The sequence below is a fragment of the Pyrus communis genome, chromosome 9 (assembly GCF_041283825.1).
Source record: "Pyrus communis isolate YQ-2024b chromosome 9, ASM4128382v1, whole genome shotgun sequence".
Classification (NCBI taxonomy): Eukaryota; Viridiplantae; Streptophyta; class Magnoliopsida; order Rosales; family Rosaceae; genus Pyrus; species Pyrus communis.
Window position 1 is genome coordinate 12,522,032 of NC_142573.1, and position 133,723 is coordinate 12,655,754.

A 133,723-nucleotide genomic window follows, 5' to 3' on the forward strand; every position below is an offset into this window, starting at 1 on the left:
AATAATACCAAGTTTGACTTTTAAGTGTAAAAATGTGGTTTTTTCATTAAAGTGAATAATATCGTAGGATTTTCGTTAAAACTCTCTTTATTAAATGTTATAATCACTACTATGTGTACGTGTGTTTTATCTATAATAATCCTACGTCATAACACAAACATTAAAACAACATCTTAGCCAGCTAGCCATGCTCTCAAAATTATTATCACTACAATGGATACATGTACAACATAACACAAACATTAATCAACAAACACAAAATATTGTAAAAATATAGGGTAAAGTACAAAAAACTACCTCAACTATTGGGGTCACGACAGTTTCATACCTCATCTTTTAAAATTGACAATATCATACCGTATCTTACAAATTTGTGACAATGTCATACCTATGTCAATTTTTCTGTTAGTTTTTCTGTTAAGTGTTGACGTGGCTTGATTCGGGACATATTTTCTATTAAAAAATCATTAAAAACTAAAAAAAAAATATTTAATATTTTTTAAATATTAAAATAATAATAAAAAGTAGAGAAAAAAAAAACCATCAGTTTGTCCCTCCTCTCTCTTCTCCCCATCTTCATTTTCTTCCCTCCACCTGCAAACCCAAAAAAATAAAAAAAATTTGAAAACCCAACAACCCCCTGCAGAAGTACAAGAAGGAGAAGGAAGAGGAGGAGGAGGAAGAAGAAGAAGAGGAAAAAAAAAAAAAATTCCCCCCTGTCGGGGCGGAAGAAGAAGAAGGGAGAAGGAGAAGGAGGAAGAAGAGGAAGAGGAAGAAAAGGAGGAGGAAGAAGAAGAGGAAGAAAAAATAAAAAAAAATTGAAAACCCATCAACACCCCCTGCAGAAGAAGAAGAATGAGAAGGAGAAGGAGAAGGAGGAAGAAGAAGAAGAAGAGGAAAAAAAGGAGGAAGGAAATTTTTTTTTTTTTTAAACCATCAACTCCCCTGCGGAAGAAGGAGGAAGAAGAAGAGGAAAAAAAGAAGGTAAAAAAAAAAAAAATTTTGAAAACCCATCAAACCCCAAATCCACTACTTTCATCCATTCTCCGCATCCTCTTCCGCACCCATCCTACACCTTCTCTGCGCACCCGTCTTCCCGCCGACGGGATCTAGGTTTTTTTTTTTTTTTTTTTTTTTTTTTTTTTCTGGGTTGCAGGAGGGAGAAGAGTGTGGGGAAATTGAGTGTGGGTGTGGGGGGAAGACAAATTGGAATATTTTTTTTTTTTTTTTTGTTGGGATTTGCAGGTGGGGGAAGAAGATGAAGATGGGGAGATGAGAGGAGGGACGAGGGGGAGGGGAGGGACGAAATGAGGGTTTTTTTTTTCTTTCTTTTTTTCTGCTTTTTATTATTATTATTTTAATATTTAAAAAATATTAAATAATTGTTTTTTAGTTTTTAATAATTTTTTAATAGAAAGTAGGTCACGAATCAAGCCACGTCAGCACTTAACAGGAAAATTGATGGAGGTATGACATTGTCATAAATTCGTAAGATGCGGTATGACATTATCAATTTTAAAAGATGAGATATGAAATTGTCGTGACCCCAATAATTGAGCTAGTTTTTTGTACTTTACCCTTTTTTTTTTAAATTTTACTTTTATTTATTATTTTAATATTTAAAAAATATTAAATATTGTTTTTAGTTTTTAATAATATTTTATTAATTTTTTAATAACAAGTGGTCCCCGTCTTTTGCCACGTCAACATTTAACAGAAAAACTAACAGAAAAATTGATGGAGGTATGACATTGTCACAAATTCGTAAGATGCGGTATGACATTGTCAATTTAAAAAAATGAGGTATGAAACTGTCGTGACCCCAATAGTTGAGATAGTTTTTTGTACTTTACCCAAAAATATACTCCTATTGAGAAATTTTTTATTGTGACCGAAACACTAATGGTCACCACATGTTTTTAATTAACTCGTGACAAATATTTTTGCATACGAGAAGGAGCAATGGCACGAAATCTACTTCTTTTAATAACACACTTAGCAGACAGTTTGTCTTTTTGTTGAGACACTGTGCGGGTTTGTGAATTCTACTTCTTTTTCTTAACACACTTTGCATCTTCAGGAGCGACTTTGAGGTACGTTTCTAATTCTTCTTTTTCTTAACACTTGTCATCCGACAAGGAGCGACCGTTTGAGTTTTGAGGTACATTTCTACTTCTTTTTTCTCAACACTTTGCATCTGACAAGGAGCGATTGTTTGAGGTACGTACTCTTTAGATCGCCGCCATGGGATCTGCTAGTATTCCGCCGGAAAGTGAGAAGTTTCATAAAGATGCTGATGAAAACATTGGAGATGGTAAGTCTTAACTTGATTAGTAGAAGCTATGTATTACCATCATACATCATGCATTGGGCGTTCACTTATTTCTTTGTAAGAAATTAGTTTTCTCTCATATATCATGTGCATGGGCATTCCGTTACTGGGCGAGTTGGGTGGCGAGTTCGGCGACCCGTCGAACTTGGCAATGGACGTCCGCGACGGGGAGAACACGGCGATGGGGAGTTCGACTACGAAACTTGGCGACGGAGTCTCTCCCGAAACGGGCCGGTGGTACGTATTTCCCACGACAAAATTTGGCTGGAAGCTCGCTGGAAACGATGGTATCCGCCACGACGAAATTTGGTGGTGGAAGCTCGCTGGAAACGGGCCGGTGGTATTTGCCCCAACAAAATTTGGCGATGGAAGCTGGCTGGAAACGGGCCGATGGTATTTTCCCCGACAAAATTTGGCGATGGAAGCTCGCTGGAAACGGGCCGGTAGTATTTGCCACGACAAAATTTGGCGATGGAAGCTCTCGCTGGAAACGGGCCGGTGGTATTTGCCCCCGACAAAATTTGGCAATGGAAGCTTGCTGGAAACGGGGCTGTGGTATTTGCCCCGACAAAATTTGGCGATGGAAGCTCTCGCTGGAAACGGGCCGGTGGTATTTGCCCCCAACAAAATTTGGCAATGGAAGCTCGCTGGAAACGGGGCGGTGGTATTTGCCCCGACAAAATTTGGCAATGGAAGCTCTCGCTGGACACAACCACAATACACCACCCGAGCAACTATCCAACACCCGAAAAGGCGGAATAATGCCAGGAAGTTACCAAGCAACTCCAAGTGAATAACCCAACCACGACTATCTAACCAACTACCTATGAACTAATCAACAACCGAACGAGACTGAATCCAAGCGAGTGAATGAGGTATTTGCCCCCGACAAAATTTGGCGATGGAAGCTCTCGCTCTAAACGGGCCGGTGGTATCCGTCACGACAAAATTTGGCGATGGAAGCTCGCTGGAAACGGGGCGGTGGTATTTGCCCCGACAAAATTTGGCGATGGAAGCTCTCGCTGGACACAGGCCAGTGGTATTTGCCCCGACAAAATTTGGCGACGGAAGCTCGCTGGAAACGGGCCGGTGGTATCCGCCACGACAAAGTTTGGCGATGGAAGCTCGCTGGAAACGGGCCGGTCGTATCTGCCACGAAGAACTTGGCGATGGAAGCTCGCCGGAAACGGGCCGATGATATCTGGAACGCCGAGTTTGACAAGGTAAGAACTTGGCGTTCGAAATCCCGAAACAGGCCGGTGAACTCCGCTACAGACTACAGAGAGTTTGACAACGAAATTGCAGATGGGAAGATGGAAATCAGCCAGTGATATCCACAATGGGTCTGTGTAGCTTACCCGCCCACGGTGCGGTGACGGTGACGGAGTTTGAGAAATTCTTGGGTACGGATCACGTAGCTTACCCGCCCAAGACAGCCCTGTATTCGGGTTTACCAAAATGGGTCTGTGAAGGATCCGAATGCAGAAGAGTCCACCGTGTCTGTTGTGGGTCATATTTGGACGAATAAATTAAGACAAAAAAAGAAAAAAAAAAAAAGGGACTAATAGTCCTTTAAAACTAGTTTTTTTGTTTGAAAAAAAAAAAAGGGTTTTGGTTTGATATCTGCGACGACGAAACTTGGCGATGGAAGCTCGCCGGAACCGGGCAAGTGATAAACTTGGCGATGGAAGCTCGCCGGAACCGGGCAAGTGATAAACTTGGCGATGGAAGCTCGCCGGAAACGGGCAAGTGATATCTGCGACGACGAAACTTGGCGATGGAAGCTCGCCGGAAACGGGCCGATGATATCTGGGACACCGAGTTTGACAGGGTAAGAACTTGGCGATCGAAATCCCGAAACAGGCCGGTGAACTCCGCTACAGAGAGATTGACAACGAAATTGGGGATGGGAAGATGGAAATCAGCCAGTGATATCCACAATGGGTCTGTGTAGCTTACCCGCCCACGGTGACGGTGACGGAGTTTGAGAAATTCTTGGGCACGGATCACGTAGCTTACCCGCCCAAGACAGCCCTGTATTCGGGTTTACCAAAATGGGTCTGTGAAGGATCCGAATGCAGAAGAGTCTTCCGTGTCTGTTGTGGGTCATATTTGCACGAATAAATTAAGACAAAAAAAAGAAAAAAAAAGGGGGTTTTGGTTTGGTGTCTGATCAGACGATGACTATTTGTGTGGCTTATGTTGTTTCTTTCTCCTAATAATCCTCATATGTTTTGGCTAAATCATTTCAGTAGTATCTTATGATGCGCCGAGGCCGACCGCGAGCGGTGGTAGCTGCTGCTACTCTACACAGATTGTTGATGGTGACGGAAGTTTCAATGAAGCTGGAGTTGCAAGTTTTGTGAGGTCAAGTAATTTTGCCCAGCATGGAACTTCTTATACTACTGTCGCCATTATCGGCCCTCAAAGTAGTGGTATGGATTCTCTATTTCTATTATTAGATTATCAAATTTGTAGTTACACTCAAAACGTGCCATTATAGACAGGTGAATGTTTTTGAATTATCTGCTGTCGCCATTATTAGCCTGTCTATAGAATTCTATTGGAATGGAATGAATGACTTTTTATTTTGAAGGAATTGGATATATATCAAGGAAACTATCCCTTCTATCCTCCCACTTTGAGGTTTGTAATGGATAAATTTTTTTAGGGGGGGCGTTTGATAACTATTTTGTTGTTTAGTTTATTATTTTTGTTTTAATTTCCAGTTTTCTAGAAGACAAAGACCGAAAACTGAAAGCTACTCTGTTGAAATAATATCGTTGGTTTAAAAAAAAATAAAAAAATGTGAGACACCTATGTCAAAACGCCTTGAAAATTGAAATGGTTAGCAAACACGTCCTTAATTAGGAGTGCATTTTTGCTTACCACCCTTAAATTTTGAAATTTATGTGTATCCACAACATAGATCTTGAAATTAAGCTCATCCAACGATGATAAATAGGGTGGTGAGTATCACCATCATTTGAGGATGGTGAGAAAAAAATGTTCCTGTTAATTAGTAATCCATCTTCTACCTGAATTGGCCACAATATTTTCATTCTTTTCTTTGAGTTCTCCCTTAGTTCATAAGAGGTCATAAGTATAGAAAGGCATGGATATGAATATCAGATAAATTCCAATGGAATACTTTTTCTTTTGTCATCCGCTGTTGATATATATTCAGCTCTCTACTTTACCATTGTAAGGATTTCTTGTTGAATTTTCCTCGTCCTGCAGAGTTTGATTTAATTTTTTTCCACAGAGAGATTTTGCATATATAAATTTTTCCCTTGTTAAAATAGTGAGATGGCATATGATAACTGAATGTTTTACATCTCTGATTATGTTTGTTTGTTTTCTTTTAATATTATGATCTGGCCAGGAAAGAGCACACTGCTAAACCATGTATTCGACACCAATTTCAAAGAGATGGACCATCGTATTGGAAGGCAAGTTTCAGCACGAGAAAACTTTGACAATGATCACTAACATTAATTAGTTGTACATATCGTGAGGTGGTAAAGTTTTTTTTTTTTTTTTTTCTAGGTTTCAAACAACAAAGGGTATTTGGATTGCAAAAGGTCTCAGCACTGGGCGTTTCACTCTTGTAATCGACATAGAGGGTACAGATGGGAGAGAACGGGGAGAGGTAACTTCGAGACCCTATTTAAGGGTGTTTGGGTGAGGGATTTTATTTCCAAGGCATTTAGGCAAAGATCACAAAAGGTTGAATAAGAGGAATAACAAAATGCACAAAATGAGCATTGCAAATGTATGTAGAAATTTGTAAATGACTCATTCTAAGTAGTCATTCGCAAATCCCTCTCACATAACTTTTGTAAATGCTTATATGGTGCATATTCTTATGACTTTTTGTGATCTATTTCTTCATCACTAATCACTAGTGTACCTAAATCCTAAATCCCTTGGAGTTTGCATACTCTTGGTTTTCATCCAACTTCAATTTTATGATCATGCTTGAATTTATTGTCATGAGTTCATTGCTGTAATTTTCTAAGTATATATTGAGAGATCTGTTGGATAATCATTTCAGTTTATAGTTTGCCAAATATTGAAAATGTTAAATAAGTAGCTTTTAGTGTTTGGTTTTCAGTTTTCAAAAAGTGAAAACGAAATGGTGATCACATGATGCCAAAAATAATGAAATCCTAGGTGTTTTTTATATCCCCTTTGCTGTTATTATCCACCTATTTGTGAAATTTTATGATGCTATACTGTAATTTTATACCTTATCATGCAAATTTTCCCGTTCCCAAGTTTTTTTTTTTTTTTTTTTTTTTTTTGTTTAAAGCGCTTAATTGAACTATATATGCGCTTGGCATTTAGTTATTTAGTTTAGGACTACTTTACATGACTGCCATTTGCTCAATTGGCATTTAGTATTTAGCATTGGATACAGAATTGTGAAACCTGTTCTCAGTGTTAAGCAGGCGTGGAGAATGCAGTAGGATATAATCGCTTGCCGTTTATTATTTGGTCTTTTATTTTCAGGATGATACAGCATTCGAGAGGCAGAGTGCCCTTTTCGCTCTTGTTGTTTCAGATGTAGTGCTCATAAACATGTGAGATTCGCCCCTCCTCCTCTTTACCGACTTTTTGGAATTTATATTTCTTCAGTCCCTGTGATCAATCTTCTCAAGCAATTTTTGTATAGGTGGTGCCATGATATTGGTCGTGAGCAAGCTGCAAATAAGCCTCTCATAAGAACCGTGTTCGAGGTATTTTCTACCTAGTAATTACCTACTGCAATTGATCATCACTATGAGTTTCAGCACCTAACTTTGTGCTTCAATTTGCTAATATATAGGTGATGATGCGATTGTTTAGTCCACGCAAGACAACTCTGATGTTTGTCATTCGTGACAAGACAAAGGTAATTGGTTCTACTCTTTTGGTATTTGTTATTCATTTTTTGAGAGTCTGTTGCATTGTTCCCTTTCTTGGTATAAGGCCATTCCACTCTAGGTTGAGTTTTTGATAGTATAGTTACCCTTCTTTGTTTGTAGACACCAGTGGATTATTTAGAACGTGTTCTGAAAGACGACATTCAGAAGGTAAGTGATTAATTTGTGTGTGCTTTATTTGACATTGCCTTAGTTTAATTATTGGTATTTTCAGCCCCTCTCTCCTTTAATGCAGATGTGGGACTCTCTTCCTGAGCCTAAAGCCCACAAGAAGACTCCACTAAGTGAATGTTTTAATGTAAGATCTCATGCTTATATATTTACAGATAAGAGTTTAATGGTGCTTTTGTTGTCAAAACTATCAATCAATTGCAATGAAAATGTGTCATGTGTGATTGAATAGGTTGAGGTTGTTGCGCTTCCAAGTTATGAAGAAAAAGAAGTCGAATTTAAAAAGGAGGTACGCGCATGTGGTTTTTGTGCATTTATGAACACCATGTAAAAGAACATGCATATAGGGTTAGCACAATCTCTGGGAAGGACTATAAGAGGATCTTCCGTAGAAGGAAAAGAGAAAGTAACTATGCAAGAGTGTCAGGGTTTCTCTCAATTGTTTGCATATGTATTTTCAAACACAGTTTGGCGAGTACCTTACAAATTATTTTCTCATATTGTTCATGCCCATCTCCTCTTTGTTCTTCCTTTCCATTCCAGTTTTTTTTCCTGCCTAAAGAAATCGATTGTCCCATTTCGGTTTTTATTTCTAAATTTCCAGTATATGTTTGTCAATTAAGGTTGCTTGCTTGAGGCAGAGATTCTCTCCTATTGAACTTGGGGGACTAGTTGGAGATCGACTGGCAGTTGTTCCTGCTTCTGGATTTTCTCTCAGTTCACAGAAGATATGGGAAAAGATCAAACAAAACAAAGATCTTGATCTTCCTGCCCACAAGGTAGAACTGTGAATATGATGCATGAATGTAAATTAAAAATAAGCCAGCTAGCAACATCCATAACTCTTCCTTTGCAGGTCATGGTGGGAGCTGTACGTTGTGAAGCGATTGCCGATGAGAATTATGATGCTTTTGCACAAAATAAGGTACCCGCTTTTCATATATTTTCCACATCCTCCATGTTTTTCAAATGCAGTGGGATGGCCTTGAATTGCTTTAGCATTATCACAGGAGTGGAGTAAGTTGAAAGAGGCTGTTCAATCTGCTCCTTATCCTGGCTTTGGGGATGTGCTCAGTTCACTCCTTGATACCTACATCTCAAAGTATGCACCTTTCATTTAGGTTATCCGGTTTTAGGCTGCAGGATATAATTTTGACTTCTTACCTTTCATAATATTTCCACCATATTCAGTACCGCCAAAACTAATGATTATCAAACGGCCTCTAAGATATTTGCTGTCTCTCCAAGTTTTATTTTGTTTTGCTGGATGCTTGTCTATATTTATTTTTATTTTTATTTTATAATTCTAGGTATGATGGAGAGACTACATATTATGATGAAGGTGTCAGATCTGGGAAGCGCAAGCTGCTTGAAGAAAAATTGCTGCATGTAATTAATCTCGATACCATTCTTGTGCGAACTGTGTGTTCCCCCTTCCCCTCTTTCCTTGTGATATACATGGCTATTATATAACAATGCAGCCAAAATGTGTTTGTTACTCCTCTGATTGTGGTTGATAAAATTTCTGTTATTACTCATCCCTGAATCTTCCATGCATGTCAGTTGATCAGGCATTCCCAGTGCATCAAAGTAGCTGAACTGTTTTTACTTAAAATTATCGATCTTTTTTTCTCTGGAAAGAAAGAGTTTTCGGTTTTAATCATCCATTCAATCAGACATTTTTCTTCTCATGTTGATTGTTTTCACTGTTCTGTTAGCTTGTTCAACCTGCATTCCATAATTTGGTGGAGAATATAAGCTCTTCTACACTGGATAAATTCAAGGAAGCATTTAATACGGCCTTGGACAGGCAGGAGGGATTTTCTGTTGCTGTTTGTAGGTGTACCGAGTCTTTTATGGCTCAATTTCAAGAAGACTGCGCAGGTATGTTTTGAGAGTACCATTCCTTCTGCACTCGGACACATCTTAAGCACAGCAGCTGATCAGTCAATTATAGGCAAAGACATAATTACTAGACATTTTCAACTGGTTTGATTTGTGTTTAACTTGTTTTGTAAAGGACTCTGAGATTTGACACATTATTTGTGCAGATGCTGCTATCAAACAAGCAAATTGGGACACCTCTACAGTTACGGATGAACTTGAACGTGGCATGAAAGCCCATGTTGCTTCAGTTTATGCTCTCAAGATATCCGAACTTGCTGCACATTGTAAGGTATAATAGTATTTTTTTTTTTTTTTTTTTCTTTCTTTTGACTCTTCTGAAATAGTTGGAGTGACTGGTATTCGTAAACCTCCAAGCCAGAAGTCAGCTTCAAGAAGAAAGTAAAAGGGGTAGGATGAAGAAAAAAATCGAGCCACTGTCACAAGTTAATTTCTTTAAGCAGTCTGATTGATTATATTGTGACACATTCCAAGTAGTTTGTGGATTTTTCTAAAATGGTAGTCAATCTCTACATGTTTATCCATGGTGACTAAATTGTCCCGGGAACCTGGTTGATGATGTAACAAAAATGCAGGGGAAGTTGGAGCAGTCGTTGTCAGGACCGGTGAAAGCCCTTCTAGAAAGACCTAACAATGAGACATGGCCCACGTTAAGAAAAATTCTCTCACAAGAAATTGAATCAGTTCTTACTGGGAGCTGTACTGCATTTCCTGGTTTTGATATGGATGATCAAACCAAAGGCGAAATACATGCAAGTCTAGAGGAACATGCAAGCCGTGTGGTTGAAGCTAAAGCAAGAGAAGAGGCTGGAAGGGTTCTGATCCATATGAGGGACAGGTAAGAAATTCTTACACTTGTTTGATCATGCTATAACATTGCTTCAGATTTTACCGTATGCGATTGAGATTTAAATTGCCTGAAGATTTGCAGCTTATTTAACCATGACTCTGAATCTCTGATGATTTAAATTGCCTCCAGTTTTTTCAAGACATTTTAGCCACGATTCTGATTCCATTCTACGTGTTTGGAACGGTGGGGAAGATGTCAGAGCAATCACCAAAACTTCTCGTTCTGCAGTACGGCACGATTTATATTATAACATCTATTGAAACTTGAGTTTGAATTTGACTTGAAGCTTTGTTAATATACTGCTAATTTTTTCAGGCCTTAGAAGTGCTTTCTGTTTTGGCTGTGAGCCGTTTGGATGGTGACGATGATGGTAAAAATGTTCTGAATACTTTATCCAGTGCCTTGCTTGGTTCCACAAATGTTCCTGCCAGAGATGGGAATGTCAGAACATTCGACCCACTGGCCTCAAATACTTGGGAAGAGGTGAACTTTCTTTTGTGCCCGTTGTTGCTCATGAATTTTTAAAACTCGTCACTTTCTGGTTCTCTAGTCAGAAATTAGGCTATGCATTTTAGTTTCTTCCGGACATGGACATGCAAGCGTCCTTGTGGAACATCACAAATACAAGAGTCCCTCCTCTCCCCATACCAATCAGAATCTGATTTTTCACCTGCAAACAAACTCTCCCCCTCCCCATAATTTCCACCCGCTTTCCATTACTGAATAAAAAATACCGAAACTTGGATGATATTCGGATGTTTTCATTCTTGTGGGAGATGTGGGCTGCAAAGTGCCTCCCTCTCTCCCTCCACCCATCGCCTCCCCTAATTTTCTCTGCCTCTCTTTCTGATCAGGTGCTCATGTTGTGGTAGTCTCTTATTTTCATGTAAGCACCATGTACCTTTTTTGTGACTTTTCACCCTCTCTATGCAGGTTGAATCATCAAAAACATTGCTCATGCCTTTCGAATGTAAAAATTTGTGGGGGCAATTCTTGGCAGATGCCGAGATCATTGTTTCTAAGGCAGTTGCTGAACAGGTATGATATTTCACCTGTTAATGGTCACAGATTTTGATTTTCTCTTCTTCTCTGTATACCATGATTTCAAAAAGAAGAAAAAAACAAAAAGTATATTTAAACTGACATGAAATAGTTTTGTGTAGGTTTGGGTGGTACTAATATGCATAATATGCTGATCTAATGCATTGCCAGTCCTGTACATGTTTTGTTTAATTTGAATTACACGGGTCAATTTTTCCATTAATCAAACATGTTTTACGTTTCGGCAGGCCAACAAGCGTTTAAGATTATATCCTTGGTTGATTGCTGGTGTAATTTTCCTGGGATTCAGTGCCATTAAGAAATTTTTAAGGTACATAATATACTTCCCTTATACAGTAAAGGATAAATGATAGGTTGTTAGTGTTCTACCATGTTAAACTCACTCCGTCATGGATGCAGCAATCCCTTGTGTCTTGGTGTCATCTTGTTCCTATATTCCTCCTTATTAGATGATATGTTGTTAGTGTTCCATATTACTGTCACCGAGGTGACAAGACGAAAATGTTTTTCGCTTCGAATCAAAATGTTAAAAGTTTCCATTCCTGCTACCAAGGTGACTAGATGAATGGCGGATTGATATTAGGCACAAAAGTTCGTTCTCAGATTCCGCAAGGCGCAATAGACCTATTTTGTTCTCCTTTTAAAACACAAGTATTTTGTTGCAATTCTAAAGCAGGTCTAGTTACATGCTGAGTTCATACTCATTTTGTAGTAGTTTTGCTATGATTCCAGGTGAGGGTAGAGTGCGCCAACATAGACCAGCGCTGTCGGAGAAATAGTGTGGAGCCACCAACTTTCAGTAAATTTTGGCCTCAATGGAAGAGCAGCTTGTATGAATCTGGTTTACTTACACGGCATTTACTTACACGGCACAGTTCAATTGACAATTTCAACCACAGCGATAATAATGGGGGTTTAGTCAATTTGAGTTTCAGAAGATTTTAATAATTTTTCTTTTAAGTGACAGATTTTAATAAACTTACAATTTTATATGGATTTTAAAATATTTATATGGATTTTTATTATAAATTTCTATGGATTTGGTACATTTGTATGGATTTTATTTGTAGATTTTGATGGATTTGCATAGGCTTTTATTTTCATTTATCTAGATAGTTTTTACTAGCAAAAACGCCCGCACTGTGCTGCGAGAAATGCCGCAAGTATAATCTTATACGATCTAATCGTTTTTGTCATATACGAGCCAAATTGCAGAGAGCCATGTCATAGTTGAATAAGTTTCCCTTTAGAAGAGTTGACAATGGGAAGTCTAAGCCTAAATCTAAGTATCAAGGATGGATTCTGGTACATGGATGTCGGGGATCAGAAGGTTTAGGCAAAGCTGCCTGGGTGTTGTGACTAGCTTCCCACAGAACCCTACATTCGTTCAAATGATTTCGGTGACGTTGTGTGTGAAAGAATGCTTGAAGAAGCAGACATAATTTCTAAATATTGAATAATTGAAGAAAGAAAGGATTGAAAGGATAAGGAATTTCAGACGAGAAATGGAAGAGAAGTTTTGAACAATTTCTTAAGCAAAAGACTTGGAAATTTTTGAAGAAGTAAAGAAGACGAAGAAGAAGATCTGAAGAAATTCTGGAATCATCCGATATTGAATCAAGATTGTCTCAACACGAGATCAACAAATCTGACGACTGGAATTAATTGGGAAAAAACGAACAGTTCCTCGTTCTCCGTGAATACGTAAGACATCATCATCATTGCGATATTGATGACACATTTATTGAGGTTGCACGCCTGAATCCCGAATGTCTCGATTGCTTTGTAGAATTCTCAGGGCTGAATAGCCAAGCCACAAAAGATTTGAAATAGTACGTATTTTGATTTACTCTGAAAGACATGATCTTTAGATAACTATCCATCCTCAAGGGGGCACAAGTCATTTTAGATATATAATTAGGAGCAATTGTGGGACCATAATTTTTTAGGGTTAGAATAAGGCTAATCGGAATACAAATACTTCAGAAGCATGATCATGGACTCAATAGCTTCCACAACAGAGTTGCACAAATGGAGTAGCAATGCCACCATCATACTATTTCGGAGCAGTAGGCAAAGTCTAACGACTTAACTAAGATTGATCATGCTTATTCCGCAAAACACGAGAACCTAATCCAATAAGAAATCAAGAAATTTCCTATGTTCTGAAAATTAAAATTCATTAAATTTGGTATTTAATTGGAAAAATTGTGAAACATTGATCCTTCAAAATAAACTCCACGAGCTATGTTGTGCATGTGGACTCCACAAATTGGTTGATTAGGGCGCCACATGGCTTAGAAAATGAAAAAAAAATTCCAATTACAAAAAAAAAAATTGACAAACAAACTTCTTTCCAACCTCTCTAATTTCCTCTGATCTGTGGGAACAAAATGTTAATTCGTTATTTATTGAAGAAAAGTAAATCTTCTTTATAAACTTCTGTAACTGGAGGTCATTTTCTCTGAACTCTTCTATTCCTCCGAATAATCCGACACGTGTAGTAATGGAGGAATGTGTTTGATGCAGACTTGGGGTGTATCTAAGTTAATTAAACAATCATCTCTTTCGAGGAGGGCTGGTGTATAAACTATGACTTTCTAGATTAATGTTATTCATACCATGTTTTTGTAACATATTTTCATACCATCTTACGTAGCATTTGATGTGGACAACCACATCATTTGAATTAATCAGATTTTTAAATTTAGTTCATTATTTAATAAAATAATAATTAAAAAAAGCTAGTTAATTAAATGATGATTATAGTGTACAAGAAGTCTTTTTCCTTCGTTTCCTTAGATTTTGCACATTTTTCAAATGATGTGGTTGTCCACATCAGATGTCACCTAAGGTGATATGAAAATGTGGTATAAAAACATGGTACGAATAGTATTACTTGACTTTCTAATCTTTTCACGGTTGCATGATAAAAGGAAACAATAGTGTTGGAATATTGTTGAAGAAAGTTGATGTTCCACCATAAAATTGTATTGTTTAGTCCCCAACCGATGTAAGATCTTGTTCTCACATTCTCACACGCCACACGTGTAGCAAATTTTCAAATCCAACACGTGAACATTACAAACAAGATGAAGTGAAGCACGTGTCGCCATTGAGCTTGCACAAGTGGGCAAAGTTCACATTTTCAGCCAGGTTAAGACATCCAAAATTTGACTTTAAGGTAAGTCGTCCATTTGGATAGCAGGATTGAGAACAGAACACCAGGGAATGATGATTCTTTTGCAAATCATAACATAGAACTTCGAAAATAGAGTTGATGAGGATGATAGCAAAATACAAGTTCATGCAAGACCAAAACCAGGAAGCTTTGAAAGGCGATACCATACAGAGAATCAACAACTGAAAGAAGCAACAAACATAAATAACAGGTACTCGGTAAGAGTTTTGTCATTATTCTAAGTAGTTCTTCTGATCCTCTTAGTCATCAAATTGAGAAAAAAATTAACAAGCTTCATCTTAAAATTTGTTCACCACACTACACTGCCTTCCTCAAACCCAAAAACCAGTTGCACTCGGAATTCTGGCAACGTCTACACGACGACGCCAGTTCTTCATACATCCATAGAAAATACAAAACCCAATTCCACCAGAAAATAAAATTTTAGCTGATCATGGCAGGAACAAAAATGAAAAATGTGTCTACAATGCATAAACTAATTAGCGTTAGAGTGGAGACAGACCCAGCGATTCTAAAACAAAACTAGCACAAAGGAGTGCCAATTTTGCCTAATATGCCACCCGAAAAGTACATTTTTCTTTACCAGATAGAAAGAAGTAACTGAAATGCCTATTGTAATGTTCAAAGTAGGGCAAGATTTGACAATTTGTGGCAGCAGGACTTACACTCTTACAATCATGAAATGAAGTGGGTCTCCCTACAACTGTTTCACCCCGACCTCTTTTTGCTCAAATCCTAAACCCAGTTCCGAAAGTCCCATTTGCACTTTAAAGATGCTAGGCAATTCAGGTACTTGCTCTTGATATTTGACTACAAACCGGTCCAAGAAGTAGTCCTTTCCGGTACCCAGCAAGGTAGCCATAGAAAATTCCCCCTTCACCATCAAACCTTTCGACATGAGAATTCTGATAACTGAACACCTAGGTATAATCCAGTTCCTCAAACTAAAAACTAGAACAATTGGACTTCCAGCCACATCTGCAGGCTGCCACCTCACTTTGTTCACAAGGAAATCCATTTTACTTGAAAAATTCTTCTCTGCTAATTCCATAATCTGAGGATTCTTTCTAAATACCAACAAGAAATCATCTTCAGTCCAGCCCCACTTCCTATAAAGTTCCATCTTTTGTACCCTTTCTGATTCATTCACCCGAGCAAACATATACAACGCTCTCATAAATGTGGCAGAGGAAGGGGGGACACCCATACTTGTGACCTTCTTGATATTTTCCTTAAACTTGTCAGATTCAAGGGATACTAGAAAAGGACGATGTGACACACAATACGAGATTGAGGTCTCTGGCACTTCTAGTGTCTTAGGTGAAGAGCGTCAGCCAAAGCCTTCAAAACCAAGTTGAGTATGTCAATATGAGAAAGATAAAGGCTTAGAAAGATAGAGGTGGTCAAAAGTGTTTCCAACAAAGAAATTTGGGAAATACATTCAGTTATCCTTTGAATAGTTTTCTTACCTTCGTTTACTAAATAATGTCTGGCTGCAACCCCAATAGCTCCAGCACTCCGTCAACATATACAACTCACAATCTGATACATATACACACCAGAAGACAAAAACATGGAGAAGACCATACGTTTCAAAACAACAAAAGGAAAAAGAAAATTTTTTAGGGCAAATCTCTAATTCAACCTTACCAAGGCAACAGCTACATCTTCAACTGTATTTTTAACTGCCCTCAGACCATCACAAACAGCATTGCCACTTGTATTGAATGAATCAGAAAACTTTCTCTGTAAGTTTTCCAATTGTATTGAATGAATTAATCAGTTACACGGATGTGAATATATATAGCCTTAGCTGCTTTAGGCTAGTTACAAGAATACCCTCAACTACCTTAACTAATTACAGTAACTAACAGAACTAATTACATTTAGCTTTATCAGACTATTTAACAGTAACTGCATTGGATGACTTGTCATTCTCCCTATTAGTATTCAAGTGTAGCAGAATGTATCTTAACACCGGGTAGCGCGGTTCTTTCTGATGTGTCTATGGCAACATTATCTCATGAGCGACTCATGCATATACTTCTATGCATATGGAATTAACACAATCAAATCTGTGTGTGTAGCCATTTAAAATCACATTTTACAGTAGAGCTTTCAATGGATAAGTAGTTCTTACGATCCTTTTAGTCATCAAATTAAGAAAAAGACTAACAGAGTTTCGTCTTCCAATTTGTTCACTACAATACACCTCATTCCTCGAATGCAAAGACCAGTTGCACTAGGAAGTCTGGCCACGTCTACATGACACCCATACTTGTGACCTTCTTGACATTTTCCTTGTCAGGTTCAAGGGATACTAGAAAAGGACGAAGTGACACCCAATACAAGATTGAGGTCTCTGGCACTTCAAGCGCTCTCAGAACTGAAATGTTGGGAGCAAAGTTGCTTCTCACTTTGGACAGCACTACCCACTGAAGCGTCCTGAAGAAGCGGACAAGGTTGTTGTCATTGAGGAGATGTAAACCTTTTATGATATCATAAAAGGGTATGGTACTTTTCTCTAAGCTTAATCTCAGCAATTCTGGGTTGCAACAGAGGACCGGACCAAGGCCCTTTCCAGAAAGGCAAACACAGGCTAAAAACTCAAGTTTGGGCAAAAGGTTCTTCTCAGCATCGTATAATAGCAGTCTTGGGCGTTTTTTAACTAGTCTGGAAATGTCGGTTTCGTTTAATCCATGGGCTTTGAGAAGGTTCAGAACTGAGTCGGGTCCTTCCGGGGAATCAAAATGTACCTTCTTAGACGCAAAGAGGGCAGTTTCTGGAGATAACCCACATAAATTTATGAGGTATGATACTGTAAAGGAGCGACCTTTTTCTTGGAGTTTAACTTTTTCAGCAACTAATGGTGATTTGGATGAATATGATCTGAGAAAAATAGCTTCGTTTTGGAAAAATTGCAAAAGGGTCACCGAATCACCGAAAATTCTACAGCTTGGAAGCGCTAATTGAAATCTCTTACAGCAAGAACTAAGCATAATTAACTATTGGTTAAGAAGGAACTCACCAAATGCACCCCGACAGAAATGCAGTTCTTGTTCTTGTAGTTAAAGAGAAGAAGGGACTCGCCAAATACCAGCGATGTTTTTAATGTAAAAATTTGATTTTTCGTTAAAGTGAATAGTACCGCGAGCTTTTCGTTACAACACCCTTAATTTTAAGTCGCCTTTATATAAGTTGAATTTTATAACATAATATATAAGAATTCAATATTGTTTCTTCTGCTTGCGATCCGTATCTCAATTTTTTCTACCTCTATTATAGGTTAATTGTGCGAACTAATCTATGTTGTATACTATATATAATATAATATATAGTAGTATGTAACCATTCGAACTCAAAATAATGTTGTTTATCGAAACTGAAGATACTTCTTGTCTGACTGGTTCAATGGTTCCAAGCTGTTGTTAATCGAAACTAAAGATGTGTTGATAGAGGGGATAGATAATTAGTATTTTCTCACAGTGAGAAGGATGTGTGTAGACCTAATCCATGGAATAATTCAAATCTTATCAAAACCTAAGTCGATCTTTGGCAATTTCAATTCAATCAAGACTCAACCGAGCCACGCCTAGACCTAATCCTTTAAGAGCCCAACTTTAGCTAGGACTCGATTGAATTCCATCCTCCTGGGCTAGGCTATCTGCCCTAAGAAATCGTCATTGGGTCGAGAATCAGAGTCTTTCAACCTAAGTTCTCTCTCTGGCACAAACCTAGTATTTTAGGCCCAAACAATTCTGTCTATACAGAGAAAGAGTGCCGCTCTAGTTTGGTTTACAACCGAGGTGGCACGGTGATATGCAAGGTTTGCATTTTCTAATTAACAACTTTGTACTACGGTCTAGTGGTATTCCTTTTCACTTGTAAATAAGATGTCTTAGGTTTGATTCTCGCCAAAAACAAATTTGAATCACATTATTGCTAGCTCATTGTGAAGCTTAGCCTACGTTCTCACCCCTTTAACGTAAGTAATACCGTTTCTTCTTCTTCTTCTTCTTCTTCCAAAAGAAAAAAAAAAAAAAAACTAAGTAGAGGTTTATTTAAGCCAATTATGTCTGCCCGAGTAAATGTGGGACCAGTTGAAAGCACAAGAGTTTAATCAGCGTTTCGGACCTACCGCAAGGTTGTGCATTGTTTATGAGCGAATGTGGTGCAGCCACTTTGGTCTGCAGCCGACAGGGGACAAGTGAAATACAAGGCCTTGCGACTTGCGAAGTAGCTACTGGCGTTTTCATTTCCTTGTAAATGGGGCCTGGTATTTACCCTTGATTTTTCAGTTAATTCATAAATAAAGCTCCCCTCGTACTGTCGAGGTTCACTAAAAAAAACTATTCCAAGCCTCAAGGATCGAGTAATTTGCAAGTTTGGTATCAAATTCGAAACATGAGATAGCTAGCAATTCCAGTTCCATAGCAAAAATTGTAAGGAGAAACAAACACAAAGGAGTGAATGACTCATGGGTGAAAAATGAGAATCTCGAAACGTTTTGGCCAAAGTAGATGTATCTATTACACAAATTCCTCTTTCATAAGAAAAACATCCGGAGCGGATGAAAATTATGATTCCCTCTAACAATCCTCAACAACACAACTCACCTCGGTCAGTTACATTAAGGTAGTTTCACCCAATTCGCACTCAAGACACCAAAAGCAGCACTTCAGACGGCCAAAAACATCTGCTGACACTAAGTTGGCTTCTGCGTGTTATGCCCAGCACGGATTACTTCATCAACCAACAACAACTGAGATGAAATTACCGGCCTGCATAAAATAACGAACATCAATGAGTTATATAAACTGAAACATTCAGGAACTTTCAAACAAGTATACTGAAAGAGCAATTATCAATTTCACATCTTGCTCGTATCAAGGCCAGAATTCTCGGCAAGTGTCTTAGGAGAAGAGCGTCAGCAAAAGCTTTCAAAACCAAGTTGAGTATGTCAATATGAGAAAGATAAGGCTTAGAAAGATAGAGGTGGTCAAAAGTGTTTCCAACAAAGAAATTGGGGAAATACATTCAGTTACCCCTTGAATAGTTTTCTTAACTTCGTTTACTAAATAATGTCTGGCTGCAATCCCAATAGCTCCAGCACTCCGTCAACATATACAACTAACAATCTGATATATACACACACCCCAGAAGCCAAAAACTTATGTCATATACAACATGGAGAAGACCGCACGTTTCAAAACAACAAAAGGAAAAAGAAATTTTTTTAAGGGTAAATCTCTAATTCAAACTTACTAAGGCAACATCTACATCTTCAACTGTATTTTTAACTGCCCTCAGACCATCACAAACAGCATTGCCACTTGACTGAGGCTGTATTCAAGTGTAGCAGAATGTATCTTAACACCAGGTAGGATGGTTTTTTCTGATGTGTCTATAATAGCATATTTCTATCTCATGAGGGACTCATGCATATACTTTTGTGCATATGGAATTAACACAATCAAATCTGTCTATAGCCATTTAAAATCACATTTTACAGTAGAGCTTTCAATGGATAAGTAGTTCTAATGATCCTTTTAGTCATCAAATTAAGAAAAAGACTAACAGAGTTTCGTCTTCCAATTTGTTCACTACAATACACCTCATTCCTCAAATGCAAAGACCAGTTGCACTAGGAAGTCTGGCCACGTCTACATGACGCCAGCCCACTGGCTTCCGGAAACTAAATTTTAAGTTGATAATAGCAGAAACAAAATTAAAAAATGTGTTATTATACATAAATTAATAATAGTGTCAGAATGGATACAGACCCATCAATTGTAAGAAGCATGTCTCTCAGAGAACAAGAACACTTCAATACATGATATTTGGTGAAGTCATCCATATGGATATGAAAGATATTTCTTCATATAGCCATTGATATAAAGAAATGCCTATTGTAATGTCAAAGTAGAGAATGATTTCACATTTTGTGGCAGCAGGACTTACAGTTAGTCTTCAATCATCAAAGAAGAAACAACATCGCAGCTTCTTCCTACAATTGTTTCACACCGTCCCCTTTTTGCTCAAATCCTAAGCCCAGTTCCGCAAGTCTCAATTTCCCTTCAACAATGCTACGTAATTCAGGTACTTGCTCTTGATATTTGATTACAAGCCTATCCAAGAAGTAGTGCTTTGGTTTCCTGACAAGGGTGCCTAAAGAAAATTCTCCCTTTGATATCAAGCCTTTCGACAGGAGAACTCTAATAACTAAGCACCTTGGTATGATATACTTTTCCAAACTATAATTTAGAGCAACTGAACTTCCAGCCACATCTGCAGGATGCCAACCCATTTTGTTCACAAGAAAATCCATTTTACTCGAAAAATTCTTCACTGTTAATTCCATAAACTGAGGATTCTTTCTAAATGCCAACAAGAAATCATCTTCAGTCCAACCCCAATTCTTATAAAGCTCCATCTTTTGAGCCCATTCTGGTTCATTCACTCGAATAATCACATACAGCACTTTCATAAATGAGGCATACGAAGGGGGGACACCCATACTCGTGACCTTCTTGACATTTTCCTTAAACTTGCCAGATTCAAGGGATACTAGAAAAGGACGATGCGACACCCAATAAGAGATTGAGGTTTCTGGCACTCCAAGTGCTCTCAGAACTGAAACGTTGGGAGCAATGTTTCTCATTTTGGCCAGCCCTACCCACTGCATGTTTGCAAACAAATGAGAAAGCTTGTTGTCATCGAGAACAATTAAATTTTTTATGATATGATAACAAGGCATGAGACTTCCCTCTATGCTTCGTTCTAAAACAACCGGGCTCATACAAACCATGTGAGCAAGGCCGGTACCTGAAATGCCAATAGAAGCGAAAAACTCAAGCTTTGGGACAAGGTTCTTCTCAGCATTGGCTAAGAGCAACTTTGGACGTTTCTTAACAAGTTCTGAGATGTGGGTTTTACTGAATCCATGGCGTTTGAGAAGATTAAGAACCGAATCCGGTCTTTCTCGGGTATCAAATTGTACCTTCTTGGACACAGAAACAGCGAGTTTTTGGGACAACCCACATGAGTTCATAAGGTAAGACACTGTAAAAGAGCCACATTTTTCTCCTAGTATATCTTTTTCAGAAACTAATGATGATTTCGATGAATATGACCTGAGAAAAATAGCTTCTTTTTGGAAAACTTTCAAATGGGTCGCTGAATCACCAACAATTCCGAGCATTAATTGCAATCTTTTACAACAAGAATTGAGCATAATTGGATGGATGCAATACAATCAGGCACAAATGCACTACTTGTAGTGAACGAGCAGGAACTCACCAAATAGACAATGGTTTCTCTTCTTGGTTTCGAGCCGCCAGCAATTTCATTAACTGCTTTACTTCCTACGCCAATTCCGGATTTAGGTTTTTGCTCCGCCGCTCCTCAAAGCCAGAACTGGCTGAAGGAAACAAGTGCTCTCATTTTCAATTTTACTTTGTTTTGGACGCTATTATGAAACCGACAACTATTTATAGGGTAATGCTTTTTTTTAATGAAGGGAAACAAAAGTTGAATTTATTTGGCGAAAGTCGATCTTAAAACTCTCACATATAAATGAAAGACAAATATAACTAGACCGTAATATTAAATGATTAATATCCATACATTAAAATTTAAAGATTTACGTGTAAATTAAGTGTAACTTTCTATTTTTAATTTGTTATTATTAACGGAGGGGGATGATTCAAAATTATTCAACTAAGTTAGGAAATGAAAGAGTTTCGAATCTGAGATGTATGAGTAGAAACTCAGCATCCTATTATTAAGGTTCAAACACATGCATAAAGTTGATATTTGAGTATACAACAAGTAATGATATGTTTGAGTTTTCTTATGACCTAAAAAGCGTTTGAGGTTTTTTTTTTTTTTTTCACTCCTATGACCTACTCGATTTAGTTTTTAGTACAAACCTTACATTAGAGAAATGAAACAAATTTATTGATTTGAGAGGCTATTCCAAATTTGGATTAGTATACTTAGTTTGAATATCTAAAAATTATTAATTTGAGAGGCTATTCCAAAATGCCCTAATGAATTTGTAATTGGATCTCTTTTAATTGATTCTTTTATCCCATTGTAATATTTTAGATCGTTGAATGGACTCATTTGAAAACATTTGTCTGATGACAAAATTATCAAAGATTGGGATTCTTTACTTCTATTCAACAACTTACGAAAAGTTCCTTGATTTTGTTATGGCTAAATGGTTGTTGAAACCTTGCCAGCCAATTGGAGAAGGAAATACATGATATCTCATATATTTTTGTGAGAGATGCCCTAGGAATGACACGATCATTGCGTCTCTATCCAAGTTTTTCTGCAACCTTCACTTCACTGGGGAATGAAGAGGGAAACCATAGTATGTTACATTGTTGAATCAAGGTATGGAACCATACCGCGTGAGGGACGCCTCACAAACTGAGACTTGAGGGATGAAGTAAAAGAAATTCTGGAACCATTGCATTCAGACTTCAATTAAAAGAAATGTGATAAAAACCCAAGTTGCTCTTGGAATTCCAGCCACGTCTACCGGACGCCAGCCCATCGTCATTCGCCGGAAAACACAATTCAAGTTCGGTAGAAACAAACTAATCAGTGTCAGTTAGGATATAGACCCAGCAATTATAACTTATAAGAAGAAACTAGCATAAGGAGTGCCAATTGTGCAGTGCGGATATAGAACCAACGTCGGAACAAGTAAAATAAATGCCTATTGCCTATTGGAAGAAACTAGCATAAGGATTTCCAGCCACATCCGCGCGCTGCCAACCCATTCTATTCATCACTGTTTGTTTTGTTATTGTGTTATTGGGTTACTCTTAATCTTGACGACAAATTTGGTTTTGCAATGATCTGTGGATTCTTGGTATTTTTTATAGTGATTCAATCATGCTTGTTCGTACACATACAAAATTTCGATTTGGTTTCTTTGGTTTTTGGTACGCAATCCCGAACTGAACCAGCCCAGTCAAAACTATTTCATAAAAATTTACCAAACACCATTTTTTTTTTTTTTTACTTTAAAGCATTTTTCCAACTATAGTTTACCAAGCACTTCTTTATTTTCACAACACAACATAAGCAGTTTCTTTTCAAAGCACGTCAATACCAAACTAAACCCTAAATATTGACCCACATAGCTCCGAAAAAAGTATGCAACAAGAACGAATCAACCTCAACTCGTAGGTCTTAACACTCGGTTCTTTTAAATATTTATAACCCGAACAAGGAGGATTACAATATCATAATATGCATCAACAAATCAAAACATTGGTGTACTTACAGTTTTAAAGTGTCTATCTGCATTGAGTCGCATTGTAATGTTCGATGAAAAGCACAAACATGCATGATAACATCAAATTAACAAAGGTATCTAGAAGGTGAAACCAGGGCGACCCAACTCGAACTGTATTGACAAAAGGGCTTTTTACCTGGGTAGGGTTTCCGGGGCATCCAACTTCCACTTCTGTATCGCGTCTTTATTGCAAACTGCTTTAGAGAGACAGCCCCCAAACTGTTGCAGCTTTCCTCAAACATAATACACTTTTAAAACAAATTCCACCCCAAGCGCATGACAAATGTATACGGTTTTTCAAATTTACAGTGGACCAGAAATTGAGAGAGGCTGCTGCTAATACTGTACTCTCTCATCATTATTAAAATGCAGGCTCTCAATACCCTTGAGAGTGGATTCTAAGTTCTTTGCGTTTGAAATGTTTCTTCCTGATGATGCACGGTTGTTCTCTGAAGGCACAACCGGTGAACTTCTTTGGCCACCAGAAATTTTACCTAGTGTTCCGGGGCTTAATTCTGTGGTTTGAGGGCGAGAGGGATCAGCTTCACTGCCAACAAGCACAGCATCCCGACTGCTAGACACTGCAGCCCTCCTCGACGATCCACTTGACCGCATGAAATTAGAACTTGATAACTGCATGACCCAAGTAAAATGAATGGAATAAATTAATCCAAAAATGTACAAACCCAAATAACAATGAATAAAACGATATCTGTAGAACTGAGAGAATCTTGTCAAACTAGATAATCGAAATTAACCAAACGGGATGAAAGTTTAATGAATCAAGATTTAAACAGAAACGCATTACCATTGCATCTTTAGAAAGAGATCGATCATTTGCAGCAGGACTTTTTTGTCTGGAGATGTTTCCAGAATTTAGAATCGGTCCAGAGTTTCTCCTACGAGAAGGATCTAACAATGACCAACCGGTTGGTCTACCTTCCTCACCACCTGCAAAAAGTTAAGAACAAAAGGTGAACAAACAAATACTAGAATAAAATATAACAAGAAACACTTCAAGGAGATCGGGAGAACACTTATAACAGCCATATAACATAACCCAAAAGATGCAGCAAAACAAGTATGTCACTGCACTTTCAAGGTACTAAACTAGGTAAACAGGGAGACATGAAACAGAGTTTTGGCATCCAGATGAATTGCTGCTATGCAGAAAATGAAACGAATGGCATAATTACCAGATTGTCTTTCGGCATTTGCCACAGTCGGAGGCAAGCCAGAGCTCGGACCAGCATTAGGACCCTATTCAATATAAAGTAATGTCAGATAAACGCATGCACTAAAATGCACTGAAAATGTACTGTTACAGCACTTACAAGAGGCCGAGTAGGAGGTGTGGCAATCTGTGACTGCTGATATTTCAAGATAGTCCAATCAAAGACGTAATCAAACTGAAAACCTGAAGAAAGAAGACAACCATGTCAGTAGGCATGGTTAACGACCTAACATCAATAGAGTTGCTGCAACCTATCAAAGAACAATTTCAAACCTTCTCGAATAAAAAGATCACGAAAGAGTCTCTTCAGATAAGCATAATCTGGCTTATCATCAAACCTCAGAGACCTACAGTAATGGAAGTATGACGCAAACTCTGTTGGATACCCACGGCATAATGCCTACGAAAGAATTAAGAGAAAAACCAGTGAATATTCCCTAATGAATAAAATTCTATACCATCTTATGTCTTTATAAAAAAAAATATACTAACAAAGAATTGTAATCATTATATTTCAGCTTACCTCGATAGAAGTTGACACTTTTTTTTCACTGATCTTCTCATACTTTTGCTTTTTCGTTCCTGCTTTCAGTCCCTGCCAAGGAAGACTTAAGAAGGAGAACAAATGGTCATAAAACAATAGAACATGCAAATACACACACACACACACACATATGACAATGGCAGGCACAATAATTACCTTCCTCGTAGAAAGTACATGAGCACATATCCAAGTGATTCTAAATCATCCCTGCGGCTTTGTTCTATGCAGCATAAAATTAACATGATCAGACTAACATAGCGGAAGAAGGGAAAAAGTTACGGGAGAGGGAGGGAGAGAGAGAGAGAGAGAGGGAGAGAGGCAGAGAGAGCTTACCAATGCCAAGGTGGGTATTCATGCTTGCATATCTTGCAGTACCAGTCAAATTCTTATTTTCTCTGTAGTTAAACAATTACCAAATCAATTTTAATTTACCACTTCATATATGTTATCTATTACAAGCATACTTTATTTTTCACAGAAACACCTAACATAAAAAGGCTAAGAAAGATATGAATTGTAATAACAGTATTGAACTGGGGCAGTTCCCAAAATGAAAAGACGAATTGATCACAATATACAGAATAAATTGCATGCAAGCAATATCCTGTGGTTTTCTTCCCAAATCATTTATATGTGGTCTAGATACTGACCAACTCCATCCCTCCTTCCCTTTGGATTGTTAAAACAGACACCAGAAACCAAAAGAAAGTAATATTATAAGTCCCCTAAAATATAATTAGTCAAAGACTCTATTATTTAAAATGCTTAACTAAACTTCTAGACCAGAGTCACTAGACGAAATTAAATGACATTAGAACACAGTCCCTACACCTAGTTTATTCTATCTAATGGTGCTATCCATACATCCCTTATCAGTATATGGACAGCTATCTCTCGAGCACAAGTTTAGGTTCGGCCTCAATGGGAAAATAAAACGGAGCACCTAACAACGTATCTTCAGACCAAGAACTCTTCAAAATGATAATCCACTGATGTTACAGTGAACATCTATTGCAACAAGAGTTAAAAACAGACACAACAAAGAGCAACCACTTAGAGAATAGGGTAGAAATCTTGATACACATTTTACTTTTAAAAATAGGAACAAGAAGAACAGAACTAACAGCATTTCATATTTGAGGTCAGCTATGTAACTAAGATAAACAAAGAATCAATTATTAAATAATCCAAACAAACCAACCTGTAAGGAATATGCTGATGAGTCGAAGTGTCTCTATACTTCTTAGCGAGACCAAAGTCAATGACGTAAATCTACATGAAAGAAGAGATTTTTAATGCATTTATATATAAAAAAAAACACACATAATCAAAACCAAAGTTTCAGAGTGAGTCACAGAATAAGGAAAAAAACAAATTTAAACAGAAAGTTCCAAAAACCTGATTTGCTCGTCGACCCAAGCCCATTAGGAAATTGTCTGGTTTGATATCACGATGTAGAAATGACTTGGAATGAACAAACTCCACTCGATTGATCTGACACAGGTTCCAAGACTCAGATGAACAAACTGCAAGGAAGATTAGATTCTAGAAGAAAATGAATCTGTGAAAAGAATCCTACCATTTGATCTGCAAGCATGAGAACAGTCTTAAGAGACAATTTCCTACTGCAAAAGTTGAACAAATCTTCAAGACTAGGTCCCAGTAAATCCATCACAAGAACATTGTAGTCTCCTTCAGTGCCAAACCATCTCACATTTGGAACTCCAGCTGTGAAAATTGTATATAGTAGCCAGTTCAGAAAGATACATGCCAGACCTTGCAAAATATTGAAAAGCAACACTAATAGTGGTAAAGGCCATTACTTCCTCCCTGTAGTATTTTATACAGCTTTGATTCATACAACAATTGCGGATGCTTTGTTTTGACATTTTCCTGAGAAAAAGAAGTACAATGAAATTTAAGCAAATTAAATGTATAAATTGGCAAATTCATCCAAATATGCACACACACACAAAACGATGATCATAACCAGATTTCTAACATTTATCCTCACAACACAGTTCAAGGAATCAAACGGCAGCAGTCTAAGCATCAATGAGAAACACTACATTCACAAAGACTTGCTAAAGAAAAGAAATAAATTCAAACATAACTATTGTCATGCATAGAAGACACTGAAAGCATTCGAAAGTCAGGTTCACTAGGGCCACATCACTGTACACTAGCAACGACCCAGAATTGTCAATAGTTACAGTGTAGACACTCCAAGATCTACCAAGCGAACAGGAATTGACGCCAAAGTATCAAACAAACTACTCCACTTGCGTCACCCAACACAGTGAACCAACATGCCCAAACAACACTCAACCATATAAATCACATTCTGCTTTTTCAAATTTTCATTTTCCAGTATCACCCAATTTCAACCACCCACAACATGGGAGATGGATTACTTCAAATGCAAAGAACATAAAGGATACTAGGTTCAGTTTCAACCTCGAACGTCATGACTCATGCCTCAATTGAAATCCCCTCCTCACATTTACTAAAGCGATACACAGTTGAAGAGCCCCCAAAGTCTCAATTACGCATTACAAGCGACCCAAATTTCCATTTCTACAGCACTCATCCTAACATAGCCTATTTCTACACGGCATGATCATCAGCTAGCAATAATATAAATGCATAATTGATCATAGTTTGGAGGTCAATTCGGCAAAAAGATTATTAATACAGCATACATATCCAAGAAAAACTAATAATTTCTTAATGCTGCATAAATACATTTAATTCCAAGAAAATGTGTGAATTAAAACCGAACTTACGAGCTTAATCGCAACCTCCTCATTTGTCTGAATATTAGTACCTGAAAATAAAAACCCAAACAAAAAATATTAATAAATAAATAAAATTGAAAGAATAAAAAATCAGAAAACACCAAGAAGGTGAAGAAAATAACCTAGGTAGATCTCTCCGAACGATCCGCTACCGATCTTCCGGCCAAGTCGAAACCTTCCGCCGACCCGCGGCTCCATTGCCATCCCCAAAACGCAAAACGATCACAGAGAAACCCTAGCCCTAAATCAAAACCCTAAAAAATCCCTAAAAAGAAAGGAGGATTTGGGGGTCGGACGAGGGCTTGACCAAGCCTTAGTCCTTGGAGAGGAGTTAGATAGATAAAAACAGCTGCTTGAAGGAAAGTTGAGAAGTGGGTGGGGGCAGGGATGCGTAGGGGTACAAGTGGAAAATCGGATGACTTTATCTCTCTACAAAGTCTAGGGTTAGAGTGAGAGAGAGAAAAGAAGACGACCATGAGAGAATACGTTATAACATTTTAAACTCTTCCATCCAACCGAAAAATATTTGGCTGTTCAAAAAATGAATCGAACTTTCTACACAGAATTGTTTGTTGCTAATTTATAAGATTTTATAGTTATTTTTAAAACCGTTTATATTATAAATTACTCTACAAAGATCTAATCCGTAGAAAATCAATTAAAACCAAGGTCGTTCAACCATCAAATTGTATAAAAACAAACTAATAGAATTGGTAAAAGTATTACGAACCGTCTATGTAGTTGCTATAACAGATTAACTAATGGCCTTAGTTTTAATTCACTTTTTGCACAGATGATATTTACATAGTGGTTCATAATATGAACTGTTATGATCATAAACGCAAAACTCTATGATCCGAACATGAAGAGTTTTGAGTAGGAATTCATACTCATCATTGAGTAACCAAGCATTGTTTCATCCAATCAAAGCGGTATTTTTTTTCCTACAGCCTTGATATGACGTGCTTCCCTTCTTTTCGTTTTCGGGCAATTAACTGCCAGACGACGTCGTCTCTGTTGCTTTGAGAAACTAATAGCCACTTTGCGTGAAGGAATATACACTTAGAATAGGCATAGGTTTGACAATTTCTTAAACGAGATGTTAATTCGACACGAAACGACACAAAATATAACAGATTTTTCGTCAACATGTTAACAAGTTGAGTCATTATTAGGTCACCCATTAAAAACCAACTAACGGATTGGGTCACTTCCGTAAAGATAACACCCAGAGGATTATAGTGAAGGAAGAAGCCAGTCATCGAATGTCCGCACTGATGGGTCTAAGTCTCCAAATAACACCACAATGTCCCTGAATCTCATTGATAACAAGTTTGAATCACCCTCTATATAAATCTGAAGGAGGCCCTTTTGTTTTGCACAATTGAAGAGTTTCTCTCAAAGCCATAACTTCCGTCACATGGATAGTAACTTCACCAAGGTTCAAAGCATCAACAATGATAGGCTAGCCCTTATAGTCTCTTATCACAAAACATGATGCCACATTATTCCGAACCACGGATTCATCAAAGTAATCTTCACAAAAGGGGCTCGAGTGGTACCATTATATCACCTCATTAGGCTTGATTGTCTTCTTTCTTGACATCCTTAGCATTAATGATACGCAGAAGAAACCCACACCTACAATAGTAGAGAGCAAAAAAAGGAGCAAGGCTAGGCTTCACAATTCAGAGAATTAACCAGTTTCGGTTATTCCAAATTTACCAACAGATTAAAAAAGCTTTGATAAGAGGAGAGAGTTCAGTAGCTTTAGAGTTTGGCAGTGATTCTCAGTGGCGGAGCCAAGACTTTTCAGTGAAGAGGATGCAACCTAAAATAATCCCAAAAATTTTAGAGGCGACACGTGGACATTTGCCCAAGAAAGATAAGATTGCCCTCAATAAATGGGCAGGTTCCTCAGATACTTCCACGCTCAACTCACACCCCTAAAGGTCCCAGGAGTTGAATAACATCTTAGAAGATTTCACAAAGCCCTTATCGCTCAATCCCATACAGGCCCAAACCAAGGAGCCAACGCCTACCTAGCGCGCAACGCAGACCCAAGGCCAACTGCCACATGCGTGAGCCCAATGTGTCCACACGCACAACCCATCCATCCAGCCGAGTTTGCCCATCTCGTGACCCGCTGATGAGGCGATATTATACCATATATTTTACCCTATTCTTAGTTATAATTTATTGGTTATTTTGGTAGAATTTTGATACTTTGTTTTATATTTTCAATATGGGACATTCGACTTCCTCTAGAGCAAAAAGTAGCCAAATGGATGAATTTTGGAGTGATTCTAATTGGAGGATGTTCGTGAGTCTTTCAAAATGATTGTATCAAAGTGTCAGATTTTTTTAACAAGCCGTTTGACCGTGGCGATGAAATTAAGGCCCAACATGCAGCTTTCCCAAATTGAAGTTTTTAGATGTTTTCGGTATTTTGGAGGTCAAGATGACATATTTTGAGGAAGATTCCTTCTAAAGAATTGTAGGGGACGTCTCAAGTTTTAAAAAGAGACCTTTTGGAATCAAATCAGAGTTGATTTGGTTAGTCAAAAGTCTAATGTTCTAAGAACTCCAAATTTTAGTTCAAATAAGAAACCTTTTATTTTCTATTTTATTATTTTATTATGTTTCCTAGTCTTATTCTAAGACCTTTTACAGTTTTATTTTGTAGTAGTATAAATAAGGCTTTTTAGCCATTAGGTAGAAGGAGGGGGGAGAGAACGCACGCACCACTTGGAGAGCTTTTGGAAGATTCAAGTTTTTTTTCAAGGCGTTTTCTATCCATGTTTTTAATAAAACTTTGTTTTATGATTCTTTGCACCTAGTTTCGTTTGCTCATCTTAAGGGGTATATGGTTTTTCAAAAGGATTTCACAAAACTTAATGAGTCTTGCATGTTCACAGTCGATCTGAACGCCACGGACGGGTTGCATGTTAGATATACGTTATATATTGGAGGTTCCAAGTAGGGCATACATTAGGAAAACCTAACCTTCAAAATATGCATGTGTAATTCATAAGTAATTGGAAAAACTACGCATGATTGTTAAGGTGACGGTGGAACCCTAGTGCTTAAATAGATTTTCAAAACTATTTTCTTTTATTTTCTTTACTTTCCCAATTTATTTAATTGTTTTTAATTAAATTCGTTTTTAATATTTTAGGTTATAAAATCACCTTTTTTCTAAACTTTGTTTTCAAATAATTAATTAAAATTTGGTATTTACATAAATCATTCATTCAATCCCTATGGAGAACGACCTTGCTTGAGCTGCTTTACTACGACAAACCTATACTTTTGCAAGTATTTTGTGTGATTTTAACCTCTTTGTTTAGGTACCTAAAAATCTTATCACCCTCTCCAACAATCCGACCCAAGGCCACCTCCGGCGATCCAGATTCTGACCATCGGTCCCGCGATTGATCCAAGTTATTTTCACTCCACTTTTCTGCTAGGATGCTTGCTCCGAGCTTAAGCTTTGTACTTGTAGTCCACTACACTTCCCCCACACATGAAGATGCCTATTATCCAGACTCTTCCAATCCAAATGGCGAGCACCACATGCCCCAGCAAGTCACCAATTTGACGAGCACCCTCGTGCAACAAACCACCTTGGTGAACCAGTTCTTTGAGCGTATCGAGACACAATACGCCCCGACGAAGTATCCCGAAGCAAGACGAGGGCAGAAGAACGTGATTCATTCCAATGACGTCCCGGCAGAGAGCCGTTTAGCCCACCATAAACCGTGCGTTCGGGTAGTGTGCACTCTTATTTGGGCCCTCAGAAAAACGTCTTTTCCCCCTAGATGTGTAGAGAAACGTTCATTCCCGACTTAGCTCGTGAGTCAATCTGCATTCGAGGTTAGGTCCACACTCTAATGAGCATTCAGGACATTCCAAGCGAAGCGTCCACACGAGGCTAGGCCTACAAGGAGATCCTCTTACGAGGCATCGGAGTAGTCAGCCACATTGCGGACCGAGGACAGCACGAGAGCAGTCCAGCTCAAGTTCCACTGGCAGCCTCCACCAAATGCAATGGCGAGCAGCACAAAATAAACCACGTGCATCGCGACCACAACACAAACGAGCAGGACATGCCGAATAGCAACATGGATCAACAGGTTAACACTGGAGGCTTCGCTACCCCCACCAAGTGCAAATCCAAGAGGAAGTACAAAGGCTCGTAGCAAAACAGCTACGCGGATTCCAATGCATTAATACTACCAACGTTGCCCTTCGTAGAGACGTGGCCAACATGAGCAAGTCACCATTTACAAACGAGATTAAGCATATGGAGCCACCGTGGAAGTTCAACCCGTCGCATTTCACCTTATTCAAAAAAGATGAAGATCCGGACAGGCATTTGCTGCACTACCAAAACGCCATGACCCTCTACTACATCAATGACGCTCTCATATGCAAAATCTTTACCACGGCGTTCCAAGGCGAGGCACAAGATTGGTTCTACAACCTGCCGCCACATTTAATCTGGAACTTCAGCGAACTTTCCTTGGTTTTTACTAAGGAATATTTGTCCTATTGCTTGATCAAGAAGAAGTCTGACCACCTCTTCAACATGAAGAATGACCCAAATGAGTCACTTCGCACATACATCAAGAGGTTCAAGGCGGAGAAGAGAAAGATCATCGGATGTAATGACAACATTTCATGCTTAGCTTTCCGAAAATGGCTCATAATAGATCACCCACTTTTTGGTGAACTGATTATGGGACAGAACTTAACCCTGGTAGATTCTTATGTTTTGGCAGAAAAGCACTCCCTCTGCCTATGGATAAGGCCAAGCGCTCCCAGAAACCGCTTGAGCAGCCACAACCCAAGACATACACCAAGTTCTTAGTACCAATCAACCAGATCCTTCGCAACCTTAGGGACAAGCCATGGTTCAAGATGCCACAACCCATGAAGGGAAACACCTTTAAGATGGACCAAACAAAGTATTACACATTCCACAAAGGTCTAGGGCACGCAACAAACGACTACACCACATGGATAAAGTACCTTGAAAAGCTCGTGAAGAAAGGCAAGTGCGACCAGTATGTTGACAGGCCAACCCAAGGCAAGAAGTAGACGTCGAAGCCGAACCCCCAACCAAGACTATCAAAATCAACAGAATCTTTGCCGAATCTGAGCATTTAGGAGCCACCAACAATTCCAAGAGGAGGAAGATCTAGTAGGCGAGATCAGTCTTTCAGGTTCAAGTTGTAGATGATATACCTGGACCAATCATCAGCTTTATCGAGCAGGACGCTGAGGGAGTAGACTTTCCCCACGACGACACTTTGGTGATTTCTACTTAACTGGCCTACGCCATCGTTGACAGAATTATGGTGAACAACGACAGCTCAGTCAATATCCTACAACTATCAAACATCCAGAAGATGAGTCTAGAAAGCATGATCAAACCCAAGGCAGAGATCTTGACCGAATTCAACGGACTTACCTCAAATGTCATTGGAACAATCACTCTCGACATAACTAGCCCTCCAATTGTCTCATCGTAGACCTTCATGATCGTCAGCGCCCCATCTTCCCATAATGAGATATTGGGTCAACCTTGGCTAGTGAAAATTGGAGTTATAACATCGATCGAGTATTAGAAAATTCGATTTCGCATCCCAGGAGGAGTAGTCGGAGAGATCAAAGGTGACCAGGCCATGTCTTAGCGATACACTATATAAGTTTTCAAGGAGTCGAAGAAGAAGTTTTTCACCCTAGCAGTAGCAGTTGAAGTGTAAAAAGACGATTCTACCTTCACCAAATAACAATTACAGCAGGCAAGTCAAGAAGATGGCATCAAGGTCAACAATGCCCTGGCAGATGAATCAGGATGGAAACCTGAAAAGAACCTCAAGCATATCATTCTTGACCCCCACCAGCCGGAGAAGATGGCTAGGATTGGCTCAGGTCTGAACCCGAAGAAGAAGGGGGAACTCATGGTTTTCCTTAGGGAAAACCATGACGTTTTCGCATGGTCACCTTCTGACATGCCCGATATTGATCCAACGATAACCTGTTGAAAGCTGCACGTCAACCCCGCTGCCAAACCTATGATCCAGAAAATGCGACATTTCGCACTCGAGCGAGTAGCGATTATTAAGGTGAAGATCGACAAGCTACAAGAGGTTGAATTCATTGAGGAAATGGTGCACTCAACATAGCTGGCCAACATCGTGCTAGTGATGAAAAAAGAAAAGGGCAAATGGAGAGTATGTATGGATTACGCTGACCTCAACAAGGCGTGCCCTAAAGACAACTACTCGGTTTCCCGAATCGACCTGTTCGTTGACTCAACATCTGGGAACCAGCTACTCAACTTCTTGGACACATACTTAGGCTACAATCAGATTACCATGTACGAGCCTGACAATGAGAAAACTACATTCCTGATCAAGCGAGGTCTATACTGCTACAAGGTCATGCCTTTTGGCCTCAAGAACGCAAGAGCAACCTACCAACGACTCATAAACACGATGTTCAAAAAGCAAATCGGAGTAACCATGGAAGTTTACGTTGACGACATCATGGTGAAAGGCAAGCAATAGTTAGACCACATCAACAACTTAGCAAAGACTTTTGACATCATTTGAGAGTACAAAATAAAGCTCAACCCAGCTAAGTGCACTTTTGGCGTCTCCTCAGGCTGATTCTTAGGGTACCTTGTAACCCAGCAAGGAATCGAGCCTCATCCAAGGTAAATCAGACCGATCCTAGACATGAAATCTCCCATAACTCTGAATGAGATCCAAAGTATGACTGGACGAGCAACTGTACTTAATCGTTTCCTCTCACGATCCACTGACCGATGCAAGCCCTTCTTCAAGGCAATCAAGAGGACGCAGAATGACAAATAGGACGACAAGTGTGAGAAAGCATTTCAAGACCTTAAGCAATACCTAACGTCACCTCTACTACTATCTAAGCTAGAAGTACCGGAAAACTTGTACATCTATCTAGCGGTATCAGAAGTAACAGTGAGCTCTGCCCTCATACAAGAAGAGCTGAATGCTCAATTGCCTGTATTCTATACATCCAAAGTTCTCATCAATACAAAAACCAGATACTCGAAGATTGAAAAACTAATTTTGGCACTAGTTATTGCAGCTGGGAAGGTTATACCTTACTTTCAAGGGCATCCGGTCATCGTCATGACCCAGTACCCCTTGCGATCAGTTTTGCATAGTCTAGACGCTTCTCAACAAGTAATGAAGTAGGTGTTAGAACATGGCCAATACAGCTTAGCATACCAACCCTGCACGATAGTAAAGGCTCAGGCATTGGTAGACTTCGTAGCAAAATTCACCCCCGAGCCTGAAGATGCAGCAACTCAGCCCAAAAGCACCCTAGAAGCAGTCGAGCACTCTGTAGCCGCACCAGCCTCACCTGCAGGAGATTTCTGGTGTTTGCATGTCGATGGATCATTCAACTACTAGGGATCAGAAGCAGGCCTAGTTCTCACTACCCTAGATGGCTTGATGCTCGAGTAGGCTGATCACTCTAAGCTTCAAGACGTTAAACAACGAAGCAGAGTATAAAGCCCTACTAGCAAGTCTCTGATTAGCAAAAAATTTAGCGGTGAAGAAGCTCGTGATCTATTCCAATTCCCAGTTGATCATCAACCAGACCTTAGGGGAGTACATAGAAAAGCATCCAAGGATGGCCAAATACCTCGAGAAGGTACGAGAACAACTAACGACGTTTCAGGCGTACACTCACGCAGGTTCCACGAGTAGAAAATGCCCATGTAGACGTACTAGCACACCTAAGCTCTGCCTTAGACCATCAGTTCAAGCGCTTCATCCTAGTCGAGTACTTGGAGAAATCGAGCACAAACGAGGAACCAACAGTCGAGGTGGTGCAAATCAACATAACTCCGAGTTGGCAAGATCCCATCACCAACTACATAATTAACGGAATGCTCCCCGTAAACAGATTGGAATCCATGAAGCTCCAAATGAAGGCAGCACGCTACTACTTGTGGAACGGCACGTTTGTTTATAGATTTTTCTCACGACCACACCACCATTGACTATCGTCTCCCGACGACCTGAAGATTCTTAGCTCAATCCACGAAGGCTTCTGTGGAAACCACTCTGGAAGCCGTTCCCTGGCACAAAAAGCTCTTAACGCTGGCTACTACTGGTCAACCATGCATCAAGACGCTAAGGAGTACGTACAAAGGTACGACAGCTACCAGCGCTTCAAGCTTTTACCCGCACTACCTGCCAGCGAACTCCACCTACAAACGAGCTCTTGGCTATTCATGCAATGGGCGATTGACCTGGTAGGACCAATGTCGCTTGCCATTAGGGGCAAAGGCATGATGATCATAGCAACCGACTACTTCACAAAATAGGTCGAAGAACATCATCTACCACTTCGGCATTGTTCACTCCATTATCACAAATAATGGTCCGCAGTTCGTAGGCAAAAACTTGGCGAAGTTCTTCGAAAAATATGGCATCAAGTTGCACATCTTTATGCCCCCGGTATCTGCAGGGCAATGGGCAAGCCAAGGCGTCCAACAAACTTAGACTAGGCAGAGGAAGAGCGAAAAAAGGTTATCACCTATATTGCGACCTATTAGCAGCAGATATTTTCCAATTACAACAAAAACGTGAAGATCTGGCAGTTCCAGCCAGAAGACTTAGTCCTCAGAAAAGCCTTTATAATTGCCTGCCATGAAGGCTCCAAAAATATGGCTCTCATCTGGGAATGTCTGTACAAAATCAGCAAAGTAGGCGGAAATGGCAGCTACAGCCTCACCACTATGAGCGACAAAGAGATCGAAAAGCAGTGGAATACCTACAATCTGAGAAAGTACTACGTGTGACCTCCCACCATTCCTTAGACCCTATTCAAGACAAATAAAGTTTAAAGACTCAAGCAGCTCGACGAACAAGACCTCGCATGTTGAGAACTATCAGTTGTTATGCTATTACTGCCTACAAGCAAAGTTAATACATTTCTCTATTTTCAATAAAGATTGAAGGAATTATTCACAAGCCTCAGTCGAATGCATAACAAACTGGCCATTCATGTGACAGCAGAAGACGACCCCTACCCTTGCAAACATGGTGTGTGATCTCCTATCATGAGAGGGTAAACTGATCCGGGATATCCATACATGGATGGGTTTTATAATTATTTAGTTTCCCCTGAATTCATCGACTACCTATGCCGAACGACTCCCACATTTGGCCACAATAGATTTTTTCCTAAAATGACTTAGCCAACTGAATGATTCAATTTCGTGGGAACCCGGGTCTTTAAACGAAAAAGACGCTAAATGCAGGATCCCTACCCATGAAAGAATTCATGTGACTAAATGGTCCGTCCTCGATGTGTAAGTCTTCATGAACGTAACTCGGCTCTAAAATGTTGCAATACTGGTTAAACGACATGCGGAATCAAGTTATAATTGTTGCCCAAGAGATATGTATTGAGCTGGTTGCAGCTTAGAAGATCAAGATACTAACAGCTCGGAATAATATAGCCTTTAAGGCGTAATTTTGCCTACACATTAAACCTAAAATGCTTCCCGAGAGCCAGGGACGACGTCTGAAGTGATCACGTGGGTCGTTTGTTTCTATAAGTAAGACACCCGGCTGATGCGAGAATTATACGCACACAAATTAAACCCTCTTTTTATCAATTGTAGTAAGTATGTAAGTAGGGATCGTTCTGGACCGGGGATTAGGAGGGATTGCAAATCACTTGGAAACTGACTCAAGACTCTTAAAAACACAAACTAAATTGATTTCTAACTAATTTGACATGAAAGTAAAGGGGGGTTTAGATTTGACGAAAATTGAAATAACGAAACAAATTAATAAACTAGACAGAATGTAAATATGAATTTGTGATAGAATAGAATGGATGGATGCTAGCCAAGGGGTTCATCTCCACACATGTTATACTTGCATAATAAAATGATTTCCAATTGCATTTCAATAAACCATGAATTCTCAATGCTCCAAGTTAATTAGATCCGCTTAAATTAACTTTCAGATTTCCCTAGATTCATTGGATTGAATGGAATACACATTACAACCAAATTATTCCTAATCAAAGTCCCTAACTATGGAATACGCATGATAGAGACATTCAACAAAGATCATTAAGTTCAACGGAAATCATAAGTGTTGACGAGACATTCGTTACTATGGAATACGCATGAAACTTATGCCAAGAATTCGTTTAACGCGATTGTTTATAAGCAACCTCCACTACTTGTGAAAATAAGTTCGTAACTATTAGGTGAAACTCACTTATATTCTAGCGTCATATTTATGCATGAAAATTAAGCGTGCACTCTCAATAAACATACATAAATAAGTTATCAATCAAACAGTTAAACAAATTGAATCCACAACTTATGAAACGCAATTAGAAGTAATCAAATCAAAATGCAAGCATAAACATATATTTCGAATCCCCCCCTAGCCAAGGGGGGTTTAGTTCCTCATGATTACAAAACAAAGAGAATTGGATTTAAACATTGAATTCAAAGGAAAAGAAACACCTAAACATTCCAACAACTCAAACTTGAATTGTATGAACGTTTAGGCCCGCTTCTCTTCCTCTTTGTTGTAGCACAAGGTCTAAGGTGAGTTTTGGGGATTATGGATGATGTAGAATGATAGGTTTTGTGGAATGGTGAAGGAAGTGATGGTGTTTGGATTAGTAGGGAAACTCACGGCCAAGGATTGGTGTGATGGTTGAATTTCTGCAATGGATGAGTGAATGCCAATTGTGTGAAGTGTGTATGGTTTTTATAGGGAGATGAATGGATGGGAGAGGGAACATGACAGCTAGGTTAAGTGAATGCATGTGCAAAACAGCTAGGTTAAGTGAATGCATGTGCAAAGCTGGAAATGCAAGCAGAAAATGGAAGGGGATGCACGGCAAGGATGGGCTGTTTTATGTTGGTGGATGATTAAAAGTGCATGTGGGTGGAAATGCATGTGTTTGCATGTGAATTAAAGCTATATGTGGCTGCAATGATGAAATGGATGGGAGTGCATGTGGCTTGGGTGGAATGAAGGGGGAAGTACACGGCTTTGGGAGAGATTGAATGTGTGAATGATGGCAGATTGTGTATGTGAATGATTAGGGTGAATGTGCATGTGCTTTGACAGCTAGGTTGAATTAATTAAAGGGAGTGCATGTGGATGCAATGGATTAAAGAGTGGATATGTGTGGAATGGCTGGAATGTTTGGTGATTTGCACGGCAAAGGGGGGAAGAAATGAGCTGGAATATGTGGTGGATTGATGAAAGAATAATGTCAAGGTGTGTGATTGTTAAAGGGGGAAGTGCATGTGCAAGGTTGTTGTTGTGATAAGTGATGGCAGGTTGTGTATGTGATTGCACGGCACAAAGGTGTGGATGGTTTAAATGTCCTAAAACTAAAGGGAACAAGGTTCCAACACTTTGGTCTTCAATTGGGTCTTCAATTTCGTCCAACACTTTGGCTCCAAGCATAAGCTATCCATCCTTAGCCCAAAAGTGCTCCAAAAGTCTCCAAAATGCATCTTTTTGCTCCTTTAGCCCTTTGGACCTACAAACACACGAAAATAGCTTAAAGTACTAAAATTACTAAGTACTAGCAACATAAATGCAAGAAAACAAGCAAACTAAGGTGCATAAATATGCTCCTATCACCGGCTGATGACCCAACAGTTGATAGCCCAAGGCAATCTATAAGCCGAAACTTACACTTACTATGACTATGCGGACCTGTCTGCTTATTTAAAAGCAAAGCTTCCGGCCGATGGTCTACGGTTAAGTTTTGTAAGAGCTAAAGTTGAAATGTACAACTATAACAGCTACGCAGATTTCCTTTACTCTTTATAAGAAGCAAGTGTCCGGCCACTGGCTCTAGAAGTTAAAATTTTCACAACACGCCTCGAGAGAGCCAAGGCTCGTACAACCGCTAAAGTCGAAAGATACAATTATAGTAGCTACGCGGATTTCTTTGTTTTCTACGAGAAGTAAGTGTCCGGCCGCCAGCTCTATAAGTTAAAAATTCCGCAACATGCCCCGGGGACAGCCAAGGCTTGTGCAGCCGCTAAAGCCAAAATGTACAACTATAGCAGCTACGCGGATCCCTTTGCTTTCTACGAGAAACACATGTCCGGCTGCCGGCTCTATAAGTTAAAAGTTTTGCAATACACCTTGGGAGGGCTAAGGCTTGTGAAGCCGTTAAAGCTGAGATTCGTAACTATAGCAGCTAAGCAATCTTGCTTGCTTCCTAAGGAGGCAACGAGTTCGGCCGCCGGCTCTTTAAGTTAGAAATCTTGCATTTTTTCCTCTTGCAAGTAAAGCTCCTTAAGCCCCAAAGACGAAACTAAAACCTAAGTGACGACATGGGATCGATTGCTTCATTAAAGCAGCTTACCTAGCCACCCGTCCTACTATAAAGTTTTCCAAAAAGACATAGTGAAATAGAAGGATAAAGCAAAGCAAGGAAAGCTATTTATTAAATTTCTAGCAAATTGATAAACCGACTCGAAGGCCAACAAAGTTCAAATAAAGCAGAACGAAAAGGAAAATAAGAAAATTCCTAAGTCAAAGCAAAAAGACTATTCATCGGAAGCCTACGTAACCACTGGTCCTTCGACTGCCACGCCTTTAGGAGCCACACCGCTCTCAACAACCAAAGCTTCCATCAGCTCATCCTCAGCCGCCCTTGCCTGGACTACCTGACCTTCAGCTGCTCCACCAAAGGCAGCATCAAACGAGAAATCAAGCAGATCAACTAGAGAAATTGAGAAAGTCTCAAAATCCTTCTCAGAAAACTCATAATCCAACATTCTACCCTGAAAATGGTCTACATAGCCAAGCTTGTAGAAATTGGTCTGACAAGAAACAATCGCCACTTCATGACCGACCTTCTCATTCTTCAACTGCACATTCTCTTCACCAAGCCCAGTGTGAGCATCTTGCAACTTACCTAGTTCCTTTTTCAGGTTCTCGCTAACAAACAGCCCACTTTACAAATCCACTTCCTTGGACTCAAGCTTATTGGCTACCTTCTTAAGACGAGACACTTCAGCACACATGGAGACAAGCTCATCGTCTTTGGCAAAACAAGTAGATCGCAGCTCCGCATTAATACGTTCAAGGTCCTTAACCACCGGTTCAACGTGACTGACTTCCTCCTTTGCAGCTTCCAACATCGTCTGAGTTGCACTAAGCTTAGCCTTTAAATCGATGACCTTCTAATGAACAGTCCTTAGCTACACAAAAATGGGGTCAGATACATCAGACCCCTTCAAAACGGCAAGCTCAGATTCGAGCTTCTCGATCTTTTCAGCAATTGAGTGAAGTTGAGCCGTCAACGCCATTTCGACCTCCCCAGCACACTTGACAGCATCCTGATCGACGCGCATAGACTTAGCTGCCAGGATCTAGTCTTATGCATTGTAGCAGGATGACCTCCTCAAGAAGGCAGGATGTTTCGCAAAAGAGTCTGAGCGGATGACAACTTTCCTAATCTATCAACGAACTTGGCGCATACATCGACGTCCTTAAGCAAGTCAACTTTCAACTGCGCACAAACCTCGAGAAACTCCTCATACTCAAACTCAGTGGATCTCTCATAACTGCCCTTGCAAGCAGACTTCCTTTTTTCAGCAAACGAATCAATCGTAACCGAAGGAGGAGCAGGCCCATGTGCCACCTTAGTAGCAGAATCAACCTTCCCACTATTCATCCCAGCAAACCTCTTAAAAGCAGAACCGGACTTAGCTCCCAACACACGCCTCAACACAAATCCAGACACTGAGGGCACCATCGAACTTTTCCGCTGGGCAATTCTCTCAGCAATAGTTATGGCTACTTTCGGAGCAGCAAGTTTGATAGGCTCAGACTTAACGGTCTTCTTCGTCCCGCTGGGAAAAGTTAAATCGATGACAAGCTTCTCAGTAACAGACGAGCCCTTACGAGCAACTGAAGAAGTCATTGGCTTTTTCTTGGCTGAAAGCTCACAAACAAGTGAAGAAGATCTTTTCTTTCCACCCTCATTGGCAGCATGTTCTACAGCAGTGATCGGGCGACCAAACGTCTCGTCTTTTATCCGTTTTATCTTTTCATTCGAAGACAACCCACATTTCTCCCAACGAAGAAGACTGAGCAACCAGCGCCAATCATGGTACTCAGCAGGAATACCCAAGGCGATGTGCACTTTCTTCATATCCACCGAAGTTCTTGCAGTTGAGCCGAATTCTGAATCTACACAAAGTAAGAATGACCATCAGTAAACTGAAGTCATAAAGCAACTCAACAAAAATTCAAGCAAGCTAGGAATGAAGCAATTCACTTATCATTAATAAAGACAGTCAGAACACGCAGCTAAGAAGATGAGTCAAACTCTCACACTCCACTTACCTCCAAGGTATCTCTCACCCACTCATGATCACATTTGCAGAAAGCATCAAGCAACCTATGGTGAGACCTCAGCTGCCCTATGTTTTCCTTGTGGCCGATTTTAAAGAACTACCATAACTCATTTATGGTCAAGCCAAGATCAAAGAACCTGCTCAAGTTTGAGAACTCCACCATCGCATGAACTACATTCGAGGAGCACTGAGTAGACGAGCATTTCATGGAGCAGAACACCTCCCTAGAAAAAAACGCAGCATGGGAAAAGTATATACCAAGATGGAATCACATGTCTATACGTCTCAAGAAAATCCTGAAACAGCTCATCGGAATTGATCTTGAAGGATGCAGAGAAAAGAAACAAAAATAAATATAAAGAAGGGGACCACAGAGGCCAGCGCCAAGCCCTATGGCCCAGCTCACCCATATAGCCAAACCACAAAAAAGCATAACCTTCTTTCTTTACTACACGCGGCCCAAGCCACTCTCACCCAATGCTGAAGGAGGCCTGGGCCTCCCTCCTTATTTTCTCTCTCACGCGCAAACCTAGCAAGGCCTAAGCCTCTTAGCCCAGACCGCAAGGACTATAAAGCTGGCCCACGCCAATCTCTCCCACTCTCTCTCCTTTCGCCTGCACGAGCCCGTGCACAGCAGCCATGGAGGCTCAACCCGAGTTGGCCTCCCTGCACCCTAGCGTGCATGTTGCCTCGGCTCAAGTCAAGCCGAGAACCTAGCACACGTTAGTCGACCCCCGTTCCACGCCATCAGCAGCCCCGTGGCACCCTTGCCACTTGTTTCACCAGTCATCGACCCCTGCTAAGCCAATTCTCAGGTCCCAAAACTTCCAAAAAATCAAGAAGAAGAAAATTCAAATTTTTCTTACCATGGTGCAACACGAAGAAGAACAACAACGAGATATAACTATTTACAAAGGCAAGAGAAGAAGAAAGCTAGGGGAGGGGGAACAAATTTCCTCTGGCTTCTCTCTTCCTTGTTAGAATGATGATTGTCCTCCAAATTTATTTAATCTCATGCCTAAGGCAGAATTAAATAGGTATTGGGGCCAATTGGTTTCCTTTTCCTAGAAGAAGTCTATCTCCAAATCAAGGAAGGAGATTAAGTTTAAATTGGGAAACAACTCTACAAGTCCATACAGCTTGGGATTTCTACGCCTATTGCCATTTTCCTATGTGCAATCCAGCAGGTGTGGGGCCATTTGTGGTGCCTAAAATAATCCCAAAAATTCTAGAGATGACATGTGTACTTTTGCTCGCGAAATTCAAGATTTCTCTCAATAAATGGGCAAGTTCCTCAGATACTCACACGCACAACTCACACCCCTAAATGTCCCATCAGCTGAATACAACTGTCCACAACTCACATGCCCTTGGCAAGGAAAAGTCAAAGCATTAAAGATAAGGATTAATTACCCAAATCCTATCTTTAATACATTCCCAATTGAAAATTGACTTCATTCAAGTAAGTAATCCCTATTTAATTCAATTAGGGATAATTACTCCATTATCTCAAGATATTATTTCCTATTTAATATCTTGAGAATATTTCTCCATAAACCTTGGCCAATAGGATGCCGCCATGTGTAGGTAAAACCATAACAATATGGCCGGCCCTCCCCTTCTATATATACCCCTTATTCTACCAAATTTTGGTAAGCTTTTGCTACCCCTAAAAGCCCTAAACAATTTACTCTTCTCAGAGAAACTAACTTAGGCATCAGAGATCCATTGTGTGACAACCCGTCCTGAAATATAATATCTTTTATTCTCGATGGCGTGAAATGACTAATTTGCCCTTGAGTGTTTGGTAGTGGTGTGTGTATGGGCTAAGGATTTGGACCAATTCATTTTCTTCCTAAGTAATTGGACCTAATTAGAATTTAGGCTTTATTTGTTTTTGGTTGGTTGCCCAAATTCGGACCACACACACACACTTATCCGTTGACCCTTCTTTCTCTCTCTCCATCTCGATAATTTTCATTCATCCGTACAACCTGTACGGACAACTCCTAATCTAGCTCTCCATTCATGAATCAAGTTTGTGAACACCATCATCACCTTCCTTGTAACCTTATGAACTCAATTATACCTTTGGTTGGACGTGAGAACTTCGGAAACTCTAGAACCAGGGAGCTTCGACGAGGTGCACTATTCATCCATCGTGTTCGCAGAGGTTTCGTCGAGTTTTTGGGTCCTAGGAAGTCTTGAAACTTCTTCATGAAGCTTAGAGAGGAGTTTGGAAGGTTTTGGACGTCGAGACACTCGAGTTCATCCAATTGCAGAGGTGGCCGAATTATCGGGATTTTTTCGGCGAGATTCCGTTGGTGTTAGGACTCCAAAGTGGTAAGAATTTATTCTCCTAGTTGAGAACTTCATTTTGGTGAAAATTTCATGGAATTTGGTGTTGAAATGAGCGAGATATTGAGGTTCGAAGTTTTTCCAGAAACCGACGATAATAGCGGTGGCCGGTGCCGGACTCCAGTGAACCAAGGAAGAAAGAGAGGAATATTCCGTCAACTTTGACGGAATATGCTAACGGCGTTAGGTAAGTTAAATGAAATATGTTGTTATTTAATGAAATATTCCCTAATGTCGTTAGGGTTTCCGTCCAGCGTGCCAGGCACGTGCCTGAGCGTGGCCGCGCGTGTGGTCATGCCTTGGCCGTCGCGTGAGGGTGCGTGGGAACTTAGAAAATTTTGCTAAAAATATAGGGATGTTCATGGGGTTGATTAGATCATGTTAGTATATTCGAATACCCCAATTGAGCAACGCATGAGAAGTTATTACCTAGTTTTGTTTATGTGCTTAAAAATAACGTTAAAATAGTTGTTTCGCATATAGGTGAGACTTTTCCAGAGGAAGAGCACAATTAAGCGAGACTCAGGGGCTACGACCCTTCCACATATCAGTGAATGGGCTATTGGTTTTCAGTATATATATATATATATATATATATATATATATATATATATATATATATATGCTTGGTATTTTTCCCAGAAAATTTATTAAAATGATCCCGATGTTTTGAAATGCCATGCCAAATGTCTTATACTTAGAATATGTATTTAGTAGTTGCATATGTTGTTGTTGACGCTGCAGGCGCTCAAGTAAGTATCAGGTGAGTTTATAGATTGTGGATGCGAGTTGTATGATTATGTTGAGATGTATTTTGAGCTCATAAACCTGCACCCCAGTGTTAGTGTTCCCCCCCCCCTCGGTGGTTAGGGCATAGTCCTTCACGTGATGTTCACCTCCCACACCATACGCTCATCTTGGATCCAAGTTAGGTGCACAATCCTGTCGTACAAACCACTATAGGTGGTTTCGACTCGTAGGTGACCCACGATCATTCGCACAATCTTCATGTGATCGTAGCACTTGAGCATATTTATTTACACCCAGTCCTGTCGTATAGACCACTTTAGGTGGTTCCTACTCGTGTGTAGGCATATTTATTGAGATATAGATTTAGCCATATAGGTCTCGTTAGGTGACTCCGGTTGTATTGATAAGCTCTAAATTCAGCCATACAGGTCACGTTAGGTAACTCCGGCTGACATATCATTTGCATTGAATTATATCCCCTGACTTACATATTTTATGCTAAGATAGTTGACATGACATATATGTGGATTTTGCTATTCCGAGCATGGTTTTGATATACGTATGTATTCTATTTTCTGAGAAATTATACAGGTTTTACAGCGAGGGGTTATTACCTTTAATAAGTGAAATGGTTTTGAAAAGCTTTGTTTTTGCCCACTCACAGTTTCTGTTTTGCACCCCTCCAGGTTTTAGGAATGAGTGCTTGTTGGTGGCTTACGAGGAATTGACGGTAGTTCTGACAAATTATCACTAACGTATGACTACCTTTGGTATTGTATAATTAGTATTTGTCCTGCTGGACTGTACTTAGGTTACCTATGCTTTGACTATAGTGTTTTCACACTTAATTATCGCTGCTTGCGCTTATACTTGTTTGGTGTAAATTAGTTAGCTTGGTTTTTATTTATTCGTATTCTTATATGCTTATTGTTTTCGCACTGTGCACATGGCTACGTCACCCTCACGTGACGGCCAGCACGCCTCGATCTAGGTTGGGGTGTGTCACATTGGCCTAACCCCCCTAGCCCCCACCTCGTTGGTGTGTGAGGCTTAAGTCTTTGATCAAAAGTGTTGATTGTTTTGCAAGTGCATTTTTTTCAAAGTTAGAGACAGCGGAAATTTACATCAACAAAGGGACCTGTCACAAAGTTTTTTGTTTTTTTGTTTTTTAAGTATAGTATTTACAAATCAAGTAAACATCATGTTAATTATATATATATATATATATATATATATATATATATATATATTAAAAGTAATCAAATGTCCAACATAACATGCATAGATAATATTACATATTCACAAAAAATTATAATTGCCCGCAAAGAGTTTTTATGTTTTAAAATCATTGTATTATAACTTTGTCGCCTATACTATTAAATTCAATGAGGTCAATAAAAATTTTACAAACTGTAACCCTCATGTATTATGTAGAATAAAGAAGTAACAATAGAGATCTAAGGAAATTTAAAACTTATTTGTTGAATAGATTTCGAATTTGGGATGATAAATTAAATGTATAAGATTTCAACAAGAAAAAAAAAAGGAATAGCTCTGGAACCTGACAACACTGTTAAAGAGTTTATAATGAAAACTGAACGATTTCTCTTCAAAGAAAGGCGAAATATTACTTTGATTTAAATGCTATTAATTTGTATTGGGGAAATAAATAAAATACTAAAATTAATTGTGAGATGTGCCGCTATAGTTATGTTTGAAAGTTTTGAAAAGCAAGACTTCAACTCTTCAAGCAAAAGAAAAATGCATAATTCCCTCATATATATAAGTCAGGATGGGCCCAGGCACTCCCTGGTCCTTTCCTCCCTCCGCCAGTGGTGATTCTAGCCAGTCCAAGAAATCAACATTGACATCTAAGATTGCATTTTGGGGATGGTTTGGAGCTAAAGCCCCAAAAATCCTTAGCATAATGGTTTCTTTGTAAATTGTGACAACTCGTCCCTAAATTTAGGTTTTTATTTATTTTAATCGAGGGAATTGACGAAAATATCCCTAGAGGCAAGGACTTTGACTTTCGTTGAGCATCGTCTAGAGAAATGTATGACGTATTCCTTTAGCGCATTTGTGTAGTATTCGTTGGTACGAACACATAGGCGAAAGCCGGTTGCGAGTCCGGATTATAATGGTGTAATTACGGACGTTTGAAATTTGTTTACTCAAATTCTAGTTTAGGAAATAATTAAACTCCCACTTTGTGGGAAAGAGGCCCAATCGGGTTGTATTACTATGGCCAATCAGAAATAAAGGTTGGAGTGAAAGGACCAATTAGGAGAGGAGAGAGAAACAGATTTCCCTTCTCCCCTTCCCGTCGATCATCCATACACACACACAACCCAGTTTCGACCCGGGGTGTTTTCCGGCGGTTCTCAATCGTTTTTCAAGTGATTTTCACCTATCCATCACCTCTAACCTCATCCACAACCTCCTCTCTACCATTTCCATCCACAATCAGAAGAAAAACGGTTGTAGTTTGGTGAAAAACCCACCATGGGTGTGGCGGTAAACCGTGTCGAAATCCACCAATTGTGAAATGTTTTCCTCCAATTACCACCACCATTAGACTCCCATTGAGGCCTAGAGCAAAGCCCAAACAACTATAGGGCGGCGGAGTACCGGAGGTGACGGATCAAAGCCACCCATTTTTAAGGTTTCTGGCGAGTTCGAGGGGAATTGGAGTTTTTCCCGGCCAAATTGGACTTGGCCACAAGTATAAAACTTGCTCTACTCATTGAGATCTTCATTCTTGTAATATTTGGTAATTTTTAGAAATAGTTGAATTTTTTGGCGAATCGGGGCGGTCGGCCGCCGTGTGCGGCGGCGCGTGAGCTGATTCACCCCTGACCTTCCTAAGCCCCAGTTTGGGGTTGAGGTGATTTTTTAAAAAGCTGCCATGAAAAAAAGCTGATAAGGATTTTGGTGTTTGGTAAACATCCCAAAACAGCTTTATTTCAAAGTTTCACATAAAAAAAGCCAAAAAGTGGAAGCTGCATTTTGCAGCTTCCAGAAGCCGCTTATTTTTCCAAAACGCGGAGCTACAGTACCCAATTAATGAATTTTTTCAATTTACCAAAACTGCCCCCTCCTTTCTCCTTTCTCCTTATCCCGATCCTACACTCTGCACTTTCTCCTTCTCTGTTGCAAAAAACTCCCGCCGCTGCACTCTACGCCCCTCTTCCCTCCCGCCGCTGCACCTTTTCCTCCTCCTCCTTTTCGTTTCTCTCCGTCACTCTCAACGCCACACCGCCGTCGCCTTCCAGGTACCAACTACTCGACTTGCTTTCAATTTTTGCTATAATTAATTAATTAAATTTTTAGGTTAGGGTTTGGCTGCTCTTTTCTTTTGCTGCGTTGCAATTCTTCTTATCCCAGATTTTGTTTCTCGTAAAATTTCATACCCTTATTTTGGTTTTTCCATTTTTTCGATTTTGCCCTTTTCTCGCTTGTGTTCTCCTCTTCGTTTCCCTGTTCTCCTCTTCCTTCTTCTTCTCCTCCCATTCGTCGATTCGACTAGTTATCGTTGTTCACCGTCTATGGATAAATCTGTAATATTGTTGTATATCGCTGCCTTGGCAGCTTCGTTTCGATTAGTTTCTTCTTCTGCTCTCTGCCCTCACGAGTCCGATTTCTTCCGTTACAGCCTTCAATCTCAATGCCCCATCTCGATCTCCCCCCACCCACCCCTCAAGGTGTGTTTTACACTTCCGATTTCTTACATAACTGATTAATTATTCATTTATTTGTTAATTTAATGTTTCTTTTGTTGTTGACTCTGTTGATTATTGAAAATCTCTTACTTTTATGGGTTGGTGATGTCTGGATTCAATTTCTTTTAGGATATTGTTTCAATTTTTAGTCAAATTTGGTGATTTAGAATGCTGGGTATTTCGGTTTTCAAGGTTTTAAATGCAAAAGGATAGTTGCTGTGATGTGCATTAGAGTGATGAAAGAAAAGATGAAATTTTGAAAGAATTTGGATTTGTTAAGTCGCTGTATTTGTGATCAATGAGCTAACAAAGGAAATTAGTTGATGGTCTTAAGCAGCTTGGTGTGGATGCTGATTGTTTTCTTGGAACAAACTGCCCTCCTGTCCGTGTGATTGGAAAGGAAGGTCTTCCAGGGGGGAAGGTGTGGTTTGCATTGTCTTGTATATTTATGGTTGTTCTGTAATGCCTACAGTTTTGATGCACTTAATCAATTCAATCCACACTTTATCTGTTGTTTTCAGGTGAAGCTCTCTGGATCAATTAGTAGTCAGTACTTGACTGCTTTGCTTATGGCAGCTCCTTTGGCCCTTCAAGATGTTGAAATAGAGATTATTGATAAACTAATTTCCATTCCGTATGTGGAAATGACTTTGAAGTTGATGGAACGCTTTGGGATCTCAGTGGAACACAGTGATAGTTGGGATCGGTTTTTGATCCGAGGAGGTCAAAAGTACAAGTATGTTTTATTCAATGTATTGCTGAACCACTATGTGATATATGATTGCATTGTGTAACAAAATGAAAAATATATCTATCAGTTAGAAGTGAGGATGAATATATCTATCCTGTGAATGGCTTGTGCTCACTATTTTCGTTGTTAGTAGACAATAAAGGAATAGGGTGGGTGGAGTCCGCATAGGTGTTTAGAACTGGTAAATAGACAAGTAACAAATCAATCTCGTGGTTAATGGATCCATGCTAAAAATCCTTTTCTTAACAGTTAGAAGTGAGGATGAATATTTTCCGGGTTGAGGCCTTTGCTGATACATTTATCATTCAAGATTAATCTTTTTGCGTATCTGAGCAGAATGCTTATGGTTTTAAAAGTAGTTCATATTATTCAAAAATAACATGTGAAAACAATCACAAAGGCCTGCTTTGACTTCTTGAGTTCTTATCATCAGTGGCAAGTTGGAGAGTGAAGGAGACAGAAAGGATGATCGCCATATGCACTGAACTAAGAAAGGTTCGTTTTAGTTGGCTGCCCTCACACTTGATAGTCCCACACCTTCATATGCTTATTACTTCTCTAACATTTTTCGGACCTAAATTTCAGCTGGGAGCAACTGTTGAAGAGGGACCAGATTACTGCATAATCACACCGCCAGAAAAATTAAACATGACAACAATAGACACGTATGATGACCACCGAATGGCCATGGCTTTCTCTCTTGCTGCCTGTGGAGACGTTCCAGTTACTATCAAGGATCCCGGTTGTACCAGAAAAACATTCCCCGATTACTTTGAAGTCCTCAAGAAGTTTACCAAGCATTGAACAGCGGTTATAAGATATATTTATCTGTAGATAGGGAGAGAGAGGGATCGTCCTTGTGCCTCTACAGCCAAAGCAGTGCAGATGGAAGCCACACTTGTTTCAGTTTCTCTTTATTCCCCTGTAATTTTGGATGATTTGTATTTGCGAGTTGAGCTCGTTATTGTTTCTAATATTTGTGATCCGATTCTACTCAATAATAGTGATTCATGATTTGATTCATGATTTGGCACTGCACATGATACAAGGGTTTTTCTATCCGTGCTACGGAATCCAAATTTAAACTTTTCTAATTAGATTACTTTTAAGAAATAGAATAGCGGCAAGTTTGACGAATGCATCTAATTAGATTACTTTTAAGTACATTAACAATATTGTACTAATGAATTCTAACTATTCAGTCTAAAATATTTCAATTGAAGTAGTTTGTCATACTAATTAATATTTAAGATAAATTTTATAAATATGTTTGTTTTACAAATAAAGTATATTTAGTAATTCACCTTTATTGGTTAAGAAAATTAAATTAATGGCACATCTAGTATTATACCCTTTTTGGTCATTTTACACAGTCACAGCTGTTTTACATAAAAGTTTACCAAACACTATCATACTGCTTTTTTTTCCAAAAGCACTTTCACAAAAAAGTTTACCAAACACTCTGCTGGCTTTTTTTCACAGCCGTTTTTTTTCACAGCACAACAGAAGCAGCTTTTTTCAAAGCACAGCAATACCAAACCAGCCCTAAGCAAAGTTTGACAACCCAATTCCATAAGTGAAATCCAATTGATGAGATCTCATCATTTGATCATAGTTTTGATAAAAGACCGCTACTTGAACATTATGTGAATTGACGATCCGACCGTTGGATCATCACTAAACTTTAATAATTTATTGTACATAATGTTTGAGGATATTAGAAACTTACGGATTGGGAATCTGATGTACAAATCTTCCCAAATTGGATTTGTAAGTTCGTAAAATAAAACGTTGACCGCCACTTAAATTGGTAATTGGTGGACCGCCACTTAAATTGGTAATTGGTGGACCGCCTTAAATTGGTAATTGGTGTACCGCCACTTGAATTGATAATTCCATAAACACTTTTAAATTGATTTATGAACTTGATGCCATGTCATATATATAATATATTTATATATTATAAATATTATGAGATGGTTGAGTTTTAGATTGCATTATGGCATATCCATATGCATATTACCTACATATAATTGTTGTGAATGCTTTGAAGTACTAAGGTGAACACGGGACACGCAGGTAAGTTCAGGTGAGTTTTTGGTGTTATTTGAAATGATTGAGTGATGGCATGACTATATGTATGTTTTATGCAACTCCGACATTGTCGTACAAGTTGCAATAATAGGCAACTCCGACACTATCATACAGGTTACAATAATAGGCAACTCTGACCTTGTCGTACAGGTTGCCTATGAGTCGTACAGGTTGCATTAGGTCCTCTGTCAGCACAAATTGAGGAACACCGGATTTTATTATGCTATTGCTTATATGTAGTGATTTGGAATATTTATGGATTTACTGTTGTTTTGCAATTCATTTCTTACTATGTCGTAGTATGACTTTTTGGAAACCATACGGGTTTTACAACGAGGGGTTATAACGTTTTCAAAATGTATTTATTAAAACTTCATTTTCAAGCCCACTCACCCTAGTTTCTTTTTGCCCCTCCAGGTTTTAATAGGTGAGCTTTCTTATCGACGAGGATTTGTGGCAAATCTTGGTATTGAAGATTACCTTCGATTGTATGATTCTCAATCCACTCTACTGTACTTTACTTATGTTCTGACGTCACGGTGAAATGGGTTCATTCCCGCTCACAGTGCACTCTTGTATTTAGGCACTTTTAGGTTTAAATTTACTCACATTTTCCACATCACTACACTTTATAGCTTCGTCACCTTCCAGGTGTCGGCTAGCATAGCTCGATTCAGAGTCCTAATGGACATTCTAAGTCGGGGTGTGTTATAAATGTTCTCGTTCATTAATCAAAACCACTATCGTTTCTTGTAAAAACAAAAATTTAAGTTTGTGATTCTTACTAATATATATAATTCCATACTAATACAAGTGTGTGTGTGTGTGTGTGTGTTTGGGGGGGGGGGGGGGGGGGGGTGCCTTTATGCAAAGAGATCCCCCATTTTTTTCAAAAAATGGGGATTAGGTGCGGGGCTCACCCCAAATTGACCTTCAACAATCCGAACCACCTATTTTGTAAGTCTCGATTCATAGATTATCCTTGCAAAAATTCAATTCAATCCGAAATCATTTGCCTATTTAATTATCAAGATAAAATTTCATTGTTTCTTATATAATAAAGTATTCGTTAATTTCTTTGAACCCAATTAGTTGTCTTAAACATTTTTTATTTAGCTAATATTTTGCAATGATGATATATGAGGTGCAACTTGAAAAATAGACGGTTCGAATCGTTAAAGTTCGATGTGCGATTATATAAATCCTAGGTATATTGAGTTTAGAATTACTCATTATTTTAGTTATTCTTTCCTATTAGACTTTGTATTTATTTGGGTAACAAGTTTTAGTTTCCTCATAGTTTACTATAAATAAAGGCACTGACATAAGGGAAATACATCATATGATTTCCCTACGCCTTATTTCTCTCCATTATCTCTCTTGCCGCACCCTCTCTCTAGTCTCTCCTTTAGAAAATTGGCCCCAACACTTTGACTCCTTACATTATGCAAAAGCAGAGAGCTTGGGCTTGTTTGGAAAGTGTTTATAAATGACTAAAAGCGTTTTTATATAAAATCACTTCAAGTGCTTTTAGAACCAATCCTTAATAAAAATGCAAATTAATCCTGGAAAAGCACTTCAAGTGATTTTGAAACCCGATAACAATTTCTTTAAAAACAGTTTCAATCATTTAAAGACACTTCTCAAACAAGCCATTTGACTCGAAACCAAATAGTTGAAGATGAATATCGTATCAACTAGGACAATTCACCACTTACGATCATTACCGAGTGTATTATTCTTCATAAAACACGTGCATTATGTTACCCTTACATATCTATCCTCCTTTTTTTTTCTTGGTTATCTATTTCACCATATTTATAAATGAAAACCACGTTTTCCTTGTTTGGAATGAAAGCCGCGTTGTTTGGTAGGGAAATGAAAACCGTGTCGGTAAGCTGTTTTTTTTTTTTTTTTTTGGTCAAAAGATAGAATTTTGTTGAATTAAATTCGAATCGTTATATAAGTATCTTCTGTTAGAATATTAAAAAGAAACGCAGTACTTAACTTATTCCAACCAAATCTCTAACCATGCTTAACAACATACACCGCAATCAAATGAGTTGTACGATTACAATGACGAGGGGTAAAGCAACCAAATGACTTTGTAATCTATGGGGCAAAAAGTGAATCTAAAAGTGACAAAAGCATAGGATATGACTAAGGTAATGTTTATGATATTGATAAATCTTTCACAATATATTGAGACAATTTGATAACAAAGCATATTACATTAGTGTGTATTCCGCAAAGCTTACCTCTTTTATTCAAAGAAAAATAATTTTGTCAAACTCTCCAAATAATTTTCCTTCAAGAGCAAGCAACTTGAGACAAGAGTGGCTTAAAAGAAAAGTCGGATTCCCAAGAGAAGTTAAAACCAAAACTTGCATGCGCATAAATTGGTTTTTTGTTGTTGATCAAACACACATCACCAGATTGCCTTAAGATTGAAGGATCGATGGGTATTGCAGATACAAATCCATCGCAACTTAGATTGACATTAAGCTAAGAACAGTGGTAGTCATTAATGATTGTTACGTTCCACGTTGCATCAATAATCTTTCCAGTTGGCCGGTGTTTAATTTTAAGAGTTTTTACAAGGAAAGGGATCCTCTCCGGATTCCTTCTACCTAATACTCTTCATCAAACAATCTGAACCCTTGAAATTTGATCCAATGACTAAAGTTATTATAACTTTTAAAGTGGGCCCGTGTTTTTAGCCGTTGGATCAAATTTTAAGGGTCCAGATTGTTTGATGAGGATGATTGAGTGGAAGGTATCCAGGGAGGATCCCTTTCCTTTTTACAGTGCAAGGTTTACAATATCCTGCAATATATTATCAATTATGTAAAGTTGGTAAAAAAAAATGCATAATGCATAAATTATATGGAATTACACTACCAATTAACAAGGTAAATACAATCATGCAGGGAAAGAATCACTAGAGATATAAATAACTATAAACTAAATCTATCTAGAATTTTCACAATCACAATCAGATAATATTTATAATACTCCCCCATGAGTATGTAAATACTCAAGTGGATTCAACATCAAGTTCAACAAAGTTGAGTAGGTTGATTTGTCGGCACTGATCTGGGAACACACCAGTCTCAAACGAGGGAACTTGCATATAGAAATAAGTTTCACAAAACCCGGCTATGGTAAAAGCCAATATCGGATAAAAACTCATAACCTAAGTAAAAAAGTGAGTTAATGCAAAGCCAATTTAAACGTCTACGGAACGTAAACAAGGATATGACCAGCTCATGATTGATGCCTTGTCAATACCCCATTAGGTAGCAAAAACTCGAAGGAAAAAATGCTCATAATCGTAGGGAAAAAAGTATGTTAAGATCAAGTAAGTATATTTTGGGATACTCCCCTGAATTTGACATAAATTCAAAGAGAGCTAACAATATTACAACTCATAAAGTTTACGCATACCACACTTATATTGGTACTTCTCACACATTCACTCTCAATTTTTAGTCGTCGGATTAAATGTATTGAAAAAGTTGAATGACAAAACATGAACAAGAGTGCGTGTGAGGTAAAAATAAATGTGTGAATAACATTATCCTTTCTTATAAGACATATCTAACCTAGGCTCTTTAAGGGATCTGCTTAGCACCAGGTCTTCTCCAAGACTCCTCAAGGGGCTACTTTAGGACAAAATTGGTATCCAATAAATCTCGTCACCTAACGTCTTTCAGCGTCTAGCCTCTCTCACTATTAGTATAACAAAAGATCTGGAAAGCTAGATTTTAGGGGCTAAATACTTGTCATAAATTTTGAAACAGATCTGGAAAATTGATGAAAGACCAAGACTATATGGTCTTGTTTGTTGGGTTAGATGGGAAGACAGATAATCCATTCTGTTGTGGATTCATAAGACCATCATGTTTAGTCTTGTCAATCTTACATTTTGACACAATAAACAACAGATTATTTTAATTGATCACAACCTATCACATCCATCCAGTCAACCCAACGGGGCCTAAAAGTAGTAGACTGGTTGTTTAGAACCAGTAAATACACCACGGTAGATAAAGTACCCTACCCAATTATTAGACTTGAATGGAAGTTGTTGCCCAACAATGCAGTACTGGATATTTCGGTTTCGGAAACGATTTCCGGGTTTTTTTTTTTTTTTTTTTGTGTTTCTTTTCTTGCACTCTTTTTCTTTTTTTTCTTTTTTTTTTTTTTTCGTTGTTGAAACTTTTTTTGACAAACAATGAAGTTAGGCTATTAAATTGCTAGTTATTAGAGGGAGGGGATTGGTAGAGATCGAACACGCACTAAAGTGCATAAGTATGTTTGCTTTCCGTCACTATAGTAAAGCATCATTTGCGTAATCATTGGATTGAATATATATATCAAAGAAAAATCAATGCACAGAAACAGTGCAAATGAAGACGAGAAAGAGAATTTGTTGAGATTTTCACCCCTAGCTTATTTGGTTTGGGTAAACCCTTGATCCATTGTGTTTTAAAAAGGAGTCGTTCCTCTTTGCAGACAATCAAAGTTTGTCATGCGTTCAAAATGTTTTCCTTTTGCAATTTGCAGATAAAGAGGAACAACTCGAGTTAAGCGGGTTCTAGGACAAAGAACAGCATTAGGCAAATGACATCTATCTTCACTCACTTTAAACCTTACAAGATATTGTACATTATAACGGCTCCAAGAGCTTTTTCTATAAAGAATGGGACTTTTAACCAACCCCACATAAGTGGATCAAAACAACAGCAAGACAAAGAATTACAAAGGGCCACCAACATAAAACTGACATCGCCCACAAACCCTAAAAAATCAAAGATTTCAAAACCGTAAAAATCATGGAACGCGGTCACGATGGTGACATCCCTCCTTGCGTACTTACAGGGGTATGATGCTTCTTTTGTAGCTTCCCTCTCAAGTGTCTGATCTTGGCATCCACTCTCGCCGTGAACCCTATCTTGGTTTCTTGTCTTGCCTTCGACGCCTCCCTCTTCCACATGCGCTGATCCTCGACATCCTTCTTGTAGTATTTGATTTCTTGGATGATATGATGGTCCATTGGATTGAAACTTCTTTGGAAGGCTAAGTGGACAATGTAGGGGAGATTACAAGCGATTGTTACTAAGAGGGTGGCTGACCAAAATAAAGGGGCAGGACCAAGAGCTTCGACTAGAATTTGATAGGCATTCTTACTCCAAGTTGGAGTCAGCATGCCGTAAATTAAGAGAAATAGGTACCACATTGCAATACTTCCCCACACAAAGAGATGCTGTATCCACGTAAAGTGGCTCATTGTGAGAGCAATCTGGCAGTTCACAGCCCACACGATGCAACTGAACATAGTGGTACCCATAGCAGCCATATCAGCCGTCTGGCCATTAGCACGGAAGGCCTGGTCATAGAAGATGATAATGTTGAGGAAGTAGATTATGAGAGAGCAGTATACACCATTGCCCATCCACCCCAGTATCCTGTACCAATCGAAGAACAAATTTCTAGGTCCTTGTTGGTACAATGCTGGGAACTGCAAAACACAAAGTTTTAAATGACACTGCAAGGCTATCACAAAACATGGTTTATGTATTTACAAGGGCAATGTTAGCAAGACTAACCTGTAAGCAGACCTCGGACGAAACATCTTGTTCAAAAACTCCAAGTGAAATGACAGGCAATGAGGTTAGAATGACATTGAATGATAACATGTACCAGTCATCATATATCGATTGCCCAGAGAAACCCGTGAATGCCTCGAAGTAGAAGAGGGTGAGACCAAATGCAATATTTTTGTAGAAGAAATAGCAGACCTGAATGCAAAACATCCCCATTAATAGGTAGAAGGCTTAAAAAATAATAAAATTTAAAAAAATAAAATAAAAAACACCACATGCATTTAAAGATATTACCATCTGAGCAATCCTCTTATAGCACCAATGGCCGTGGACTACCAAAAGTCTCTCCAAATACCGAAACTGGGAAATAGCAAAGTCACTAGCCATCACAGCCTGCAGGCAATTACCAAGTCTTGTGAGATTTAAAAGCCAAAAAAGAACACGCACCGAATTCACAAGACACTTAAGAAATTTGAGGTTTGGAACTTTGGACTGATGATTATGCCCCTGAATGTGCATGCGACCATTTTTAACGGATAATCAACAGGCATCCATCATGTCAAGGACTAATTTAAAGCACTCAAAAAATTTAGGAGGCAAAGTGAGTCATCTCGAAATTCAAACACCAAAGTGGAACACAGGTCAAATTTAAGAGACGTCATCATATCAAAAATTGAAATTGATAATGTGTATGCTACTATGCATATCGATTGAAAAAGAGACAAAACTGTTGCAAGCAAAAGACATTATAAGACAGAGTCAGTCGGAAAGGATACCAACCTGCATACCTTCGACCCCACTGATTCCAACACCAATATCAGCTTCTTGAATCATTCCAACATCATTTGCACCATCCCCAATTGCTAACGTCGTTTTTCCAGTTCCTTGTTTGACTAACCTTGTTACCTAGTGTAGGAAAAAATTGAGCATATAAAGAAACAGCATGACGATACCCACATTCATAAGGATATCTCAGTCATTTGACAATTCAAATGGAAAATGAAATTTAACTGGAAATAGAATAAATTGCAAAAAAGGTATAAAAACTTACCAATGCCTTCTGCTTGGGGGAGACACGGCAGCATATGACTGATGCACAGTCAACAGCTAATCCCAAGAATAGATGCTTCATATCATCCTCCAAAGCATAGGTTAAAGTTTTTCCATCAATTATTAAAGCAAATGCCGCATGTGGATCTTTTTCCAACTTGATCATTTGTGAGGCATTGGTGATTTGATTCAAAATGTTATCTTTCACCGCCTGCTCATTAGTGAAAAGACACAAAGTCTAACATTATATAAATTAATCTCCTGAAAATAAATCCATGTTCATTTTCTCAATTAAATATATACCTCTTTGCTATCTTGTCCCAACGTGTCTAAATTTGCGGTTGATATACAGATCTGCTTCATGCCCTGTCGGAGCAAACTACATGCAAATCTGAACAGGAAAAAAACCCCAAAGAAAAGAAAAGATATCATTACATTTGTCTAGAGGAGCATCACAACAGTTACAATGAGCAATAGTTCCTCCTAAGATCAAGAAAACAGGTGCTTTCGGCTTAATTGGTTAGAGACAAACCCTATGTTGATTGCAGTTTCCATCTTGTCCCCTGTCAAAACCCAGATCTTGAGACCAGCTTGTGCGAGATTGTCTATGCACTGGGGCACCTAAAGAAAAGAAAATGAAAAAAGAAACTAAGTAGCAGCAGATCAGTAAGCCAACATCAAATTACGTCTAGAACCAACAATTTATGTACCCCTTTTTGCAATTTGTCCTCTACAGCTGTAGCACCAACAAGGATCAAGTCTCTTTCCATCTTATCTGCTAGTCGCTCAAGCATTCCATCCCTATCAGCCCCAATAGATGTTTTTGCTTTCTGAAACTCATTACTCCAAGCAGAGTACTCGGACTCCTCAAGCTTTCTATAAGCAAGTGCCAATGTACGCAACCCAGCTTCTCCATATTCATTCAAATGCTTAGTAGTAGCTTCCTCATACATTCTTCCATTCTTTGAAAGTCGATCGAAAATTATGCTGCATAAGCCAAGTAAAGGTATGATGCGAGAGAGAGAGAGAGAGAGTTGAAGGAGAGACGAGATGAAATAAGAATCAAACAACTGCTTGAAGCATCAAACAGTTCACTCGGTTAATTATAGTTAATTATAGTTAATTATATTTGGCCTGAATGAAACCCCAATTAAACATTTAAAACTAAACAACAAATGAAAGCTGACTGAAGACGCTGCATAATGCTCAAGTTGAAGCGCATATGAATTCTGACTGAAGACAGCAGCCGCACTACATTATGTTATCAATTGCCCAAAAGAATTAAAGAAAAGTTGTGAGCCTAACCTGTCAGCACCTTTGCACATCAGTAAAAGCTGTCCATCTTCATCTCGCACAATTACAGACATACGCTTCCTTTTGCTAGTGAATTCCAATAAATTTAAGATTTTGTACTCCCTGTAAGTTTCCCAAGAAACAACAAAGATGTTAAGGCAAAAGTAGAAACTTAAATGCAATGCTGTAGTAATATAAATCATTCACTCACCTTTCCACTGGTCGTCCTGAATGATGATACCTTTCGCGGACAAACACACCTGATGGACTTCTTTTACAAAACTCAAATCCTAACTCTCTTGCTGCAACAAGAAAAGCTGCTTCATCCGGTGACTCTGCTTCATATGTATAACTGCCAGTCTCTTCATTTACCTCTGGAATTGCAGTGTGGCAAACTGCTAATATCCGTAAAAATAATGAAATCACATCAGGGCTGGACTCATTCAACCAATTTCCTCCCATGAGGCGGCTGTCCTCAAAGCTAAACCCCTTTATGGCAGGTTTCCGATCCTTATCTTCATTGGACGTAACAACAGTCTCTAGCTCAATTTCCGATCCTATTCCATTCTCCCATGATACATGCGCATTATGTTTTCGCATGGGAAAATTGGCAAGCTCATCATCACGGTCTTCAAGGTCACTAGCCATCTGTTTTGCTGCTGCAAGTTCAACTTCACTGGAACGAACGCCATATGCAGTACCAGCAATGGAACACTTCAGAAAGTCCATCTGGTTGCAGGTTAATGTGCCAGTTTTATCAGAGAGGATCGTGTCTACCTGGCCTAACTCCTCATTCAAATTTGATGTCCGTGCTTCAGCAGGCTTCCCAGTCTCTTCATCATACATGAGTAAGTCTTGGTTAATAAAGCTTGCTTGCAAAACCTTCACAACCTCAATTGAAACATAGAGAGAGATAGGTATTAGATATCCATAAAGGATGAGAGCGGTGACCAAATGAATAAGGCCAGACAAGGCAGGCTTTTTTGGGCTATACATATCCGTTGTATTATCAGGTCGTAAATACCACGAGTCTGGCATGCTGAATTTTATCTTCACAGCAAAGCCTATTGAGCTGATCATTGAAATCCCTAAAAGGAGGGTGAAAAGAATATAGATAATGTGATCCATTTTCCTTTCTATTCCGCTCCTTTTTGAAGGGGACTTCGTTGAATTCTGCATGACTTTGCTATCATGACCCGTAAATATCACCACCCCATATACATATGCTGTATTCCTGAGCTTCGAATCTCTCAAGAGTATCTGATTGGGCTCAAGAGGATACACCTGCCGATCGTACTCAAGATTACCTACGAATGAGTAAAGATTGGGGTTTGGATCTTCACATTGAATTGTTGCCGTCAAATCCTTGAAAGCGCCATCATCCTCCATTGGCGAGGTTACTTCCAAACATCTCTTTACCTTCAAATTTGTTTCACCATCTAAGTTCATAGTCTCAACATAACAAATCCCATCCTCATAACTTGATGACCAAAGAAGCAAATCTGCAGGAAAGAATTGATCCTTTTCCACTTTCACAACATCTCCAACCCGAATTTTATGCCATGGCCTAAAATCAAAAACACCATCTCCTTTATGAACGATAACTTTACGTCGATTAACCTTCATATCCTGCAAGAACCTATTCCAATCTTCCATCGCTTCCTTTGCCATACTAAGACCAACAACAAATACCAGAGGAGCAATCATACTCACTGGAGAGAAAGGTGAAACAGGTGTGAGTGAAAGAATTGCAGCTAAAAGGAAATACACATTGGCAACCCGTCTGAACTGCTCAAAGAGTGCTTTGGGCAAGAACGTGATAACGTTATACTTGGTGGTTGATATATAATTTGAACGGTATTTATAAGGCTTCTTTTGATGGAAATGAGGTTGGTTGCAATATACAGTTCTTGTGAACCCAGCTCCTTGGATTGGGCGAGGCGCCTCTGTCTCATCGGCTTTAGGCTTACGGCAGAATGTGTAAAGGTTGCTCTGGCGAAGCTTCGCCCTTATCTTTCCTCCTGCCATTTCTATGGATCCCCGCCAAAGCCAACTATACTTGGCACATATTCATTACAAAAAGGACCCGAATCTCTGTCTTTGCTCTACGATTAGCGACACCCTTGTCTCCAGTTTCTCCTTACAGATGCCTAATAAACACAAACCCCGATGAAAATTAGCTCTCAGCAACTAAAATTCACAAAATCCAGAACATAACATCCTTAACATATTTCAGACACCAAGCAATTAATCAAACATCACGCATTAATGTTTCCAAAAAAACTAAACTCATTTCTTAAAAGAGCTCCTATTCAAAGCTACAATCAAATGCCTTACATACTAAGATTTCTAACTTTTCCAACCTTTCAGATTTGAGAAATTCACAGTAAAAATTAAATCATAATCATTTTCTATACCTTTCTAAACGTGAAAATTTACGTGAAAATTGATAAAATAATTGATATAAGAAACCACAACAAACCCAATGATACGTTCAACTCAAAAACCAAATAATTCAAGAAATTCAACAAAAATAATTCAAAAAGGATCAAAACCCAAGCTGAGAATCGGACAACGTCCAGCTCAAACGTTGGAACAATCATTAACAAAAGCACAGATTCCTCGTACAAAAACCTTACAATCCTCCAAAACAATGCAACGCATCCGTAAAAAACGAGAAAAACAAGTCGACCCAGAAGAGAAAAACAAATCTTTTCCCCAAAAAGCACATTAATTCAAACAAAACACGCACAAAAACACAATGGGTACCTGCCATCAGGGGACCTGGCCCATCCTCAAGGCAAATTTAGAATACCCATTTTGCAGAAAAGGGAAAGAGCGAACTTTGAGCTGCAGATCAAGGAGGAAGACAAAGTCTAGAGAGAGAGAGACAGGGAGAGGGGGGAGGGAACAGAAAGAAAAGAAGGAATTAAGCTTCCGCTTTCTCTTTCTCTCTCTGCCCGTCGTGAAGTCCAAACCAAGGCCAGGAATTTACGGGCCCTCCCTTTTCTATTTATATATACATTAAATTAAATTTCTTCGGGAAAAAAAAAAAAAAAAAAAAGCAAAGATATTAGATTAAATATGTGTATTTATATCATTTCAATTTTATACAATTTCCTGGGGTTTTTTGGGGGAGGGCTGGACATATAGAACTGGAACCTGGTCCGAACCGGGTCTGAACTGCGATGTACCGAAGGATTTGTTATGTATTGGGTTTTTTTCTCGATTTTGGTAGAAATCAAACCGAATTATATTAAATAGGAAACAATATCGATCCTCATTTTCTTAATCGTTTCATGCTAAATCGTAGTTTTTTATTTAATTTTATGTTTTTAATTACACATGTTAAACATCCATTGGTTGCTTGGGAGGTTGGGTGGTGTTTCATTTGTGTATTCATTGAAATCGAATGAGTCATTTCCTCTTTGTCTCTTTTTGCTGAACTATAGTAAGCCAACACCCAAATCAGATCACTCAATGACTAATGACGAACGAAAAAATACAATATTTCACCCTCTTCCAAGCGTCTCCTCCTCCCTCCTCCACCCTTGTTCCTCACCTCCTCCCACCTCAATCCATTGTTTGCAGTTCGAAGTTTGAACTTTGAAAGTTCAAAGGATTGAGCTCCTCGCCCCGGCGTCCACTCCTAAGCTTCTCACAACCTCAAAATTACAAATTGTAAGCCTAATGGATTGCTATTGAGGTTCTTGTGCTAGCTTTATATTTTGAGGTTATAATTTTTTGGGATGCAATTGTAAATTTGTAATGTTTAATTAATGAGATCCTTTTTTTTACTTGAAATTTCTAGTATTTGAAACTGGATTTTGCTGGTGTGCATTGTATGTGGTGGTTTGAAGTAAATTGAATATCTTTAGAATCCAAGGTGTGTTTTGTAAGTGCAACCCAAAATTGAAACCCTTCCTTTTGTATTGAAATTGAACCAGTACCAAACGGTTCGGTACACACCTCCATACATACCGAACTGTATCAATTTTTTTTCAATTTCAATTTCACTTCATACTGTTCCTAACCGAACCATGTCTTCTATATATATATATATATATATATATATATTTTTTTTAATATTTATTGATTGATTGTCATGACCTGTCCAATTTTATATCGCTGGTCTTTGTTTGAGCAGCCACCAAATGAGAACGGTTTGGTCTTTTGAACTTCAATTTTAAGGTTTTACCGAATTATAAAAGCTTCACCCTCCAGCACAGCGGGACCCACTTTGTCCTACATGGCATGTCTACAACTCCAGTTCTTTTGTCCCGGTAGTGTCATCCTCATTGGTCAATTGGTTACTGTGGTTTTTTTTTCATTTTTTTTTTTTTTTTTTTTTTTTTTTTTAACATACATATCAATACTAGAGGGTTAGAATTTGTCGGACGTCACAAAATTGATCGGTTCTAACTAGGTATCGAAACTCACTATCCGTTAAACTTTAATTTGAGAGTTTTTCTTTACAAATAAAGACAAATATTATCTTTTTTGGTGTTTTAATTTTGTTATTTAAGATTGAATCATATTTTTAATCTAGTATTATTCTCATTTACAAATCGTTCTTTATAATCACTTGAAAATCAAAACTTACGGTTATTACAAATGTTTTGTAAATAAAAGATGATGAGGAAATTTGGCAACCGTCAATTTTTGGTGCAAAGAAATATACACTGTCTTAACGAACTTTGTTACACCCAAATATGATTTTTTTTTTTTTGTCTCTTTCTTTCATTTCTTATTTTTATTTATCTTTATGTCCTTGTTGTCGCAAAGATACAACCGTTACACTTAATTTTCAAAAAAAAATTAGAAGAAACTGATAAATAATTGGGACAAGTCGTACCTGGTTTATTAAGATGACAGGTCAAATTTGGCTTATGAATAGGTACCTTCTGCATCCATAAGTCTTGTAGTGATAGCTGTGATAGTTTGACTTGCCATAAACCAATATACAAATTTATCTCAAATTGAAAATTGATATATAATATATGTGTGTGTTTATATGTGCGCAATAATATATGATTTAGAATCTAATTACTTAATTAATTCTCCTATACAAGGTAGATTTTTGATATTGATCTCCATCCACAAAGGCATCTAGGTCTCACATCCATCAATAGAATCAAATATATCTTTATCAATGTATACAACTAAACTATCATTTAATAATTAATCTCTCATCCTATTACGATGTGTTCTTCACAATATTCACCGAAAAAGCTCTTTCAATGGAAGCAGTCACAACAGGTAAAATCAATGCTAATTTGACTAGCAAGTACACCAAGAGATATTGCTTATCCCTCTTCGTCTCCACCTACTTTTGTGCAAGACTACTAATTCGTTTCAACACAGAAACTTCATATGCAAATGCATGCCATAAATATAATTCTTAAGTTCATCTTTAAAAAGTGTGGGCTCTATACAAGGTTCTAAAAGACACTAGACCCTAGTCGGGTGGCGGGTTGGGGCCTAGCGAGCAGACTATGCGGATTTAAGTAAATTTATTATATTTCGTGTAAAGAAATGTCTATTTATACTTAAAATATATATAATTACATCATAAACTACAAAATAGAATGACATATATATTATGAAGTATCGGAACATAATGAAAATATGATGAACAAGCATATAATGTGTGTTCATTTAAGTATTCAACAAGTCTCTTACAATTTATTGAAAAAATAAAATGCAAAATGAAAGTTATCTGTTTTTTGTCTAAATGAGTCGCAACTTAGGTAGATGACTAGGCAAGTCTGGACAGGCTAGGCGGGCACCTCAACAGGTCTAGGCACCCTTTCTTAATTTTCAAACGTCTAGGCATTAATCGGGGTAGTGGCCAGCCGCCTAGTCCCTAGGTGAGACTTAGGCAGTGCTAGGCAAGGATTTTTAGAACAGTGGCTCTATATCAAAAAAATCTTTGGATAAAATTGAGCAAGACGTGCTAACTTTTCAATATCAAAATTTGAGAATGGGTCATCTGAGTTTCAACATGCCACATGAAGAAGCAACTATGTACTTGCTTCATTGTTGGTGCATGTTTGACAATTCAGCGTGTTTGAGAAGTTAGCGTGCTCAATTTAAAAAATATTAATTAAAGATCTTTATTTATTTCATCTGTTGCCTGCTATTATAAGGGTCAATTTTTTTCTTTCGAAAGGATAAATTTACAAACTTATTGGGGTCAAGGAATGCTAATGCCCCTGCTTTAGTTCCGCTACTATTCGTTTGATTCGAATATATTTAGTATTATGGGGGGCCCTCTTTATAAAAATTAGTAGCATAAGGAAATTCCAAATGGATGTGATTTTGGTTTTGTTTGGTTACCTCCCAAATGAATGATTAGAAATAACATGTTGTAATTCATACAATAGATTATTAGACATTTTTTTGGCGTTTTTCTTATACAAAGATATAATTTATAATTACAAGTTGGTGGCTTGATAACCATAATACCACTTTTAGCGTAAATTATTCACTTATTACCTTTTATTTTGGGGTGTCATACACTTTCCCAGTAAGATCCATATCCTCCAATGGCTGTGAAACAAAGTTTCAAGTTTCTAATAGAAAATTATCCCTTTGTGTACTTGGGACCCACGGTGTGGGCTCCCACTCGGTCCACCTCTGCCCATGTGGAGTTGTGACGGAAACAACGAGTGGCATACTACGTGTTTTTATGTAAGTAGTGAAATTTTTTATTTTTTAAGTTATTAACTTTTTAACACACATATCCTACCATTTACATAACGATACGTGGTGTACTACCCCGTGTGACGGTCACATTGAAAAATCTCTCATATAGAAGGAGAAGCAATTTTGGATTACAGTTCATATGGGACACTTGGCACCATATATATTTCGAATTCGTATCAATTTTGCTTTTAGATTTGGCTCGTAACAAAATTAAAATAAAGGACTCACGCTTAAACTTTAGAGCATGTTTAGTCATAAAGAATAGAAACTAGAATAAAAAATAAGAAAAAGTGCAACTTTTTAAAAATATTATTAAGGGAATCATTTCACTCCTTAACTTTTCTACGTTTACTTACACGTAAAGAATAAAAAGAGTGCCATTTTTTTCTTAAATTTGTAATTAAATACCCAAAAATAAGAAATCGGATCAAGGGATACTTGTTGAATAGATTCTTTTTCCTTACTTCGAATATTTTTAAGCTTTTTAATTCATTCATTTTTTCTATTTCTTTTAAGTAAATATGGTATGTTCGGCTCAAACTCTTTTTGAAAGGAAATTACAAAATGAAAGATCTTTGAATAAGAAGAGAGAAGATAAATCCATGTTAAGTGCTTCTTCGGAAGTAATGAAGAGTCTAGGTCCAAACCATGATGAAGTCTTCTTTCAAATCAATTATATCCATAACAAAAGCTCAAAACATTGGTTGTTTACTTCTTTTGGGGGTTTATGCAAAAGACCTTTAGTCGCATTGTTAAACTCACAACAGTGAGGTTAGTGTTTGCCTCGACAACTCATTACAACAATAAGAATAAAATCTTATCTCATTAAGTGGAGTCAGTTGTATGAATTCTAAAATATTACTGTGCTCGATTTTGTGCAAGTTTTCTGTTAATTCTAACTGCTCCATGTCTTTTCTTAAAATCTCTTTTCTAGTCTTTCTGGATTTTTATCTACCCCTTTTCCCTTGAGCCTCTCTCTCATAATCACACTTCCTAACCAAAGCATTTATAGGTCTTTGTTTCACATGTCTCAACCACCTTAACTGATTTTCTCTCATTTTATCTTCAATTGCAATTACTCCTACTTTACCTCGGATATCTTCCTTGTTAATCTTGTCCTTTCTCATATGCCTAAACATCCAACGAAACATTCTCATCTCCGCTACACATTACACTAATTGTTTGCACGTGTTGATGCTTGACCGCCTAATATTCTGTACCGTAAAGCATTGCTGGTCTTATTGGTGTCCTATAAGTTTACCTTTGAGCTTTATTAGCATACGATGGTCGCACGACAAACTCGATAAACTCTTCCACTCATCCATCTAGCTTGTATTCTATGGTATAGATCTCCATCCAATTTTTTGTTATTTTGCAAGATAGATCCAAGATAACAAAAACGTTCACTTTTTGGAACTTCCTAATGTTAAATCCTCACGCCTTGACAACTCATTAAAAATGCAATATTAAAGTTAAAATCAATATCAAGAATGCCTTACATTTTTCAAGAAGATTTTTTTTTGGCTCACCCTCAAGTAGTTTGATTCAAATAATCTGATTTTGTTTACAAACTAGAAGAAAAAAAAAAAAAAAAATCACTTTACGGACTCAAGCATGCTCCAAAAGCTAGGAACGACACCAATTTCTTTATAGATTGGGCTATGAAGCTTCAATAGTAAATCTTACATTGTTTTGTAAAGAGCGACGGTGACTCTTTCGAGCAACTCCACCCCCATCCAATTGTCCTACCTATTAGGTGATTCAATCCCCCAAACACAACAAAAGTTGCTCTTAGTTGGATACTTACTCCTTTATGTTGACAATGTAACACTCAAATGTAACAAAAATACTTCATCTATCCAAATTGTGATTTCTCAATTATCTATAATTTGACATGAAAGACTCAGGAGATTTGCATTACTTTAAATTGAGTAAATTTTTTTTTTTTGAAAAAAAAAGGACTAATTGGTGGTTTTCTCATAGTAGTCTACTTTTCTGGTGGTCGGAAAGTTTCAAAAGGCATTTCAGAACCTCATGGCCACCATCGTATGATTCACCAATATAGGCCTGAGATTTGTCCTTAATCACTGAGCCACATCAATTTTTAAATTAAGTACATTGAGTACTGAATGTTTGTCCGGTAAAAACTGGAATTTCATTACCAAAACAAAAGCGACACTAAGTATAAAAGTGTCACCCCACATACACCCAAAAAAAAAAACTAACTAGAATGAGGACGTGGCAGGCCGTCCTTGTTATGCACCAAAAAAGAAAGAGGTCCGACGACCTAAGTAACTGCACTCATCTCCTGACTCTTACTTATAGCCATCATGGACAGCCTCTTGGACGCTCAATTAATCGTTTATTCAATCTAATTTAATGTGTATTTGGGGAACACTGACTTGTCAAGCCTCCAACATTTGTGCTTTCAATGTACAAGTGGGTTTTGATGAGTTTGTGATAGGAGAGTGTTGATTAACTACTTAATTAAACTACTGATGATGTTGCTGTAGGCTGCAGCATATTATACAAACATAATTCGTTGCTGGCTCCACCTCATTACCATCCTTCATCAAAATCTATATAGTCGACATAAAATGCAACTGGTTTGAATTAAAGTACTAAAAAAATATCTGATTTAGAAAAACCAGCAAGCGGAAGATATTTATTTGAGGAGTTTTCACAAAGAGAGATTCGAGATTCTACTGTATAACCTGTTATTCTATTTTTATATCATTTATCATGTAATAAGAGATATATAATTGTTTTATTTTTTTAATTAATTTCTTGAAAACTAATTTCCACAGTCCTTCAAACTCTCACCGTTAAGAATTATGAATAGGTCAAGAACTTAAATGATACGTTGTCATCTCCGTTGGACCGCACTAGTTTTTGTTCATATCTATATATGGCTCCACCTCAACTTGATGGACTATTTCTTGGCAAATTCCTTTTCACTACTGTCTTAATTAATATTTAGACCAAGACTTTTGAATTGTTTTGAGTCTCTTATTGCCAACTTTTCACGTACGCGTTACATAATTTTCAGGTTTGAATGTTTGATGGGCGGCTTCCTCGAAATACTACTTGTACTTTCAATTGCATTTCATTATTAAAAGAATATGATCTCAATAATCAAATGACAAATGTTAAGGTAGGATCAAAATAAATTTCGCCTATCGTTCATTAAATTGAGAGTATTTTGAGATTTTTATCCTTATTTAACATAAATTTTCATGAAATAAACAAAATAATTGATGGTGGACATACTCAATGACCAATTCTATTGATTTCAAATCTCAGAGACTAAAGCGAATAGTCATGTCAATCTCAAAAGCTTTTATAAAAAAATATTGTACTTAAAACGAGTTCGTCTTATCAAATGAAAAATAAGAAAGGCAAAAATGGTGGAAGAAAAAAAATACCAATCTTTCTGGGCCAACGATCTAGAAGCAATAATTTGTTTATTTTTCTTCTGTTTTGGTAGTTAGGCAGAGACCCATAGTGATTGTATTCTTGGAATTATACCTACCAACTGTAGCATTTATATTCAGATGCAAATGACTTAATCACACATAGACCAACGCGCAAACGTGTAAGCTGATGGAGCCATCACGGACGTTGATTATGAGGAATTTTTTCCGCCCTTTAAATTTGACCTTCTAGTGGAGTAGAAGTACATTTGGATCGTTCTACTTCTGGGCAAGAATAATAGACTAATGGGCGGATCTCTGAAAATATTATTTGGACATCAGTAAGAATAGTGTGTGCAGTATGCAAATTTTTTGGATGAAATAGTATGCAGATTGGCATTTATCGAGTTTTGATAGGTCTGAGGTCATGTACCAAGTTATATTGCATGGTTGTCGACATATTGCTATAACTTTCGAGCGAGCATGTCGATTGATGTTAATAGCTTTTGAGCAAGCAAGCCAACAAACGCCAATATATGCCGGATGAACCTATCGACAAATGTCTATAGCAACGCATTTAAAGACATGAGGTTAGCAGCTACTTTGCCCAATGCTCATAGAGGCAATTCAATGAGCAGTTGGAGGGTAGCTTTCAAGAGCATCTTAGATTTTCAAAGGACAACACCCAATTCTTCTATGGAAGACTTCTAAGCTTTTGGGGTGGGAGGTTCAGCTAACTCATCTTGCCCCAAGGTGGATCCGCCGCTATGTCACCTAGAGGCAATTAAAAAATTGGGGGTGTTGTTTATTGTATTCGTATTAATCTGTTATTTTAATGGATTGTGTTATTTAAGTTAATTCCTTAAGTTATCGAATTGAAATATTGAAATCTAAAGTTAGTGATGAGGTTGTCAAAATGAGTTTGACACAATTTGATGGGGAGAGATACGAAAGATTATTTAAACAATTTAAACAATATATGTACTCCTGGGTGACACTAAACTAACTCGTTAGTTAACAGGTTAACCCATTAATTACAACCGAACTCAATAAGACTCAACCCAAATATTAAACTTTATGTGTCGTTTTATGCCATGTACAGTATTACAAAGTCTAAATGTCATCTCGTCTTCACTTTATTAAAAGAAGTGACAAGTTAAAAAAAATCTCATAAAACAATGATGTTAGAATTATTATGTTGTAAACAAATTCAACTCAAACATTGTTATCACATGCATTCATACGGTTAAGAAGAAATCAATTTAATTTGTCTGGGTGCCGACTTTAGCACGACAAGACTGAAAACTAATCAAAAGTATTCAAATCATTTGACACGAGTTTGCCAACTGTTATAACTCGTTGTGCATGTGAAACAACCCACATATCATGGGTCGAGTTCATGGTCAAACACATATATGTAGAGGCCCAAACTTAAGATCGAAGCGAGCGTATGATGGGGAAATGACACCACCCTGCCTGTTGATGTCCCTTAACTCACCCTCGATATAATTTGCCACTTAATATTATAGTCTAGTGATATTCATCTTCACTTGTAACTGAAAGATCTTAGATTCGATTCTCATCAAAGGCAATTTGAACCACATCATTGCTAGCCCATTGTGAAGCTTAGCTAACTCCCCCACCCCTTAGTGTAGATACTATCATTTGTTAAAAAAAAAGAAAAAACTATGTACAATTTTTCTCCTCGTACACACTCCTGTTTAATCATATCCGTCATTTCTGTTCAATTTATTTAGGGTGGTGAGATCCACACATCCATTTTTACTTTTCACACTTCTCTCAATTTCTTACCGTCGGATCAATTTGAATTGAAGAAGACCAATGGATAAAAACTAACAAAAGTGTGCGGGAACTAAAAAGATGAGTGTGAATAGCACTAATCTTTATTTAATCCAATGCAAGATTGAAACCCAAAAAAAAAAAAAGGAACAATGGTATAAAGAACCCATTGACCAATATCCAACTACTCTACATTATGAAGGGAACAAGACCTTGTCAAAATATGAAACAAATTTCCTCAGCAGAAAAAGAATAAAACTAAAAGTGAAGCCAATTGATTCTCTCTGCGCGCAAAAACACATCATTTGAGAAGGGTTCTGGTTAGATGCTCCCGTGCTGTTGCCCATGCTTGTGTTATGGTCTGCATTTTAGTAGAAGGCGACGGGATTAGATTAAGATACGAGTTTACAAAATTTTGTGCTAGTTGGATTAGCGCTGCTTTGATATCTGAAAGATTGTAAAGTTCAAGATTTGATGATCTTGGATAGCAAGGTGTCAACATATCTTCTTCTTTAAGCAATGGCATGAGTGACAATTAATTAATTTGGTTTTCAACTCAAGGCATCAAATGAGGAGCTTGTAGTACCTGCTCAGACAACGGTGCATCGGCATCCATGGTATGAGTTGCCACCTTTCCTGCAATAATGCTTGGATCTGTTTCGAGAATCATCCTGCCATATCAATTAACGGCGTAAATATACAATCAAAACACTTAATTGACTGAAATACGATTGAGGATGAACCAAGCAGCACCCATTTTGAACGTCTTGGGGTGTTTCTGAACAAAATGCTCCACAAAGAGAGAAGAATATCAGGTACAGTTTATGGACATGGACTAGTGATTGTTATTATTTAGAATGAAGTGTACCACAATTAAAAGACTGTAGCAAAGGTTGTAGATATATAGGTGCATACACCCACATGCACGCACACAGACAATCTACTGTCACTTTGCCGTACTCATGATTAAAAGACTGACCAACTTTGCAGATATATAGGAGCATAGATGTAGAGTGAGAGAATTTAAGAAGCATAGCATACCCTCCATCAACAATCTCATCGAAACATAAAAGTATAAGATCCAGATTCTCTAGTGCCTCACGTTTGTCAACGTTGTTCCTACAAGAAGAAAATTGTAAGATTATACAGCAAAGGTATGGACAAATAATCATCAGAAAGGAAAAAGATCTAATATAAAAATTTAACGACAAAGACTACCTCAAGAGAAGGGCAACTGCATCAAAAAATCCCTGGAGAACTGTGGCTAAAATCAGTTCATTTTCATCGTCACCTCCGGTCACAAAAAAGTGAAGGTCCTGCACGAACTTATATATAACAACGTTGCTCTCAAACATCATTATCTCCGCTGCAGTTTTTAAAAAAAAATAGCAAAACATGAACACTGCAATTGTGGTGATATAACATTGACTTTTACAGCACATTGATGAAGGTCTTTTTTACTTGGACTCTTTCCATGTTTACTTCAATCATGTTTAGCTGCATACCTTCTATCCGAGCATTTGTCTTCAGAGTCTTAGTGAACACAGATTTTTCAAAAGCCAACTTTGCACCATTTGTTGGCCAATCATCTGAGAAGTACTTGACGGCCACACGCTTTCCTTCAGAGTCCAGAAGAAGAATGTTCTTCACAGAAGGGCACGAGTCCTACATGAAATTAGAAAGTTTATTAACTGAACAGCACGTCCATTTACTTCCTACATGATGAATACTCAAACTCTTTCGAGTTCAGCCTTATGGAACGATGTAGTATCTGTCATAAGTTCTCTTCGCCTCACATCAAGCTTTAATTCATCAACCTAAATAACTAGTCGGCTTGAGGAGGCAAACCTCAAGCTAATAACAACTGTATGTGGGGATCCATACTTCACGAATCACGCATAAAAATGCAGCATACATGTCCTGTCAGAAATCTATCGGGTCAAAACGAAGTGCTAAGCACCGGTGATTCTTCTCATTCTACAATCCTTACCAAATCTATAACAACACCATTGTATCCTCGCCGCCTCGGATCTTAATTAACCACATTAATCTTCTCAAATAAGAAATTAACCACAATATTCACAAACCCAATATAACAGCATTTCCAAACACATTCCCTATTGATTCTAAATCAGGTAAAGCAACAAATCACCCATAATCTTCACATTCTATAATTACTGAAACTTTTGCTGAGTTCATAAAGATCTAAAATTAGGGAAAGCCCAGAAACGCACAGAAAGAAAAGAAAATGGGCACTTGATGCGACATTTAAACTCAAATAGAACGCGTATATGCTCGCAAACTGTTTGGTTCCTAAGAAAATGGGAAAAAAAGTGACCTTGAATACGGTGTAATCTCCAGATCACCACAAAACGATTCCCAATTAATTGTACCAAAAAATGGCTAAGTGTTGAGACAATTATATTTAATTGCATAGAATTCCAGACCTTTTTTCAGAATTTTACGGATCTTGTGTAACAATTGCACACACCCAGAAACGATCCGCATCGTAAACGGGAATCCTGGAAAATCTAGACGTCGGAGAGAGAGAGAGAGAGAGAGAGATAGACTTACACGGTAGCTGAAGAGGCTTGCCATCGTTGATGGAGTGGGAAAAGCAGAGAGCGTTTAGCTTTACAGTTGCAGAGTTCTGTGTATACGAAATATTTTTGCCAACGTTCTGTATTTTTTTATATAAATTAACTATTGCGAAATGATTTTCATTTACCAAAATGATAAGTTACAAGAGTATTTATAGGGAAGCTAAAAAATAACAAACTAACAGACTTAAGGAAATTACAAGTGGTAATTTTTCTAACTGACTTTTGATTATTCGTTATTACTATTATGTTGAGTTACTTGAGTAACTTTCTCCTCACACCCCCTCAAACTAAACGGAGAAGGTTGAAGTGATAGCTTGGATCTGAGAAGAAGAAATCTTTGCCTTGGAAGGGATTTGGTATGAATGTCAGCAAGTTGATCCTGACTGCGTACAAATTGGACAGTCAGCAGCTTGGCAAGAACAAGATCCCTTATGTAATGGTAATCGATTTCCACATGCTTGGTGCGAGCATGGAAAACAAGGTTGGAAGCAAGGGTAATCGCTAAAACATTATCACACCAAATTTGAGGAAGAGAAGGCAGCTTGAAACCAATATCTGTGAACAGTTTGCAGATCCATGTCAATTCAGCAGGAGTATGTGCCAAGGACCTATATTCAGCTTCGGTGGATGAACGAGCAACAGTGTCTTGCTTCTTGGCACTCCAACTAATGATGGATGGTCCAAGAAAGATACAAAAACCCCCAGTCGAGCGTCTATGAGCACCCCGCCCAATTAGCATCAGAATATGCTTTGAGAGTGAGAGGAGTCGAGGTTTTAGGAAACCATAGGCCATAGCCAAGTGTACCTTTAAGATAGCGAAGTATTCTCTTTATTGCTTGAAAGTGGGGTTCTTTGGGAGAATGCATAAATTGACAGACCAAGTTAATTGCAGAGGAGAGATCTGGACGAGTCCATGTAAGATACTGAAGGGCCCCAACAATAGACCTATATTCCTCTAGATTATCCAATAGAGAACCAGTGAGATCAAGCTTAGTAGAACCAAAAGGAGTTGTGCAGGGCTTTGCTCCATCCATCTTAGTTCGTTTGAGAAGATCCAAGATGTACCTGGATTGATGAATAAAGATCCCTGTAGAAGCTCGGGTAACTTCTAAACCAAGGAAAAAAAATGCAAATCACCCAAATCCTTAATTGGAAATTGAACACTAAGTTGAGAGATAACATTGGTGCAGGCAGTGGAAGAAGGTCCAGTGACAATAATGTCATCGACATAGTCCAAAAAATCACCAAGATAGGTTATTGCAACACAAACAAGCTGTGATCAGATTGTGAAGCCTTAAATCCCAAAGAGAATAGAGCAAATTGCAAATTTTCAAACCAACCCTGAGGAGCTTGTTTCAAGCCATAGAGGGATTTTTGCAAATGACAAACATATGAAGATTTGTCCTAATCAATGAATCCTGGAGGCTGAGACATATATACATTTTCCTTTAAACAGCCATGTAAGAATGCATTACTGACATCCAATTGATATAGAAACCAGTTAGATTGAACTACAAGCGTGAGAAGAAGTCGAATGGGAACTGGTTTAGCCACTGGGCTAAAGGTATCACTGTAATCAATACCATTCTGCTGATTGTATCCCTTAGCTACTAACCGGGCTTTATAACGGTCCACAAACCCATCAGGGTTCCTTTTAATCCGGAAGACCCATTTGCACCTAACGAGATTGTAAGAAAGATCAGGGGGAACCAATGTCCATGTTCTTGTATTTTGTAGAGCATAAAACTCATCCTGCATTGCAGCTCTCCAATGTGAATATTTGGATGCCTGAATATATGTAGTTGGAACAAATTCAGTGTTTAAGTTGGAAGGAAGAGGATGTTTGGTAGCAGTGAATGCCTTGGGCTTAAAAATTCCAGATTTTGACCTAATTTGCATAGGATGAGTAGAGACAGGAAGGGTTGGAGGTGGAGATGTATGGACAGGAACAATATCAAGAACCGAGACAGGGGCAGTTGCAAGAATTGATGCAGGTGTAGGTGCAGAAACTAATTCAGCTGTAGATTCAGTGGTACTTGCAGATTGTGTAGGTTGAAAAACAGGTGGAAATGCAGGTGATGGTGAATGTGGAATGGTAGAGTTAAGGTTGGATGAAGAATAAAGGTTGGTAAATGATTTTCATTTATCAAAATGATAAGTTACAAAAGTATTTATAGGGAAGCTAAAAATAACAAACTAACAGACTTAAGGAAATTACAAGTGGTAATTTTCCTAACTGACTTTTGACTGTTTGTTATTACTATTATGTTGAGTTACTTGAGTAACTTTCTCTTCATTAACTATGTACTTCTTGGAAAGAGATCCAAATCTCTTCCTCCTAATCCACTAAGGGCTGGTTTGGTATTGTTGTGCTTTGAAAAAAAATTGCTTTTGCTATACTGTAAGAATAAGCTCATTTTTGCCACTTCATGTTTTCAGCTTTTTTTCACCCAAAACTATGAAAATAAGCTGTTTTTAAGTGTTTACTAAACATTTTTTTGAGCTCAGCTTTTGTTTATACCCACTTTTTATAAAAGCATCTCAGTACCAAACCAGTACTAAGTCCAGGGATCCGGGCCATTGAAATTTGATCTAACAGCTAAAGTTATTATAACTTTTAAAGTGGACCCCTGTTTGTAACTATTGGATCAAATTTCAACGGCCCGGATTCCCGTACTTGGTAGATTAGGAGGAAAGGATCCGGAGAGGATCCCTTTCCATACTTATTTTCATTCGGGCAATTTCGTCATTTCACTTTTAAGTTTTGGAGTGTGGATACTACGTCAAATGACATGTCATTCGGGTTGCATATACCCAAATCCGTTCATGCTCAACTCGACTTTTAATCCGATTGAGCAAGTTATGATTAGGTAATACCCTCCAAAACTTGGATGAGGATCCTCTTCTGATCTTTTTTATGAGGATCTTAGAGATCCTCACATTTTAACCGTTCGTCGTACAACATGCGGTCAATATTTCGTAGATACTATTTATGTTTAATTTTAATAAAAAATTCAAAATGATTGTTGACCGCATGATGTACGATGAATGGTTATGATGTGATGATCTCTAGGATTTCCACAATTTGAATCCAGATGAAATCCAAATCCCCAAAACTCAACCTCACCTTAACTTGATCATTTACTAGTAGGGTGGGACACTTGAAACCAAAATCCTAAAGCGTAACAGGAAATAAATTGGACCGCACTGAACAATTCAATTTTTGTGGTTTTAAAACAGTATTGGTTTGAAACAGAAGAACGATTTGGTTTCAGTAATGAACATCTGAAACTGTACCAAAATCCAATCGCACCGCAAAAAATAGCCTAGATTCCACATTAAAAAGATCACACCTTACATTAGTTAGCATTCTTCAAGCCGTCAATCTGTTGTGCCTATTTTGATTAAAAATTGAATATTGGCTGCAATTTTGAATCGTGCTGATTTAAAACGCATATCAATGCTTGCTAGCTGCCCTCCGAAGAGACTGCAACCTGGTGGTTTTTACAAACTAAATACCAGTAGTGCTCTTGACGAGACTGCAAAAATGCGAGGTGTGGAAGCAGGGATTCATGATGAGAAAGGGAACTAATGGGGGCTATGGCTAAAGACCGTAGCTGCCATTCATGAAGCTAGTCATTTTGTTTGCAAATGAAATTAACCAAAACCAAAACCGTTTAAAATCAAATCGAACTAAAACTAAATGGTTTAGTTCCATTCCAATTTTAGCTTCAAAACTGTATCGAACCGAACTGAAAAAAATTTCAGCTTCGATTTCAGTTTTACCCTAAACCGCACCGAATCAACCATACCCACCCCTGTTTATTGGATTGAGAACTTGTACGCAATTGAATCCAGGTGAACCTGCAACAACCTAAAGCCTAATTCAAAAGTGCCTAAAGGGCCTTGCTTAAGTACCATAGTTCTTTTGAGCATATTATTGATTTGGAGTTTGAGGTATAACATAACCCAAACTCAAACTCATATTGTAAACGTTAGGTTAGGGTTGAATAGGAATTCAAGTTACACCCCTAAATTTACGCATCTCAAATAGTTTTTATTATTTTTTGGCTTGCTATCACTAGTAGTCTAATTATGCACATCAATGGTACCCTTAACCTCAATTTTGTCCAACTGTTTCATCAAATGTAAATCATATCACTAGTTGTCTAATTATGCACATCAATGCTTATGCATTTCAGTGTCTAATGATAATGAGAGATAAAGAATCAAACTTAGCACCTCGAGTGTAAGAGGTGAATACTCTTAAAGAGTTATGGTAAAAACTTGTTACGTCTCGCATTGTACTATTATAATTAGAAAGAAGCAAAGATCAATGCACATTAAAATTGATATTTGTACAATGGATGAATAGGATGAATTGAGTTGAGTAGATAGGATTGGGATTTGTGTTCAAGCCTTCAAGGGGTGTAATAAGTTGGGCCACACTTGCATTTCCAACCCACAGGCTCGTAGTTTGCATACTGCACCCTCACATGGGAGGTTTGCATTTTGGTAGTGGGCACTTGAATGGCTTCACATGGAGTGCACCCATAACACTTATGGTCACAGCTTGGAGGGCTTGACCCTATTTTGCTGATTTCTCTGTAGTTTGCTATTGCATTCATCTTTCCCACTCCTCCATGGATGCTCTTTGAACCCTTTAAACACAAGAAAATTTCAATAAAATTGCACTGAGGAGGGGGAGAGAGAGAGAGAGGGAGAGAGAGAGAAACCTCTTGTAGGGTAGCTTGCAAAGACTCTGGGCTTTTGCCTGTGCCCCGTCAAGCATTAACAGAAGTTAGAAGAGAAACTAATGAGCTAAACCAAATACTATCAAGCCACAGTGTGCCCTCTCTGCACCCGGGTTCGAATTCCCCTCTCCGTAATTAGAATAGTTTACAATATAACATGTAAGATAAAAACATCCTGACATGAAAGAGGAAGAAGAAAAGGGGTTGATATGCGATGAAAATCTAAAAGAAAAACTCTATAAAAACTAAGGGGAGCAAGGAAAAAAAAGATCAATATCACAGAAGAATACAGATATAAATCCAAATTCAAACTTTCTACTTGAATAAGTTGCGAGAAAAAACACACATTTGTTATGGTAATGATTGAAAAGGACATCTTGAAGTTGAAAGGAGGGAAGTGAGTAACCTGGTTGATGAACACCAAGACCTGCATTTGGAGGAAAAGGCCTGCTTGTTGCAGAAACCCAACTCAATACTTGCAGAGCTATCACAAACGAATAAACTTTCCTCATTGCTTCAACCCACAAATGATTACTGTGATTATGGTGAGTATGATTAGAGGAGAGAGAGAGATAGAGAGAGATTTGAAATCAGTCACAACTCACAGCACAAGATGTACATGCACAAATTGATGGGAGATGTGTATTATATATATATATATATATATGTGTATAAATGTATATATAGGTGAAGAAAAAGCCTAGAGTACAAAAATCCAAATCCCCAGAAGCTCTGAAATTTTCTTGGTTTTCTCTCTATCTTGCATTGGTAGAGAGAAAATTTTGCTTCACAAGCAACTGATTCTGGGGTTTCTTGTCAAACTGTGAAAAGCTCTAAAAAGTTTCCACCTTCATTTGAAAACTCATTTCAAAACCCTTATGACCAACTGATATGCTCTCTCTCCCCCTCTCTCTAGAAATATCCCTGTTTCTCTCTCTGAAATCAACCCAACAGAGTATTACTAAATGAGCGGGTCCCTATGCCCAAAATAACAGCTCCTCCTTTGGGGTCTGGAAATTTCAAGAAATCACAGCTCTTTTAGCTGCCTAGCTTCCACACCTACTTTTCTATAACCTACTTTTCTATAATCTGATATTATTTGCATTGCTTCAAATGAGTTAGTTAATACATTTATTTGGGTCAACTTCTTTTTTTTTTTTTGGCAGGTTGGTAGGTGGGGAACACCCAGGCTTTGTGTACCTCCATCCAATCTGGACCCTCCATGTGGACCTGCACCAGTGTGGCATTTAATATTTTGGATGACCTTGATTGTCTTCGAGCCACTTTCAGAATCCCAGATGATCACATTGACACGTTATCAACATTATTTTTGCTTTCTTTGTATTTGACAAGCACATCCTCTCTTCTCTCTCTTGCATTCTCTTGCACACCTATTTACTCTTGCTTCGTAATGCTCTTTGATTTCTTCGATTTAAGGGTTAAAAATCATTTGTAAAAAATCAATTCACAATGAGAATTGTTAGATTCAATTGTTCATTTACGCTATTAATAACTAACTATATGTCAATTTCATAACATATTTTTCATGTATCAATGGTTAAAAATCATTTGCATAAATAAACGGTGGAACGATAATATTATTCAAACATAGAAATTGTTTAGTAAATATAATTTCTTGAGGTTTGTGCTGTGAAAGCAAGTCCTATAAGCAAAAGCTTGATTGTGCAGTATCTCTCTCTCTCTCTCTCTCTAGCTGCTTTTCTCCGTACTAGTAGCAAATTTGAGTAAGAGTTCGCTGCAAATATTTTGCCTAAAAATGGGATTATTCGATCAGCAATAACGTCAAAAAAGGAAGACTGTATAGCAACAGCACAGCACAACCCAATGTCAAAATCATCCCTACATACAAACATGTATATATATGCCAGTAAGTTCATGCTCCTAGGAATTTCTCCTTAGTAGTCAATGTCGAGGTTATCTATTATGTGCCAGCTTATAGCATGTATCGGGAAATATAGCAGTTGGATCCTTACCATTGAATCATACTGTTAAGGATTCAATTGCCATAGATCATAGTTCATATTATGAGCCGTTCCATATTAGAATTTTCGGTCTATGTGTTGAATGTTACCCTAAGCCCCTCTCTTTCTTCCACCTGAAACTACAACTAAGAGTGCGGAAGAAGGTATTGATTCATTTATTGCTATGAGGAAAGGTCAATATGTGCTATTATATGATGGTCATTCCAGACCTCCCACCTGATATGCTCAATAAACTTAAGATTACGATTGATGGGATTGAAGGTTTAATCCAATTTTGATAAGTTTATGAAAATTGAAACTGGTTTTGCTTGGAAGTTTGAATCCGATCTGAAGAAAATCAGACGCAAATCAGATTCATACATTTGCAAGGATAATTCAATTTAAGTAATTGTTGAGTGAGTTAATCTCTCAACTATAGTGAAATCAAGTCATGTATTAAAAGCAAAACAAGGATGCTACTAAACTACAACACAAAATTCAACTGTGTAACAAGGATATATCCTATTTCTTTATTGCTCTCATCACATGACAGCGCAAAGAGAGATGGAGAGACGGGGATATACTCGATTACACCCAAGATTTTGCCCGACAACACCCAAGATTTTGCCCGACAACACCCTTCCCCTTCTCCCACATACAAGACGTACCAAATGGCATCAACATTTAACTATACAGTGTTTAACCAATGCAAGTGTGCAAACCTATAGCAGATTGTGATGGAACTAGAATGGTTATGGTACTATTTAGCTTCTACATTTGCGCAGACTTTTACATCCAAGCGGGGATATATTACCATCTTTCTTTCTCATTTATCTCATGATATATTCTGATTCTTCCATAAGATATTATATTGAGTTCAAATATTTGTAAAATAATATTAAGAGTATATTACTCAAAGAGTAAGCAAATGATGACCAATATTTGAGGAATCATGCAACATTTTCCTTAAAATGGCTCCATTTCATCAACCACATGAACTGCAACGCAACAAGTACAAATTAAAGAAACTACATAAACATTGCCGACTATAAATCCCATTTCTCCAAATGAGAGCAAATATTTTCAAGCATGCTTACAACTGAGAGGCTCAATCAATCAACCTCTCACTTGGGAGACGAATCGTGACTGGCGGATTATTTCGTAGGATGAATAACTGATTCGGCAACAGCTTCCACTTCTTCCTTCACCCGTTCAAACACGCTTGGCCCTTTCACTTCATCTATTGAGATGCTCTCATCAATAGAGAAAAATTATCTCTCCTCCTAATCTCTCTCTCGTTCTCTCTTCTCCTATTTGAATGGTTACAGTTTAATCACGTAAACATCTTATATTGATTTTTTTTATAAAAACAATAATACAAAAAAAAAAAAATGAGAAGAGAAAAAAAAAAAAAGAGAATACAAGGGAAGATAATCATTCTCTCTCGTCAATGTCTTCACTCCTTCCATCACTTCAAAACCCTTATGACCAAAGGAAGATACTGATATGCTCTCTCTCTCTCTCTCTCTCTCTCTCTCTCTCTCTCTCTCTGTAGAAATATCTCTGTTTCTCTCTCTGAAATCAACCCAGAGTAGTACTAAATGAGCGGGTACCTAGGCCCAAAATAACATGGAGTTGGATTGTCTGCCTTTTTATTTTCATACTCTTCTATGTTCTTTTGTAATATGTGATCACGGTTAAACCACGTCAACATTTTATATTGAAAGAGTATAAAATGAAAGGGTAGACAATCCACTTCCAAATAAGAGCAACTCCACCCTTATCCACTTTGCGCCAGCACCCAGCCCATTTATCCACTTAATTGAACAGTAATAGACTCAATGAACAGTAATAGGCCAAAGCATCTCCACCCCAAAAAAAATGTGATGGCACCTAGTCTAAAAATGCGCTGGCACAAACAATCTCCACCCCTACAAAATGCGCTGGCACCCATTCCATTTAAAATATTAAATATTTTTTTTATAAAATAATAAAATAAAAAATAGTTTTAATTTCGGATAGGATTTTTAACCAATCTCGTCACGCCACGTGTCATGTTCCGAACGTACTATTTTTTGAATAGATTTCCGCTAAGATTTTCAACCAATCCTGGCATCTTTTCCATGTACATCTTTTCCATGTACATCGTTGAACGATTTCGTAATTTTACTCCACATTTCTCGCTTATCCATCTCATTACCCGTAATCGGGTCATGAGTAGTGCGAACCCAACATTCACACAACGTAACATCTTCACTGAGCTTCCACGAAGTCATTTTTTTCTCTCAAAGTGTACAAAATATTCAAATGTAGAAAGTGTAGAAAGTGTAGAAAATATTGAAATGTGGTGTAAGGTGGAAGATGAGGGTTAGGTATTTATAGAAAAAAAAAATTAAATTTTTAAAATTTTTCTGTATTTTTTGAAATTTTTTTGACATTTTTTAATAAATTTTAATGTTGTAATTAATCTGGACCGTTGGATTTGAAAAATAATCAAATCCAACAGCCAACACGCTGCCACGTGGCCAACGGTCAAATTTCTGACCGTTGGGCCTTTTTTTTAATTTTTGGTGAAAAAAACGTGGACTGTTGATCTGTGATCGGACGGTCCAATTTAAAAGTGAAATTTAAATTTTTTTTACCGTTGGAAATCCAACGGCCTACAAAAACTAGCCGTTGGAAATCCAACGGCTCTGAGGAGGGCCACGTAGCCTTTTGACAGACTGAGTCCACTTGCCCTGCACGCGGGCCCCACTGCCTGCAAATGCTGTCGGCTACTCGCGAGGCGGAGCGCGTGTTGTGCACGCGCCAAGAAACGGACCGGCCTCTGGGTCTGTCCATTTTGGGCTGGGCTCTTGACTGGCACGGGCTGGGTGCCAGTCACTTTTGCGGGCTGGAGCTCATTCCCTGCATGCCGGGCCATTTTCTTCACTTGGTGCCAGTCTAAAGGTGCCGGGCTGGACTTGCTCTAACAGCTCCTCCCTTGGGGTCTGGAAATTTCAAGAAATCTCGGCTCCTTTAGCTGCCTAGCTAGCTTCCACACCTATTTTTCATTAATCTGATATTATTTACATTGCTTCAAAAGGGTGTGCGAATCCAGATTTCCAGAGGGAGTGGCAGGAAGGAGGAAGGATCAGCACAGGAATTTAATGAGTTACTTAACACATTTATTTGGGTCAAATTTTTTATTTTTTTTAAAGGTTGGTAAGTGGGTAACACCCAGGCTTTCTGTACCTCCATCCAATCAGGACCCTCGATGGGGACCTGCATGATTGCATCAGCGTGGCATTTAAGAATTTGGACGGCCTCGATTGTCTTCAAGCCACTTTCAGAATCCCAGATGATCACATTGACACGCTATCAACATTATTTTTGCTTTCTTTGTTTTTGACATACGCATCCTCTCTTCTCTTGTTACACTCTCTTGCACACTTGGTTACTTTTGTTTCATAATTCTTCGTTTCTTCAATTTAAAGTTAGAAATAAATGTCAACTAATAAAAGAAAATAGGAGTGTGTAAAGGCAGAAAACAGTATGTAAAAAAATCAATTCACAATGGAAGTTTTTAGACTCGGACGTTACGCAAATAACCGTTAACTATACGTGAATTCTATACGATATCCTACATGCATCAACGGCCAAAAATCAATTACGCAGACAGGGTTGAACGCTAGTGTATTTCCAGCATAAAATTTGTTTAGTAAATATAATTTCTTGAGGTTTGTGCTGTGAAAGCAATCTATCTTTATCTGGCTGCTAGGAAGCAATAGGCACAGCTGTGCCGTACTAATAGCAAATTTGAGTAAGAATTTGCTGCAAATATTTTGCCTAAATGGGATTATTCGGTCAGCAGCAACGTCATAAAAAGGAAGACTGCTGTAGCAACAGCACTGCACAACCCAATGTCAAAAGCATCCCTACATACATACGTGCATATATATGCGAGTAAGTTCATGTTCCTAGGGATTTCTCCCTAGTAGTCAATGTGGAGGTTATTATAATGGACCGGCTTATAGCATAGATCGAGATATGTGGCAGTTGGATCCTTAGCCATTGAATTATACCGTTAAGGATCAAATGGCCATAGATCTTAGATCATGTTACGAGTCGTTCCATACTAGATTTTTCGGTCCATGTGTTGAGTGTTACCCTAAGCATCTCTCTTTCTCCTACCTGAAACTACAACTAGGAGTGTGGAAGAAGGCATTGACTCATTTATTGCTATGAAGAAAGGTCAATATGTGCTATTATATGATGGTCATTCCAGCCAGACCTCCCACCTGATATGCTCAATAAACTTAAGATTAAGATTGATGGGATTGAAGATTTAATCCAATTTGATAAGTTCATGAAAATTGAAACTGGTTTTGCTTGGAAGTTTGAATCCGATCTGAAGAAAATCGGACGCAAATTAGATATAAACTTCCAAGCAAATCAGATTCATATATAATTCAATTCAAGTAATTGTTGGGTAAGTAAATATCTCAACTATAGTAAAATCAAGTCATGTATTAAAAGCAAAGCAAAGATGCTATTAGACTGCAACACGAGATTTTAACGTGTAAGTCGTAATCGGAATATATCACACATCTTTGTTTCTCTCATCACATGACCGCACGAAGAGAGATGGAGAGACGGGGATATATTCTATTACACCCCAGATTTTGCCCCACAACACCCTTCCCCTTCTCCCACATACAAGACATACCAAATGGCATCACCATTTAACAATATAATGTTTAACCACTGCAAGTGTGCAAACCTATAGCAGATTGTGATGGAACTTAGAGTGGTCATGATACTATTTAGCTTCTACATTTGCAGAGACTCTTACATCCAAGGGGGGATATATAACAATCTTTTTATCTCACTTATCGCGTGACTGTTTTGATTGTTCCATAAGATAATATATCGAGTTCAAATATCTGTAAAATAATATTAAGAGTATATTACTCAAAAAGTAAGCAGATGATGAGCAATATTTGAGGAATCATGCAACAGTTTCCTTAAAATGGCTCCATTTCATCAACCACATGAACTGCAACGCAACAAGTACAAATTAAAGAAACTACGCAAACATTGCCGACTATAAATCACATTTCTCCAAATGAGAGCAAATATTTTCAAGCATGCGTACAACTGAGAGGCTCAATCAACCAACCTCTCACTTGGGAGACGAATCGCGACTGGCGGATTATTTCGTAGGATGAATAACTGCTTCGACAACGGCTTCCACTTCTTCCTTCACCCGTTCAAACACGCTTGGCCCTTTCACTTCATCTATGGAGGTGCTCTCATCAATGTCATCACTCCTTCCATGCGTTTCTTTGTCATGCTTTGGTGATTTATCACCATGATGTCCTGCTGATTTCTCTGCCATGCCAAAATACATAAATAGATGCATAAATTTATATTTAAAATCGAGACTTGGCTAATAGAAGTATCATTTCTACATGTTCTTCAATAAATAACAGACGTTGGTGTAACCACATTGATTAAAGTGAATGGGATACATGATGGTACATCATACGTCATTGTACAAATGGTAGGTTACGTGTTAAAAGGTTAAAAATTTAAATATTAAAATTTTACACCATTTATATAAAAACACTTCCGATCACAAAGAAAAAATTTCTCGCACTCAAGCTCGAATTTTTCTCTGCGCAATTTACATCGGCTTAACAAATACCACCACCTCAGAAAACTATCAACTTTACCTAAAGCCCATCACCAAGATCAAATTTTTACTGTAATTATCATTGGAAAAGAATTCAATTCAACAATATCAACTCTACAGAAACCCAGAAATCAAATGAAAAAAATATGTAATTGCTAAAAGTGGACAATGATTTGATATTAGATATGGGGAATTCTGAAAAAACAAAGGAAATGGAAGTACCTGAGAGAGAGTCCTTGAGCTCTGGTTTTGGTTCTGCCATTGGAGTTCCTCTGAGAATTTTTGTGGGTCTCAATTTCTTGATTTATTTTGATGTTTGGTTAATCTCTACATTTGCACAAGAGGCGGTGCCTGCATCTTGGCTGTTAAATTTAGGGCCGACATATAGTGGGGCCGTGTGATGATTTTCGACGGTGCTGATGCAACTGCACGGAGAACTAGGATGGGACGTGCAAAAATGTGATTTTATTGGAGGTGGATTGTTTGTGCTTCTATTTTCATACTTTCTTCATACCCTCTTGTGATGTATAATTACGATTAAGCCACATGAATATTTTATATTAATTTTTTATAGAAATAATAAAACAAAATGTAATAAGAATATAAAATATTAACGTGACTTAATCGTGACTACACAAACAAAAAAAGTATGAAAAAGTATGAAAATGGGAGGGCAGATAATCCACCTCCGATCTTATTTTCTTGGAACTCGAGGCCTTGGATTTACTGTTGGCCCATGACTACCCATATGCCGATAGTGAGCCCAATGAAGCTTAAGTCCCAAATTTCTACGCTCCTTTTCTTTTTCCTAATTTGCACTCATTTTAGTAGGGGTGGGTTGGGTTGGGTCGGTTTTTTGGGTCAAAACTGAAACCAAACCGACCTAGTTGATTGAATCAAAATTGCAATTCGAAACAGATCAAGTCGGGGATAAAATTGATCATATCGGTTAATCAACAATTACGAGTTGGTTTGGGTTAGTTTTCAGTTTGTAGATGAATCGGAGTGGGAGAGAGAGCTATCATATGGAGAGATTCATGACGGTGGTGGAGGAAGGAAGGATGGAGGCCACGATTGGGAGGCTGTTGTGCTAGGTTTGAGAACTAAGTCTGAAAGTGAGAGAAAAGAGGCCACAAGAACAAACAACTAAAAAGTGATATCCATTAAACACCCAAAACAGGGCCACAAAAACAAACAGCTAAAAAGACAAGAAAAGTAAAGAAAAGGTGATATCGATGCAAACTATGCAACAGAAATGTCATCCTAGACATACAGACAAAACACCACCGTCACCACTAAGGTTTCTATTTTGATTAAAACAAATAAAAGCAAACACACGGGTCGGTTCGGTTAACCAATGTCCAAGAATTATAGGAACCACTTGTCAAACTGACTTTAGTCGATGTGGTTCGGTTTACTCACTGAAAGAAAAAAAACCTAACCAATTTGGTTGGTTTAGTCGGTTTTTTTTTTAATTAATTGCCTAGCCCTACATTTTAGGGCTCATTTGCTCATAAGTAATGAGGAAATAAGGAATCAGATAATTTTAGAATCAGAAAAAGTAAGGAAAGAGAATTGGATTAAAAACCTCCCCCTAGTTAATCAAATGTTAATCCAATTCTTGAATTGGTTATTCCATTACGGATTTTAGTTAATCTCATTACGAATTACATACAAGTAAACGCGATTGAAGTCATGAAGAGAACCTATTTCGTTTCTTTTCATTCCCATTACTGATAAGTAAACGAGCTCCTACTGTTTTCACCTATTAATTCTTCTTTGACTTGTTAAGTGTTGTTACAAATTCACTCAATCATACTATAAAACACATTGACGAATAACTTATACTTTAAGGTCTAATATTAATACATTCATTTTATATAAATATGTTATATGAGTGAATTACAAAAGAAAACTTATAAGTCGCGCTGAAAATTTTGGGATGCGAAAAGAAAAGTTAAAACAGGAAATGGTCAAGTAAAACTTTCGGTATAGAAATTCCATGAACAATACTATATAAATTTGAACTAGAATTTGTGTGGGAGATGATGAAAAAATGGATTAGGATTAGAATTAAGATTCGGTAGGTCAAGCTATTCAAAGCTTCTAGTGTAATTTAAATTATAAAAATGAAATTTCCAGTAAATCTTTGCAGAAATTACTAAAGACTAGGTCAACAGTTTGATAAAGTGTGAGATCATTTCCCAAATGTTTGTCAGAGGGAATGAGGGCAGTTGCAAAACGTGTTGAAAGGTTTCCAGTTTCCATGTTTTATAACCTTAATCACTTTTCAACAACGACATAGAAATTTGCTGAAAGCTATGTTAGTAGGGTTCAAGGAAACTGTGTAATTAATCATTTGTCTGGTGGCAAGTGTCCCTTTACCATAGTGGTGGAGATGAGTGTTGTCCTTGCACCACGGCGTGGGTATGAACTCTATCGGCTTTCTAATCTAACATCTAATCTAACAAATCTATCATTTGACAAAAAAAAAAATAAAAATAAAATCATATGTCTGGTGAAAAATATGAAGGAGAAAAGGAATTAAGATTTGGCTCCTGAGTTTATTTTTATATATGATATCCCATAATTTTCTAAATTTCAAAGGAAACTACAATTGGATAAGTTGTGTCTTTTATAATTTGTAGAAAGTTTCTCCTTGTTTTCTTGGACTTTGGATTAACGTTTTGCTCTTTATCTTGTATTAAAAGCAATGACGTGACTGACTACATTCTTGACTAGTACGCTAGGGTTATTTCTTTGCATAATTGCCTGACTTTCTCTTTCACACACAGATACACATAAAATTTTCGTATTCGTTGCAATGAAAGAAAACCTACCTGGTAAATGTCTTAGTAAATACTAACCGGTGAGTGATTAAGCACTCTTATATAGTTATATATATGTAACCTTTTAACCCTTCAAGTTTAAACCTCTCTTGGTGTTTTCTCTTTCGATTCAAGCAACTGTTTAACGGGGCCAATTAAATTTCGAACACTGCTGTATTTTCTGGAATCAATTTATAAGACCAGTGAACAAGATTTTTGGTTTGACAGAAATTATACAAATGGGCTCGCAGACATCCACCAATATGAATTCCAAGAGGAAGGCAACGCCTAGAACAATTAGCTTCAAGAAAACTGATTTAAGCAAAACTGGAATATCCGATGTGATGGAAAAAGTGCTTTTTGAAGAATCTATAAGCAGCAAGAAAAGGAAACTAGGTGATCAGCTGAATATTGGGACAAATGTTTCAAGGAAAACTGCACAGGGAAAAACTGAAATTTTCATTGAAAAGTTAAAGCCAGAAGATTGGGTTTCTCCGCGGTCTCCAATTGAGCTTGATGCAGCTGCAATCAAGGTGCAGAAAGTTTACAAGAGTTACAGGACTAGACGAAACCTTGCAGATTGCGCTGTTGTTGTTGGGGAGCTATGGTTTGTGCAGCTTCATGTCCAATTTTACTGCATAATGCATAAAAATATATTTGTGCTTATTCGATCTTCTTTTAATTGTTATAGGTGGCAGGCATTGGACTTTGCTGCTCTTAGACGGAGCTCCGTGTCGTTTTTTGAATCTATTAAATCAGAAACTGCAGTTTCAAGATGGGCAAGGGCTAGGACTAGGGCTGCCAAGGTGATCTCTTCTATACATTTCGCTTGCAGTGAAAATTACTGAGCTTTTAGAAAATTTTAAACATTAGCATTTTGAATATTATTCATTTAATATTAAATATAATATTCTTATATTATACGATCTTGTAAGAATGCTATGTTAAATTGTTAATATGTTATACACAATATGTTTGATGAAGAAGCTTATATGGTTGATCAATGTATGTAGGTTGGGAAGGGTTTGTCCACGGACGAGAAGACTCCGAAATTAGCTCTCAGACATTGGCTTGAGGCTGTAAGCTCACATTAAGATTAATTTTACCCAGTATTTAGCTAATTTTTTTTCGATTTTAACACCGTTAAATTAAGTGTACAAATGAATTGAGTCAAGTTGACAACATTAGGAATTCCTATTTTTTTTCTTAGTAACGTTTCACATGCAGTACCAAAAATTATAAAAATGAAGGATCCTTACCTTCTGCTTGTGCTGTACAGATTGATCCTCGCCATCGGTATGGACAAAATCTGCACTTGTACTATGATGTCTGGTTTAATAGTGGGAGCTTTCAGCCTTTCTTCTACTGGTAAAATTCCTCCAGAACCCAAGTTTTCTGATTTAACATTTTTTAGGATTCTTTTGCAATTTTTGATGCTCTGTCCGGAACGAAGGTTGGATGTTGGTGATGGCAAAGAAGTAAACCTTGACAAGTGCCCAAGAACTGATCTGCAGTCTCAATGCATCAAATACCTTGGACCAGTGAGCATCAATACATTTAATCACTCTTCCCAGATACTGGTAACATGTGTCACATTGCCTAGTCTTTAATATGCCATCAATTTAAAAAATGCAATTAACGCCGATATGCCATAAAAAAGTGGCGATATCATCGCCGCCAACAAAACTTATTAATGTATCGATATATTTTTGACAATATCCATACATGCCTAAAGAACTACCTTCCTGCACAAAGATCTCCATAGCAGGCCATCTGATTATATTTAAGTTTCAATTTTTTTTCTAAATTGATCTTGATTAATGATGTTTGTTTTCTCCGAATATTGCTCCCACAGAAAGAGAGGGAAGCTTATGAAGTGATTGTGGAGAGTGGGAAGCTTGTGTACAGACAAAGTGGGAAACTTGTGAATACTCGTGAGGGTTCTAAGTGGATCTTTGTCCTCAGCACATCAAGGAATATGTATGTTGGGGAGAAGAAGAAAGGCTTTTTCCAGCACTCTACTTTTCTTGCTGGAGGGGCCACCATCGCAGCAGGGAGAATTGTAGCCTCTAATGGGTTTCCTGAGGTTAATTACTTGCTTAATTGCTAATGAACTATTTCCTTAAACACACAATATATATAACATTACAAATTACATAATTATTTTTTTCCTCATAATTTATGAACCTTAATTTGATCTTCATAATGTTCAGGCTGTATGGCCTTACAGCGGTCATTACTGCCCGACAAAAGAGAATTTTATGGAATTCATCAGCTTTTTAGAGGAGCATCAGGTGGACTTGGCTGATGTCAAAGTAAATTATTCTTAAGCCTGAACCCTGATCTCATATCATATGTATCGCATATAGAGGCCTAAACTTGGTGTTTAAGCTGCTAATTAAGAGGGAATTTTCGTACTACTCTCATTAAGCGTATTTCTTTTTCTAATTGTTCTATGCAGACATACCCTATCGATGACGATGTTCCACCATCATATGCTACCAAGAATGATCACGTGAAGTCAAAGTCTATATCAAGCACCCTTGAAGATATCCCCATCTGCTAATGTGTTTTACATTATTAGTGTATGTACTCAAATGTTTTACATGTATATAATAATTAATGTACTTAGCTAGACATAATTAAGTTAGCTAAGTTCCTATATATATTTGACATGTAATCTGTATATCTCACATATTCCACTATCGTATTACCACCCTAAGCCTAAAGCCTATAGATTATAGTTTTCCCTTTTGACATTAAATTCAATCGAATATAAATAATTCATCTCTTTCTGTAATTGTTATTCTGACCCTGGATCATAAGTCATATCATTACAGAAATTTGATTGATCCCCATGGATTCGGGTGTGGCTATTGATGCCAGTAGCCACTGAGGATAGACCACGGATTGACATGCGCAAACCTTAAAGCACACTATCTCGATCACACGTAAATTTGAGAGAGACACCTCAAAGATTGTTGGTTAAATTAATACACACACACACAAGGTACAACGTAGATATATTGACGCACCATGATATGTGAAAACAACACTAACTCTTAAATACGCACTTTGAAATTCACAAGCACTAACCCTAAAAGACGCACTTTGGAACAAGTAAAGTTGAGAGAAACTTCAAAGTTGTTGACTAATGTGATATGTGATATTTGGTAAAATGATAAAATGCTTATATATTGTTGAAGCATCATGATATGTGAAAAGATACGCTTATTAACACAACATAAAAAGTAAAGTTGAGAGAAACTTCAAAATTTTATTTACTAATATGAAAAATAACCCGAAAAGAAAATTTAAAGCCACTTTATAACAAAAAAAATCTACTAGAATTAACTGAAAGGAATATTACATTATAACATAAATGGGAATTGGCTCCTCTTCGAGGCAAATCCTCGGGATCCTCCTAACCCAATAACATGGATCGTTGGATTTTGATTCAACGGCTACAAATAGGGGGACCCCTATAAAGTTATAATAATTGTAGCTATTAAATCAAAATCCAACGGTCCGTATTAATGAATCAGAAAGATTCCGAGGTTTTACCTCTCGGAGAGGATCCAATTCCACATAAATATACTGTAATTAACTGAAAGCTGGAAAAGTATCAATATTTTATTACAACAGAATATCCAGGAAGGGCCACACCCAAGTGGTCATCAGACCCTCTACAACAATGCATGCATAAGTTCAGAGCATAAGTAAAGTAGTGCAACGAAAGCATAAGTGCTAAATATATATTGTCCATTCAAATCTCCATACGTTTTCGGAAGAGATGTAGAGCTGTCAAATAATTCCTCGATGTTGACGTACTCACTGCTATAAGGTTTTGCAGGGGCGTAAAATAGAAACATGGGAGTGGACAAAAAGAAAGATTTCTAAAACCCTTTTTTCTTTATGATAATAACTCACACTTCTTTGTAAAGCCCCATTTATGTAAAACCATACTAGTAAGTATATACATAATCCAATAAAATCATCATATTTGCTCAAAGTCTCATAAATCAACATGAATAATCTCAAAATTCGTCAAACCCAACTAGACAAGAAGGGAATCCAAGAGGAGTACTTGTCAAATGGGAAGACACCTTGGTGTTCCGACCTTCTACTAATCTTGTGGTAGTTAATTAATTTCTACAAAAGCATGGTTACAAAGATCCAGAGTAGTAAAGCCTATATATGCCCATACTCCATCGAAGGTGGTCGGCCAGCTACGTAGGTATATGTACAGTTTTTGCTTGTTGTCTTTGCACTTTTCTGGCTTCAAATCAAGGCCTGCCTAATACATGGGGCAAACTCATGTACACGCAGTTTTCTTGCATGAACTAAGAAACCCATGTATTTTTCTGTATACACGAGACATTCTTTCTAATCATTAAACCTATTACAGGCTTCCACATAAACTAATTTTAGACACCTACTCAGCATGTTTAGGGAGAATTGGTTCAAAACTAACTAATTTGGTTGTAGTTCTCGTAACAAAGATCCTAAGGTACCGTTTGGTACGTGGGACGGGACGGAACAGAGTGGGACAAGGCGTTCCGTCCCACGTTTGGTGCGCCTAAAACGGGTGGAACGAGCTGTTCCATAGGACGAGTTTTGGGTGAATTTTTGTTCCACCTCACCCCCCTTGGAACGACTCGTTCCACATCCGTGGAACACAAAATTATAACCTCTCCGTCTCCTTCTTCTTCCTCCTTGTTTCCATCCGAGGGCATCTTTGCTCCTGCTCCGTTCCGTTCCGTTCCATCCTGTCCCGTCCCGTCCCGTCCCGTCCCGTCCCGTTCTGTCCCGTCCCGTCCCATTCCGTTCCGTCCCGTCCCGTCTGCATACCAAACAATACCTTAGGTACCGTTTGGTACGTGGGACGGGACGGAACAGAGTGGGACAATGTGTTCCATCCCACGTTTGGTGCGCCTAAAACGGGTGGAACGAGTTGTTCCACGGGACGAGTTTTGGGTGAATTTTCGTTCCACCTCACCCCCTGGAACGACTCGTTCCACATTCGTGGAACACAAAATTATAACCTCTTCGTCTCCTTCTTCTTCCTCCTTGTTTCCATCCGAGGACATCTTTGCTCCCGCTCCGTTCCGTTCCATCCTGTCCCTTCCCGTCCCATTCCGTTCCGTCCCGTCTGCATACCAAACGATACCTAACTGAACCATAGGATAACAACCATTTGACTAACCTAGCTATTAGTTCCACAAAATATGCGACAAAGCTAAATCAAAATTAACATCTTCAGTATCCTTGACAAGTATGTCACAAAATCTTATGATTGACCAGACCAACACCCCCCCGCCGGCGCAAACGTTAAATTGCCCCAATATTTTTGTTCCAAATAAAGTAATTAAGCACCAAAAGTATATAGGCAAGTTTTTTTTTAGTTAATTAATTAATTAATTAATTTTTATTTTTTATTATTTTTAACGAACGATATTATCCACACTAAAAGGAAAGGAGGTGGGCTTAGCCTCCCAATGAGCTAGAAATAATGTTAATGTGGTTCAAATTCGTCTTTAGCGATAATCGAACCTAAGGCCTCTTACTTACAAATAAAGAGGAATACCACAAGCCTGTAATAGACAAGAATATTGGCAACTTTGAACACTCTAAGTTTAAGAAATCAAACCCCTCGTGGGGTTGTCAAAATCCGGTCATGTTTTCCTATTTTCATTCAAAAAACCCCTTTTCATGGGACCAGATTTCAAACTCTTTTTCTATTTTCTGCAATTTTTGTCCAATACGTGTTGGAAGGTACCATTATCAACTCTGAACTTTCAACCCTAGCTACTTCGTTTTCATTGTCCTTCACGGTATATAAAGGAGAGAATAACTCTTAACTTTCAACCCGAGCTACTTCGTTTTCATTGTCCTTCACGGTATTCTATTACTTGAATTAATCCAGGTGAGCAACCTCAACCTTCATCTTAATTTTTCTAAATTTTTTGGGCTCCTTTGTATGATTAACATGTTAATTTGATGATTTGTTTATATGTTTCAGTTAATTATCTACTCCCTTGAAAAACCCAAGTTTAGTTTTTCCTTGAATTTGATCATGGTTAAAGTGAAAATGTGGATTAATTGAATGAAAAGAGAACATTACTCTGTCTGATTTTATAACTATGGAAGTAGATTGTAGAAATTCTTCATGGAATCCAAGCTGCATTTTCTTCTCTGGATTACCAAAACTTTAAATAGTTTCTACGAATATAGTTGAGCAGGTTCATTTGTCATTTGATGCACTATTGCTTTAAGATCAATCGGAATATCTTTTCTCTGAGGCACATTCCTTTTGTTTTGACAAAAATTTTACAGAAATGGTCACACTGACATCCATTAGTTTCCAGTCCAGGAAAAAGACGGTGACATCTGGAGCAGTTAGCGAGGAGAAAACTGATATGGGCAGCACCAGTGAATCTAATGAGGTAGATAAAATGACTATTGAAGAATCCTTGAGCTCCAAGAAAAGAAAAGCAGGCCAGATAAAGCTAGGGACAAATGTTTCTTTCAAGAAAATAGAAGGAAAAGTGGATAGTTTTATTGAGGAGGTCAATCCAACAATTTCCTTACCCAAGCGAGAAGATTTCCTTTCTCCATGCCATCCTAGTGAGCTTCAGGCAGCTGCAATCAAAGTGCAGAAATTTTACAAGAGCTACCGGACTAGGCGGAACCTTGCAGATTGCGCTGTTGTAGTCGAGGAGCTATGGTCTGTTCTGTCATTATCTCCTATTTTACGGCTCATAGTTGTTACGTACAGTCACATATGCTTATTCCGTTTGTGTTTAATTGTTGTAGGTGGAAGGCATTGGACTTTGCGGCTCTTAAACGCAGCTCTGTGTCATTCTTTAACTCTGATAAATCAGAAACTGCTGTCTCCAGATGGTTGCGTGCTAGGACTCGGGCTGCCAAGGTGATTTTTTGACACGTTGCGGTTTATGTTACTTATCTTTTACAATATATTGAAGATAACCGAATTTTTTAACATATTTTTTTCAACATTTGGACCTAATTGAGTCTTTTCGAAGACAAAATCCTTGCGCTTCTTTGATTTGTACTGTACCATGACCAGAATGGTTGACTAGTTCAAAATTATTATATAAATTCTTGTAAAGAGATGCTTGCGGTAGACATTGATTGTTGACCAAGTATCATTGTTGATTCCAGGTTGGAAAGGGTTTGTCAAAGGATGAGAAGGCCCAGGAATTAGCTCTAAGACATTGGCTTGAAGCGGTAAGCTCGCATTAAGAATATTCTTACTAATTGTTCAGGCAATTAATCTATTTAGCTTACCTTCTGCTTGTGATGTACAGATTGATCCACGAATTTCTTACTAATTGTTCAGGCAATTAATCCATTTGGCTTATCTTCTGCTTGTGATGTACAGATTGATCCACGCCATCGTTACGGGCACAATCTGCACTTGTATTATGATGTCTGGTTTAACAGTGGGAGCTCTCAACCTTTCTTCTATTGGTAGAATTCATACATTACCATTTTTATTCGTATTTTAGAGATTTATATGGCTTTTCTAATACATGGATGCATATGTTGTATTTGAAATTAATGAAGGTTGGATGTTGGAGATGGAAAAGAAGAAAATCTTGAGAAGTGTGCTAGAGCTGATTTGCAGCGTCAGTGCATCAAATACCTTGGACCGGTAAGTATTAAAGTCTCTAATTCTTTTTCCACATAGGTTACGTATGGATCCTTCGTCGATATTTAAATTTTTGAAACAAAAAATTCGAATTTTAATTCTGAGGGAATGAAATGTAGGGTTTTGAAGTTTTGATGTATGGTAAATGACGTAACATCTGTAAATTGCTCTTGCAGAAAGAGAGGGAAGCTTATGAAGTGATTGTACACGGCGGGAAGCTTGTGTACAGACAAAGTAGGAACCTTGTGAATACTGCTGTGGGTTCTAAATGGATCTTTGTCCTCGGCGCATCGAGGAACATGTACGTAGGGGAGAAGAAGAAAGGCTTTTTCCAACACTCCAGTTTTCTAGCAGGAGGTGCCACCATTGCAGCCGGGAGATTGGTTGCATGCAAGGGGGTTATCGAGGTTCGTTTCTTATACTAATACATTCTAATATGTACATTATATTTCTTGATATGCAAGTTATCCTTATAATTTTTGAACCTTTGATCTTCATATTGGTTAGGCTGTATGGTGCTATAGCGGTCATTACCGCCCAACAGAAGAGAGTTTTTTGGAATTCATTAGCTTCCTAGAGGAGCATAAGGTGGACATGACAAATGTGAAGGTAAATTATTCTCTAGTCTTCAAATTTGCTTCCACAACTTGCCTAAAATTGGTTCACATATATGATTTTGAAACATGTAATATTTTTATTATGATTCTCTTTCTCAATATCTACAATTCCATGAACTTATTTTCTACAGAAATGTCCCATAGATGATGATATTCCACCTTCGAAACCTACGAAAAAAGTGATTAACACTGAGTCTACAGAAACTAAAGGCTCCACTTCCACTAATATAGCAAACGGTCAAAATGAACATAATGTGGATGGCGTCGGAACTAACGTTGAAGAAGCACCAGAATTCGACTCAGGCAGGTCTTTGTCTTGCAAATGGACTACCGGAGCCGGTCCTCGAATCGGATGTGTACGAGACTACCCAGCAGAGCTCCAAATTCAGGCACTTGAGCAGGTCAATCTATCACCAAGAGTCACACCAGAAAGTTCTGCCAGCAATGCTCCAATTCCTTCACCAAGACCAAGTCCAAAAATCCACTTGTCACCTAGGCTTGCATGCATGGGACTGCCAAATCATCACTAGATTAATATATAATAATTTAATTAGCATTTGTTGAATTAATTGAGATTTGTAAGTGCTTTGATTTCACCATTGTATTCATCATGGAATAATCATTGGAAGAATATCTTGAAATTCTTTCCATGTGTTGAGCTTGAATCTTCTCTTTGTGATGAGTTTGACCATACCTACTCCACACATATATCACACATGCTTGGAAAAATTTGGACATACTTTCCTAACCATTGACCACAAATACCAATTTTGCTAATTTATTTTTAAATTAAAAATGCTAAGATCCTTGTTATCGGTTAGTGTTTGAAGAAGATAACTTTTTGCTATCAACATAAAAGAGTGATCGGAATTCGAGATCTCTTTTAACATTGAGAAAAGTTGTGCTTTTATTGAGTTTTCATCAAATAAAATAAGTTTTGAATTACGTAAGTAGATAACTTGTATCAAATTAAACGTTTCTAAAATAATTGAACAATTCAATTCCTTTTGCTTTAAGTCTGAAACAATCCAACATTTTTATTTAGCCTACGATTTTGTTTGAATATTGAACCGATTTGAAGCGTGTCCACCTCTATTTATAGTCCAACTTGTTTTTAGCTAAAGTGAATGAATATATTGAATAAAACTATTACCGTTTCGCCTCAAATATAAAAAGTTTAATACCATTGTAAGTTTGAAAATAAACGTCTAAATGTCATTCGAAAGCGCTACTCAGTACTACGGTCTGGTGGTATTCCTCTTCACTTGGAAGTGAGAGGTCTTAGGTTCGAATCTCGTGGATGACAAATTTGATACCAAATTGAATTTGATCCAAGAACAAGAAAAACAAAGGGAAAATTCTGAACTAAGAGGGCTACAAAAGTGAGACCCGAATCAAGGTCCGTACCCGACTAGCTCTCTCTTTAATGGACTTTATACCGGGCCCCCACCTCTCCAACAAAGGTTTTGAAATCCAAAATTTGGATGCTTGAGGTTAACGTCGTCGTTTTATAAAGGAGCCCAGCTGCGTAAAACCCTCGATTGCAATTTGTATCCGTTATGCTTTAATTGACCTTTTTACGAATTCGAAATTCAAATTTGGCAATAAGATCCAACTAACATTCTTTTTCTCGTTGAAGCAAGGCGCCTTAACAAGTAATTTAACATACAGATCTCGCTTGAATTCCAAAAACCCCAATCCCCAAAAATACCCAGACAACAACTCTCTGCACCGAACTCGGTTTCCATTTCTGTTTCCCAGAAACGCTTCCAGAAAAAGCACTTTCCACAACAGATAGAGAGCAGTTCAAGGTTGATTCAGCTTTTACAGCTTGATTTCTCAAATGGCTACTCCTGGAAAATGGCTGAAATCACTTATCAATCCCAAAAAGGCCACCAATTTTGACCAAGTAATCACAAAAATTCACCATCCTCTGTTTTCTGTTTTTTTATTCTCTCCATATTTTCCTCTGCTCCTTTGTTTTTACTCTGTTTTTGTTGTTTTAGGAGAAGATGGGGGACAAGGGGAAGAAGAAGTGGAAGCTATGGAGGAGTTCATCGGAAGGGTTTGGGTCACCAGCCAAAGGTGGGGTGAAGAGGAGCCAAGTGACGGCTTCAAAGACCACGTCGAATTCGGTTGATGATGCACTGGCTGCTGCAATGGCTGCTCTGGTCAGAACCCAGCCTAAAGATTTTAAGGTCCTCAAGCAAGAGTGGGCTGCTATTCGTATCCAAGCCGTGTTTCGCGGATTCTTGGTACGTCTGTAACTTACAGAATTCAGTACAATTTCTGTTGGAAATTTTGTAATCTTTCCATTAGGTTTCCGTCAGCAGTTGTTAATTTTATGGATGGATTGATCTCGGAGTGGAACATCATTTGTTTTTAGTTAGTTTGAAACAAAAGTTCTGAACTGGGTAATGCTAAGATACAAACGTTTTGGTCTCTTTGGAATTCAATTAGACCTGCAAATTAGTATACTTTGTTTTTGGTTTTTCCTGGCCCTTTTTCGGGGTGTTGTCGAATCCCTTGATTATCTCCATCACCACATATCATGCTCGTTACCATCTTTCATGGTCGACTATTATTTCCTATCAAGCGTGCCTTTTCTAGTTTAATGTATCTTATATAAATTAAATATTGAACTTAGCTCCTATGAATAATAGTCTGATTTGCATCCGAATTACCACGTATGAGTACGAATTTAAGGTTGTTTACGCTGATCTGAGCTGGTTCGATGTCAAATGAAAGTGATAAAGAATAAATTTGAAACAGTTTAGAAGATTAAAAGAAATGAATGCTAGATTTGATCAGCTTATGTTGTTTCAGTCCTGCAGCCTGAAATGCTTGAATAGATAATTTCAGAATGCTGGAATTAATCGGAGGTTACAGATATCACTGGCTCGAGAAGTTGAATCATAGCTTCCCAATGTATTAACGAACTGCTTCTTAGATTATTTACCTAATGAATCAGACAATGTGAACTTTGAAGCATATAAGCTAATCTGCAAAATAATGTTGTCTTATTATACTTGATTGTATTTTATGATGGTTAATATGATAACTGATAACTGCAGGCAAGGCAGGCTTTGAGGGCCTTGAGAGCAGTGGTAAGGCTTCAGGCTTTATTTCGTGGTCGGCAGGTTAGGAAGCAAGCTGCGGTTACACTGAGGTGCATGCAGGCACTTGTTCGAGTTCAGGCTCGAGTGCGAGCACAAAGAAACTCTGAAGAAGGGCAATCTGTGAATGACACATTGGATGAACAATTCTACCAAGCTGATCCCATTAAGCAGGCTGAGGTACTTATCGAAATTTTCTAGCATTCTGCATGTTATCTTGAAGTTTTTATAATGTTCATGAAGATATTGATGGTATTAACTCTATCATCAATATTGTTTACAACAATTTTCAGCAAGGATGGTGTGATAGTCCCGGAACGGTGAGTGAAGTTAGAGCAAAGCTTCAAATGAGACAAAGAGGAAACATAAAGAGGGAGAGGGCAATTGCATACTCCTCTCATCAGGTAATGAATTCTTTTTCGTTCTTTCCTGTAAAAGAGTTAACAGAAAGAAAAAACCATGAGCTAGTTGAATGGAGCTTTTGATTATATTTCTTTCTCAGAGACCAAGGTCTGCCAGTCCATATAGTAGGGGAAACAAGACACCAAAGGATGTTAGACATCAGAAGGTAGCCGAAAAGACTTCAGGATGGAACTGGATAGAAAAGTGGATGGCAGCCAAACCATGGGAAAACAGACTGATGGAAGAGATTCATAGCGTGCCATCAGAAGTGACTCATCCTTATTCTAGGAAAAGTGATGGCAGTGTTGGCTTTTGTCCATTTTCTTCTGAACAGAACTCGGTGAAAGTAACGAGGAACAATGTCACAACTAGGGTTTCTGCTAGGCCTCGTACAGCAAGTCCAATTACTCGCTCATCATCTGCCCCGAGTTCTGATTTTTTACAGGATGAGACCTCAGGATCACATTCTTCTACGTCTTCAACTTTAGCGTCTGGAAACTACCTAAAGGTAGAAAATGTAGAGGAAGCTAATGTAGGGAAACCCGGTTACATGAATCTCACACAATCAACTAAGGCCAAGCAGAGAACTTCCAATTGTTTTAATATGCAGAGGCATTCCATGGAGGAGTATCATTATCATAACAAGTCAATGGGATTGTTTAACGATGATACAAGGAGCAATGGCGATTCTGATCTGTATCCTCCAGTATTCGCTGGTAGAGCTGAACGAGTAAGATATCGATGAGATCAAGATCTACTAAGAACTGCCTTCTTGCATTAGGTGGACTTTTCCATGATTTCAACAGCTTGTTGCCCTTGTTTTAACTTCCATATTGTTCAAATTACACATAGATTTGCCTCAAAGGATTACTGATACAGAACTAAGATAAGTTTCTGGACAATTGATTGTGATTATAGTGGGAAGTAATGTTTTTTGAGTGAGTGATTATATGATTTAAAAAAATTGTGAAACTTCATTTCTGATTTGGTGGTGTCATTAGTATGTTACTGAATTGCATCTATGATTTTTCACAAGACTTATTCTGCTATCTGTAATTTGTAGTTTCAGGGAAAGTGTGATTTGGTTACTACAAAGTTCAGTTGTTTGTGGCCTGAAATTGCTCAAATTGTCACAAGCATGACATTTTCAAAGTGTTTACACGTAGAGTGATTGAGTTGTGATATAAAGATCTCTTGGGTTCTCATGCCAAATGTGAGCCCCTTGTTTTTGTGATGTGGAATTTCGATGAGTTCTGGCTGGAAATTGCGCAGTAAGTTTAATGCTTGGCAAGGACTCCACTTGCAAAATACACAAGCCGTAGATAGAATACAACTAAGAGGGAGAGAGACTATATGAAACGGAGACGTCAAGGCGGTGGTGTCCCAAACCTATCAAACTTGACTTTGACTGTTTTGTAACGCCCAATAGGAATTTAATCTACCTTTTTTACTATTTCACTTTCCCTGTTCTTTTCTTTTATTTTCTTTTCTTTAAAAACACCTTGAATTATAAAGCTAAACTTTAGATATGATAACCCCGTTAATCATGTTGAGAAATGATTAATCTCTTTAACTCCACTTAAGAGAACAAGAACAAATCACGCACATATGTGGGCTTCACCATTAAGGCCAAAAATTAGAATCTGAACTCCTTTTAGGGAGGATGAATTATGCACATTTGGGTTATCCCCTTTAAGTTCAAAAAGAAAAAAAAAAGAGGTATCACCATTATTAGTAATAACCAAATGGTCCTTGCATTCGCATTCATTCACATCTAGTTAAATGGACCACATGTATTATTATCAATCTTCCTTGCCTAGAAGTGATTTGAAGATGTAAACCATGATCATCGAGGTGAAAAAGAACAGAAGAAAAACTTTTGTGTGGGCCTTAAGTGCAATCCAATTAAGAGATGACAATGTTTAAGCAGACATGTTTTATTTTGCACATGATATGTTGTCAGAAATAGTTTCAGGAAAATTTCCTTGAAGCGTAGAGGATTAATAAATAAAAAAATAAAAGTGACATGAAATAAATGTTTTCAAGAGATTGTTTGTCATCCTAACACACAAGAGGGGAGTCAGAAATTTTGTCAGAGTTGAGCTAAATTTGTTTTGTATTTTCGTCGTTTTAGAGTGACTTCCTTAGTCTTAGAAGATGTTAGGTAGACTAGACCAATTGTTAGTTCAGTGGGGTGGGCTTTAATTTGCTAAGTGGATGAACTTCATAGGAATATACAACAACAACAACAAAGTCTTATCTTACTAAGTGGGGTCGGTTGTATGAATCCTAAAATGTAATTGCGCTTGGTTCTGTGTCACGTCTTCCATTCGATCCAAGTACTCCAAGTCTTTTCTAGAGTCTCTTCCAAAGTTTTCTTAGGTCTTCCTCTACTCCTTTGGCCATGAATCTTTGTCTCTTTGTCACATCTTCTAACCAGAGCATCCGTAGGCCTTTGTTTCACATGTCCAAACCACTGTAATCGATTTTCTCTCATCTTTCCCTCATTTTCGGGTACTCTTATTTTACCTTGGATATCCTCATTCCTAATCTTATCTTTTTTCATATGCCCACACATCCAACGAAGCATTCTCATCTCCGCTACACTCATTTTATGTACGTGTTGATGCTTCACCGCCCAACATTTTGTGACATAAAGCATTGCTAGCCTTATTGTTGTCCTATAAAATTTTCTCTTAAGCTTTAATGGCATACGACGATCGCACAACACATTCGATGCACCCTTTCACTTCATCCATCCAGTTTGTATTCTATGGTTGAGGTCTCCATCCGATTGTCCGTTCTTTTGCAAGATTGATCCTAGGTAGCGAAATCGTCACTCTTCCATAATTCCTCATCTCCAATCCTCACCCCTAACTCAATTGAGTATCCGTTTGCACTGAACTTGCACTCCATATACTTTGTCTTTGACCGACTTAGGTGAAGACCTTTAGATTCCAACACTTCTCTCCAAAGGTTAAGCTTTGCATTTACTCATTCCTGAGTTTCATCTATCAACATTATATCATCCGCGAAAAGCATACACCAAGGAATATCATCTTGAATATGTCTCGTTAACTCATTCATTACCAATGAACTTCATAGGAATATAGCACCAAAAATTTCATTTACCATATCATTGCACATGACTAGAGGCAACCCTCGCCCAAGAATCGATGGCTCCCTTGTTAATACATACACTAGCGGAGGCACCAAGGGACCATGGTGGTCCTGGGCCCATCCTGACCTTTAAAAGATATTATATCTATATCTATATACATTTTGCGTAAAACACCTATTTCTCTTCCTCTAAAACCCTCCTATTGTTACCACCGGAACGTATTGTGCCAAGGAAAGTGCTACTTAGTACTACGGAGTGGTATTCCTCTTCACTTGTAAGTGAGAGAGTCTTAGGTTCAATTCTCACAAAATGCAAATTTGGACATATTATTGCTAACCCATTGTGAGGCTAAGTCCATTCCTTCTCTCTTATTATAAATAATATCACTTGTTCAAAAACAAAAACAAAAAAACCCTCCTATTGTTCAACACTTCAAATAAATTCAATCATTATCTCTTGTCATGGTCCTTTATCACAAATTAAACCTTTAAAACTGAACTCATCATTAACTTTTATTTATAAAAGTAAAAAATCTTGCCTCACACTCTAATCTTATCTCTTTCACGGTGCAACCCTGAGATTCGAGAGTTATTCCCTATCTTATTCTCGAAATTTCATATTTTTTGTTATTTCAAATTCCAAATCCATTCAACTTACCGGAAAAAAAATTACAAATCCATTCAATAAGCAACAATAACACTCTCTATTATTGTCCATAATTTTTATTCGTTTCTACTTTATTCTACCTCTTACTTGAGTGTTATGATTTGTAAATTTTTTATAGAGCTCCCTATTGATTCTAATAAAAAAATTTCAACAGTATAAGCACGAGGTTGTCATCCAATGGTTTCAAAATATGAAAACTCGTCAAGGATAAATATGATTATTTTGTATACATATTATAATATTTTGATTAGTAATTTTATAAATACTACCCCATTTTTTTACATTATGAGAGGCCCCTCCCCACAAGAAATTGTAGCTCCGCCACTGAACACACACCAGTTGAGCAGCAAAATTATGCTGATCTAAGGATTCCCACAACGTTCGTATTCATATATATATTCCTATGGCAGAATTTCCCCCTTTTTCGACTAGACCACACTAGGATGAAATGGTTCGTAGGTCAATTTCACAAGCAAGGACACATTTTTCAGACGTTTTTAGACAGCATCTCTCCAATCCGTTAAAGGTTGACTTCTCTCTCCCTGCACTGTGATTGGTCCACAACCTGCTCACGTGGGAGGTACGTGCTAACGAATGAAAGAAATCAGGATTCCGCCAAAAGCTATGAAATTTTGTAGATATCATTTGTTGGAGATTCTCTGCAAGTAAAACTGGAAAGAAAAAAGCATGGCGACATTTCTTCGATTGTGAGAAAATACGTGAACTTTCCTTCATGGGGTGTGGGGGTTGGTGGTTTGCCATTAAGAGAAGCAGCTCAATGTGGTGGGTCACTTAATCTGTTTTTTCATGCATGCATCTTTAATTTTCTGTGTCATTTTCTCTACGGTACTTCACTCTAATTTTGTTTCAGTACCATATGATTCCATATCATATGAGTCACTGTGATTGATTCCCGATGAACTCGACAACACTTTCGTTTGTGAATTTTGACCTTTTTGTTTCAATCAAGTAAAAAGCTAATAATGTATTTGCTTTAGATTCTATAATTTACAAATTTTCAACTCCTTTATGCAAGTCATAAAAAGGCTACAACTTGTTTCCAAAAAAAAAAAAAAAAAAAAAAAAAAAGACTACAACTAGGTCGGTATTTAATTAATCCAAGATTTGGCATTATATGTTTTGGTGGCTACAATTAGAGACATATAGTTTAATGACATTTTTTTAGGTCCAAAATCATCTTACCAACCCCTTAACTGGGATCCTTAGGCCAATTACTTGTGGTTCCAAATTTTCTTTAAAACTTCTGCTTTTGGTACTGTTGCCCTTTATCATATACAACTTAGATTGGATGAAAAATTGAAAATGATATATAGTTACTGGAGTTTTCTACTTAACCAAGCAGTGTGTATCAAACTACTCTGACATATATATACTTGATTCGTGGCTTTTATTTCAGTCTTTCATCGAGGGTACAATTATAGTTTAGAGTTTAGGTTGCGATTAACCACATTTTTTAAACCGAAGACAAGCAATCGAGATGGCGTCATTGATATGGTCAATGTCATGATATTGTGAACTCACAGTTGTTGATTTGTTGTCCATATTCTATCCACTAATGCAACTAACCGGAACACAGACACACACACACACAAGATAACAGGGAGTTTTAACGAAAAGCCCACAGTACTGTTCACTTTAACGAAAAACCACATTTTTTACACTAAAAAGTCAATCCTAGTACTATTCACTTTACCCTTTATTTTGTCCTTATCGTTAAAACTCAAAATTTTCAAACCTTTTTCATTAGTTTTTCTAAGATAAAATGCTATTTAGTGATTTCAGCATTGATTACTGCTGACCTTTTCCTCCTATTCAAGAGAAATGGTGTCAAGAAAATAGAAATAAGGAAAAGATGATTTTGTTGCACTTTGTAATACTAATCATCCTCGCAAAAGTAAAGCAAAGGAACAACGAGATAAACATGGACAATGTTAACAACCTAAACTTTGATTGAGTTCCTCGAACAGTATTTGAATTGAAAATGACCAATACCATGATCAATATCCTGTAGATAGAAGACAACAATTGACCTGGTCATTTTTTCATGTTCTTCATCATTTGATTCTCCAATAAGTAGGGAAAAAAACAAAAACCTCTTGCAGCTTGTCCTTTGATGGCTCAACAAATAAAGCAAAAGTCTGTTGAAATGAATTGTTGCATGTGAAACAAAAATTCAAGAATCTCATTTGGTCTTATTTCTTCCATCAAGAGCATTTCAAAGTCTTGCTTTTTCTATCAGAAGCAACCAATATTACTTGTTAGTAGGTTTTGCATCCTGTTTCACCACTAACACGATTTTTATTGAATTCTATCTGGTGGCCATCAAGAATCATGACTAAACCACCATCAACAAAAAGAAAAGTTAAAATTACAACGAAGCAATTAGGACAAATTTTTTATTTGTAATTGCTTTTCATCATAGAGTCCATTATTATATAGCAAAAGCAAAGCAATTAAGTCAATATTATATAATAACAACGAATCCTCAAACAGAATGTAAAAGCCTGCTTATTATCCTCAATTGCTTTTCATAATATTTCAACAAAATGGAGCCCCAGATGAACATCAAAAGTGGTGCACAACAAGATTCTTCAACTCTTTCAATCAATTTCTATGTGTAATTCCTGTTCGTGAATCATAATATAAACTTATAAGGACAGTTACAACAGTTGCTATCTCTCCTCCCACTTTACAGTTGCTTATTCTTAATTTTTATTCTGGAGCAGTTATTAAATTGGATGTTCTATTTGCTTACTTGTCCTCCTCATCCCAAGGCCTCGTGTAATTAGGTCCTAATTAGGCCTCAGAGGAAGATTGCCACGAATGCTGTTCTTAAACCCTTTAATGGCCTCAGATGTACAAACCGTGGCGACTGATAAGAAATAAACGGTTTATCCACATGAGGCCAGGCAATCAGTGGCTTATGCCCCCTTTTTCTAGTAGTAGAAGTTTTATTAGATTTTCATTTTCTAGTAGTATAAGTTCTATAAGAGTTTCATGGGGAGCGTTTGGCTCCTTATCATAGCCACATGCAAAGCAGCAAGTAAGACAAATTTACAGTGGAATTAGGATATCAAATGAAGGGGCCTTCTACAGACATATCAAACAACAATTTGAACTCATACTTTCACCAAAACATTGATAGGCAACATTTTTATCCATTACACCCATATTTGTCGTCAGTTTTAGAGAGAAATAGAAGTTCATAAACCTCATTATCAAGGTCCACATATTAAGATTTTACTACATACGAAAATATAAATGAAAATGAATGAAACAATAAAAGAAAAAAAAAAAAAGGAAGAAAGGCTAAGATTTTATAGAAAATTTTCTTGTAAATCTCATAAACTTAATATATATACACACACACATTATAGAAAGGAATTTCTAAAAGGACAATCCTTTTCAGGTATATCATACATCATACAAGCCTACAAAGAATGATAGATTTTGTGGGCTGTTGGCAAAACACTAATATTGTTAATTATTTATTTTAAGATATATACTATAAATTAACCTAATGTTTATGGAAACACAAAATTCTAGCAAAAATGAAATATGAACACACATACAAAGTAATAATTTTTATTAATGAAAGTTTAGGGTTACAATCTCTGATACAAAATCTTAATCCTCTGATTCGATCTTTGGGATGCACAATGTATGTGTAGGGTGATTGATCCGAGGGTTGTAGTCACTTGTTCTCGAACCAATGAGCACTGCAAGAGTTTGGCTTGTGGCAATGGAGGAACCGACATGTGTAGTGGTGTTTAATGGTTCGCGAAGAATGCAAAGAGTTTTCTGAGTGTGTAGGGTGTTTGAGAGTATAAGTACCTGAAGGATGTGTAGATATCTGAGTGTGAGGACCTGTGTGAGTGGACTCCTTCTTGTCTTGAAGCCTCGTATTTATTACCTCTCCATATCTTGATTAAGGCCATGACTTTCAGCCTAATGGTGATCCTTCAGGCCAGTTGGCTTTCTCAGCTCCAAAAGGCATGATTCAACTGAGTCCTAATAGAAGTAGGATTACTGAGGGATCAAACTTGGACGTGGCTCAATTGAGTCTTGGTTAAATTAAAATTACTAACGATCAAGATGAGTTTTGATAAAGATTTTAATTATTCCAGGAATCAAAATCTATGCCCGATTGTATAATAAATTAAATGCAGAAAAAAGCTAGGTTTAGAATCCTAGTTCAAGTCAAGGAAGTCGAGACTAGTTGGAGATTAGATTTCAGTTAAAGAAGAGATTAAAGAGATAATGTCAAGCTCGATTGTCACGAAATCCTGGTGATTGCTGAGAAGGCATAGTCCTATAAGGACTCTTACCTCGACAAGGTCAATTATCACCAAATCAACCCCTATAAATAGAAGTGGTTTTGCAATGTGAAAATCCTCTTCAGCTTAACACACAAACTCAAATGTTCTATGCGAAATCTCACTCTATGCGAAACATTCTTACACCATTGAGAAAAACACTAATATCCTAACCTTTTGTTAACATATCTTTAGTTTGGATTAACAACGTTGTGTTGACAATTGCGACATATATAGTTGGATTAACTTCACTGGAGCCACATATTGATTGGTTATACATCGAAGTCTCCGCCGATAAAAAGTCTTTGATTCTTTCGAAGAACGAGGTCACTTCATTAGTTTCCCTGCAAAGTAAAATGTTCTATGATTGGTTACTTTCAGGTGTACTTCAGAGTTCGACATTCAGATGGCCGAATGAAGTTCATCATAAAGACGCTCATATCATTTGAGTATCTTTGCCTTTACAACCTCACACCAAGTAAGCGCACTATGTTATCATGAATATAGTTGAAATTGCCAAACCTGGTGCAGAAAATCCTGAACTTCATAGTGAAATAAATAACCTTGTCTTTTGGTTCTAGAACCCTAAGCCGAGCGTTCATTCCTTTGTAGTAGTTGCTTAAGTGCAGAAGTTAGCAGCACATTTGACCACCACCACATCCATTTTATTTGCCCGACCAAGCTTAGTTGCCAGTTGGCAAGCCTGCATTCACAAGAATGACCTAGTTAGCTTAGTAGTTATTTGCCTAAACACCATATAGATTTTCTAATTTCTAGGTTCAACATAAACATACATGCATGATAGGAGAACTCAGATTTGCTTAACATAAATGGAAAAACAAAGGAGTCAGATAACTTTAAAATAGGAGAACCAAATCGGATCAACTCACACTTTTTTTTATTCCATGTATTATTTTGAGTAGTGAACTGATTCTCCTATGAAGCACAAATAGGGATACAACAATACAATACGACACGATGATACGAAAAACCTTTCAAAACTACTATACAATACGCTATAGATAAGATAATTAAAATATAAAGTAATAGGGAAACTTTGGTTCCATATGTATTAGTAAACACTGGTATGATTTTTTTATTCCCTAAATATTTAATTACATATTTTAAGAAGTAAAATGTTCTCTTATGAAGCACGGATAGGGATACGACTTATGACACGACACGACACAACGATACGAAAAATCTCTCAAAACTAGGATATGATGCACTAAAGACATGGCAATAAAAAAAATAAAGTAACAAGGAAACTATCTATGGTTCCATATGTAGTAGTAACATTGGTTTGATTTATGATTCCCTAGATATTTGATTACATATTTTAAGAAGTGAAATGATTCTCCTATGAAGCACTAATAAGGATACAGCGAAACTATACGACATGATGCGATGGTGCAAAATATCTCTCAAAATTAGGATACGATATGCTATAGATATGACAATTGTGAATATAAAGTAACCTAGCCTCGGGTTTTTTGCTCTTTTAACGTAACCCTCCAAGGCTTCAACCCAATACATTTCCATTATGTTACCTAGCCAAACCCACCACCTCATGTATTGACAGATTTTCCAAGATTTATCTTTCTTAGAATTGGAAGAAAAAAAAAAAATAGAAATGAATGTTCAAATATTCACCCAAACCTTTTAGGGAAATTTTGGTTTCGGTCCCTAATTGACTAAAATCTTAGATTGAGACTTTATCAATTTGAATATTTTTATTGAAGGTACAAAATGTCAAATTTTAGTATCAGTTAAGAAATTTAATAACAAAATTATTAAATCCTTCTAAAATTATGCAAAGATTAATACCAAATAAGAACTTTTAATTTTTTCTTCTCAAATTTAAATTGTGTGAAAACTGATCAAATTTTTTCTTTTTAAAATAAAGGGTAAATTACATTTTACCCCCTCAGGATTTCAATTCTTTACAACATCTTTAAAACATTTTAATTTCATACATTGACTTATCATTTTATTTTAATTTCATACATCCGTTAGAAAATCCGTTAAGTAGGCCGTTAAGTGATGACGTGGTGTTGACATGGCTGCCACATGGAAAACTTTTTTTTATGCATTTAAAATATTATAATAATTTACCCTATTTAAATAAATAAAAAAGAAAAAAAAACTACCTTATTCCCCGAGCCATATTTTTATTATAGTCTCCTTCAAAGTTTTTCTAGGTCTTCTCCAACCCTTCTTGCCTTGAGTCTCCATCTCATTGTTGCATATTCTAACCAGAGCATCTATTGGTCTTCAGTTCACATGTCCAACCATCTTAACTGATTTTCTTTCATTTTATCTTCAATTGCGACCATTCCTACTTTACCTCGGATGTCATTGTTATTAATCCTATCCTTTCTCATGTGCCCACATATGCAACAAAACATTCATATCTCTGCTACACTCATTTTCCACGTGTTACTTTATGACCGCCCAACATTCCAGGCCTTAAAGCATCGCTGGCGTTAGCAGTGTCATCCTAATAAATTTTCCTTTAAACTTTAGTAACTTGTAATATTTTTATTATTGAAATAATGACATGGACAAAAATCAAAGGATGGAGATGATTATTGATAGTGTTGTTATGGAGCCTAGGATAAGTCTGGAGGTGAAATCGGATTCAAAGGGTTTGATCCAAATGATTAACAGGGAGGTCACGGCTGATGTGATACTTGATGTTTATCTGCTAGTCGTAAAACTACAAAGCATGTAGCTCATTGGTCATTGAGGTTTTAATGTTCTTGCACGTCATAGGTTCGAACTTGCTAGGTTAACATCCTTTATCCTTTTAAATTTCTGTTAGAATCTAACGTTAACTTCTTTTTTTATTTTTTTTTTATTTTTATCAAAGTTCGTAACAAGTTATGCTTTTATTATATAATTATTTCAATACGAAAATTTACATACATTTTAAAGATCTATACTCTTGTTCGGTTAAAATTTTCCATGCCATTACAGAAAAAAAAAAAAAAAAAACAAAAACCTTTAATTTTATCTCATTGGCTATATGGCTATATTTTGTCTAATTTCTTTCATATGGTTTAAAGGCCCTTTCTAGTTTGAATTTCTAGCTCCGCCACTACACGTAGTTAAGCATGGCGGGAGATTTGGCTGGGATGAATTAGGTCCGGAGTTTCTCTTTAATATTTTAGCAGAAGATGCAAATGTAACAGTTTGTATTTAAACTTTAATAAAATTCCATTTTTCGACAAAAATTTAAAAATAAACATATTTAAAACATTTAATAACACCTTACAAAAACTAACCATTTTTTTGGCTGGTTGATATGAAACAATCTTTTGAGCCATGATTTTAAATTTTTGTTTGAATCAAAGTTCGTAACAAGTTATGCTTTTATGATATAATTATTTCAATACAAAATTTTACATACATTTTAAAGATGTATACTCTTGTTCGGTTAAAATTTTTCATGCCATTACCAAAAAAAAAAAAAAAAAAAAAAACCCCTTTAATTTTATCTCATTGGCTATATGGCTATATTTTGTCTAATTTCTTTCATATGGTTTAAAGGCCCCTCTAATTTTATCTCATTGGCTATATGGCTATATTTTGTCTAATTTCTTTCATATGGTTTAAAGGCCCCTCCTAGTTTGAATTTCTATCTCCGCCACTGCATGTAGTTAAGCATGGTAGGAGATTTGGCTGGGATGAATTAGGTCCGGAGTTTCTCTTTAATATTTTAGCAAAAGATGCAAATGTAATTGTTCGTATTTAAGGTTTAATAAAATTCCATTTTTCCACAAAAATAAAAAAATTGAAAAAGGAATAAGGTTTCCATCAATGAAATTAAAAAATGAGGGATGCGAACTTAATTTCTCCAAAGTAGTATATAACAATAAAAATAAAAAAATTTAAAACATATTTAATAACACAAAACTTCACATTCATCATCCAAATTCAAGTTTATTTGATTTATTGGAGAAGAAAAGTTTTGGAATGTAATTCTATTGATATATAGAAGAAGAAGTTCTATTGATATATAGAAGAAGAAGAAGTATGAGAATTGTATTCATATAGTTTCAGTATAGGCAAGCTCTTCATATTCATAAGATTTCAACTGGAGCTTTGTCTCCTATTAATTTTCTTATTTTAGTTTCTTATGTGAAAGTGTAAAAACAACCTAAATGTATCGCCAATCCAGTATATGCGTATCTATTAAGTCAAAGTTGTATTCATTGACCATGATACGTATAGATGAGTATTCGAGAATATTCGACAACAAACTAAATATCAAATGCCAGAGACATGAACAAACTGAATTATTCGTGCTTCATAGTAATTCTCATATTCATGTTTAATAAAATGAAAATAAATAAGTAAAAAGAAAAACTCAAAAAAAATTATTCAAATTCCTATTCTCTTTAAATAAACACACTACTTCGAATAATTTAGTGTACTTGGGTTGACTCTTTTACTATTAATTCTATTTGAGTGGATGTCTTATATCTTTGATTGCAAACAAGAAAAAGAAAGGAAAAATGAAGAAGAAAACATGTCAAACATTTCAATATACTTTCCACAAAAATCCAGCTAAGACCTAATCCAAATCACTCAATGAACTAAACCAATTGTCACATTTTCATTCAACTGTGTACCTGCAGATTGACCCTCTCTGAGGGAAGATAAGTCTCCCAAGAGTGGGACCTGACAAATACACTGACAGGGATCCACCACCCTGCATTTGAGACACGTGTACGTGCCCACCCCATCTCTGAGTGAGCAAAGGATTAATCCACTATGGCCCAGACAAGTCTCACAGAAAGATGCTGCGTCTTTTAGCCCTTTGCGACAAACCCTAACAGGGGCCACCATATACATTGCTTGTACTGCTCTCAAACATTAAATTCACCACCCCCACTGAACTTACACCTTCATGTCATGCATCCATTTTTCTCTCATCTTTTCATATTTTCGGAGTGATCAGAACCTAGATGTGGCGAGCTAGCTAGTACATTTTCAGTTCACTGTTTCTTTTTGTTACCTCTTTCTCTGCTGCTTAATCATACGGGTCGAGCACAAGAACTAGCTTCCTTTGTCTCTATTGATCTCTCTTTTTACTTTTTATCTTCCTCTGCCTTGGCTGCAATACTTCTTTGAGAGAGAGAGATGGGACATCACTCATGCTGCAACAAACAGAAAGTGAAGAGGGGGCTATGGTCTCCGGAGGAAGATGAAAAACTCATCAACTGCATTACAACATATGGCCATGGCTGCTGGAGCTCAGTTCCTAAACTTGCAGGTACCCTCTTCCCTCTCTCTGTACATCTATATATACATATATCTTATTAATAATTAATTGTTCTATATACATATATGCATTATATATATGTTTTGGATTGTGCGGGATTTTGGTTGCTAATTAACCCATTACAATTTGTTGCCTAAGTTTTCAACTTTTTATTTAAATTTTTTTGTTTAAATTTGCATCCATGAGGCCAGGCCTTCAGAGATGTGGAAAGAGCTGCAGACTGAGATGGACAAATTATTTGAGACCTGACTTGAAACGTGGGAGCTTCTCTCCCCAAGAAGCTGCACTCATCATCGAACTCCATAGCATTCTAGGCAACAAGTATAAATATTTGAACTTTTTAATATTAGTTCATCACCATTGTATATGTTTTGGAAGCTGTTATTGACAGTCCAAGAAAGTCATTAGGCACTTTAAATTTACAAAAAACAAGTAAAAGTTAAAAGAGTGCAAGATGACATTTTTGAAGTGTCAGTAACAACTCCCTATGTTTTTGTGTTAATTGTAATAATCTTGATACGTAAATTATAAGCAGATGGGCTCAGATAGCCAAGCACCTGCCAGGAAGAACAGATAATGAAGTGAAGAACTTTTGGAACTCAAGCATAAAAAAGAAGCTCATCCCTCATGAAGTTAATCCTGCATTTGCCTCCTTTTCTAGTGATCATATTCACAACTCTAGAGGTCATGGCTCTGAGGAAGGTTTCTTCACTCTCAATACAAACCCTAATTTGGGTTCTCAACCACAAGACCAGCTATACCTCCCCATTGTTCCACCAATGCCATCACTAGGTCTCGATGATCATGGTGATTTTAATAACATTCTCAAGTTAGACCAGACCAGTTACGCTTCCAATTTCGTCGATCATTTTTTGCCGCCCTTCCAATTACCATCAAATAATTCATCCTCATGTGAATCCTCATCATGGTCTTTAGGCTATCAGCCCCATTACCAATATGATCCAAATGTTCAAAATTTCAGCATCAATGAAGCTGCTGCGGCACAGTATAATAATGGTGGTAATGAGCTTATGGTTCCTATTAGTATGGCATCGTCAGCGCCAGCCGCTTATGAAAATCCATCAAATATACCCACCATGCCTAAATTTTGTGAAATCATTGATAGTAATGCTTGTGGAATGCCAATACTATACCCATCTGATGCACAAGAACTTGATTCACTTGCCAAATTATCATGCTTTACTTCTGGTCATGGGTCTCACCCTCAAGATCTTCAATTTCCATCCAACCAGTTGGAGTGAATTAATGCAATCATGTCCTCGTTGCCATCGTCTTCATCATTGTCGTCGCTTCTATCGGCATCTTCATCCTTGTCACCTTTCAAGCAGCCAATTTGTCGCAAACCCTAATGTTCGTTGAAGCTGCTGGGAAGCCTAGCTGGTTAGACATAGTATTAAATTTGCGAATTAGGTATTTTGTATGGTTGATTGAAATAGACTGAAAATTGCATATCTTTCTCGAAAGGGATCCTCTCCGGATCCCTTTCTCTTAATCCACCAAATCAGGGAATCCATACCATTGAAAATTGATCCAACAACTGAAGTTATTATAACTTTTGAAGTGGGCCCCCATTAGTAGCCGTTGGATTAAATTTTAATGGCACGAATTCCCTGATTTGGTGGATTAGGAGGAAGGGATCAGGAGAGGATCCCTTTCCTATCTTTCTATCTTGACATTTGAATAATGTGATGATATTCTCATTACCAGAAAACCTAAATGTTGCTAGTTCAGGCTCCTTAGGGAGTAATGTTTGTTGAAACTCCATAAATTTGAATCTCCTTTCACATGTTGCTCACTTTATTTTATTCTTATCAAAATACTCTTTGAATATCGTTTATTATGTACTCTAGAACCTGTCTGCTTCACTATTATTTGGAAAATATATATGCACTTCCTTTTCTCCTTCTGCACACTCGTATATTTCTCTATGTTTGATTGATCCAGTCCAAAGACCACAACGAAAAATAGAAATGTACGGGAAGAGAAGACGGATGTGAAATCACTTCTCTATTGTTTTCCACTTATGTCTATCTTTTTCACTGTTTCCGAAAACACCAGAAAAAGTACAAAAAGTATGACTCCTAGAGTCAAACCTTAAAAGATAATTCAAAAAATTGTTGGTACACCTAGCAGTACTGGGAAGTTGATTTTCACACACTGTTTTGAGCATCTTACCTAATATTCTTTATTTCCAATAGATAGATTAAATAAATCAAATAAAAATAATTAATAAAATTAAAAAGATATGTATATGGGAAAAAAAAAAAAAAAAAGAGTGTTAATCTTTTCCCTACAAACAATAGATTCATGAGACAAGGCACTTTTTCTCGGAAAGGGATCCCTTCTAATCCATTAAATTAGGAAATCTGTGCTATTGAAATTTGATCAAACGATTACAAACAGGGATCCACTTTAAAAGTTATAATAACTTCAACTATTTGATCAATTTTCAATGACACAAGTTCCTTAATTTGGTGAATTAAGAGTAAGGGATACGAAGAAGATCCCTTCCCTTTTTTTCGAGTCTTGATTGCAGAAGCAGTACTTTAAGCGAGTTCTAATGGGCCAGCTTTGGTCCCCAATACCGATGATGATAAATGTTCGTTTGGAAATTGATAATGAACAATGTTTAAAACTAAAATTAAATCAAATTACCAAAAAGTTTCGAACTTTACTGCATAAAGAGGAAATTACTACTCTAGCCAACTTTACTAAGTTTAGGTTTACAAATATTCTAATAAATTAGTAATATTAGCATCTCCATTATTTGTTGGTCAAAATTAATAATCGTATAATTTGTTGATGAAAAATATATTGGCGTGGAGTGACAAACTCACGTTTCATAATCCTTCTAGTGAATCATAATTATAACAAACAATTTAATCACGAGCGAAACTTGTTGAAGGCTGTGTTGTTCGAATCCTCGTAAAACAGCAACATGCCGAACCAGAATCACCCAGAAAAGGAAATCAACTACTAAACTGGCAAACATTATGAAATTCTGAGATAACAAGAAATTGGTGACAGTCATAAATACATGGAACGTGATTTAATAGCCGACACCTTCAAGGTTGCCAGAAGAAAATGTCATCAAACTAATTCTTGTTCTCCGGTAAAGAAGCCTCAGCACTCAAAGGCTAAACAACTAGAAAAGAAACCAAACATTACCATGATCCAAAGGTAAACTTCTCGACTAGATCCCAAGGTAAGACTAGGCCAGAGAAAGAAATGTTAAGCTGTGACCCTTGCTCGACCCTTTGCTATTCTTCTAGCTATTACTCTTCGTCCACCCTTGGTTGCCTTGCTGTTTATGTGATAATGTGTCAGTCACACATGCAAAATCTACATATTACTGGTTGATTTGAAACTTGAAATAAGAGAAAACACGGGTCACAAAAGTAAGCGTTCTCATAAGTTGATCTGACAGCAAAACTAGCATTCACGTTGAAAAGCAAAACTATACATGTTCAATGACAGTAATGGTCATGGTTAATTTTGATTATCCTTTATCCAGATAACTAAATATGTGTGCGTGTGGGTGAGTGTGCGTGTGCGTTTGCGTGTGTGTGCGTGTGCGTGAGAGAGAGAGAGAGAGAGAGAGAGAGAGACCGAGCAAAAAATCCATGGTTCCTCTTCCGCCGGATGGTACTAGGCTGGAAGGTTCGCTTTGGAAATAATAGCATTGGCTCTGTTGATGAAGATTCATCTCCTGAGGAATAAAACATATATGATCATGACTGAAAGGAACAAAATGGAGTTGCTGTCAATATTACATGTTAAGTTTTACACTGTCGGCATACTTCGCAGGCATTGCCTTTTGGACAAAAATCTTTTCTTTTTTGTTCCTTTGGGTACTTAAAACATCAGAAGTTGGGTTCCCATTCTCCAATGACAACTATAATTCTAACAGGGGAGAACAGTAAAGGACATGAAATAGAGATTTTTACACAAATAACTTCTGAGCTATATAATTTGACACAGACATTTCTTAACCTATTACAATAGTATTCTCTCTGCAATTTTCTACCAAAAAAAACAGAGCATAGATTTCAAAAAGAAACTTGCTTCTGCCCAGCATTAGCATTACCAAAAGATGTCGATTTGAAGGCTGTTCTTGCTGATCAATTATTGTACATGATTGAACCCAATCTAACGACTTTAAGCAACTATTCACTCTATATGTGATGGTCATGATCGAAGACCGATGATTTCCATCATTTTGCATAAGTTAGAAAAAAAATGACAAAGAAATATACTTGAGTGCCTAAAAACGTAAAATGCCAGTTACAGAACAAAATGTTTGATGTTAGACGTGCATTAGAACTTCAAGAACAATATCCATAAAGTGACTACAGGCCAAGCTTACGTGACTACTTAATTTTCAGATCCCCAACACCCCAAAATCTATCAAGTCAAAGCATCCAGGCACGCAAGAGGCATGAAAGGTGCCAGTGAAGGACATGCTTAGAAGCTAAACAATGTGTATATGCTCATATACAACTCGGGGAATATGACATAATTCTACTGAAATGCTTAATTCTGTTCAAAACGAAAAACCAAAAACTATGAACAAAGCCAATCAAATTTCTCATTAAGACTCACTTAATTTCCCAAATTAAAGTCAACCACCCACTCCTCACTATAAGTGTAAATATTTACACTCCAAATAAATCTCTCTACTTTGTACACTCCTGAAATGCGCAACGTAGAACGAAACTGCTGATTCCAGTATTTTCCAACATTTTCTCAGCAACCAAACAGTCCATTAATTCAAAATACTGAACAAAAAAGTACAAATTTCCCGAACAAATTCCAAAATTGGCAGAAACCGATGATGTGAGAGAGTGTGAGAGAGAGAGTACCGTCAGGTAAGTAGAACGGAAGATAAGGGAGGCCGCAGGGGTACCAAAACCCTTCAGAGGAGACCCGTTTCAGCGATTCGGCATCGTTTTGGGGAAAATGGAGGGAGGTGTCGAAGTGGGAGAGAGACGGGAACAGCTTGGGAGTGATTCCGAGGCCGTGAGATACAATCTGGCGATTCGGATTCGGGTTCGGGTGTAGCAATGGCTTGGATAGGAACCGGTTCACGAGGGAAGCTCCGGTTCGAATTAGGGTTTTGGACGCCATTTCTTGGAAGAAGATGGAGCTGCTTGATTTCTGCTAAAACCTATGTAGCGACTGGAGAGACGGGGGCGGGTGGATAGGTGCGGACGACACCAATTTTATTGTCGTTTGAGAAATAGTTGGAGCTAATAAAGGAGACTGAACAGCGCGTGGTGATCCAGTGGTTGAGAACGAATTTCATACTCGTATTTCATAAGCACGTTATAAGTTTGATTCTTGGGACATTTGAATCACACAATGGTGGCCACAGAGAGGTCAAAAATGTCTCTGTGAATCTTTCTGGTTTCCAAAAGGATGGACTATCGTGACGAAGTCACCAGCTAATCCTTTTTTAAAAAAAAAAAAACAAAAAAAGGATAAATCTTAGTTTACTACTCTCAAATTTCGTGGTTTTCAACATTTAGTACATGAAGTTTATTTCATCCCAGAGTGATACCTAAAGTATTAATTTTGAGACAGTCTCATACATCCGTTAGTTTGGTTGTTAAGTCTTCCATTAACTGATGATGTGGCGCCCATGTGGACAATGACTGGGCGCCACTTTTCATTTTAAAAAAGTTAAAAAATTAATATAAATTTAAAAAAAAAAAAAAAAAAAAAAAACCAGAACCCATTCGTCTTCCCGACCCCAACCTTCCTCCCTTCTCTCCTCTGCACCTACCCAACCTCTGCACATCCATCCTTCCCTCTCCCTCTTCGACTCCATCCACTCAACCCTCATCCTCTTCGATGGCCACGTTTCTCTGTACACAACCACCACATTCCCTCACCCCCCATATTCTCCCCACTATTCATCACACTCTCTCACTCTCCTTGCAGATTTGACGGCAAATCTCTAAAAATCGACTGCAAATTTGGAGAAAAGCAGTGGATTGAGTCGCATGCGCATCTCCAACTTCATTCTCGAGCTGATTGAGCTCAACCTTGACTGGATCCGAGAGGTGCAATTGTTTCTAGACTTGCCAATAATCAAACCCTAACGCATTGCGAACGACGCCATCTACCTACACCCTAGGGCATCCAACATTGAAAACAAAAAATATACAAACAAAACTCAAAAACGAGGAGTGTTAGAATGACGAAGAGGCTCACATAATGTAGAAGTATCCGAGAAAGTGCGTGGCGGGGTCAAGCTGGTCGAGAACGGGAAGCAACCGAGTCGACTCGGTGTAGAGCGACTCTTGTGCTTGCTTTAGAAGGACGTGGATGTGTAAGATGTCGTCGGAGCTTAACAGCCCTTGGATGTTCGTCACTAGAGATTGTATGGCTTCCATGGCTTCATGTCAAGTTTCCGATTTTTGAGATCTGGGAGTATCGTCGCCCCCATAGATCTGGGAGTATTGCCTTCAAGTGATGGTTAGATGATGCCTTCAAGTGACGGCGTCGTGGTGGTTGAGGTTGAAATTGAGGGTGGCGGTGGGGATATGGAAATGTCGGTATGGAAGTGGGTGGGGGACATGGGGAAGACGAAGGTTTATGCGTTTTTTATTATTATTTTTAAACTTTTATTTAATTAATTATTTTATTATTCAATATTTTTGAATTTTTAATATCCACGTGAGACGTTTATTGACACGTGTCGCTCAATCATTGTCCACATGGGTGCCACATCATCAATTAACGGAAAACTTAACAGCCAGACTAACGGATGTATGAGACTGTCCCAAAATTAACACTTTATGTATGATTCTGGGGCAAAAAAAACTTCATATACTAAATGTTAAAAACCATGAAACTTAAGGGTAGTAAACTGAGATTTACCCAAAAAAATATATAGAGGAGACTAGACTTGTCTTCAAACTGCATTTTGGTCCTCGGAAAAAGAATCTATTTTCGGTTGTCCTCCAGCTTTCATTTTTGTAACCACTTTCGTCCTTTCCGTCTATTTTGTTTATTTTTCTGTTAATTTGAGGGGTAACTTAATTCTCCTTTTGTATTTGAAGAAAATAAAAATGAAAGAGTTAATTATAAATATGGTCTTTAAAAAAAATTATAAATATGATCCATGAACTCATTCTCGCATTTCATTTTTTTCACTAAATTCTTGCCGTGTTTATTTTTGCTTTTAGAATTTGGGATGGTTATTAGAGCATCGTGAAAAGCTTGTTAAAAGTGACAAGTAAACATTCAATGGTAAAATGAGTGAAAGAATTCTTACCGAATCCTCTTTGTGAGAATCCTGGCGATCCTCCAATCACATCTATTCATTATGCATCTTGCGGCTAGTTTTTGTCAATACGGTTTATAAATTTTAAATAAAAAAAAAATTTACAATGATTTCTGACCACATGATGTACGATGAATGGATGTGATTTGAGGATCCTCTCTCGTAAAATGAAGCAACAAAACTTTCTCCAATTGAGGCTTCATTTCTTATGCGGAATAGATGCCTAGGTACATTAACTATTAATCATATTATCCACTTGTGTTATAACACGCAAATAAATTAGTAGTATGTATTGGTTTACGTAACACAGTAAAAAAACTAGTTATTTTGCTAGGCCTGGCAAACAGGTTGTGTTTGTCATGTTCACGTAACACCTGTTATCTTAACAGGTCGTGTCGTGTCACACTCATTATCTTAACGGGTTCTTAACAGATCAGGTCATTTTACCTGACCCGTTCTAACTCCTTAAGATTTTTTTTCCTTCTAAATTTGCACATACCATATTGCCACATAAATATTACTTCGAAAACTAATTCGGAACGAAAAACCCCAATTTTTACAAACCCTAGAAACGAAAGAATGAGAGAGTCTGATTTAGGCTGAGAAAAACGTTGGACGATCGATATTAAATCTCAGCCGATCCAACGATCATCAATTTTCTAAATTAAATTTATATATATATATATATATTAACTTTCAGTTCAGTTCGGGACTAAATTCTAGTGTTATTAATTAAGTAATTATTTTTAGTGGTATAAAATTATTAACTTAATATTTTTCTTATCGTGTAATGGGTTACCCACATGTATACTTGGACTGACATGTTATCTTAACAGGTGGTTATTGGGTTACCCGATAATGATCCGATTCGTTATCATGACGATCCAAAAACCTGCTAATTTCGTATCATGTCGTGTTCGGTTAATGGGCTATATCAGATTCTGCCAGGCCTAATTTTGCGTAACACATTAATGTTTTGAGAACAATTTGGTGATTCTCCTCCAAGCACCCACCCTCCCCTACCTTCTCTGTGCGTCCCAATTCTCTTCATTTTTAGTGTGTGCATGTACTTCTTTTGAACGGCAATTTGGTTGGAACGTATAGAAAATAGACACAGTTGGAAAAATTGGCTAAAAATATATTTGGACAAGGATTGTCTGCCCTCCTGTTTGTGTGGTCACGGTTAAGCTACGTCAACATTTTATATTACTATACATTTTTGTCTTATTATCTCTATAAAAAAATAATATAAAACGTTGACGTGACCACACAAAACAGGAGGGCACGGGAGTGCACCGGAAGCGGGAGGGGCAGACAATCCTTGTTCAATATATTTTGGGTACTTAATATTTGAAAAGAAAAAGTTTAGAAGGAAATCGAAGATCAAGTACAAGCTTAGAAGATATTTCGGACAGTGCACTTTTTTTTTTTTTTAATTTTTTTTTAACAAACGATCATTCCTCACATGTTCATGAAGATGACGCAGATGGAGTGCCCAAAACGCCCCCCTAAACAAGCATCGGGGTCGACCTGTTATCCAATTAGGCCTCAAGGTAAGAAGGCTTCAAAGAGAAAAGGGAGTGCTTCCAAGAATGATTATGCAAAATATATGGAAGAACTTGTTTGCCAAGTTGAATTGACTTTGGCGCGAGAAATAGCTAAATTTGAGGCTAATAAGGCTAGAGATGAGGCAAAAGTTGTAGCTGTTAAGAGAGAATTTCAAGTTAATGAGAGAGAAAGAGAGCTACTTAGGCAAGAAAGGGAATAGGTTAGAGAAGAAAGATTGGCTCAACGAGATCGTGACATTATGAACACGCCTTTAGAAGGGAAGTCTCCAAATTCTAAATATTTTTGGAAGTCGGAGAAAGCGGACGTGGTGTGAAGGAGGCGTGCAAGAGAAGCGAGAGCAAGTGGAGATGGTCCTAGCACGACAAGAGAAGATCATCCTAGCACCACAAATTGGTTAGGTGATGATGATCCATTCACTAGCCCATAATTTTCCAATCACTTTGTTTGTAATAGGAGCCCATAATAATCCAATCACTTTGGGTTGTAATTTATTATTTATTGAATGGAGTCCTTTATGTTGTTTCTAATTTATTGAATTAGTACTTTATTTAAAGTAAGAGTAAATTTATTTAATTTGGTAATTTATTTATACTAAGAGAATCTTTTTTCAAATAAAATTACATAAACATACCAAATAATAAAAAAAAACTCACTAAATGAACTAAAAAAACACACCAAATAAAAAACAACACACTAAATGAACTTAAGTATCTTGAGCTTGTTTCAATTCCCATTGGTGCTCTATCAAGTCAATTTGCCGGTCATTATGCATATATGGCCTTTGAAGTGCAGTATATCATTGAATAAGCCTTTCATTGTAACATTCATCCCTTTCTAATGGTTCGTGTTGCACGAGTTCTTCGGTGGCGTTATGAGCACAATATATTTGTGTTCTAGAATTGTTCATCGTGTCTGGCTCATATTCATCAATGACATCATAATCGTACTCATATTCCACAATCAAGCTATGAAGAATGATGCACATCATCATGATGAATCGAAGTGACTCTAAATCAAACATTCTAGCAGCATCCCTGACGATCGCCCAGTGAGCTTGGAGGATACCAAAACAACGCTCCACATCCTTCATGCACCCCTCTTGACAGCTTGCAAAGTGTTTTTCCTTTCACGTGTCATAATATGTTTACAATCTTTTAGGATAAATTTCGTTCAAATTTTTAACGAATGATAGCATGCCATGTGACATTATCTACAACCTAATCCTTTCTGAATCTTCCATATAATCCACCATCCATCCTCAGAAATCTCACACCAATTTTCTCAAGATCTCTATCATTATCAAAATATGTATCATTATTCATAGATTCTGCTTCATTCTTCACCAAAATCAAAATTTGTATCATTATTCATAGTTTCTGCTTTCTTCTTACAATGTCTTCTTCTTCAAGGATGATGTGGGAAATCGATCAACAAGAGGAAGAATTGTTTAACTAATCAAAAGAAATGTTCAATCTCCAGGTGGCCCAAAATGAGATGGAAGAGGATGAAGAGCGTAGAATGAGAAATGATGAAACAAGAATGGCCAGAGCCTCACATACCCGTCGAGTCATCCAAGTTGTGGCTCAGATCTGCAAGTCCTGCCGTTCCGCAAACCTTGATAGAAGCAAGCAACAACGGGGTACGGAACTCTTGGACGATTATTTTGTCCGTAACAATGCATTCTCTGATACATACTTTAGACATCGTTATAGAATGGAATGACATTTGTTCAATAAAATCATGATTGCTATTTGCAACCATGATTCTTACTTGGTGCAAAAGAATGATGTTTTTTCTGTTATGGGTCTCATTCTTGAGCAAAACATTACTTCTGCCTTGCGTATGCTTGCATATGAAGTATCTGCATACCAAGTGGATGAGATAGCGAGGATGGAGAAATCAACCATTCTTGAGCCCCTAATGAGGTTTTGCGGAGCAATGGAATCTATCTACACCGCAGACTACCTACGGAGACCTACTGAGATGGACTTGCAAAGACTTCTGACGAAGAGCGAGATGCGAAGTTTTCCTGGGATGATTGGAAGCATCGACTGTATGCACTAGACCTGGAAAAACTATCCAAGTGCATGGCAAAGTGCTTATGGGGACAGAAAATGAGCAAAAAGTATCATTTTGGAGGCAATGACATCTTTTTATACATAGATTTGGCATACCTTTTTCAGGGTTTTGGGAGCTCAAAATGACCTCAATATGTTTGCCCAATCCCCAATGTTCAACAATGTCTTGCAAGGAAATGCACCAAGAGTCACGTACTGGGTCAACGGACATAAGTACAACGTGCCATACTACCTAGCAGATGGCATTTATCGAAGGTGATCATCGTTTGTCAAAACAGTGCCAATGTTGGTTAAAAGTCTTATCGGAAATCTATCCTCAACGATTCTGAAAAGGTAACGACACGTGGCACAACGATGTTGGATAAAAATCTTATCGAAATCCATCACCAATAATTGTCTTTTCGGATAATGACACGTGGCGCAACAAGAATGATTAAAAATCTTATCCGAAAGTACAAATAAAATTATTTTGTATGATTTTATAAATAAAAAAAAACTAATATTTTATTGCCTATTGCCAGGGCTATTCAGTGTAGGGGTGGAAATGCAAAATGTAGTTTCTATTCATTAAGGGCAGTTACTATTTATTGGTGCATTAAATAGTGAATAGCCTCGGGGGGCTTTAGCAACGTTGGAACTGCTCTTAACACTTGCGGAATGGCCATGTCTGGAATGGATTTTGGGGTGATGGGTTTTGAGGGTTTATTGGGTCCAGACGTCGGAGGAGGAGTGTCAGCGAAAAAAGTTGGTTACAGATCTGGCTCCGCCTCTGCCAAGTAGCAAAGATCTTGGTTGATCTATGGGTGCTGCAAATAGGACTGAAATGGATGGCGCCAACCAATTTCAGTGGGTGCTGCAGAACCAATCCACGACTAAATAAAAATCCCCGAAAGCTCCAATCGTCGATCCATGGGTCCAATACAATTCACTATCGGTTCTGGCTCCGCCTCCATTGCCTATGTCTACCAACTCCTATTTCATTTTCTGCAACCACTGATGAGGATGAGCATTATTATTATACCCATTTCATTTTCGTTGACGTTTAGGAAAAAGGGATTGGAATCACATAGAAAGAAGACAAATCTTGGACCTAATCTTAGATTCTAGAAATCCCATTAAAAATAATCTATTTCCAGTGATATGTATACGGACATGCACATGATATACTCGTAGATGTGAGCTTAACCCAAAAGCTAGAGTTCACAACCCTCTCTTCGAAATCAGAAAAATGATGTCATCATCTGTGAGCATTTACATTTCATATGTGGGTATTTTCATCATTTTAGTTTTTTGTATGATGTGCACGGCTTATGCATAGCCAATTTGTCATATTTCAGTCCTAAGATTAAGAAAATGTGTCATTTTTTGGCAATTTCCCAATTTTCTTTTACTCCAACCCATATGTTTTTTCTTATTCAATTAATATATGTAGTACCCACTCTTCAAAGCAAAAAAAATAATTTAAAAGCTAATTTTCATGATTTTTTATTGGTACATTACTAGTACCCACACAACAAAACATTTAAAAAATAATTTGACATCTTATTTTCTCATATGTAAAAAATGGCATCGCATAATAGATATGTCAATTCACATAAGATTGACATATCGGTTAGAGCTTCTATTTGCCTTCAAATTTTATTACGGGACACTCCACTTAAAATTTGATATTTCCTTTGAAGATGGTCTAGTGTGACACTTTGACATATTTTAAAGTTTTGTTACACCCGATATGTCAAATTCAAAAAGGTTTTTTATATTAGCACCTCACATAATGTTAAATTCACCCCACATAAAAATTCAATATTAAATTACTTATATACCCAACTATGCAATGATAATTCTGACCTTATTAGGTTTTAAAAATATAAGAAATTTATAAACACGCCCCACATCACTTTTAACGTGTTAACTATCAAAACCTCTTACACCCTCTATTGTTGAACAAAACTCTAACCAATGAAACTCCAAACATGTTGATTGTGAAAAATTATTTTTGACGAATTAAATACGAAATCGATGTTTCAGAAGCTTTACATGGATAAGATTCCATATCTATTAGATATTACTTTTTCTCTATTGGATTCTTTCCATATAATTTGGTGTTACAGCCTCGCTTCCCACCACTAGATTTCCTAAATATATCCCAACACATTGTGAAAACTGCTAAAGAAAATTGTGTAACAAGGAGGATTGTGTTTGATACCTCAAAGATTGCTGCTCTCCAGTCCATAGCTGCAAGTGCCACAGTGCCAAGCCCTACGCGTACTAAAGCCATTTCCGCACTCATTTGGAAATGCACAATGGAAGCATCAAGATCAAGACTAGATTACGGAAGGCCCTCAGTGTGGTCTCAAGTGGTGAACATGAGGGAAATATTGGTGCAGAGGTGGCCGGTGGTAGAAAACTTCTTGGAAAATGAGAAATTACTGGTTGGAGAGAACGCCAAGCTTCCAAGATGTGGGGTGTGGAGTAGGGTTTTCTCTGAACCAAGAAGCTGGGTCCGCGATTTGTATATTGATATTTTCAATCAGAGAGGTGTGGGAGGGGAAATATGGAAAACTAGCCACATTTTGTCGCACGAAGTGATTTTTAGCCTGCTTTTTATAATTCTTATAAATTTAACCAAAAGTCCATGCAAAAGTTCTAAAATACCCTTGCATACATATGTTTTTGACGACTAGGTTTCTTGACTCGAATCGATTCAACCTTTTCCTACTCTGCCGGAGAGCTTCGTCGACTATCAATGAGGATTCGGACCCAGCAGTCCCACTCTCGAGCGTCTGAACAAGAATGGATTCGCTGTATCGTTTCCTCACCGAATCAATCCACGTCAAGGCTCTAATCAGCAAGGACCATATGGAAATGGTACTGGGTCGAATGTATTCCCAAAAGTATGTCAACTGTTTAGCTACTGAAACTAAAGCTTCGATCTTTATGTACTTGTCCATCTGGGTGCAGCAAGAGAAGCTTCTAAGTGGTGGCAGATTTGAAAAGCAACTTGAAGCATTGCAGCGAGGTGGTGGGAGTAGGGTTGTGACTTGTGAGAGCTATGGAGTAGGAAGAGGAGGGCATGGACATGATTGTGAATGACTTTAGTCATTGAGGGTATATTAGTACTTTTATATTAACATTAGGTTATAACTATTAAATTTTAGTTATTTTTTTCAAATTTCCCATGGGTATGATAAATATTTTCAAATAATAATAAAATTAATGTAAAATGCATTCAATAATTAATTCAAAATTTTTTTGAAGCTGCTATTAATTTTGACAATAAAGTTAAGAGTTGTCAATTCATGTTATGCCGCAACAAATTTGATTTTTTTTGTTGGAAAACATTGTTAATGTTTGTTTTGATTGCTAATAATGATTTGAACATTTTGACATTTTTTTTAAAATTCTTAAGGTAATCTCATTTTAATTTTACTCCACTTTCTCTTCTCCCACAGTAACTCCCACTAAATTCCAATAAAAAAATAATAACAAAAAAAAAAAATTATATATATATATATATATATATCCGAAGCACAGTTACTGGCTGGGAGCCTGGGACTGATACATTTTTCCATCTCACAGCAACAAGCAAGTTTCTTCTCGCTTCACTTCCTCAGCATAATCCAGCTTCTCAGTTCAGTTTAGGTATGAAGTTTTTCAGCTACCTCTAGATTCTGGAATCCTACATCTGGGTGTTTAATTTGGTTTTGTTTCTAGCTGTTAGAGGGTTTTGTTTTTCACTAATTGGAAATGGAAAAAAAAATTACATTTTTACCGTTTCAAACGCACAATTAGCCATTTTAATATCTGGGTTATGATATATATAATAACCATAGTCATGTTGACATATGGCAGTGTGTCATTGGTTAGTTACTTAGTTTGAGTTAGTTAGAATGGAGTTGTTAGAAAAGGGTAATAGAGTCATTGTGTAATGTGATATTTAGCTAGTATAAATAGCTGATATTGTAGGGATGTTTGGCATTCTGAAAAACTTTACTTTCTCTAATCTGTGAAATACAAAATCTCTCGACTTCTTCTCTTTCTTCATTTCTGGTTACATATCTCTGTTCAATACACTTAGGGCATTATACATTCAGGGGTTAATATGGTATCATCGCCGGTGAAGGTTGACGGCCGTGTTCGATCCCTGGGGTTTCTTCCGCTACTCTGATGCAGATTCTTGGTGGGTCTTGCAAGGGTTTTCTGTCGCTGATCTGGTGAGATTGTTCATGTTTCTTTATCTGGGTTTTCTTGAATGTTGATTGCGTTCTGTACAAAAATGGCGTTTGAGATTCTGTCATGTTTCTCGTGAATTGGGGATTCTATTATGTTTTCTCCTGTATTGCTGAATTGGTGAATTGGGGATTCTGTCATGTTTTCTCCTGATTTGTTGAATGGATTCTGGTGTATGAATTGTGAAATTGTCTGTTAGTTGACGTATTGATTGCAGTACTATAATTTGGTTGCTTTGTTACAAGCAAGTGTTCGTCTTTCTTGATTTCTTTAGAGTGTCATTCTCTGGAGCTAGTTTTGGTTTGATCGTATAGTTGTCTTGATCTGTGGAACTATCAATCTTTCTGTCATGGATATGTCTTCATTTAAGGTTGAAGGTGTTTTGGGAATGCTTACTATTAAGCTTAGGGATGATAATTTTGCTAAATGGGCATTTCAGTTTCAGTCGGTGCTAAGGGGGTATAAGTTGTTTGGTCATTTTGATGGTACCACTCCTTGTCCATCAAAGTTTGTTGTTGATTCAGAACTTGGGGTTACAAGAGAGGTCACAGGTGCATATACTGCATGGGAAACTGTTGATATGGCATTATTGAGTTTATTGCTTGCTACTTTAACTGATGAGGCTATGGAGTATGTGATTGGATGTCGCACTGCATATGAGGCTTGGAATAATCTTGTTGATCGATATGCCACTGTGTCTAAATCTAGAATCAATCATTTGAAAACTGAACTACACACGATTCAAAAAGGGTCTGATACAATTGATAAATATTTGTTGAGGCTCAAGCATATTAGAGAACAACTAAGTGCTGCAGGTGAGACTATTTCAGATAATGATGTTATGATTGCTGGTCTTGCTGGTTTACCAAAGGAATTTGGCGTTATTCGTACTGTTATATTGGCTAGGGAGTCCACACTCACGTTGAAGGAGTTCCGGGCATTGTTACTCGGTACTGAGAGGGAAATTGAGGGGGATATGAACATAGTTACTCAGAATATGTCTGCTTTGTATGTGCAAGGGTCCAGTTCTGGTCCAGCTACTGCTTCTAGTTCAAACACTGGGTCTCACTCGTCTGCTTCATCTTCAAATTCTCACAGTCATGCTCATATTCCAGCTGTCACTGCTGGTACTGTCACAGCAGTACCATGTGATTCTTTGGCATCTTTACCACCACATCTAAGTTCCCAGCCATATTTGTCTTCACAATCTCAATTCCAGTAGCCATATTATTTTCCACCACCTGGTGTGTTTCCAAATGAGTCATATGGGTATGGTTTTTCTGCAAATTCTAGTGGTCCACCTGTCTCTAGATCACAGTCCTCAAATGTACCCTCTGGATCATTTGGAAATAATTACAGGGGTAATAACAACTACAGGGGTGGTAACAATTACAGGCATAATAATGGTTTTAGAGGAAGAGGGAATTCCTCAGGGTACTTGGGGGGATCTAGACAATCTGGGAATCCTACTACCTGGTCAGGCATTGTTGATAATAGGACTACAGTGGTGATTGAGTGTCAGATCTGTAACAAGAGAGGTCATACTGCAGTTAACTGTTTTCAAAGGAATACCAATATGCCTCTTACAGGTGTTGCAGTTGAGTGTCAGATCTGTGGGAAGAGAGGTCACTCAGCCTTGGATTGCTATCACAGGGGAAACTATGCTTATCAAGGTCATCCTCCACCTTCATCTTTGTCTGCCATGAATGCACAGCAGTCACCTCACTCTTTTCCTCAAGATACCTGGATTGTTGATTCTGGTGCGTCCCATCATATAACCTCTGACATTAGTGCTCTTTCTCAAGTAAAACCCTTTGAGGGTTCTGAAAAAATAACAATTGGGAATGGTACTGGTCTCCCAATTAAACATATTGGATCTACTAAGCTTCAGACTCCTACTCATTCCCTGATTCTTAACAAAGTTTTACATGTGCCTACTATTGCTAGGAGTTTACTTTCTGTGAAACAGTTATGTGCAGATAATAACAGCTGGTTTATATGTGATGAGTCTGCATTCTTTGTGCAGGACAAGAGGACAAGGGAGATAGTGTACCAGGGAAAGAGTAGGCCTGATGAATTGTTCCAGATTCCAGTCGTCACAAGTGCAAAGGGTTCTCAGCATATCACCAGGTGTCCAGCAGCTTATCTGGGAAAAGCAGTGAAGAATAATGTCTGGCATCAGAGATTAGGACATCCAGCTCATGATGTAATGACTTTCATGTTGAAACAATCGAATATTCCAGTTCAAACAGATGATAATCATCATACTTGTATCTCTTGTATTCAAGGCAAAATGTCTAGGCTTCCATTTCCTGTTAGAACTGATAGGTGTACATCTCCTTTTCAGAAAGTACATACTGATGTCTGGGGACCAGCACCTGTAAGATCTATAGAGGGCTATAGGTATTATGTAACATTTGTTGATGAATATACGAGATTTGTTTGGATATTCCCCATGAACAATAAATCTGATGTGTTTACAATTTTTGTTCAGTTCTATCAGTTTGTCCTGACTCAGTTTCGCATTCCAATTAAGTCCTTACAAACAGATGGGGGAGGTGAATATACCAGCAAGAGGTTTGCTTCCTTTCTTGCTGCCAAAGGAATTATACAACTTATTTCCTGTCCTTATACTCCTCAGCAGAATGGAGTTGCTGAGAGGAAACATAGGCATATTTTGGACACTACAATTACTCTTCTTAGTGCTTCTGGCTTGCCTTCTGTGTTCTGGTATCTTGCTTGTGCTCATTCAGTTAGGCTCATTAATAACATGCCTTGCAAAAGCTTGTGTTTTAGTTCTCCATACTTGTCATTATATAAGAAGCTACCAGATATCCAAGTCCTTAAGATCTTTGGTTCAGCTGTATTTCCATGTCTCAGACCATACAATAGTAACAAATTACAACCAAGATCAGTGATGTGTGTATTTTTGGGTTATCACCAAGGATACAAAGGAGTGATATGTTATAATTTGCAAACCAAGAGGATGGTTATTTCCAGGCATGTCTATTTTGATGAATCTCTATTTCCTGCCAGAATGGTTTCACATACAAGTCCTGCAAGAATGGCTAGTCATGAGGAACAGGAGCAATCAAGACCTGTATCTGTGTTGGTCACTATACCAGTGTCTTCTTCACAG

General features: G+C 37.6%; 13 protein-coding genes, 1 non-coding gene and 2 pseudogenes across 22 annotated transcripts in view; 8 read left to right on the plus strand and 8 right to left on the minus strand.

Annotated features, from left to right (window-relative positions):
* Positions 1-2,231: 2,231 nt before the first annotated feature.
* On the plus strand, positions 2,232-12,294 carry LOC137739905 (protein ROOT HAIR DEFECTIVE 3-like). The gene is made up of 23 exons (XM_088700036.1): positions 2,232-2,314; positions 4,585-4,767; positions 5,718-5,784; positions 5,882-5,984; positions 6,848-6,918; positions 7,011-7,074; positions 7,164-7,229; positions 7,363-7,410; positions 7,496-7,558; positions 7,664-7,720; positions 8,055-8,210; positions 8,288-8,356; positions 8,442-8,533; positions 8,742-8,820; positions 9,150-9,315; positions 9,483-9,607; positions 9,912-10,174; positions 10,317-10,413; positions 10,502-10,669; positions 11,120-11,224; positions 11,476-11,558; positions 11,964-12,117; positions 12,184-12,294. The coding sequence occupies exons 1-22, from the start codon at positions 2,245-2,247 to the stop codon at positions 12,025-12,027; spliced, it is 2,259 nt and encodes a 752-aa protein (XP_088556162.1). The 5' UTR covers positions 2,232-2,244; the 3' UTR covers positions 12,028-12,117; positions 12,184-12,294.
* Positions 12,295-15,011: 2,717 nt separating this feature from the next.
* LOC137740576 (uncharacterized) lies at positions 15,012-17,553 on the minus strand. The gene is made up of 3 exons (XM_088700661.1): positions 16,736-17,553; positions 16,101-16,196; positions 15,012-15,780 (listed from the first exon to the last, which is right to left on the minus strand). Exons 1-3 carry the CDS (start codon positions 17,447-17,449, stop codon positions 15,148-15,150), a joined length of 1,443 nt encoding a protein of 480 aa, XP_088556787.1. The 5' UTR covers positions 17,450-17,553; the 3' UTR covers positions 15,012-15,147.
* Positions 16,084-21,925, minus strand: LOC137738745 (transcription termination factor MTERF8, chloroplastic). Of its 3 annotated transcripts, none has more exons than XM_088700553.1 (2): positions 20,412-21,825; positions 16,084-16,196 (listed from the first exon to the last, which is right to left on the minus strand). In XM_088700553.1, the coding sequence occupies exon 1, from the start codon at positions 21,682-21,684 to the stop codon at positions 20,458-20,460; it is 1,227 nt and encodes a 408-aa protein (XP_088556679.1). In that variant the 5' UTR covers positions 21,685-21,825; the 3' UTR covers positions 16,084-16,196; positions 20,412-20,457. The 3 variants fall into 3 exon arrangements, with proteins under 3 accessions (XP_088556679.1, XP_068334322.2, XP_088556680.1); XM_068478221.2 differs by lacking the exon at positions 16,084-16,196 and adding an exon at positions 18,861-19,231 and having other exon boundaries at positions 20,412-21,925; XM_088700554.1 differs by lacking the exon at positions 16,084-16,196 and adding an exon at positions 20,040-20,145.
* A 1,715-nt stretch (positions 21,926-23,640) lies between these two features.
* On the minus strand, positions 23,641-28,874 carry LOC137739210 (casein kinase 1-like protein 2). The gene is made up of 14 exons (XM_068478756.2): positions 28,465-28,874; positions 28,331-28,371; positions 27,368-27,437; positions 27,124-27,272; positions 26,943-27,038; positions 26,746-26,816; positions 25,878-25,939; positions 25,701-25,764; positions 25,524-25,608; positions 25,274-25,400; positions 25,101-25,183; positions 24,963-25,026; positions 24,575-24,717; positions 23,641-24,399 (listed from the first exon to the last, which is right to left on the minus strand). The coding sequence occupies exons 1-14, from the start codon at positions 28,544-28,546 to the stop codon at positions 24,103-24,105; spliced, it is 1,434 nt and encodes a 477-aa protein (XP_068334857.2). The 5' UTR covers positions 28,547-28,874; the 3' UTR covers positions 23,641-24,102.
* A 3,738-nt stretch (positions 28,875-32,612) lies between these two features.
* Positions 32,613-34,395, plus strand: LOC137740577 (uncharacterized). Its single transcript, XM_068480417.2, has 2 exons — positions 32,613-33,104; positions 34,150-34,395. Exons 1-2 carry the CDS (start codon positions 32,613-32,615, stop codon positions 34,393-34,395), a joined length of 738 nt encoding a protein of 245 aa, XP_068336518.2.
* An 11,446-nt stretch (positions 34,396-45,841) lies between these two features.
* LOC148694272 (3-phosphoshikimate 1-carboxyvinyltransferase 2-like) lies at positions 45,842-51,398 on the plus strand. The gene is made up of 5 exons (XM_088700662.1): positions 45,842-45,900; positions 49,922-50,030; positions 50,131-50,379; positions 50,781-50,855; positions 50,946-51,398. Exons 1-5 carry the CDS (start codon positions 45,842-45,844, stop codon positions 51,162-51,164), a joined length of 711 nt encoding a protein of 236 aa, XP_088556788.1. The 3' UTR covers positions 51,165-51,398.
* Positions 51,399-57,072: 5,674 nt separating this feature from the next.
* LOC137739088 (putative phospholipid-transporting ATPase 4) lies at positions 57,073-63,397 on the minus strand. Of its 3 annotated transcripts, none has more exons than XM_068478576.2 (11): positions 63,176-63,397; positions 60,618-62,556; positions 60,419-60,529; positions 59,824-60,100; positions 59,646-59,734; positions 59,417-59,504; positions 59,115-59,324; positions 58,844-58,969; positions 58,358-58,456; positions 58,067-58,258; positions 57,073-57,978 (listed from the first exon to the last, which is right to left on the minus strand). In XM_068478576.2, exons 2-11 carry the CDS (start codon positions 62,432-62,434, stop codon positions 57,304-57,306), a joined length of 3,684 nt encoding a protein of 1,227 aa, XP_068334677.2. In that variant the 5' UTR covers positions 62,435-62,556; positions 63,176-63,397; the 3' UTR covers positions 57,073-57,303. The 3 variants fall into 3 exon arrangements, with proteins under 3 accessions (XP_068334677.2, XP_068334675.2, XP_068334676.2); XM_068478574.2 differs by having other exon boundaries at positions 59,115-59,351; XM_068478575.2 differs by having other exon boundaries at positions 59,115-59,351; positions 63,180-63,315.
* A 9,012-nt stretch (positions 63,398-72,409) lies between these two features.
* On the minus strand, positions 72,410-75,061 carry LOC137740341 (coatomer subunit zeta-2). Its single transcript, XM_068480202.2, has 6 exons — positions 74,902-75,061; positions 73,833-73,992; positions 73,546-73,693; positions 73,369-73,446; positions 72,914-72,998; positions 72,410-72,688 (listed from the first exon to the last, which is right to left on the minus strand). The coding sequence occupies exons 1-6, from the start codon at positions 74,923-74,925 to the stop codon at positions 72,629-72,631; spliced, it is 555 nt and encodes a 184-aa protein (XP_068336303.1). The 5' UTR covers positions 74,926-75,061; the 3' UTR covers positions 72,410-72,628.
* A 4,185-nt stretch (positions 75,062-79,246) lies between these two features.
* Positions 79,247-80,564, minus strand: LOC148694273 (EPIDERMAL PATTERNING FACTOR-like protein 3). Of its 2 annotated transcripts, none has more exons than XM_088700755.1 (3): positions 80,112-80,564; positions 79,667-79,704; positions 79,247-79,591 (listed from the first exon to the last, which is right to left on the minus strand). In XM_088700755.1, exons 1-3 carry the CDS (start codon positions 80,194-80,196, stop codon positions 79,352-79,354), a joined length of 363 nt encoding a protein of 120 aa, XP_088556881.1. In that variant the 5' UTR covers positions 80,197-80,564; the 3' UTR covers positions 79,247-79,351. The 2 variants fall into 2 exon arrangements, with proteins under 2 accessions (XP_088556881.1, XP_088556880.1); XM_088700754.1 differs by having other exon boundaries at positions 80,091-80,564.
* Positions 80,565-86,577: 6,013 nt separating this feature from the next.
* On the minus strand, positions 86,578-87,725 carry LOC148694274 (uncharacterized; annotated as a pseudogene). Its single transcript, XR_015966198.1, has 2 exons — positions 87,566-87,725; positions 86,578-87,039 (listed from the first exon to the last, which is right to left on the minus strand). The product of XR_015966198.1 is annotated as an uncharacterized LOC148694274 (transcript).
* A 2,553-nt stretch (positions 87,726-90,278) lies between these two features.
* Positions 90,279-92,962, plus strand: LOC137740579 (IQ domain-containing protein IQM1-like). Of its 3 annotated transcripts, none has more exons than XM_088700622.1 (8): positions 90,279-90,778; positions 90,863-90,977; positions 91,185-91,250; positions 91,451-91,539; positions 91,625-91,751; positions 92,027-92,257; positions 92,385-92,486; positions 92,633-92,962. In XM_088700622.1, exons 1-8 carry the CDS (start codon positions 90,411-90,413, stop codon positions 92,735-92,737), a joined length of 1,203 nt encoding a protein of 400 aa, XP_088556748.1. In that variant the 5' UTR covers positions 90,279-90,410; the 3' UTR covers positions 92,738-92,962. The 3 variants fall into 3 exon arrangements, with proteins under 3 accessions (XP_088556748.1, XP_068336520.2, XP_088556749.1); XM_068480419.2 differs by having other exon boundaries at positions 91,625-91,712; XM_088700623.1 differs by lacking the exon at positions 91,185-91,250.
* A 3,547-nt stretch (positions 92,963-96,509) lies between these two features.
* Positions 96,510-100,298, plus strand: LOC137740824 (IQ domain-containing protein IQM1-like). The gene is made up of 10 exons (XM_088700621.1): positions 96,510-96,726; positions 96,775-96,898; positions 96,988-97,102; positions 97,357-97,422; positions 97,577-97,665; positions 97,762-97,849; positions 98,023-98,253; positions 98,354-98,455; positions 98,595-98,983; positions 100,148-100,298. Exons 1-10 carry the CDS (start codon positions 96,510-96,512, stop codon positions 100,296-100,298), a joined length of 1,572 nt encoding a protein of 523 aa, XP_088556747.1.
* On the plus strand, positions 100,051-102,965 carry LOC137740825 (protein IQ-DOMAIN 8). The gene is made up of 5 exons (XM_068480633.2): positions 100,051-100,372; positions 100,470-100,718; positions 101,538-101,759; positions 101,873-101,983; positions 102,082-102,965. Exons 1-5 carry the CDS (start codon positions 100,307-100,309, stop codon positions 102,724-102,726), a joined length of 1,293 nt encoding a protein of 430 aa, XP_068336734.2. The 5' UTR covers positions 100,051-100,306; the 3' UTR covers positions 102,727-102,965.
* Positions 102,966-115,253: 12,288 nt separating this feature from the next.
* On the plus strand, positions 115,254-116,797 carry LOC137738980 (uncharacterized; annotated as a pseudogene).
* Positions 116,798-118,390: 1,593 nt separating this feature from the next.
* On the minus strand, positions 118,391-120,633 carry LOC137739891 (Ribosomal protein L34). The gene is made up of 3 exons (XM_068479629.2): positions 120,279-120,633; positions 119,026-119,125; positions 118,391-118,720 (listed from the first exon to the last, which is right to left on the minus strand). The coding sequence occupies exons 1-3, from the start codon at positions 120,541-120,543 to the stop codon at positions 118,648-118,650; spliced, it is 438 nt and encodes a 145-aa protein (XP_068335730.1). The 5' UTR covers positions 120,544-120,633; the 3' UTR covers positions 118,391-118,647.
* Positions 120,634-129,897: 9,264 nt separating this feature from the next.
* LOC137740581 (uncharacterized) overlaps positions 129,898-133,723 on the plus strand; it is a 7,600-nt gene continuing 3,774 nt past the window's right edge. The window contains exon 1 of the transcript XR_015966872.1: positions 129,898-129,996. This is a non-coding gene — a transcript (uncharacterized LOC137740581). The remainder of the gene's footprint in view (positions 129,997-133,723) is intronic.

What these genes read in the sequence shown, in the direction of transcription:
- LOC137740824 (XM_088700621.1), top strand. Translation starts at nt 96,510, where the DNA reads ATGGTCACACTGACATCCATTAGTTTCCAGTCCAGGAAAAAGACGGTG. An exon ending in TCTCAACCTTTCTTCTATTG is followed by an intron (nt 97,666 to 97,761) that starts GTAGAATTCATA and finishes AAATTAATGAAG; the next exon opens with GTTGGATGTTGGAGATGGAA. An exon ending in GCATCAAATACCTTGGACCG is followed by an intron (nt 97,850 to 98,022) that starts GTAAGTATTAAA and finishes TTGCTCTTGCAG; the next exon opens with AAAGAGAGGGAAGCTTATGA.
- LOC148694272 (XM_088700662.1), top strand. Translation starts at nt 45,842, where the DNA reads ATGTATTTAGTAGTTGCATATGTTGTTGTTGACGCTGCAGGCGCTCAA. An exon ending in AAGGTCTTCCAGGGGGGAAG is followed by an intron (nt 50,031 to 50,130) that starts GTGTGGTTTGCA and finishes TGTTGTTTTCAG; the next exon opens with GTGAAGCTCTCTGGATCAAT. An exon ending in ATGTATTGCTGAACCACTAT is followed by an intron (nt 50,380 to 50,780) that starts GTGATATATGAT and finishes TGACTTCTTGAG; the next exon opens with TTCTTATCATCAGTGGCAAG.
- LOC137740341 (XM_068480202.2), bottom strand. Translation starts at nt 74,925, where the DNA reads ATGGCAAGCCTCTTCAGCTACCGT. An exon ending in CAAGCCTCTTCAGCTACCGT is followed by an intron (nt 73,993 to 74,901) that starts GTAAGTCTATCT and finishes AATTTCATGTAG; the next exon opens with GACTCGTGCCCTTCTGTGAA. An exon ending in ATGCACCGTTGTCTGAGCAG is followed by an intron (nt 72,689 to 72,913) that starts GTACTACAAGCT and finishes ACTAAAATGCAG; the next exon opens with ACCATAACACAAGCATGGGC.
- LOC137740579 (XM_088700622.1), top strand. Translation starts at nt 90,411, where the DNA reads ATGGGCTCGCAGACATCCACCAATATGAATTCCAAGAGGAAGGCAACG. An exon ending in TCAGACATTGGCTTGAGGCT is followed by an intron (nt 91,251 to 91,450) that starts GTAAGCTCACAT and finishes TGTGCTGTACAG; the next exon opens with ATTGATCCTCGCCATCGGTA. An exon ending in CCTCTAATGGGTTTCCTGAG is followed by an intron (nt 92,258 to 92,384) that starts GTTAATTACTTG and finishes CATAATGTTCAG; the next exon opens with GCTGTATGGCCTTACAGCGG.
- LOC137739088 (XM_068478574.2), bottom strand. Translation starts at nt 62,434, where the DNA reads ATGGCAGGAGGAAAGATAAGGGCGAAGCTTCGCCAGAGCAACCTTTAC. An exon ending in GTGGGGTCGAAGGTATGCAG is followed by an intron (nt 58,457 to 58,843) that starts GTTGGTATCCTT and finishes AATTGCCTGCAG; the next exon opens with GCTGTGATGGCTAGTGACTT. An exon ending in CGTCCGAGGTCTGCTTACAG is followed by an intron (nt 57,979 to 58,066) that starts GTTAGTCTTGCT and finishes TGTGTTTTGCAG; the next exon opens with TTCCCAGCATTGTACCAACA.
- LOC137740576 (XM_088700661.1), bottom strand. Translation starts at nt 17,449, where the DNA reads ATGCTTAGTTCTTGCTGTAAGAGATTTCAATTAGCGCTTCCAAGCTGT. An exon ending in ACAAGGAAAATGTCAAGAAG is followed by an intron (nt 16,197 to 16,735) that starts GTCACAAGTATG and finishes GAAAACTTACAG; the next exon opens with AGAAAGTTTTCTGATTCATT. An exon ending in AAGATGTAGCTGTTGCCTTG is followed by an intron (nt 15,781 to 16,100) that starts GTAAGGTTGAAT and finishes GGCTTTGGCTGA; the next exon opens with CGCTCTTCACCTAAGACACT.
- LOC148694273 (XM_088700754.1), bottom strand. Translation starts at nt 80,196, where the DNA reads ATGAGGAAAGTTTATTCGTTTGTGATAGCTCTGCAAGTATTGAGTTGG. An exon ending in TCTTGGTGTTCATCAACCAG is followed by an intron (nt 79,705 to 80,090) that starts GTTACTCACTTC and finishes GACGGGGCACAG; the next exon opens with GCAAAAGCCCAGAGTCTTTG. An exon ending in TGCAAGCTACCCTACAAGAG is followed by an intron (nt 79,592 to 79,666) that starts GTTTCTCTCTCT and finishes TTGTGTTTAAAG; the next exon opens with GGTTCAAAGAGCATCCATGG.
- LOC137740577 (XM_068480417.2), top strand. Translation starts at nt 32,613, where the DNA reads ATGAGCAAGTCACCATTTACAAACGAGATTAAGCATATGGAGCCACCG. An exon ending in TGGGACAGAACTTAACCCTG is followed by an intron (nt 33,105 to 34,149) that starts GTAGATTCTTAT and finishes TAACAATTACAG; the next exon opens with CAGGCAAGTCAAGAAGATGG.
- LOC137739905 (XM_088700036.1), top strand. Translation starts at nt 2,245, where the DNA reads ATGGGATCTGCTAGTATTCCGCCGGAAAGTGAGAAGTTTCATAAAGAT. An exon ending in TCATAAGAACCGTGTTCGAG is followed by an intron (nt 7,075 to 7,163) that starts GTATTTTCTACC and finishes GCTAATATATAG; the next exon opens with GTGATGATGCGATTGTTTAG. An exon ending in CTAAGGCAGTTGCTGAACAG is followed by an intron (nt 11,225 to 11,475) that starts GTATGATATTTC and finishes ACGTTTCGGCAG; the next exon opens with GCCAACAAGCGTTTAAGATT.
- LOC137739210 (XM_068478756.2), bottom strand. Translation starts at nt 28,546, where the DNA reads ATGGCAATGGAGCCGCGGGTCGGCGGAAGGTTTCGACTTGGCCGGAAG. An exon ending in GTTCGGAGAGATCTACCTAG is followed by an intron (nt 28,372 to 28,464) that starts GTTATTTTCTTC and finishes TTTTATTTTCAG; the next exon opens with GTACTAATATTCAGACAAAT. An exon ending in TGATCTTTTTATTCGAGAAG is followed by an intron (nt 25,184 to 25,273) that starts GTTTGAAATTGT and finishes TTCTTTCTTCAG; the next exon opens with GTTTTCAGTTTGATTACGTC.
- LOC137740825 (XM_068480633.2), top strand. Translation starts at nt 100,307, where the DNA reads ATGGCTACTCCTGGAAAATGGCTGAAATCACTTATCAATCCCAAAAAG. An exon ending in CCGTGTTTCGCGGATTCTTG is followed by an intron (nt 100,719 to 101,537) that starts GTACGTCTGTAA and finishes TGATAACTGCAG; the next exon opens with GCAAGGCAGGCTTTGAGGGC. An exon ending in TTGCATACTCCTCTCATCAG is followed by an intron (nt 101,984 to 102,081) that starts GTAATGAATTCT and finishes TTTCTTTCTCAG; the next exon opens with AGACCAAGGTCTGCCAGTCC.
- LOC137738745 (XM_088700553.1), bottom strand. Translation starts at nt 21,684, where the DNA reads ATGCTCAATTCTTGTTGTAAAAGATTGCAATTAATGCTCGGAATTGTT.
- LOC137739891 (XM_068479629.2), bottom strand. Translation starts at nt 120,543, where the DNA reads ATGGCGTCCAAAACCCTAATTCGAACCGGAGCTTCCCTCGTGAACCGG. An exon ending in TCCGTTCTACTTACCTGACG is followed by an intron (nt 119,126 to 120,278) that starts GTACTCTCTCTC and finishes TTTATTCCTCAG; the next exon opens with GAGATGAATCTTCATCAACA. An exon ending in AACCATGGATTTTTTGCTCG is followed by an intron (nt 118,721 to 119,025) that starts GTCTCTCTCTCT and finishes TCACATAAACAG; the next exon opens with CAAGGCAACCAAGGGTGGAC.